General features: G+C 42.8%; 2 protein-coding genes and 1 long non-coding RNA gene across 4 annotated transcripts in view; 2 read left to right on the forward strand and 1 right to left on the reverse strand.

The window, feature by feature from the left end:
• The first annotated feature begins 23,478 nt into the window (after positions 1-23,478).
• Positions 23,479-86,396, forward strand: LOC147313805 (chloride channel protein 2-like). The gene is made up of 23 exons (XM_086260476.1): positions 23,479-23,538; positions 35,558-35,687; positions 40,371-40,502; positions 47,650-47,778; positions 48,766-48,899; positions 51,466-51,540; positions 53,086-53,164; positions 53,638-53,763; positions 54,747-54,831; positions 59,057-59,158; positions 64,844-64,928; positions 66,157-66,312; positions 69,205-69,274; positions 71,146-71,256; positions 75,752-75,965; positions 76,496-76,629; positions 77,325-77,521; positions 78,252-78,312; positions 78,643-78,707; positions 79,086-79,124; positions 79,740-79,844; positions 81,188-81,274; positions 85,433-86,396. The coding sequence occupies exons 1-23, from the start codon at positions 23,488-23,490 to the stop codon at positions 85,601-85,603; spliced, it is 2,538 nt and encodes an 845-aa protein (XP_086116602.1). The 5' UTR covers positions 23,479-23,487; the 3' UTR covers positions 85,604-86,396.
• Positions 86,397-103,493: 17,097 nt separating this feature from the next.
• LOC147313806 (alpha-2-macroglobulin-like protein 1) lies at positions 103,494-122,355 on the forward strand. The gene is made up of 36 exons (XM_086260475.1): positions 103,494-103,579; positions 103,719-103,902; positions 104,135-104,291; positions 104,505-104,557; positions 104,854-104,874; positions 106,101-106,266; positions 106,342-106,426; positions 106,503-106,665; positions 107,597-107,714; positions 107,801-107,910; positions 107,994-108,158; positions 108,306-108,533; positions 108,892-108,955; positions 109,030-109,175; positions 109,937-110,086; positions 110,238-110,381; positions 110,475-110,556; positions 110,649-110,817; positions 111,711-111,936; positions 112,098-112,224; positions 112,393-112,514; positions 112,626-112,677; positions 112,834-112,917; positions 113,201-113,377; positions 116,797-116,872; positions 117,072-117,228; positions 118,818-118,892; positions 119,492-119,654; positions 119,748-119,935; positions 120,116-120,361; positions 120,883-121,007; positions 121,366-121,456; positions 121,546-121,614; positions 121,696-121,801; positions 121,961-122,038; positions 122,213-122,355. Exons 1-35 carry the CDS (start codon positions 103,494-103,496, stop codon positions 121,996-121,998), a joined length of 4,413 nt encoding a protein of 1,470 aa, XP_086116601.1. The 3' UTR covers positions 121,999-122,038; positions 122,213-122,355.
• Positions 122,356-141,133: 18,778 nt separating this feature from the next.
• Positions 141,134-144,179, reverse strand: part of LOC147313807 (uncharacterized) — a 3,441-nt gene continuing 395 nt past the window's right edge. For both annotated transcript variants that reach the window (XR_015124557.1, XR_015124558.1), the window contains exons 2-5: positions 143,572-143,637; positions 143,066-143,221; positions 142,521-142,613; positions 141,134-142,227 (exon numbers count right to left, since the gene is read on the reverse strand). This is a non-coding gene — a long non-coding RNA (uncharacterized LOC147313807). The remainder of the gene's footprint in view (positions 142,228-142,520; positions 142,614-143,065; positions 143,222-143,571; positions 143,638-144,179) is intronic.

Consider the following 144,179-nt stretch of genomic DNA (forward strand, 5'->3'; position numbering starts at 1 on the left):
TTTTTTTCTTTTTTTACTTTGTAGTAGAGATGGCACGATACAACTTTTTTATGTCCGATACCGATATCATAAATTTGGATATCGGCCGATACCGATATGAATCCGATATAGTGTGGTTTTTAATCAATAAAACTGTTTTTATAATATCTTGCTACATTTTGTATAAGTTTAAAAAAAAACACTAAAGCTATTCTGTTATACCTGTATGCAAAAAATACACTGCACCCAAAATATTTCATAGTTCAGCAAAACTGATCAATCTAATAAATTTAAACCTGCTCCATCCTCCCTATTCTGGTATTTTAAAGAGTACGCGACCTAACTAATAAACTCCCAGCAAAAAAAAAAATAGGGAACCACCCCCCACCTCATGATGCTTAATCTATGTAATCAACTTTAATTTGATACAGTGTGAAAAAAATGCACAGAAATCATTTATTTATTTTTCAAGAATAATTAAATAGATTCAACATCTTTCTTCAACAGAACTGCACAGATGGTACCTTCCCAAAGGAAAAAGTACTATAGCTGGTATATTAGACTTAACAGTTACTATATATAGTAATGGACTTCTATACTTTTTTACATCAGATTAAAACTTTGGGTGCAAGATTCAGATAATTATTTAATAACAGCCAGACATTTTAAATGAGAATAAGAAAGAAAAGTATGTCTTTGTGCCCCCTTTTCCCTGTTCCTCCCTTCCCTGCCCTATCGACCCCCCTGGCCAAACTTTGCTAGATCCGCCCCTGCACAGTTACGTCAGCTGCGTAGAAAAAGATCCTGGTGTAGAAAGTAATATTAAATAAATTCAAGCTTAAACGTGCTGATGTTGTTCAGCCGCTGCTTTCTGGCACGAAGTGGGCCAAAAACAAACAGGAGAGACGGACAGAAAAGCCGATCAGCTGATCATTAATCAGTTTCAGGGTTGAAGTAGCAGCAGGAGAGAGAGAGAGAGAGAGAGGCAGTCGCTCCATATATCGGTTGTTAAGCTTAACGCTGGAACGCTTCACAAACATTCAGAGATGGACTTACACACTTGCTTTCTTCTCTCTGGGATCACTTCCTCGGAGATGAAATGCTGGGTTGGTAGCGAGGCTACAAATACTCAACCAGACCGCCAACAGGTCTCGCACCCCACAGCCGCTCTATCACGTGACGCATACTGCTCCGACGTGCTATGGTTATGAGCCAAGTTACGCCATGTCGCAAGTTTTGTGAGGTGCTTTTTTGATATTTAATGGATCGGATTACATTTTTTATTTCTCTCCGATTTCCGATCCAGTAATTTAGGTCAGTATCGGACTGATAGCGATAGTAATATCGGATCGGTCCATCTCTAGACACATCTGCTTACCTGTATCTTTTGCTCATTTCTCCTCCTCTTCTTTTCTCTTTTTTCTAAACTGAACACCTGATGGCTTTGAACTTTTCTTGTCCATCTTCCATTGGTTTGAATTTTGCACTCCAGTATGAACACAAATCCCCCAATCCCCGAGAATCACCACAACATAACCTAACAGACCTACACCTTAGTTCACAGATTCACTTTGTCTAAGGTTTATTTCTGAGATTTTGCACAACCCAGGATTCAAATCATGAACACATAATGGGCTTGGATTTACATCATTATGAATGAAATGTGCTCTATTTGGCAGCAGCCCCTCCCCCCCTTTCGACGGGTTGTGTGTGACTTTAAATCATCAAACTGTAAATTATAAATTTTAAATTGTTATTGATCCTTTACTCCTGGTCCTAAAGTGTGTATTTATTTTCTTACTCTTCTTATATTTATTGTTTGTTTACTTGCACTGCTGTAACTGGAGTCTCGTCGTCTCGTCTCTATATGCTGGACTGTCTGTAGCGGAGATGACAATAAAGTTTACTTTGACTTCAGCAGCGAGCAGGCGCACCGAGGGCTCTCGCACTCACTTTTCGTGTAGAATTTCGAAAAAACATCGGTGCAAATTATAAGTCTGTATCATGATGTCTGGTGTTTTCGTGTTTGTTGTTTTGTTTTTATTTTGTTTTATTTTGCGAGTTGGTTATTAGATGCTGCTCCAGCCGGTCAGTGAATCCACTGCCGCCCCGCCCTCTCCTCCCTGTACCCTGTGAGTACGAGCAATTTTTTAAATTTTTTTTATTTTTTTTGCAGATGCCCGTATCGCCCATATCAAAAACCGCTACTGGCCATACTGATCCCTTGGATGACGCTGATTGGCTTTGGGTAACGCTTATTAGTTGTTAAAGTTTTTTCAGAATGAGATATGTACCCCCATGTTACAAGTTCATTTCTTGTCAAAGACCATGTTCATAAATAACTGAGCATGTCTTCAATTGCAGAATGCAAACACAAATTTTAATCAAAATTTACTTATGCTAAATATTGGCTGCGCTATAACCCAAATGTGGCTGAGAATAAATGTGCAAACTGGAGCTACACTACAGGATCAGACTGTGGCTCCACAGACAATGCTTCTTTAATCAGTAAGAGTTTATTTTTTCCCCTTATATTAACAGCATGAAATAAAGAGCATATAGACATGGCTGGAACGGTTGCATAACTGGCACTGAATATCAACATATGACTCTGGGCCAGTGACCTTTATTTGCTTACCCAGTCTACAGTCTCTTCAAGGTAATTTTCAAGGTAACTTTATTTCCAGGGTCCAGGACATTTCACCAAAGTATTGCCCCCCCCCCCCCCCCCCCTCCCCCCCCCACACACACACACACACACACACAGCTGTAGTAGTCACTGCAGCCCCTTAAATATTCTAATATCTCTGCCATTACAATATACAATGTAAGAAATCAAACACAAAGCTGTAGTGAACAGTACAGCAGCGAAATGTCAAAGACCCTGGTGAAGACATGAATAAACACATGAAACTAACAATATCAAAGCTAGCTTGCCAGTTAGTTTCTCTGAAACCCAGACCATCTCCAGTGTCAAAGATCTTGTAATAATACATTTGGTGAGGAAGGGTACACATGTTATCATGTGGTTACTACAGGGAGCAGGGAATTAACCCTTTGAGTTAAAGCTGAAAGTCTGCACTTCAATCACTATTTGATTGTTTCATTTAAAATCCACAGCGGTGCTGTAATTATTAAATTTACTAAAAGAAAAAATGCTAACTTTCACAGTCTTGAGAGTGTGTGAGGGATGTTCCTTGAGAAAATGAGGTCCTCTGCCCTCTTCCTTTGTGTAGGGCTCTGGTCAAAGAAGTCAAAAAGAAAACAAAAACACTTTTAAATAGTGTTTATGAAGCAGCTCCAAATTCACAGCTTTTTCCTATATAATTCCATCAATATATGATTATCATTGGAGATAACTGGGCCACTTACACCTGTCTTTCAATGTTTTAATATCTTTTCATTTGAATCTGGCTTATCAGGACATTCAAGTAGAATATGATATCCACCTACCACCAATATACACAGATTCTGTAAAAGTTAACACACTAAATGTCCAGTTGTGAAATATGATGACAGACTTTACTTATCAGCTTTCTTTCAATGAGTTCATCAGTTGAACTGGATAACCTCAAACTTAAACAAAGGAGAACATGTCGCAGTTGAAGACTTACATCATCATCGAAGATTTTATGAGCCTAGTCAGCCCTCCTATGCCACTCTTGAATTTGTACAGCTCCATGAACCTCTCCATATTGGTCAAGCACAGCAAAAAAGGAACCATTTCAGGTCAACAGATGTAAGACGGGCAAATTCTGCTTCAACCTGAGCAACAGAAGAAGAGGGGTGGTGAGTATAGGCAAAATTTAAAAAAAAAAAATGCTTTCAGACCCAAATTTAAGCAAACCGTCATCTGAGGACCCTTAGAGAAAACACAAACACACAAAAGTAAACAAGCAAAAAGATGCCCTTTACCTGCCGTTCAGCGAACAAGGAAGTTCAGAGAACAATAAGCTCTGTCTTGAAATCTTTTAAAGTAGAATGATTGTGAAAATGACTTATGTGATGTAAAACTTTAGTAAATCTGCGATGTAAAAGAACACTGAGTAAAAGGACAAGTAACAATTTCCTTATTCCTCAGATGTTTACCTTGATGAGCAATATACTGCTTTAGTCCAACTGCCTCATTAAAGTTACACAACAGGCTTTTTACATTAAAGCCAGCAAGTCCATTACATACTCCTTCTATGACCCCATGATCTCATAAATTAACTTGTAAGGCTTTTTTAGATCTGAAATACTGTGCACATTCTGTGTATATGCAGGGTAGTGGACAGCAATTTACACAAACAAAGTGCAAAGTTTGCAAGTCGACCTAATTTAAATGACAAAGACAGATGTGATCATCTACAGTAGATCTGTGAAAATAAATTAATGGCAAACCTTCATTTATGGATGTTATTACAAACACAACAGCCTAAACAGTCTGCTTTTGTTAATGCTTTTGTTGGTAGCATGTCTGAATATTTAGTTTATGCCACCTGGATGTGATTATCAATAGTGCAATGTTACTTCTTAAAAAGTACCTTGACACTACACAGAAAAAAACCAAGTGTCAATTTTACACTTAGAGTTGATTTTAACTCTTCTTCAGATAACATTTGGTCCCACTCAAAATTAGAGTTAAATGCCCAGTGTTAACTTTTCAGTGTTAATTGTACTCAATTTAGTGTCAAAATTAACAACAAAACATTATTTATTTTTATATTTAACACTGAGGGTTATTCACACTGTTCAGAGTAATTACACTTTATAGAGCTATTTTTCCTCCAAATTTAGTTTAATAATAACACTGATGTGTAATAATATATCATTTTTATTTCTCTGTAGTTTTATTTTTTCATATTCATCTTATGATGCTATATTACTAAACTGTGATCTATGCTATATTATGGAAATAACAACAAACATACAGGTTAAAGTAACAGCATTTATTCTGGGGGTGGCTGTAGCAGAGCAGGTCAGCCACTAATCAGAAGGTCGGTGGTTCGATCCCAGGCTGCCTCCTGGCTGCATGCCAAATATCCTTGGGCAAGATACTAACCCCGTGTTTGCCTACTGGTGGTGGTCAGAGGGCCCGGTGGCGCCAGTGTCCGGCAGCCTCGCCTCTGTCAGTGCGCCCCAGGGTAGCTGTGGCTACAACGTAGCTGCCATCACCAGTGTGTGGATGACTGGATGTGTAAAGCGCTTTGGGGTCCTTAGGGACTGAGAAAAGCGCTATACAAATGCAGGCCATTTACCATTTATTACGTTTCTCATTTCAGTGTTATTTAATTACCTTAACAAACCCTTACAATTCACATTAGCATACAGTTCTATGGTGCTCACTAGAGAAAGCAATATGACGTTTCTCCAATGTCATAGTTGTTTGCAGAAAAGTGAAAAAGTTGGTCAGGGATGAACTGTATGATGTACCACAGACATGGGCCCAACAAGTTCATCAAGGGCTCCTACTGAACCTGGCACTTTACATGGAAGTGCAAGCTTGTCAATCACAAGGTGTGAATGGTGCTTCTTGTGGATCCCTGACCAAGAAGGTAGGGCTGATGATGTTGTCTAGATGCTGCTGTACACTGGTTCCAGCCTACAACAACACATTAAACAACAGTATTAAGTGACTATCCTCTGACAGTAGATTAGCTCACCTCACTGTCCATGAAAATAGAGGTGATGGAACGTATATTTTAAACAACGCACCTTTGGGAATTTGATGCGGTTATCGACAGCTTGAGATGCAGACACCTTTCCTGGTCTCTTTCGCCTTTGTGCAGATGGTGGTAGCAGATGTAGCAGCAGCAAGATAGTAGACATGTCACTGTCCCAGACTACAGACGAATAAACAAAGAATTATTCCAAAAATGCATTCAATTGACAGAATTACCTATATAACCAACAATGGCAAATAAAAACAGTCACAATCATACCATTCTCAACTTCAGTACCTGACTCAGCATTGCACATTAACTCCAAGAGCTCTGAGGTGGGAACAAGTCCATGACTTTTCTTTACAACCTTTGCTTTGAGATTGATGGGCCACCTCTCCAAGAATTTGCTGGCAGTGACCTCACAAAACAGGAGTCAGAAATCTTGTTCTATCTGTATTGCAAAAATACAGAACATAGAGAGGTGCAATGAGTGACACTGCAAGCTTCATGGAATATTTCAGTGATTCAACAAATGAAGATGTCTTACCAGTCCTGGTGTGTCCAGAAACCACATCAGGCCTATGAAGACACCTGCTGGATTCTTTTCATTGCTGACCATTAAATGAAGGTAGCTTTCTTTTCACGGATGTCTTCATCAGCAGAGTGTCTCAAAAGAGCAATAGCTGCTCTTACATCCTCATCTGATAACACTGTCTCAGTGGTGAGTGGTCTGGATCGACCATGGCCTGGCCCACCAACTTAAGAAAAAACAATTTGATTGAATCCTGCCTACAAATTACATCAGTATCATTTAAATCACGTGTCAAAGTCAAGGCCCGCGGGCCGCATCCGGCCCGGTGTACATTTATATCCTGCCTGCGAGATCATTTTATATAGATGTACTATTATTGTTATGCATGGCCCGGCGATATGAGGCGCTAATAATATACAAACTACAGATTCCATAATGCAGCGCTGTAGCCTCCTTGCTGAACGCTAGGCTACCTGGGAACATTCCCGCGTCAATCAAGTCAAACTTCTGTTATAGAGATTGACAGACCACGAGACTTTCACGCATTGCATGCCGGGAACTCGTGCCAAAACAATCCAAGTACCGGATCAAATGCAAGCAATTGCAGCACCACAAAACGTTCATTCTCCGGTTCCAATACCTTCTTGGTTTTTCTTTGCCCCCCAAAAAAGTTATGTACAAAACGAAGGAGAACTGTCACGGCTGGCGGGGTGAGCCGTGTGGTGTGGAGGAAAAGGAGGACCCAAAATGCAGCAGTGACTGATGATACGAGTGATGTTTATTTACAAAGTGGTAGTGGCAGAAACAGGCAACGAAGCATGAGAAATTACTAATGGAAACCTAAACTGGGAAACACTAAAGAGCAAACCTGAAATCATAACGGAGCAGAGAGACGTAGAGACAGGAACACCATAGAACGCAGAGATACATGGATGAATGCAGACGAGCCGACAACGAACACAGACCGACACCCACTAAATATACACACACAAGGTAATCGGGTAATCACACACAGGAGGGAAGAACAGCTGAACCTAATACACATGATGACCGGAGGAGACAAGCTGAACACCATGACAACAGACACAGACTTTCAGAACAATACAGGAAATCTAGAACCCGAACCGGACACAAGGAGGGAGGACACAGAATAACTAGAACAGAGGGACATAATCCTAAAACGCTGGGCCAACGACCCAGCACCATGACAAGAACAATGCCGGTCCGTACAAAGACAGACTTGATAAAAAGTCAAAGAAAATATACGAGGACAAAATCAAAGGAGTGAAAGGTTTAGACCCTTACGAGCACACAGAGGGACAAAATACGTCAGCGTGCTGCCCAACTTCACCACGATCAGATTTATAATTATACGGTTCTTGGAGTGAGTGCATACACTCATGAAGTTTAGTAACTTCAGGTCACTGCAACAAGCCCAGGTAGAGTTTACCGACGGATGGGTGCAGGACCTTGAAATGCACCGTGTAGAAAGTAAAGACCATCGTACGTATCATAAGTTTACCAGTCTCACAAATCGTCGTCATAAATACACATTCATTAACCGTTTATTAATAGGACCTTTGAGCTCAACGGTAATTAATTAGTAGTGGAAATAATTTCTGGTAGCATCACAGAAATGTAGCAGTGACAATAATATTGTATGCTGTAATCGTACTGGACAATTAGTGATACAAAACTACTGTTTTATCCTGTGAATAAAAGTATATGTTTTTGTCAGTGTACCATAATAACAGAAGCGAAACGCAATATTGTGTCAGGACAATTCACTGTTTATGCACAATAAACAAAGGAGCATAGCGCCACAATTTCTGTTCAGCGCCAGACTTGCACACAACCTATATCACCAATTATGTTATGAAAAATGACGTATTAACTACAACAGCAGACTGACCTTTGTGGAAATGCTTGGAGCAGACTAACCTGTGAGCTGGAGTGTTTTGGGACGTTATATTTGGTCTTTGAATGGCTGCAATCCAGTCGCCTCTTTGTTACTTCCAAAAAATATGATTGTTTGCTTGCAGGACACCAGGAGAGATGAGTCCTCCGTCACAGATGCTGCAGGTTCAAGCTCATTGCATCTCCAACCCACATCCACTGCCACTGTACTTAAGGGAAGTTAAAGACTTTCTTCTGCACCTATTTGGATCACCTCGATCCATGACAGTCATTCAGGCAGTAATGCCTGGACTGGAAACAAGCCATCCTTAAAATATTACAACATTCCAGCTCCTGTGTTGGAATGAAAAACAAATGTGTTGTTTAAATCAGAGACTGCACTTGTGACAGAACAACAAATATTTTATTTTGATTATATAAGTAATGCAAGTACAAAACAAACTTGTGGTAGGCCTAAAGTTATTTTCTTAATAATTAAATCTGAGACTTTGTTTCATTGTAAGATTATAACAGTGATGGCAATCTAACTGTTTGTTGTTCAGCAGAACAGTGTCCAGTATGTTGGCTGTTATACTTTGTTGTGTTTGAAAATAAAAGTTGGGCTGATTTTAACATAATTACAAAAAGTGTTGTTAATTATATTTAATCATATTCAGGTTACCACACAGTTTTTTCATTTAGTTGAACTTGAAATGTTTGTCAGTAGGTAAACAATTAAAGTTGTACAGTCAGAAATATCAATTTATTCTTAATACTGCAGACTTGCAATGTGTAAGTTGTCCTAACAGTCATCTTAAGTAAACTTTACTTAGTTTTTTTGAGGCAACGAGTTTCCTCAATTTTTTTGAGTTCTGGGAACTAACAAGGCTGTACAGTGTACTCAAAATGAGTAAGTTGCCCTAACTTGGTCATCTTACGTAAACTTGATCCAATTTTTTTGAGTTCTGGGAACAAATGAGCTTGTACAGAGTACTCAAAATAAATAAGTTGTCCTAATTTAGTCATTTTGGAGCAGCAGCGCCTCTTCTTTCTCAGGAGACTGAAAAGATTCGGCATGAGCCCCCGCATCCTCAGGACCTTCTATCACTGTGCCATTGAGAGCATCCTCACTGGATGCATCACCACCTGGTATGGCAACAGCACCGCCTACAACCGCAAAGCTCTCCAGCGAGTAGTGCGGTGCTCTGAACGGATAATTGGAGGTGAGCTTCCCTCCCTCCAAGACATCTACAGGAAGCGGTGCCTGAGGAAAGCGGGGAGGATCATCAAGGACTCCAGTCACCCCAGCCATAAACTGTTCAGACTGCTTCCATCAGGAAGGAGGTTCTGCAGCATCCGGTCCCGTACCAGCAGACTGAGAGACAGCTTCTTCCACCAGGCCATCAGACTGCTGAACACGTCATAGACACCTCACCTCCACTACTGGAACTTTAACATTATGCACTCCATACTGTACAGTAATGCCACTGTTTTGCACATGTCTCAACTCTGTATATTTTATTTTATTTATTTTATATATTCTATTTATTGTTTACTCTATTTAATTTGTAAAATATGTGTACACACACACACACACACACACACACACACACACGTAGAAAAATATTTAGTATACACATCCAGAAATGCATATACTATTATATATTGTACATATATTTATTAGTTTCAGATGTAGCCATTCTTGTATTTTGCTTGTTTACATTATTGTATTTGCACAGCTCTGTTGCTTGTGAAGCTCGCACACAAGAATTTCACTCACATGTGCTGTACCAATGTACCTGCACATGTGATGTGACAATAAAAATGATTTGATTTGATTTGATTTTTAGCTAAGCTTTACTCAATTTTTTTGAGGCAACGAGTTTCCTCAATTTTTTTCAGTTCTGGGAACTAATTAGATTTTACAGTGTAGCAGTATGTCGGTGAGTCTGGTGTAGAAAAACAGTCTTTGGTTCCGCTAACTCTACGGGTGAAACATTCATACTGGCTAACTTAGAGGAAATGCTGCGAGCGTTACAAGAATCTGATTGCTCAGGAACACAAAGATCGCTAGGTAGGACGGTCAGTGAATAACTTGGCACCGAGGTGTCACACGGAATAACGTCTTTAGAGTCCAAACACACAGTGGCGGAGTTATCCAAGTCAGGCAACACAATGGCAGGCAAAACAGAGTTACTCACAGTGATGGAACAGTCATGGGGTCCGGGATCAGAAAACTTGGGCTGGGTGTGTGACTCACAGTCACTCTCTCCCACGGGTGCAGCCAGCTCAGCTGTACTGCGGCGCTGAACTACTACAAGGGGCTTCACTGAAGTCTGCACTGGCACAGGGGGCTGCACTGATGGCTGTAGCAACGGTTGTGGTGAGAGTGGAGTAGGTGACTGCACAGGAGATTGAACTAGAGGTGACTGCACAGGAAACTGAGCTAATGGTTCTGTTGCAAACTTAGTTGCTGCTGATGGAGCAAACAGCTGTGCTACAGGGAGCTGGGACACAGGAAACTGAGCTAGTGGTGGTGAGAGTGGAGTTGGTGGTAGAGGAGGAGACTGTGCTGACCGGACGGGAGGAGACTGGGCTATGGGCGACGGAGTGGCACACTGAACTGAAGGCGACGGAGCTACAGGGGACTGGAGAACAGGAGACTGAATCACAGGGGACTGGAGGACTGGAGACTGGACTGCAAACTGAACAGCAAGCGAGTGAACTGACTGGACTAGAAGCTGAACAGTAGGAGAGTTAACTGACTGGGCTGGCGAAGCTAATGGCTGAGCTGAGGGCAGATTGTAATCCACAGAGGAAAACATGGCTTTACTCTCGATGGGTATGTTATCATGATGTCTAGGATCTGAATGTTCGAGCGGAACGAGAAAAAGACAGTGTTATGATCCAATGTTGTCAGTGTTTGTTTTATGTGTGACTCCTCCCACCAGAGGATGGATGTGGGTTTTTTCCTCTCTCTCTTAGGAGGTGGACAGACCTGGGCGTGCCTGCTGAGTAGTTGGGTGGAGTCTCTTCCTGTCCTTGGATTGGATAATTGGCTAATCACCTCCAGTACTTAACTACCGGATGACAACCACCTGGTCCCCTCTCTACTAGCCTCCACCATCCAACAAAGAGCATGTGTTTTTGAGTCGTTGCTGTGTAGGGTGTCTGTGCCCAGTGATTTGCAAGTATAACCCTGTGTGTGTGTCTGGTGTTAGTATCTTAATTTTGTAAATAGCTGTAAATAGATTTGTAAAGTAGCAATTGTGTATATTGTTCACCTTGTATATATTCTTCACTGCAGCAGCCTAGTAGGCGTGAGAAGCCATTTTTGTTGATTAAGTTTTCTCCTGTTTTTCATTTAGAAAGTTAGGTAAGTGAATTGTCTTTTGTTTGGTTTTCATTTTTGTGTAGGAAAGCGTAGGGACCATTAGGGAGTTTTGTTTGTTATTTTTGGTACTGCTCACTGCTGAAGCAAATAAATGGCTGCTTAGCACTTTAAAAGATACGACTGTTTGTGTTCTTTCCTGGGTGGTGCGCAAGTGGGGCCAGTTTCTTGTTGCGTTCAATACACGCCTAGACAAAGAACGTAACAACAGTCACTCTCACCAACGGGTGCAGTCTGCTCAGCTGTACTGGAGCGACGGCGGCGTGAACGGCGTTTTTGCCGAGAAGGGGGAGGAGATGAACCGGGCCGCGAATCCTCCAGCAGACCGGGCTGAACATCCTCCGACTCTTCATACTGGAGACGCAGCTCCGGGCGAATGCGTACGGTGGAGATGAGGAAGTCCTGGATGTGGGGGTGTAGCGCGCCGAATAGCCATGGGAGTCCGGAAACCATCCTCTGTAACCGGATGGCTACGATCTCCCGATACTCTTCCCCTGGCAGCGCTACCCACTCCTGACAGTGTAGATTAAATCCACCCGGAGCTCAGCAGAGGGACTGTGAACTGCTGGGTCCAGGTCGTGGTCGCATTCTTCTGTCATGATTCGGCTGTGTGGCAGGCAGGAAGTGGACCCAAACGCAAGCTCACAGAGGCAGGAATGAACTCAAAACACAGCTTTATTGCTGGAGGGAAACGGCGAAACAAACTGATAAGAAACTACACTGGGAAGCAATACACTAGCACACAGAGGAAAATTCCCTTTTGCACAAGTATGTGGTGGTGAAAAGCATCAGAGTCTTGACAGTGTGAGATCACACTAAACAGAAAAGTGTGCAGCAAGAAAAGACAGAAAGACTTCTGTGTTGTTTGTGTCCAAAACCTTCCAAAGGTTTAACTTCTTTATCATGGCCTAAACTTTGTCTTGAACATTGAATATAGTTGCAGAAATGCCTTGCAATCCGAGATTGAGCTCATTCAGACAAGAAAATATATCACACAGATAAGCCAGGCACGTAAGGTACTCTTCATCATGCAAATGTTAAGACAGCTCAAAGGGATGGTCACTGAAGAAAACTTTAAGTTCATCCCTCAGCTCAAATAAACAGGTCAGCACTTTCCCTCTAGATAGCCAGCGAACCTCTGTGTGGAGTAATAATGTCTCATGCTCGCTGCCCATCTCATTGCACAACGCAGCAAATAAGTGGGAGTTCAGCAGCCTGGCTTTCACAAAGTAAACCATTTTTGGAAAGTTGGAAAGTTTACACGCTGGTAAAACTTCAACAGAACTATCTTCATGTTGGCTTTATTAAAGTCACCAGCCACAATAAAAGCAGCCTCCGGGTGTAACGTTTCCTGCCGGTCGATAATGTCAGACAGTTCGTCCAGTGCCTGTGTGGTTTCAGCGTGGGGGGGAATGTAAACAACGGTACAGAATAGTGCTGTAAACTCCCTGGGCAGATAAAAGGTTCTGCATCTGATCATAAGGTGTCCAAGGTCAGGAGAGCACCCCGACGAAACTATCTGTACATCAGTACACCACCATTTGTTGGTCATTACGCACACACCACCTCCCCTACATTTTCCCGAGTCCCTTGTTCTGTCCGGGCGGTGAGTGGAGAGCTCCTCAAGGACAATGGCCATGTCAGGGACGGAGGGGTCTAGCCATGTTTCTTTGAAAACAAAGACGTTGCAGTTCTTAATGTCCCTTTGGAAAGTTATCCTGGCCCTTAGTTCATCCAGTTTGTTTTCCAAGGACTGGACGTTCGCTAGAAGAATGCTGGGAAGCAGGGTGTATGTTGTCTTTTCCTCAGCCTGACCAGAATCCCGGCTCTTTTTCCCCTTTTTCTCCAGCGTTACTTCTGCCCAGGTAGCCAAGGTGAGTCAGCACCATTCACAAAAAAGTTGGTTTGTGAAGGTCCGGATTGTGAGTTTTGTCGAATGTCCAGGAGAGTTTGTCTTCTGTAGGTGATAAAAGCATCACAGGTTGCAAAGAAACTAAGAAATAACATAACTAACATAAGAAAAATGCAAAATGTAGGGTACGCATACGCTAGTTTGGGAACTACTGCTATAGAGATTACATATTGGTTAAACGAAACACCTGGCTGTTTCTTTTGTTGCTTTCTGTTCTGTGATGGGGTGAATTTAAGTGCCAAAAGTTGTGAATCAAAATTAAATGTGTACATTTCACAGTTTGAGCACACGAAAACTGTGGAAAAATGTTGAGTTTGACAAAGTCGAGCCGAAAGCCACCTCAGAAACTACCTTAAACCCTCAAGTCATGCAGGATTTGGCACGACTCAGAGCTGTGCAATCAAAAAGGGAATTTATTTACAACATCGCGTTAGATATACATATAAACAGTGATCAAGCGGAGCGTTGCAGGGCTGGGGGGTTACACGCACACACTCCTCTTTGTACAGTCTGTCACACAAGCACACACAAATGTTCAGAGTTAGGCAATGTAAAGGGTAGCAGAGATGAATTTAAAGTTAAGCTGATGATGCTGAGATTTATTCACTGAAATCCACCAACTGCATGTCTAATATAAAGACAGCATAAACAGGTTACATAAAGTTTAACCTGTTTATCCTGCACTAAACTGCAGAGCTGCACAGTTACTGCCTCAGTTTGGTTTGCAGAATGTTTAACGGTATAAAAAAAACAATGTCACACATACTGAACTTAGAACTTAGTGAACTTTGCTCTCTTTCCTTTCTCTCCATGTAAAATACAGTAGCTGAACCTTTCGCTAGCAGATACACAGTGCGACAAACTCCATAGCAACAGTTTGTGTGTTTGTTGAGCTGGTAGAAATATTGCTCACAAAAAATATTGTTCACTTTATATTCACCCTTCTTCTGTAGGACTAGTGACCTCAACATCAAAAAAACACCATCCCACTGTAACCTGTGACTATGGAAAACAGTCTTGCCTCCTTTATCTCTCTTTATGTGACACCTCTTGGCGATTAATGTTCTTACAGTATTGTCTTTCATGCATTATTGTTTACATTCAAATCAGTTTGATGTTTGAATACCCAGAGTGACAAATAAGTAAGTCTCCTCAAATGCCTTTAAACCAAATGTAATGAGCCTATTTTGAAAATGTACGGAGTAGAAAGTACAGATGTCTGTTTAAAAATGTAGGTACTAAAGTAAAAAGTAAAGTACAGATATCTCAAAATTGTACTTAAGTACAGTAACAAAGTATTTGTTCTTTCTTACTTCCCACCTCTTCTAATAATAAGGAAGCAGGACTGATTTTAAAAGTATTGTCTCAGCACAGAATTACATGTCAAACCTGTATATGTGACTCACAGGTGCTTGCAGGTGGTTAGAGTCTTTCCCAGCTACCACTGGACAAGACAGAAGGTATGCTGTGGACCCCGTCTGCCACAGGACTGGACGCTGGTTTAGCTCACTGTGTTGAGCAAGCATGTGGGCGCAGCACCCCCAGGCTTGAGTTCGACCCACGGCCCTTTGCCATGTCTTCTCTTCTGTCTTCCTCTGCTTTCCTGTCAGTTCTTCACTGTCCCTATCAATAAAGTAAAAAAAAAATTCACAGGGCTGACACAGAGAGACAGAGAACCATTCACACTAACATTCATGCCTACAGGCATTTAGGCTCACCAATCAACCTAACCCTACTAAGTTCCTGTCTTTGGATTGTGGGAGTAACCTGGAGAAAGTGGTGGGTGGCCAATGGGAGCCTCTTTACTGTGAGGCAAAGTTGTGAGGTTAGGGTTAACCATTATTCCACCGTGCTGGCCTAAACGTCAGTCCATAAATTAGAAAAATGTACTGAGTTAAACAGGCAAGCCATCAGGGCACGTCTCCTCTCCCTTATCGTAGTCCGGGTCTTCTCTCCCAGATCTCTCCATAGTTGCACTGCTTCAATCTTTGGGCTGAAGGTAAATTATGCCAGTAAAAACTGTGATTACCACCTGATCTATTTTCCTCTTTTCTGATGTGTTATTCTCAATCATATACTCAACTTGATTATTTCCCACCATTGGCCCTTTTTACAGGCACACATCTTGCTATAGTAAATAGAAAGTAATTAGAAAGTATTTTAACTTGTATGTATATAACTTGTATTTATTTACTTGTACTTTTTCACTGATAACAACCACAGTCTAGTGAATGTAAAATTGTGATCAACATAAAAAATGTGGAGTACTGTATTTGAGCTGCCTGAGCCAGTGATATCATTAAGTACATTATTGTTCCAATTGTAGAAAATTTGCAATGTGTTCTACAGTAGCAATAGAATAGAATAGTTGGTTATTGTCATTGTACGAAGGAATTTCAGGTGCTCCACACCAGCTGTGTGGCTATAAAATATAAATAGTAAGATAGCAGGAATAATATTAAACAGGATATATACATAAAAAATATAAACATAAGAATAGGAATATATACAAAATAAGAGAAGTATAAACAAAAGAAGACAAAGGCGCACATTAGAAGAACAGGTTAGAAAGTCCTTGGAATAAGTGCAAAAGGACTTGGTCTGAGTGTAGAGACCGTGTGTGAGTGGCCTCAGTGATGATGGTTATATTTCTTCAGCTTGCTGTAAATTGTTGTATAGCTTTAATTTGGACCATGATGCATAATTGTATTAATTTTTCTATCATGTCCCGAAGACACAAAGCCACTCCACCAACTGTTCCATATAAGTTTTGAGTGGGTCACTTAGCCTTGAGTGCTCAGTAAATTCATCATCAGCCACCCTTTATCTAATGCCATTCTATTCTGGTAAGTCATCTCAGAAGTTGCATGTAGTTGTTCAGAGAGCCCCTTCACTAGATCCCGAGGGTGATTCAGCAATCTCTATTGATTATAACAAAGAAAATTAATCTAATCTACAATTTTTTTCTTTTAAATTGTCAGCCACCAAAAAATGACTGACTGATGAGAAGTGGGCTACTGGAACAAGAAGGCATCAGTGGGCAAGAGACAAAAATTGGGCGCTGTTGGAGTGCGCTACACAAGTAGTAACCCCAGCAGAAGGGGTTACATGAATATGATGAGTGACCTATGGAATCTTCGATATCCAACATCCACACTGACGGCAAAACAACTAGTAGCAAAGATGAACAGGAACATGACTCAATACATAAGCGGGGCACAGAAAGGCATTGGCAAGATCACCAGAGACACAAAACACCAGCTCCTGGTAGACAAAGCAGTCCCCTGAGACTGCAAGACTAGGGTGACCAACAAGAAGGCCTGTGACTCAATGCCCCACACCGCATAGGCCTGAACCCCCTCAGTGAGATCATTGACAAGACTGGCTACAGATACTGACTACTGAATGGAGCAATTGTCAGCCACCCCCTGTACATGGATGGCATCAAGCTGTATGCCAGAAGTGAATGAGACATCGATTCACTGATCCAAAACACCAGGATATACAGCAATGACATGGAGCTATATCTATGAAGCGCCTTGAGGCGACTTTTGTTGTGATTTGGCGCTATATAAATAAAATTGAATTGAATTGAATTGAATAGAAATGTAGTCGGATAATAACAAACAGAGAGAAGGTAGTCAGAACTGAGGGGATCAAACTACCAGAAGGCAACATTGCATCCTGTGGGACTTCCAGATACAGACGGACAAAATGGTGGTGGCTAACCAACCGGACATAGTGGTGGTAGACAAACAGAAGAAGACGGCCGTAGTGATCGATGTAGCGGTTCCAAATGACAGCAACATCAGGAAGAAGGAACACGAGAAGCTGGAGAAATACCAAGGGCTCAGAGCAAAGCTCAAGAACATGTGGAGGGTGAAGTTAACAGTGGTCCCAGTGGTAATCGGAGCACTTGGTGCAGTGACACCCAAGCTGGGCGAGTGGCTCCAGCAGATCCAACATTGGAGATCTCTGTCCACAAGAGCAATCCTAGGAACAGCTAAGATACTACACAGGACTTAAGCTCCCAGGCCTCTGTTAGAGGACCTGAACTTGGAGGACAGACCGCCTGCAGGGGAGAGCAGGGAATTATATAATATACAAGCAGAGTCATTTGTGCTGGGCCCTTTAATTACTGAATGAATGTTTGATACCTGTGCTTCTATTCATTACACACATTTTAACAATAACTTAATCGCCATAATTCCAAGTGTAAAAAATGAATATTGTATATTATTTATGTTTTTATTTAATTATTATATAAACAATGCACAAATATCTTATTTGAATGATTGCTGTCATATAGATGAGAGAAAGTGAGGATAAAACACAGAATGAGCTCCACTGACTCATCTGAGCAGAGAGAGGCAGGCCAATACTGTGCTGTAAACTTATAATGTAGTTTTCAGCTCTGACGCGGTCTGCTTTCTAGTTTTCTTTCCTCGTGTTCAACAGTTAAAACCGTTACATAATTCACCACCACAAAGAATATAAATTGATTTATTGTGAATAAGATGACCAAAACAGAATTAGAATTTTACACAAAAGCATTGAATGTTTATGTGTTTCACAAAGCCCTGCTTTGCCCATTACTGATAGAATAGAATAGAATAGAATAAACCTTTATTATCCCACGAATGAGAAATGTGGGTGTTACACAGCTCTTGTAGCAAGTGGAATATAAAATGTAGAAGGAAGAAACAAGGTGGTCCTATTTACATAAGCAACTGAAATTCATATATGCATATAACAATGTACAGAAATATGTATAAAAATAGTACAGAGTTGTGCACATAAGTGTGTGTGGGGGGTGGAGTGAATGATTCTGGTGAAATGTACAGTGAACAAACAAGCTGAGTGAGTGAGTGATGAGTGAGATAACCATGTGTTACAGAGTCTGACAGCTGCTGGTAAGAATGGCCTGCGGTAGCGCTCCTTCCTACACTGCCTACATGCCTAATCAGATATTTACAGAGAAATACTCGGTATTTAATTCAATTCAATTCAATTCAATTTTATTTATATAGCGCCAAATCACAACAAAAGTCGCCTCAAGGCGCTTCATAGATACAGAGAAAAACCCAACAATCATATGACCCCCTATGAGCAAGCACTTTGGCGACAGTGGGAAGGAAAAACTCCCTTTTAACAGGAAGAAACCTCCGGCAGAACCAGGCTCAGGGAGGGGCGGCCATCTGCTGCGACCGGTTGGGGTGAGAGAAGGAAGACAGGATAAAGACATGCTGTGGAAGAGAGACAGAGGTTAATAACAGATATGATTCAATGCAGAGAGGTCTATTAATACATAGTGAGTGAGAAAGGTGACTGGAAAGGAAAAACTCAATGCATCATGGGAATCCCCCGGCAGCCTACATCTATTGCAGCATAACAAAGGGAGGATTCAGGGTCACCTGGTCCAGCCCTAACTATATGCTTTAGAAAAAAGGAAAGTTTTAAGCCTAATCTTAAAAGTAGAGATAGTGTCTGTCTCCCGAATCCAAACTGGAAGCTGGTTCCACAGAAGAGGGGCCTGAAAACTGAAGGCTCTCCCTCCCATTCTACTTTTAAATACTCTAGGAACAACAAGTAGGCCTGCAGAGCGAGAGCGGAGCGCTCTAATAGGGTGATATGGTACTACAAGGTCATTAAGATAAGATGGGGCCTGATTATTTAAGACCTTGTATGTGAGGAGCAGGATTTTGAATTCAATTCTGGATTTAACAGGAAGCCAATGAAGGGAAGCCAAAACAGGAGAAATATGCTCTCTCTTTCTAGTCCCTGTCAGGACTCTTGCTGCAGCATTTTGGATTAGCTGAAGGCTTTTCAGTGAGTTTTTTGGACATCCTGATAATAATGAATTACAGTAGTCCAGCCTGGAAGTAATAAATGCATGAACTAGTTTTTCAGCGTCACTCTGAGACAAGATATTTCTAATTTTAGAGATGTTGCGCAAATGGAAGAAAGCAGTCTTACATATTTGTTTAATATGTGCGTTGAAGGACATGTCCTGGTCAAAAATGACTCCAAGGTTCCTCACAGCGTTACTGGAGGCCAAGGTAATGCCATCCAGAGTAAGAATCTGATTAGATACCATATTTCTAAGATTTTCAGGGCCGAGTACAATAACCTCAGTTTTATCTGAATTAAGAAGCAGAAAGTTAGCGGCCATCCAGGTCTTTATGTCTTTAAGACATTCCTGCAGTTTAACTAATTGGTGTGTGTTATCTGGCTTCATGGACAGATAGAGCTGGGTGTCATCTGCATAGCAGTGAAAATGTATGCTATGTCTTCTAATGATGCTGCCTAAGGGAAGCATGTATAATGTAAACAGAATTGGTCCTAGCACTGAACCCTGTGGAACTCCATAATTAACCTCAGTGTGTGAAGAGGACTCTCCATTTACATGCACGAATTGGAGTCTATTAGATAGATATGATACAAACCACTGCAGTGCAGTACCTGTAATACCTACAGCATGTTCTAATCGCTCTAATAGGATATTATGATCAACAGTATCGAACGCTGCACTGAGGTCTAGCAGGACAAGCACAGAGATGAGTCCACTGTCAGAGGCCATAAGAAGATCATTTGTAACCTTCACTAAAGCTGTTTCTGTGCTGTGCTGAGCTCTGAAACCTGACTGAAACTCTTCAAATAAACCATTCCTCTGCAGATGATCTGTTAGCTGTTTGACAACTACTCTTTCAAGGATTTTTGATATGAAAGGAAGGTTGGAGATTGGCCTATAATTAGCTAAGACTGCTGGGTCTAGAGATGGCTTTTTGAGTAAAGGTTTAGATATTCATTGTTTATGTTTAAGTTCCTTTAGTCATCTTAAGCTCCGTTGTTCAGTTATAGTTCTTTGTTTATAAGATCCCTTTATTTCATCACCACCGTGGTTAAGTCTCCTCTAACCTGTCACGTGTCATGTCTGCGTGTCCTGTGTTGTCAAGCTCATGTCATGCCTGTATTCCATTGTTCCTATTTTACTTTGAAAGTTATGTTTCTATGTTCATCGTGCTTGGTGTTACTTTTCCCTATGGTGTCATGATGTCATTCCAGTCAGCTGGTCTCAGAGTTCTTACTAATCAGGTTCAGGTTCATGTTCCTGTTCAGTTCCATGTCCATGTCTTTTGTTGCAGTTTTCATATTTATTTAGTAGGGGTGCAACAAAACAGATCCACTGAGCACTCAACACAGACAGCATCGTCAGAAGAAAAGTTGATAAAATAAATTTAAAAATTTTGTATTGTTCGATACATATGCGTACCGAACCGAAAGCACTGTATCAAACGGTTCAATACCGATACATGCGCTCGACTACTCCGCCTAGGCTGCACTGTCGAGTGCAGATCCACTGAGCGCAGCACAAGCTAGCAAGACAGAAGCTAAGCTCGTTGCAACATGGCAACTTCCTCAACGCTACCCCAAACTGAACCTCCCCCACCCTCATTCAGATCTGGCGTTTGGAACTATTTTGGTTTTCATGTGACGTATGACCCTGATGGTAAGCGCGTCATGAACAAAAGTAAAACAGTATGTCGGATGTGCCACGCAATGCTCAATTGGTGGGAACTACTGCGTCAGCGCAGTTAGCTTGTTAACGTGTTGACGCCGTCCAGCCTCACGCACTGGGCGATCCGCGGTAGCTCGTTAACGGAGATTTGCCGTGTTATGGCGTTAATGTCATTTTATGAGATTAGTGCTGACAGCACTAGTGGGAACACAACGAATATGACTGCACATTTACTCCGACAGCATCCTAGTGCAAAGACAAGTGGAAGCAGACAAAAACAACAAGCAGGCATGCTACAAACTTTACCCGAGTGATTTAGACAGCCGTTAGCACAGGATTCTCCTGATGGGGACCTGATATGTTTAATATGCTGCTGAGAATATAGCCCAGAAGAAGCGTATAGTAGAGCTTTTATTTTGAAAGAGCCATTTCTCTGTAATAAACTCTCTTTTCCAAAGATGAGGGATTTCTCCATCAGATAGATTTATTTTTTATGACTTTGTTGTTTCAGCAACATTAAATTTAAAAACTGTACTTTTGAGTTAACATATATATTTATAATTTTAATAAATGACAAATTAAAAAGGCATGAACATTTTTTTGTATCGAAAAAATATCAATCCAACCAACCAAAGTATCAAACTGAACCGTGATTTTTGTGTATCGTTGCACCCCTAGTATTTAGTTATCTCCCAGTTTAGGTGTCAAGTTAGGTTTTGCCCAGTTCGCTCTTGGTTTGTTTTTGTGTTCACATTTTGTCAAGCCAAATAAACGGCTCGCCTTTTGTTTAATCTTAGTTCCATCTCCTACCGTGTCTGCATTCGGATCTCAGTATTCACTTAAACGTATGCACTGTCATGGTCGGCTCCATGACAGGTGTTTGTTCCTCTGTTTTTAAGAGGGTTGCTGATGGCGGTTCTCTGCAACAGTATGGGGCAAGATGTAGACTTAGGCCTGGGGGGGCTTGAGTAATCATCTTGCAGCCTCACATAGATTTTTCTCTCTATTTTAGCTTGCTCATGTTTTTCAGCTTTTTCTAATTACATGTGCTCATCCATATTTATCTAACTTGCTCTCACTTTTGCTGCTTTATCCTTTATTTTCCCCACTGTTTACATTTCCAATCATCTGTCTCCTCAAACCTGAACTGTGTTTGCCTTAAGGGAAGAAGCACAACTTCCCCCCATTTTTTTTGTAATTTTATTTTTGTTTTAGTTTATTTTAGTTTTATTTAATTGTCTACTTTTTGAGTCACCACACTATTTCAGCTTCTGTTTATGTATTTTATTTTATGTATTTATTTAATTTTTATTTGTTTTAGGATAGAGTTAAGAATGTCCTAAAGCCACCAAGAGAAACATGTTTTTAACCTGGTTACATTTCAACTGACTTTTTTTACTGAGTGAATGAACAAAATAATAAAAGAGGAAAAATAGAATAGAATAAAATAGAATGCCTGCTTATTGTGCGTGCTCCACACCAACTGTGCAGCTATAAAATATAAATAGTAAGATAGCAGGAATAAATATCAAACAGGAGATATATATATATAAATATAAACAAAATAGATATATACAGACAGGAGGAATATAAACAAAACAAGACAAGGGCACACATTAGAAGAACAGGTTAGAAAGTCCTTGGAAGCAGTGCAAAAGGACTTGGTCTGAGTCTGTGTGTGAGTGGCCTCAGTGATGATGGTTACTCAGACCATGGGTCAGATAGGTGAGCAAGGTGGGTGAGGGGGGTAGTATTTGTTAACAGTGTGAATGGAGCAGCAGCTGTTAGTGGGTCTGCAAGTGTGGGACCTGATTGACCTGAGGCTGATCATTTATCAGTCATTTGTTCATTATGTGCTCACAATAAAACAATCTATGTAGAGACAGTGGCACTCGAGTATAGACTATATTTGTTCTTTTTCAACTGAGCCACAGTATGTAGACTCATACCACTTCATATTCATTTTTGTGACTTTTGATTGAGAAACATTTTAAAAAACAAGCAAAAAAAAAAACCAAACAAAAAAACATTGGTGGTAGACATCTTGTAGTTCCCCATATATTGTTCCCATTTCTTACATAAGCTAGAACAATAGAAATATTGGTTGCATAATTCTAGAAGACAAAGAAGATACGTCACATACAACTGTAAAAGAAAAAAGTCATTAAAGAGCTCAGAAGGGTTAAATATGAAATGTTTTCATATTGTTTGACCTTGGATGAATTTGTGATTGTATGTAGAACAAAAACATTAATCTAGATATCAAAATAACATTTTTTTTAAGTGAATACAATGAAGAATTAAAGATAAATGTAAAAGAAATGTGAGTAAAAAGCCATGACAAGTAAGCCATTCATATGGCTTGCCTGACACACCCACCTGAGCTACCGAACCAAAAAGCTCCGCCTCAGTCTTTATATCTTGAGGCTAACTTCAGGCTATAAAAAGAAGGATCAAACTGTAACAAGCGCACACTCTTTAAGTTTGCTTGGTGATCTCCTTTACAAGTAAAGTTAGCTTAATGCTTTAATTATTGAGAACACAGCATTGTTTCATTCGAAAGCATTGTTGAGCTTTTCTCTAACTTGCGACCTGTAAATCTCGAGCAGAACCATGGCAGGAGACCGGTCAGATCATCGGGTGCTGCAGTATGAACAAAGTCTTGTAAGTTTTCACTTGTCACCATATGAACTTTGTGCACTTTTCCCACAGTGCATCCACTTATGAGTGAAACGTGAGTAAAGTGTGATCAAAGCTGGACTAGAGATGTAATGAGTGAATTGTGATGCGTAACTTGTGAAAAATAAGTATATGCATGTACTTTTTGTCTGTGTGATTCTGACAACTTTTCTGGGTGATTGTATGTTTGAGAAAATATAAGTTTTAAATGATGCCCCACCTCTGGCTTTCGAGTAAAACGTCTGTGGAGCCATTTTGTCCATTTTTTCAGATTAACTGGTCTTTGATTAACTAGTGAGAGTGAAATGGATCAAAGGCATAACATCCAAAATGGCACAGGAGCCAGAAGAAACAAGAGTCCTTCTACATTAGAGAGTATGCATATATCCATACCTTAAAATGGACATTAATATCTTTAGGGCTAGGTTCTATCTTCTGAACCAAAAGCCCAACTTTGTTTAAGCAGCATATATTTTTCTTATGAAATCAGTTTTAGCCCTGCAAATATTCCTTTATTCATTTTTACTTTAATAGATTATCTAAATAATTTGATTGAAATAGGTAATGTTTCTAAAAAGTTGTCTAGAACTGGGTACGCCATGGAAATACAGTACTTGCCATTCTTGCAAAATACACATGAACCTGTTGACATCAACTATGCAGCAATTTCATTTCCAGCAAGTGTCTCACAGCCTACGTTGTTGGTGCGGTGACATTAAAAATGATTTTTAGCAAACCAAAGCAAAAAAGTGGTTCTCAAAAATGTAAAGAGACAAGAGAGCAGGATGAAGATACCACCAGGTGTACGGATCTGAGCAGTGTTGCAAGGCCCAAAGTTACAAAGTTCTGATTGGCAAGCAGTAGCAAACTTTGTGTTTTTGTAAAGGACTAAAACGTTGCACCGTTCATGTTGAAAATATGCACTCGTATTTTATTACATGCATGCGATATGTCGACAAGTTGGTAAATTGGAAATGACTGTTGAATGAGGAATTCTAGAAATCAGTTTGTTAGCAAGACTCAACCTGTTTTAGGCGTGTGGTAGCCTATTTGAAGAAGACTGTGTGAGTTTAAGAGCATAAGAGTAACTAAAGGTGTCCGTTCACGCAACCTCTGACTGAGGTGCTGATAAAAAGCATGAATGATGACAACTGCTATATCTTATTTATGCTCTTACAGTGTGAATGTAAGTGAGACAGAGAATGAGAGAGAGAATGTAAGATGGTGTGATTGCTCCTGTACAATGTGGCAGAGAGGGGCCCCAAAAAATATCTGCCCGGGCCCCAGAGACAGTTATGTCACAGAGTTTTTACTGTGGACTTGCTTTTCAGGAGCTGAAAAACAGAAGAAAAAAACATTGTGAACATATTTTCTTTAAAGAAATTTCAAGTTATATAGCTGAGACTGCAGCTACAGCACCAATGCCTGCTCATAATTTCACCAAAGCTAATTAAATCTTTGCAAAATGTTTTTGATGACACTAACACCGTTCACACACACTGTTATGTAATTTGAAGATTGTCATACAATTTATATTATCTGCACTCAAAGGGGCTGGATGCTGGTCCATTAGTGCTGCTGTGTACTCACTGGGCACCAGTGTTGGGTAAGTTACTTTAAAGTAGTAACTTAGTTACATTACTAGTTACTTCTATCAAAAGTAACTCAGTTACTTCAAGTTACTCGTTACTTTCAGAGTAACTAGTTACTAGGGAAAGTAACTTTGGTTTTACTCAGAATTCTCTTGTTAATGTGTTGCTTCCGTAACTGGATACTAGAGCAGGGCGATATGACCAAAAATATTTATCACGATATACATTTGAAAATTTGCGATAACGATATAATTGACACTAGACAAAATACTTTACAACTCCACAACTTTATTAGTGAAAAAAACCCATCAATGTATTTTCACTTAAACAAGCAGCTGTTTTTTATGTGCATAAAAGTTATATAAAAATGTAACAGTGCTAATTCCTTGCTGACAGTTTAACCAAAAGGCATTTCCAGTGGAAACTGGCCGACATATCCTCAGCATAACCATGTATAATATCCACAGAACTTAAAAAGAGGTTACACACACACAATACGGTAACATTATGTTGAAGCACAGTACGTATCACTCTGCGAGGCTCCGCCTACAATAGCCGTAATGCTCCGACAATCTATCAAGCGGTGCGGCTTCGTAGCTTAGCAAAGTCGTACTGAAACATCTGACAGATTTTCGAGCGCCGTGCACATAAAATCGTTTCGAGGTCAGTAAACACAACCAGAGTTCATACATAAGGCACACGGGATTATAAGGGGCTCTGTCGACTTTCAGAGAAATCAAAGGATTGATTTTAAGTGCCCCGTATTTTCCAAACAACACGGTAATAACGACGGCCCGCTAGCATGCGCTACCAAAAATAGTGCTTTGTTGTGTATCTGACGGACGAAAGCTAAACCAGTTCCACACCAGTGAAGTTGCAGCATTTTTACAAACCAGTTCTGGTTCATCCGTTTCATTCATCGATCCACTTTCGCTCTTCTCATTCTGCGTCGCCGCCATGTGCGTATGTAAACAAAGGCACTGCGCATGCGCATTTTACCCATATTCTATCGCGATATGTCATTTTCCTATTGTTGCCCAAAATTATACCGGTATTACCGTAAACGGTATGATATAGCCCAGCCCTACTGGATACCCAGCCAGACTGCCAGGCTTCTAGCTTGCCTACTTGCCACAAGTGCACTGTGCCACCTACCAATAGAAAGAAAAAAAATAATGTGCACACTTCCACGAGAGAAATCCCACGCCTGGACCGTCGTTGACCGCTGCCATGATTCTATCCTAGCTTTTTACATCCAACACAAAAACTGCAGTCGTGGCGCTTTCGATGGTACTCAGAACTCGGAAATTCTGCCTTCTGAATAGGAAGATGTAGGTAACACCAGACTGCAGATGAGCTGCATACAGGGCTGGACTGGGACAGAAAATCGTCCCAGGCGTTTTGACTAGAGACCGGCCCACCATTATAGGAAAAATCATAAAGCCTTTGAATGAAAACAAACACTGTTGTGACAGTGATGTTCACTGTTCTGATGGTATATATGCATCAATCTATCAATTGTTTGTTCTAAGATTCAGATAATTATTTTTTAAAAGTGAGACATTTTAAATGAGAATAAGAAAGAAAAGTATGTCTTTGTGCCCCCCTCTCCCTGTTAATGCCCTACATGGACCCCTGGCAACACTTTGCTAGACCCGCCCCTGCACAGTTACCAGCTGTCAGCTACTTAGAAAAGGATCCTGGTGTTATTTGTCTCTCAGAAACAGTTCATAACTTCCCTTCAACTCATCCATGTCACCTAAAAGGTAAACCTGTTTCTCCATCACCTGCTCAGCTCTGATGGTTCAGTAAGGACATCTCCTGGTTTCATCTTCATGTTTCCCTCTCACCAGATAACCAAACCGACATCATGACCAGCAGCTTTACAGCTGTGGCTCCAGCCAACATCAGCTGATACTAGAAATTAATATTAAATAAATTCTAACAACAGCTGATCAAGCTTAAACGTGCTGCTGTTGTTTAGCGCGACATCCGCTGGTTTCCTGTTTCTGGAGCAAAGTGGGCGATAAACAAACAAGAGAGACGATCAGCTGATCATTGATCAGTTTCATGACTGAAGTAGAAACAGGAGAGGGAGGGAGGGGAGAGAATGAGAGGAGAAGAGGCAGCTTTGTGTCTTTTTCATTGTAGCTGAAGTCCGGGACAAAATGTTCCTTTTCACCTCAATACGAAACCCGTAATATTTTCTCTGAATACCAGACGATTCTGTTTTTTACGGGACGGTTGGCAACTCTAATAATTAACCTACGAACAAAATAAAGTTCAACATCAGTAACATAGCACCACCCAGCTGTATAGAAACTCCGTCATGCTAGCTAGCACGCAGTACGAAAAAGTCAGCATAACGAAAATAAACTCGCCCTAAACTTGATTTATATGTGACTCAGATACACTGCAGGTCATAACTTCTTACCTGGAGTTCAGTTCACCTGACACTCTCAGACCAGTGGCTGCTTCGGGTCTCTCCTCTTGCCTCCCTTTTCCTTCATCCACCTGCTGGCCTCCACCACTTGCTAATGTTATTGAATCTGTGGAAGCTCCGCGATAGCCACCACACGAAGTAACGAGTAACGAGCCTATCTAAATCCCAGTAACGAGTAACGCGTTCCTGGTTTTGGCATAATAACTAGTTACCGTGCTTGTTACCACAATAATAACATAGTCACTGTAACGCGTTACTTAATAACGCGTTAGTCCCAACACTGCTGGGCACAAATCTGGACCTGTTTAGCTAATAATATGCGTTTTATGTTCAGTACATCATGTGCTCTGCTGCTCACTTATAAATAAACAAAACAGATACAATGTTAACATGAATTTATTTTCCTAGATTATTTCTTTCTTCAAAAACCACTTAGGAATCAATGTGCTACTGTTGGAGTATTTATTACTGCTGCAGTATGTTTATAGAAAAATTATAGACTTCAAATGAACAATGTAAATATGTAACCACATAATAGTAAAAAAAAGAAAAGAAAAGAAAAGACTCTTAGCTAGAAGCCAAATCCCTTTCAAATTGTGTCAACTCTGTCTTGTCTTTTAAATGTTGGCCTATTCTTCACCTCTCCTGCTCTTTTATCACTCTGTGACACACTGAAGTCCCCAAGTGCAAGTCGATATCTGTTATAAGCTTCTTCTGCAGATGGGTTTCCAATTACGCAATTCCCAGTTAGTAGTTCACCTTTTCTTTGTAATTAAAAGCACCAATTTATAATGCAGAGATCGCACTGCAGAATTAATATCAGCTCAGAACAAAATCTACAGTTCCCATCTTTCTAGCTCAGTGAATGTGACCCACAGCAAAAACTGCATCGAGCCATTGGTCTGATGCCTTACACAGACATTTCCAGGTATAAGATAGGACATTAAGAAATGGTTTATACTCTAAATCGGTCATGTCTACACAATTCCAAATCCATTGAATCAAGTTGCAATTGGCACTCATTTTTCATACATGACTGAGCCTCCTGGAATTTTACTGAACTTAGTGACAAAACCTATGTGGCAATAGCGGCTAACCTTGATATAAACAGGACTTGCACAAGACTTCTCAGCTTGTAGTGAGGAGAAAAAGCAGGAGTCAACTTTTTTCCTGACACGAATGTAACAATAGACACAATGGGACCTGAGTCAACAAACAAATGTGACTCAAAGCTTCTTTGAACTAAATGACCTGAGTGTGTTTGTGGTTAAAACACACTCATGGATGAGTGTGTGTGTGTGTACCATGTTTATATATCTGTGGGGACTATGTGGTTTTAGTGTCAGGGCTACAGTTAGGTTAGGGTTAGGCATTCATTGTTGATGGTTAGGGTTAAGGTAGGTGGGTAAGGAAAGCATTATGTGAATTAGATGTCCCCAACAAGATATGAAAACACAACTTTGTGTGTGTGTTATTTAACGTGCATGCTGTGTCCTGTATGTTATCAAGGGAAACCTCTCTGTGAAGGAGCAGAACCCACTTTCCAAAAATGTGTAACCTGCTTAACAGGTACAGTACTTCGTTTCTGTCCGAAGTATAGATTCTAAGTACTTTAAATCTCTGCATTCAGTTGTTGAAACAAGCCAAACTAACACACAATGCAACCATGACAGCCACAGAGTAAATGGGAAAGTTCTATATATCCTTTTGCCACACCAGCCAATACTTTGTTTCATATTCAATGTTCCCATGCACAACCACTCACAAACAGGGTTGTAGTGAGTTTTACACACTTGTGAAACTTAAATCTATTAAGTTTTGACTAAATTACCTGAATTGTCATTATAAATTTCAGGCAACCCTGGTTTGAGCATTATAGACAAATTTGAACATAAGTCAGATCTGTATTGTCAGGACAATGAGTGAGCTGCAATATAAAGTACTGTGCAAAGGTCATGATCGATCCTTCATGTTTTTGTTTTTCTGCTTTCTCGGAGCCAGACTGTAACGAGTTCAAGGAAAAACGTGCTCTGTAATTCAACTACCACAAAATATTTCATAGGAAAATATTTATTATGAGCCTGCTGGATGGTTATGAAATTTATGGTTCTTTGGGGTTCTTAGAGGTTGGATTATTTTTAGCAGAGAAAGCATGTGGGGGAATATTACACAAATAATGCCTGGAGCAGGCTCTGACTCAGGCCCCTAGTGATCCTGCAGCTACTGTACCACTTTCACTATATTACATTTTCAAATAGTTACACAGTTATGGTTCTTGTTATTTAGGCTGGTGAAGTGTTACACCTTAACCACCACAATCAACTATAGCTCCATCCATGCAAGGGAGACCTCCTACCCTACGCAGGCGCGGTCCTAGCCTGTTTGGTGCCCTGGTTGAACACTCCCTCTCAAAGACTCATCTGTTTACCTGCATCTTTTGCCCGTTTCTCCTCTTCTTTTCTCTTTTTTCTAAACTGAGGACCTGATTGCTTTGACCTTTTCTTGTCCATCTTTCATCAGTGATTTTGCACTCCAGTATCAACACCCAACCCCACAACATACACTAATAGACTAATAGGCCTACACCTTGTATAGGGTTTCTTTTTTTCTGGGATTTCACACAACCCAGGAAAAATAATTGATACATAATGGGCTTGCATTTACAGCATTATGAATGAAATGTGGTCTATTTGGAAGCAGCCCGCCCCTCCCCTGTTGACAGGTTGTGTGTGAGACTTCAGCAGCAGCAGCAGGCGCAGCGAGGGCCCTCGTGCTCACTTTTCAATTATATGTGTGTGATAGAATTTAGAAAACACATTAATGCAAATTATAAGTCTGTATCATAATGTCTTCAGTGTTTGTGTTTGTTGTAGGGCTGTCAATGTTAACACGTTAATGTGATTACAATTTTTAACGCAATCAACCTATCTGCAGCACAGAAGGGACAAACTTTGGACAAACTGCCTGAAATGCGTTGACAGAGACATTTCAGAGATTTTGAGTCATTCTGCGCTCCAAATGGTTTAATTGTGTTAAAAATTGTAATCGCGTTAATCATTCAAATTCAAATTCAAATTCAAATTTTATTTGTCACGTACACAGTCATACACAGTACGATATGTAGTGAAATGCTTGGACAACTGCTCGTGACCTAAAGAAAACAAAAAAGGAAAAGGCTATGAATAAGATAGGAAATAAATATGAAAAATTAAAAAGGGTAAATTTAACTAGGAAGGAATAAAATATAAATTAAGGTTAAAAATGAAATAACTGTACAACACAAATTAGAATGAAGGGTAAATTTAACTGGGAAGAATAAGATAAAATATATAAATTAAAGTTGAAAATAAAATAACTGTACAACAAAATACACAATACACAATATAGAACTATATAAGAATGTATGAAGAAATCTAAGTATAAATAAATATATACACAATAACAGCAGCTGTACCAGTATTAACTGGAAATGAAGAATATAGTGACCAGTGTTGTGCAAAAACAAAGTCCAGAAAGTCCAGTGTGTGTGTGTAAGAACCATATGTGTGGGTCAGTACTGTGTGGTGGTGTGATTGAGAGACCGTATCGCCTGCGGGAAGAAGCTCCTCCTCAGTCTCTCTGTGTTGGTCTTCAGGGAGCGGAATCGCTTTCCTGACCTCAACAGAGAGAACAGTCTGTTGTTGGGATGGCTGAGGTCCTTCACGATCTTCCTGGCCTTGGTCCAGCACCGCCTGCTGTAGATTGAGTGCAGGTCAGGGAGCTCGGAGCGGATGGTGCGCTCAGCTGACCGCACAACCCTCTGTAGAGCTCGTCTGTCCTGCATGGTGCTGTTCCCGAACCAGGTTAAGATGTTTCCCGCCAGGATGCTCTCTATGGTGCACGAGTAAAAGTTCCTGAGCACCTTGGAGGGCAGTTGGAAGTCTCTCAAGCGTCTGAGGTGGTAGAGACGCTGTCGGGCCTTTTTCACCACGGTGTTGATGTGACAGGACCATGACAGGTCCTGCGTGATGTGAACTCCGAGGTATTTGAAGCTGTCCACTCTCTCCACTGGGCACTCGTTGATGACGGGGGTCTGGTAGTTCCTCTCCTGCTTAGTGCTGAAGTCCACTATCAGCTCCTTTGTCTTACTGACGTTTAGAAGGAGGTTGTTCCTCTGGCACCAGTTCTCCAGATTCCTAATCTCCTTCACGTAGGCCGTCTCGTTGTTATCAGAGATCAGGCCCACCACGACGGTGTCGTCAGCAAACTTGATGATGGTGGTGGAGTTGGTAGTGGCCACACAGTCATATGTGTACAAAGAGTACAGCAGGGGGCTCAGAACACACCCCTGGGGGGCTCCAGTGCTGAGAGTGGTGGAGGCTGAGACATGTCCGCCCATCCTTACTGCCTGTGGTCTGCCAGTTAGGAAGTTGGAGATCCACTGACACATAGATGAGCTGAGTCCCAGATGCTCCAGCTTGGTGGTGAGTGTGGAGGGAATTATGGTATTAAATGCAGAGCTGTAGTCTATGAAGAGCATTTTAACATAATTCCCCCTTCTAGTGTCCAAGTGAGTGAGTGATGTGTGGAGGAGATGAGAGATGGCATCGTCTGTGGAACGATTTGGACGGTAAGCGAACTGTAGTGGGTCCAGTGTGTCTGGTAGTGAAGAAATGATGAAGTCTCTGACCAGGCGTTCAAAGCACTTCATCACTACTGAGGTGAGGGCTACAGGGCGATAGTCATTGAGAGAAGCAGGGTGGGGTTTCTTCGGGACAGGAACAATGATGGACTCTTTGAAGCATGTGGGGATCACCGACTGAGATAAAGAGATGTTGAATATCTCAGTGAACACAGGAGCTAGCTGGTATGCGCAGTCTCTTAGGATACGACCTGGGATGCCGTCTGGTCCTGCTGCTTTCCTGGTGTTCACTCTCTTGAAGGCTCTCCTTACTTCATGCTCGGAGATGACGAGCACGTTTCCGGTGCTGGCAGTATCTTCCTGTCTGCAGCCGTTAGCGCCGCTAACACTAGCATTGTTGGAGACCTTAGCTGCAGCCTCGAAGCGAGCATAGAAAGTGTTCAGCTCGTCTGCCAAAGTCACGGCCGCGTTCGTCATACCGGTTGTTGGTGCTTTATAGTCCGTTATTGTCCTTAGTCCCCGCCACAGGCTCCTAGAGTCACTCTGTTGGAGTTGTGACTCTAGTTTCCTCCCGTAGCGCTGCTTCGCCTCTTTCACCGCCCTCCGCACGTTATATGACACGGCTTTGTACGGGTCCATGTCCCCCGTTGTGAGTCCCGTGTTGTAGGCAGCGGTGCGGGATCTCAGAGCGTCGCGGATGGTTTTATCCACCCACGGCTTCTGGTTGGGAAACGTTGTGATAGTCTTTGTCTCCACGGTATCATCCGCTAGTTTCCCGATGAATCCCAGAACCGCTTCCGTAAACACGTTGACGTCATCGTCGGAGCTGTTTCTGAACATGCCCCAGTCTGCGTCATCGAGTGCGTCCTGTAACGCGGCCACCGATTGATCCGTCCAGCGCGCGACCTTCCTCTGAACCGGAACTTCCTGTTTCAGCCTTTGTTTGTATTTTGGCATGAGGAAGATGGCGGCGTGATCAGATTTGCCAAACGGGGGGCGGGATTGTGCCTTGTAGCCGTCCTTGACCGTAGTGTAGCAGTGGTCCAGTGTCCTTTCACCCCTGGTGGGGCAGGTGATGTGTTGATAAAAGTTCGGCGCTGCGCGTTTGAGGTTGGCGCTATTAAAGTCCCCCGTCACAATAAGCGCAGCGTCCCGGTGTTGTGTCTGGTGCTGTGTGAGTGCCTCATGCAGCTCGCATAAGGCGGTGACCGTGTCCGCTTGTGGTGGAATATAAACGGCACTTACAATGACCGATGTAAATTCCCGAGGTAGATAAAAAGGACGACACATGATGGACAGTAGTTCCAGATTTGGTGTGCAGGAGCGTGTGAGAGGAACAACGTTCGCACTGTTGCACCAGTTGTTGTTCACCATTAAACACACGCCGCCTCCCCTTGACTTCCCCGAGTCCCGTGTCCTGTCCATGCGGTGAACCGAGAAGAACTCGGCCGGCTGGATGGCGTGGTCCGGCACCGCTGGGTTCAGCCATGTCTCGGTGAAGCAGAGGAGATTGCAGTCCCGAATGTCTCTCTGGAACTTTATCCTGGCCCTGAGGTCGTCAAGCTTGTTCTCCAGTGACTGGACGTTGGCGAGCAGGATGCTAGGCAGAGGTGTGCGGTGTGCACGAGCTCTCAGCCTGTTCCTGACGCCGGCTCACTTCCCTCTAGGCCGCCGCCGCTTCCCTTTGTTCTCCCTCGAGATCTCACTTTGATGATGACATGATGACAGCATTAACGTTGACAGCCCTAGTTTGTTGGTTTATTTCAGTTTAGTTTTGTGAGCTGGTTATTAGATGCCGCTCCAGCCAGAGAATGCCGCCCCGCTCTCTCCTTCCTGTGTGGCAAGCAGCAGGGGCACCTCGCAAACAGAGGGTGCCTTTACTCTCCGCAAAAGTACTCGGCCCTGAAAATCTTAGAAATATGGTATCTAATCAGATTCTTACTCTGGATGGCATTACCTTGGCCTCCAGTAACGCTGTGAGGAACCTTGGAGTCATTTTTGACCAGGACATGTCCTTCAACGCACATATTAAACAAATATGTAAGACTGCTTTCTTCCATTTGCGCAACATCTCTAAAATTAGAAATATCCTGTCTCAGAGTGACGCTGAAAAACTAGTTCATGCATTTATTACTTCCAGGCTGGACTACTGTAATTCATTATTATCAGGATGTCCAAAAAACTCACTGAAAAGCCTTCAGCTAATCCAAAATGCTGCAGCAAGAGTCCTGACAGGGACTAGAAAGAGAGAGCATATTTCTCCTGTTTTGGCTTCCCTTCATTGGCTTCCTGTTAAATCCAGAATTGAATTCAAAATCCTGCTCCTCACATACAAGGTCTTAAATAATCAGGCCCCATCTTATCTTAATGACCTTGTAGTACCATATCACCCTATTAGAGCGCTCCGCTCTCGCTCTGCAGGCCTACTTGTTGTTCCTAGAGTATTTAAAAGTAGAATGGGAGGGAGAGCCTTCAGTTTTCAGGCCCCTCTTCTGTGGAACCAGCTTCCAGTTTGGATTCGGGAGACAGACACTATCTCTACTTTTAAGATTAGGCTTAAAACTTTCCTTTTTTCTAAAGCATATAGTTAGGGCTGGACCAGGTGACCCTGAATCCTCCCTTTGTTATGCTGCAATAGATGTAGGCTGCCGGGGGATTCCCATGATGCATTGAGTTTTTCCTTTCCAGTCACCTTTCTCACTCACTATGTATTAATAGACCTCTCTGCATTGAATCATATCTGTTATTAACCTCTGTCTCTCTTCCACAGCATGTCTTTATCCTGTCTTCCTTCTCTCACCCCAACCGGTCGCAGCAGATGGCCGCCCCTCCCTGAGCCTGGTTCTGCCGGAGGTTTCTTCCTGTTAAAAGGGAGTTTTTCCTTCCCACTGTCGCCAAAGTGCTTGCTCATAGGGGGTCATATGATTGTTGGGTTTTTCTCTGTATCTATGAAGTGCCTTGAGGCGACTTTTGTTGTGATTTGGCGCTATATAAATAAAATTGAATTGAATTGAATTGAAAAGAAAACGGTTCGGTGCCTATGCAGTGCTCAAAATGCTTTGGCATGATGTCAGGGCAACATGGGTGCGAGCAACTTTTTTTTGCCGATGCCCATGATGCCGCCCCACCATGATACCGCCCCGGGCAACGGCTTATGTCGCCCATATCAAAAACCGCCACTGCCCCTATGCACGGGGGCCAAATATGGATTTTTGCAGATGGAAATGAATTCAGACAAGAAGTCAGAAGAAAGACACAATTCTGATTTACATCACACCGCCCATTTTTGGGACATGTTTAATGTGTTTGTCTTTTGAAAGCTAAATGGATGCCGGTGTTTTTTCGCAGATGTATGGGCGCTACACCCAGGAGCTCGGGGTGTATGCCAAAGAGGAGGCTACTCGGCTGAAGGAAAGTGGGGAGAAGGTCAGTCAGCGAAGCCGGACACTGGAACACGACAATGGACGCTGTGCCAAGTGTAAGAGTCAAACCACACAGCCAGCATGGAATATGAAGGACAAGCAGCAAGTGTTATTATTCCTGTTTCTGAAATTAGTGCTCGTTTCGTTATTTTATAGAAAACCTTCTTACCATTTCTAACCATGTGATGGACAAATGCCTATTCACACCACAATGAACAAAATTAGTTTAAAGAAAAGAAGTGCCGTGATACAGATTTTCTAAACCCTATTAAAATTTGGACCTTTTCATCTTTCACAAAAGTGTTCACACAGTCTAAATTCCTGTAGCGGTAGAGAGCAGAGTCACCATAGCAATTTGTATATGGTAGAAATCCACACCGTGTATCTTGCCATTTGAATATTGGCATTACCGCTGAATGAGGCTCAAGACTTAACTGTTCAGGTTTGCTTTTTGACCATTGAACTAAGCCTCCTGTAGTACTGAAAACATCATTGAACATGGTCATGTTTTACTGTAGTTTGGCCATTTGCACACTGACTGGATGGCGCTCAGACTGAACCAAAACCCCCACTGACAGCTCTAGTATGGAACAATTCCATTGTTATCAAATATGCATTACATGGTCATATGGGATTTTAAGTGGTAGAAAAACATAAAGGATTATTAACCAGTCTTTGGCGATGGCACAGCTCAGGGCAATCATTTCTTTTTGTTGTGAGTCCAGTTCAGAGAAAAAATACAAAGAGTACTCCGTGAATTGCTCAGAATCCAAGCCTTGAGAGAAATTGTTTGAACATTAGCTTTCCGTTAAAAATGTAATACTACAATCACTTTGATGTCTCTAAACTAAACCCTGTGCCTTAGGTGTTGCTTGGGAAGCATTGATCCTACTGAACAGTTAGATAAAGAAGCTAAACAATATCTGCAGTGTCAGGCAATCATGGCAAAAGCATTCCTTGCAGCATTTCATACAAATGATCCACTGCCTTTCTTACCGTACTGTTGGTGTTGTCAGGTAGCTACAGTAACGAGATTATGTAGGACTAAATGGGATGCATTGAAGCATAAAACAAACACAAGTTGGAAAGTCTCTGATGTTCAAGTGGAATCTCCAAGGCACACATAGACTGTCAGTTTTAGTCTGAGAGTCGACAGCTGTGACAGTCCTAATCATGGTGAAGCTTTAGTGATACAGATGTTGTCTAAATCCAGTATGCCTGGATTGAGTTGGATTTCACGCCCAATTCATCTGAGTCACCTACAGATGAGTTTGAACTCAGGATAAATTTCTGTCAGTGATCATTTTTCCACTTGTCCATTCATCCATTCTCTTCCACTTATACTTGTGAAGGTCGCAGGGGGGCTGGAGCCTATCCCAGCTGTCATAGGACGAGAGGCAGTGTATACCCTGGACAGGCTGTACCCTGAGTCTGTCGCAGGCCAAACATAGACAGGCAGACTAACCATTCACACCTAGGGGCAATTAGGAATTAGCATTTATTACCAATTACTGTGGGAGGAAGCCGGAGTACTTGAAGGGAACCAACGCAAACACGGGGAGAACATGCAAAATCCATACGAAGAGCCCCTGACTAGGTGGCTCCAACTAAGAACCACGCCACGCCACGCCCCTATTCACACCAACCCTATCCGTGTCCTCCTTCAGAGCATCCATGAACCTCCTCTGTGATCTTGCTCCCGTCCTACTGCATGGCAACTCCATGTTTGTCCAATATTTCCTTTATCCTTCCTGTAAGCATGGCCCGACCATCTCAGCCTAGAGTCTCTAACCTTGTCTCCAAACTGCTCAACCTGAGCAGTCTCTCTGTTGTAGTTAATTCTAATTCTATCCATCCTGCTCACTCCCAAAGAGAATCTAAGCATCTTCAGCTTGGACTCCTGTCTTTTAGTTAGTGCTTCATCTTCACTCTTTCCACTTTTGTTCTCTCACTTATCGCCACCACATTGTTCATTGCTTTGGATGTTTAACCCAGGTATTCAAAGTCATCTACTTTCTCTTTTTCTAATGCTTAAAGCTTCACTATTCACTTGCACCCAACTCTCACTAGATCATAATGTTGTATACAAACATCTTAATCCACCTTCCTCCACTCCTCCACACTTATTGCAAAATTCTCCCTCCTGTATATGGCAGTGGACACCCACCCAGCACCTCCTCATCACTTGTGTTCTCTTCACTTCACTTCCATTGTCTCCATCTTTGTAGCCATGTGTCAGTCTATGAAACCAGTTGGTCTTCAATTCTCCTGTCTCTTTCTCTCACTGCTGATATCACAAACTCCCAACACTCACACAGACATTTATGCAAACTCAGAATATGCAGCTGTGCCCAAAAAGGTGACCAGAGCTACATTTCTCTGCAATTTTGAGAAGCAACATGTAACATAGTGGATAAATAATATAGAATCAGTGTGTGGGGTATGGAGCCCCGCAAGACCTCGCAAAACAAACTCGGGATCTCGCAAAAGTTTTGTGAAAACGTCGTAGCACTTTTGCAAATATATGATGTCTTGTAAACCGAGCAGATATTTGATGTTTACACAGCTACATTCACGCCTCAAAATATCTTGAAAGTTTATTTTGTGACCCAGAAAGAGTAATATTGCAACTAAGTAGCAGCCGCCATTGTGGGAATTCAACTTTTGCGAGATCTCGCAAAAGTTCATCGTAATTCTTTTCTCCCATGTCCCTTGCGGGGCTCCGTAGTGGGGAAAGGTTTCAGAGAGCACGCAGAGGCATAAACACATCAAAGTGATAACAGTGTGTGCAGTGTGGTTCACAATGACCCTTTACCTGAACATATTTAACTGCAGCTTTCCCCTCTAACGTGTCCTGCATCTTTGACATTGTCACAGTGTCCCCGTTTTAGTTATTTTAAAAGTTTCAAATATCATCAAGGCAACGTACCAGAGAGTGGGCAATTGGATTGTGATACAAGATGCCCTTTACTTCGGTGTGGACTACATTTAACAAATAAGTAACTTGTACAGTTAATGGACTGCTCTTCCATTTAAATGCACTCAGCCAGCATACACACACACATACACACATATTATTACCTTCAGTTCTTGATTTGATGAAAGAACAATATGTTTGCAGTGTTGGGAGTAGCTGTGATTCTGATTACCGGCAGCTGATGCAGGGCAGTTTTCGAAAAGCAAATGAAGGACCTAATAAGTTAGGTTTTGAAATAAATGTTTGACAGGGAATTCTTGGATATGCTTAAATGAAAAGGCTGAATGCCATAAAAGTCAGCCACAGCACAATTATTTGGCGTATTAAAACATCGGCATTTGTTCTACAAGCTCAAGTGTAAAAAGGAAGCAGGGAGATGAAAGCAAAGTAAGTGACTGCACACTAGGGATGGGTATCGTTTAGGTTTTATCTGATACCGGTGCCAAATCGGTACTTTTGAAACGGTGCCGGTGCTCAAACGGTGCTCAAACCGGTGCTTAAAGAATGGAGAACACAAACTTTGTCCTAAACCTCTCATGTTTAACTGTTTTCCACTTTTTCTTTGGTCATTTTAGCCTTTTTGGCCAGGGTGAAGGGAGTATCTGCCATCAAACAAGAAGACAGCCGCATGTAGCTATGATGATGTTTGCTAGTTCACCTTACATGCATTAATGTAATAACGTGGTTAGCCTACTCAACGTAAATTACACACGAACAACATTAAGCTACTCGCGCAGAGAAGAACGGCTGCTGCTGCATCATCATCCTCATCATTTCTGCTACACTGGCAGGGCTAGGGGCCAGGACTCTCCTCTTCGGGTTTTTGGGGGATGTTGCTCCGGGTCCGATAACAGGCAACCCACCCGCAGTAGATGTGCTCGGTGTGAGGTCTCGCAGCAAGCTATCAAATACGGCGCATTTCTGGGCTTTTAAAAAAAACGCTATGCGTCGCCAGGTGTTTCATCAGATTTGAGGTGTTACCTCCTTTGACAGTATCACAGTATCAGCTTAAAGCACTTGTTGCTGCTGAGTTTGCATCTTTTGCTGTGAAGTACAGCCAGACTTTTGACGGCTTCGCCTTGGACATTTTTAATCTGTAGCTCTGCTCTAAAAGAACGTACGTACCTGGCCCCGCCTACTATCCTCGGAAACGTAAAATTATTGGCTAGAATCTAAAGTGTATCACAGCTCAGGAAAAAAAAGCACCGAAATAAAGCACCGAAATGTGCGCTGCTTTTCGGTCTGGTTACTACCGTTTGTCAGAACCGGTACCCATCCCTACTGCACACAATCGTCTTTTTCCTGCAAGTACGATAAGGGTGGGAAGAAAGAAATAAAGAGAAATGGTTTTCACCAGGAATATAAACTTCTGAAAATGTCTTCTTTATTTTTTACAAAAAATGCCCCAAAACAAATTCATAATTACTGAATTTCCCAGAGGAACGCACCTGAGAAATTATTAAAGATTTATCTGATCTGCTTCTTTGTTATTGGGCATGGATCTGTTTATATTTGGGCCAAAGATAAGAAATGTGGGATAAATTACAAACTTTTGCATCTCTGGTTTACTAACTTGTAAAATGCTATAGAGTACAGAGCAGTGGTCTTTTGGGCTAACAACATGTTTATTGCTGTTCAATATTTCAAAAGCTATTGTGATGAAACACAGCTGTTATTGGAAAATGTAGAATAAAGTGACCCGTACTAATCTCTGGGTGCTGTAGTCCTAATGTATTATGCTGTGTTCTTGATATCCCATTAGTCGGCCCATTTCGCTGGCTGAGGTTCCTGATCTCATTGATCGGGGAGGACTGGATCTTCTTCTTCCTGTTGGGGATCCTCATGGGCCTAGCCAGCTGGGCAATGGAACTGGGCATCAACATGCTCCTAAAAGGTGACAGAGAGACTGGGTTGGTTTTGTTTGTTTGTTTTTAAAAATGCAGCATCACTACACACTAACATAATAACACATTTTGGGAAGGAAGGAGGTAAGTAATATCCAGAGATGGGCAGTAACGCGTTATTTGTAATGCGTTACTGTAATCCAATTACTTTTTTCAAGTAACGAGTAAAGTAAGGGATTACTATTGCAAAAACGGTAATTAGATTACCGTTACTTTCCCATAGGAACGCTGCGTTACTGCGTTACTGCGTTACTAAAACCGTGATTTTTTGCGAGAATGTCTCACGACAGTGACGTAAGCGAGTGTGACGTTAGTGACAACAGCTGTGTGCAGATCAACAATGGATCACATATCGAGTGCAGGAGAGAGTATGAGCGTGCAGCGTTCAAAGCGTGCAAGTACTGACCTTACTTTGAGTTTGATTCCATAAAAAGTGACAAAAACATTAGTGTCTGTTGTGCGTGGGAAGAAAACTTCTTTTTACAGCGAAAAAACCCTAAACTTCCAACAAGCACCGAGTAGCTACGACGTAATGGGAAACTCACAGAGAAACTCGCGGATTCTTCCACTGACCGCGGCACACCTGCACCAGGGTAAACCTCCGCCTGCCCCACTCCTGCTTTACAGGTGAAAATAGAGCAACAGGACCGCTGAGTCTTTGACTTTATTTATTTTCTGCTGTGTTTTACTTGCATCTATTTGAAAGACTGAGTGTAAACGCAAAATTAAAAAAAATTATGTGCTGGAATGTGCAGAAAATAGGTTTAAATGTTAAACAAATTTCTTCCAGTCAGAGAATGTTGCATATAATTAAATTTTTGCTTGATGCATAAAGTTAAAAGATTAAAACTGATAAAACAAGTTTTAAAAAGAGACTTTTCCATTTGATTACATTTTGTATGATGGATTATGTAGAAAAAGTAGAATTGGGCTGAAAGATCTATCACTTTATCACCTACTCAGGTTGTAAATCGTGTTTTTAAAAAGTAACTAAGTAACTAAGTAATGAATTACTTTTAAAAATAATCAGTAAAGTAATGGGATTAGTTTTTGGGGGAAGTAATCAGTAATTAGTTACTGATTACTTTTTTCAAGTAACTTGACCAACACTGGTAATATCTAACAACTACAGGAAACTGATGGTGAGAGGAAAAGATGAGTTGATAGGATGGAGGTAGTGGTGAAGGGTGAGGTCAAAGGATGGAAAAGGGCTGAATTTATTTGAAGTCTTTCACATTCTAGTTCACATCAAATAGACATGTATCACATGTATGCAAATGTATACAAATCTATTCAGAATTTTAAAATCGGACAGTGAAAACACAAAATAAATTAAGAAAAATATACAATGGAATTAGACACTGGAGCAAACCATTAGATGTGGCACATATTGGAAAGGTTTTAGATTTACTTCTTAGTGATGGAGACCAATCTTAAACCAAGTTGACATAAAAAAAAATTTGGAATTTGACAAATGCCTGGCAGGAAACTTTGTGTTCAAGTAGATGCATTGGGAAAAAAGCTCTGTGATAGGGCAAAGCCAGACTGGGTAAGCATTTGAGAGAAACTAGAAACCACAAATAAATGGTAAAAAGCTTTGTTCTTATATAGCTTTAGCACTCATAGCACCTTAAACAACATGTTTCACACACACGCTTCTTTTCCTACACGTAAGTTCTTTCTATCTATGTGTAACACTCACACTCAGACAAATGCATCAAAGGAGCAATTTGGGGTTCAGTATCACATTCCTCTAGTATTACAATTCCTTACCATCCAATGCCATGGCAGAGCAGCTTGACTCCACCTCCAGTGTACCTGGCCTGGCCTTCAATCTGGTTTCCTGCACGCATAATGTAACGACCTTCGTTTTCCCCATCACTTCAGCCAAATCTCCTCTCAAGTTTTTTGACATATACACATATGGTAAGACATATGATGGTCTTACCAAAATAAATTATTTATTCTCAATGATCCCAACTAAACCGCCACAAGATTGGTTCAGATCTCTAGATTCATGTATGTCCAAATTCCTTTGGAAAAATAAACCCCCACGTGTAAGCTTAAAAACACTACAAAAGACCAAGGATAAAGGAGGACTAGAACTGCCTAACTTTCAGCACTACTTCTTAGCCAACAGGCTTCAGTTTATCTCAGGATGGCTAAAACACACCCTCTTAGATGAACCTTGGCTAGATGTAGAACAAGCACTCTGCAATAATCTAGAGATCTCAGACCTACCATTTATCAGCTCAAACATCCAACGACATGAATGCTTTAAAAGCATCAACATCAGCTCTTCTCTGACAGCATGGTGGGAGTTTCTAAAATTGACGGCGTCTTCATTAATCCCATGCAAACGTACACCTGTCTGGAACAACCCTGACATATTACAAAACAATAATATGATAAACTTTTCAGATTGGAGTGATAAAGGAATCAAATATTTAGAACATATACTAGAAGGAACAGAATTTATTTCATTTGACGGACTAGTTACACAATATGGGATCAACAAGAAAAGATTTTTAGAATATCAACAAATTAAATCCATAGTAAAAAAGAAATTTAAACCGGGTCAAGTTGAACTACAAACACCACCAAGTGTGGTTCAATTTCTTACTCTTAAACCCCCCAAATTACTATCCAAAATATACAGAATGCTTTCTAAAACAGATGAATCAATATCACTTCCTATTGCAAAATGGGAAGCGGATTTATCAGTTAACTTAGACCTAAACTTCTAGTCTCAGATTTGCTTAAAAACCTTTCATCTAATTAGAAATCCCAGTCTTCAATTAATTCAATACAAAATATTACATAGAGTGCACTATACAGGTCATCGGATGTTCAAGATGGGCTTTACGTCTACCAACAACTGCTCACACTGCCAAACCAATTCACCGGACAATTATATCCACGCTCTTTGGTTCTGTCCACCAGTTCAGAAGTTTTGGCGCGAGATATGTGAAGACTTATCGAAGTGTCTGAAATGTAACATTCCAACTTCCCCCTTAGTGTGTTTGTTGGGCAGCTTAGATAATGTCACTACAGAAAAGAATATCGCCCATATGGTTTTCACTGCCCTATGCATAGCCAAGAAAACAGTCCTCATGAACTGGAAAAATAAAAATAATCTTAATTCTAACCAATATAGAAATTATCTATTAGATTACATTAGTCTCGATACAGCCTCTGCCACCACATCAGATCAATTGCTCTGGGCTCCTTTGATCAGCTCCATCACCTAGTGGGGGTGGGGGGGTCATAGTTTGGTCCCGCCTTCACTGTTGTGATTGGTGTGGGGGTAGGGACAGGCTTAGGGCGTCGGGGGGTTCCCCGGAGGCATCTTCCTTGGGGGGCTCAACCCGGGGTAGCGGTCATGTCCGGTTAGGGGCTCTGTTGGCTCTCAGGTGACTGTTTCCTCGCGGCTGCGTGCAGCGGGGCTAGGGGAGGGTCTGTGCTGACGGACGTGGGTTACTGACCTGGTAGTCTGGCTGCCCCTGGGTGGGTCCGGGATGGGCGTGAGGTTCTGGGGGCGCTCCGTCTCTGGGCTGGGACCCGGACCGGGCCTCGGGGGCTTGGGTCCTGGTTGGTGTGTTGCCGGGGTTGTGGGCGGGTGGGTGCATGGGGGCCCAGCCCTGGAGCAGGGTGCCGCCGGTGCGTCGAGCCACCTGGGGGGCTCTTCAACTGGTGGGGGAGATTGTCACATCTTGCAGGAGCTTTCCTCTCCTCAGGAGCTGCCTCTGCAGGAGGGGGAGATACAGGAGAGGTGGAGGAAGATCTCAGCCTGGGTGTTTATTGTCTTATGTAGTCTGGAAGATGAGTGGATGGTGGGGTGGGTGCAGTTTTCTCTGTGGTGGGGTTGGGTGGACTGTCCCGGGCTCTGTGGGGCCGGGCGGCGCTGCTGCACTGGGCCCGGTCTGGATGGGCCTGGGCCCCCTTTCCCTGGCGGGTCGGGGAGTATGGGGGTGCCTACTGGGGTCAGCGGGGGAGCTGGCCCCAGGGAGGGGTCACTTGCCCCTCCCTTCCTTCCCTCCCCATCTCCAGCTGCCTCCCTCTTCCCGCTCCACCACAACCACCCACACATGCAGGGCCTTGGAGTAGGGGTATGTCACTAGGGTGCAGAGGAGGCTACCCCCCCCTCTGTCCCCTTCTGGCTGCCTCTGCCTCAATTTTATCCCACAACTTAGACATTCACATTACTCACACTCTCATTACACATACATATAGGATCTTGGGGGTGGGCACGATACACGGACTCCAAAGTACCATCAGGGTGTACACCCCACCCCTGGCATCGTTGCCCACCTCTCAATTTTAAATACACGTAGACATTGAGGGCTAGCAGGAGGGACCATGCGCTTACCTGCTGCTCTCTGGCAGGTAGCTCCATGCCCTCCTGGGTTTTAAATGCACCTTAGAACACACATGCATCAACACTACAATGAGCGGGTGGAGGGAGGTTCGGAGTCTTCTCTCACCCCCGTTCTCTGCGACCTGCTGGAGCAGGGGGGCTAGGACTAGGAGGAGGAGTTGGCCGTCCGACTGCGGTCTGGAGTGTGGAGCCTTCCTGCTGCTGCGGAGTCGGGGCGGTCTGCCTCCCCCCACCGCAGGGAAAAGGGAAACACCACCTGGGTCTGGGTGCAGTTCCCCCCTCCAGGGGCGGGAGCACCTAGACCCGGTTTGTAGAGTACGCTTGGGGAGTGTGATCGTGTGTACAACGTCTCTTTATGTCTGTCTCCACGTTGGTTGAGTGTGGAGTAAGTGCATATGAGAGCATGAGGGTGGGAATGGATGTTTGTATCTGTGTGTGCCTGTATGTCTGTGTCTATATGTCAGGTTGGGTGTCAGGTGCCACCTCTCTGGGGACATCTCAGGCCCTCCAAGGTTTGGAGGCCTATCTCCCCCTACCACCACTTCCCCTGCCAGTGGCGGACCCCCTCAGACATCGGTGCGTTGGTGGTTCTTTGTGTCCGGGGATGGGCGTCCAGGTACACACCGGCTCACTCCTTGGCTGCCGCTTATCGGGGCCTGGAGCCTGGGGCTCGCTCGGGCCACTTCGGAGGTGGGGTGCCCCCGGCCTCTCGGCCTGGGGCTTGGTCACTCAGGCGCAGCTGGCTGCCGGCGGAGCTCACGGGCGAATCACTGCAACTCCCCCTGGCTTCTGCTCCGCGGCTGCTGAGTGAGCCCTCATCTGGGACTCTCCTCAGCTCTTTCCGGGACAGTGGCGCAGCTGCCCCTCTGTTGGTCTTCCTTGGTCTCTTGTGTTCTGGGGGCCTCTGGATGTCTGGAGTTTTGATCTCCTCCACACCTGCTTCATGCCCTGGAGGACGGGGCTGTGGCCCCCCCACACCCTCTAGCAGATTATTACATGAAGGAACCTTTTAAAAAAAACAAAAAACAAGCGCGTCCATGCTCACAGGTGTACACACGGGTGATCACACCCACAAACTACACCCTTTTTGGCTCCTACCTCAAAGCACACTGTGTTCTGTTGATCTTATGTGCTGCACAATAATGTTTAACATTTAGTATTTACTGTCATATTCCCATATATCATTGTGATGTTGTTTATTCTATTACTGTTGTTCTCTTCTGCTTGCTTTCTTTTTTCTTTCTCAGCAGGTGATCCAGGTGATTGATATATGCATTTTTTTTTCTCTGCCCGTTCTGTTGGTTTTTGTCTTTTGCCCTTCTCCCCCGTCCCTCTTCTCAGCTGTTTCTCTTTCCCTCTTTCTTTCTCCCCTTCTTTCCCCCAGTCAAGTCTGTCCCGTATTCAGTAAGTGAAAATAAAATAAACAATAAAAGGTGAATCAAATGGACCATTACGGCAAGGCTGGGATGGTCAGTTTGGTAAAGTAAATCCGTTGGGCATCTTTCTTTGCCTTTAGACAACAATTCTGATGGCAAAAGAGCCAAACGGGACAGGCCAAAAAAAAAAAAAAAAAAAAAGACATATACATTTCTGCATTTCCTTTTTTCTCTCTGTACATCAGAGCACACATTGGAGGGGCATAGTCGATCAAAATGCAGAAACTCAGCAGTCCAAGGGGGGGCTTTGTCTGAGCCCCCCAATATTGTTGGGCAGATGTATGTTATGATACGTGGGGCGATTGTGGCTCAAGAGTTGGGTGTTCGTCTTGTAATCAGAAGGTTGCCGGTTCGGACAGTCTTGGTCGTTGTGTCCTTGGGCAAGACACTTCACCTACCGCCTACTGGTGTTGGCCAGAGGGGCCGATGGCGCGATATGGCAGCCTCGCCTCTGTCAGTCTGCCCCAGGGCAGCTGTGGCTACAGCTGTGGCTACCAGTGTGTGAATGTGAGAGTGAATGAATAGTGGAATTGTAAAGTGCTTTGAGGTTTCTTGAAAAGTGCTACATAAATGCAATCCATTATTATTATACCTAGACTACCCAACCATACAAAATCTATGTCTGACATACATGTAGATGCAGTTCTACATAAATATGTAAACAAAGGAGGCAAAAGCGAGGCTGCAGGGCAGGCCCACTAGCACAGCTAAAGAAAAAAAACACTGTTTCCTGTCCACATTAGATTCATAGCCAACAAAATTGACTGAAATACAGACTATAGTTCGGCTGTAAAATCTAGTATGGTAATCTATATTAAGTAAACTGAACTCAATTTTTCTCACGGTGTTATTAGAACTCAGTTTAAGAAAGTTACCAGTGTGTTTTATTCAAAAAAGCAAATCAAGCTCAGTAACTCTTTTTTGTGTGTTAAAGGTTCTCCAAGGGATAAAAACTAGAAGGTACAGTAGACAGGAATGAAAGAGGTATTTAACAGTGTAAAAAGGAAAAAGTTTGGTGTAAAGAAGTAAGTAAGTAATGAGAGCAAAGGGGACCAGGGAGGAGGAAAAATAAGTAAGCAAACTGTGCAAACCAGAAAGTTGAAATTAGACACCTGAACCTTTGAAATTCATCAGAAATGTCAAATCTCACAGGTTGAGAAATTCAAACACATTTCTCCGGCTGCGTGTTTTATACTTTCAGAAAGGGAAACTAACCTCGACCTGCCAGTTCCTGTTTTGTTGTATAGGTCTGTAACTGCACTGTAAATCTGTGAGGATGGTTTTACACATTGGGCCTGGTCTGTGTGGTTTGTGTGTCCACAGGACAGAAGTGGGTATATGGCAGACTGGACAGTAATGGGTTCCTGCAGTACCTGGGCTGGGTCGGCTATTCTGTTGCTCTCATCGTGTTTTCTGCCGGCTTCACCCAGATCGTCTCCCCACAGGCTGCTGGTATGTAAACAGATGTGGCAAAAGTACACACTTTCTTTACTTATGCAGAAGCACAGACACCAAAATGTAAAAAAAAAATACTCAACTACTGAAAAAAGTTCATTTCTCAAGTAAAAGTGAAAGAGTACTTGATCTCAAATGTACTCAAAGGAAAAAAGTAAAAGTATCTCTTTGAAGGATAATTCTACTAACCATTTTTGTACAAGGTAACTGAACCTTGTGCTATATTAATATACTGATGAAACAATACTACTATATAAGAATACAAATACTATTCAAAGCTAAATTCTACTTCCATTGACTGTGGTTAGTTTGATATGTAAGAAATAAAAAAATAATTTTCAGTTGGCCACATGGTGGCGGGTAACTTTGCCTCCACACCTGCACAACAAAATAAGAAAATTCAGTGGTTAAAGTGGGATTCAACAGGTGCAGGCACACTGGGATCTATGTAGTGTCTCGGCATATGAAAAGGAATCACAATTGTCAATAATTTCTAATGTAAGCTTCAGATTGTATTAGTGTACAGCTGAACTGCTGCTTTTTGTGGATGTACACAATTGAATTCAACAGGATCTTGGCTCATGTCCTTCCCCTACACTGACACTGTACTGCTTCCACTATTTTTATACAAGACATATGGTTTGGTATAAAGTTGGATTTCAGTGACTCTAAGCATCATCACCTTAAATTCAAATTCATCTCTGCTATACTTGATGTAACCTAAATCTAGCTAAAAGACTAGCTAGCAACTCATTGTGCGACAAACTGCACACATACATTTTTTATTCAAGTAAAAATCTCATTGAGATTCATTTTCAAGAGACACCTGGCATCATGTGTGATGTCTAGTACTTTTTCCATTAAAATAACATCTGTAAATCTTGTCCATTGTTGTTCATTGTAATGTAAACAATAATCTTTTGGGGTCTAACAGAAAGTTTTGACAATCAGCCAGCTGTAAGAGTCCGTTGTTGTCCCCTACAGGTTCAGGGATTTCGGAAATGAAGACCATTCTACGAGGAGTATTACTGAAAGAATATCTCACCTTCAGGACCTTCGTGGCTAAAGTCATCAGTCTCGCTTTTGCCTTGGGTAGTGGTATGCCCCTTGGCAAAGAGGTAAAATAGATGCATACACACAAATCAGCTGCACACTCTTTAAATGTCTTCATGTACTGTTGTATGTTGCTGTGGGTAGGCGTCCATTTTCTGTGTCTGTCTGCAGTCACCATCCAAACCATCAAATTGGGAATAATTACTCAGTAGTTTGAAGGATCTAACATTCTAAGAGCTACATGTCTTTATCAGTGAGTTTTTGAGGGGCAAAATCCCATTTATTTATGATTTTCAACAAAATTGAAGCTGGCCCCAGGGAGGGGTCACTTGCCCCTCCCTTCCTTCCCTCCCCATCTCCAGCTGCCTCCCTCTTCCCGCTCCACGACAATCACCCACACATGCAGGCCTTGGAGTAAAGGTGTGTCACCACGGTGCAGGGGAGGCATCCCCCCTCTGTCCCCTTCTGGCTGCCTCTGTCTCAATGTTATCCCACAACTTAGACATTCACATTACTCACACTCTCATTACACATACATATAGGATCTTGGGGGTGGGCACGATACACGGAGTCCAAATTACCATCAGGGTGTACACCCTCACCCCTGGCGTCGTTGCCCACCTCTCAAGGTTAAATACACGTAGACATTGAGGGCTAGCAGGAGGGACCATGCGCTTACCTGCTGCTCTCTGGCAGGTAGCTCCATGCCCTCCTGGGTTTTAAATGCACCTTAGAACACACATGCATCAACACTACAATGAGCGGGTGGAGGGAGGTTTGGAGTCTTCTCTCACCCCCATTCTCTGCGACCTGCTGGAGCGGGGGGGCTAGGAGGAGGAGTTGGCCGTCCGACTGCAGTCTGGAGTGTGGGGCCTCCCTGCTGCTGCGGAGTCAGGGCGGTCTGCCTCCCCCCACCGCAGGGAAAAGGGTAACACCACCTGGGTCTGGGTGCAGTTCCCCCCTCCAGGGGCAAGGGTACCTAGACCCGGTTCGTAGAGTACGCTTGGGGAGTGTGATCGTGTGTACAGCGTCTCTTTATGTCTGTCTCCACGTTGGTTGAGTGTGGAGTAAGTGCATATGAGAGCATGAGGGAGGAATGGATGTTTGTGTCTGTGTGTGCCTGTATGTCTGTGTCTATATGTCAGGTTGGGTATCATACGTCACCTCTCTGGGGACATCTCAGGCCCTCCAAGGTTTGGAGGCCTATCTCCACCCACCACCACTTCCCCTGCCGGTGGCGGACTCCCTCAGACATCGGTGCGTTGGTGGTTCTTTGTGTCTGGGGGTGGGCGTCCGGGTACACACCGGCTCACTCCTTGGCGGCCGCTTATCGGGGCCTGGAGCCTGGGGCTCGCTCGGGCCACTTCGGAGGTGGGGTGCCCTCGGCCTCTCGGCCTGGGGCTCGGTCACTCAGGCACGGCTGGCTGCCGGCGGAGCTCACGGGCGCGTCACTGCAACTCCCCCTGGCTTCTGCTCCGCGGCTGCTGAGTGAGCTCTCATCTGGGACTCTCCTCAGCTCTTTCTGGGACAGTGGCGCGGCTGCCCCTCTGTTGGTCTTCCTTGGTCTCTTGTGTTCTGGGGGCCTCTGGATGTCTGGAGTTTTGATCTCCTCCATACCTGCTTCATGCCCTGGAGGACGGGGCTGTGGCCCCTCCACACCCTCTAGCAGATCATTACATGAAGGAACCTTTTAAAAACAAGCGCGTCCATGCTCACAGGTGTACACACGGGTGATCACACCCACAAACTACACCCTTTTTGGCTCCTACCTCAAAGCACACTGTGTTCTGTTGATCTTATGTGCTGCACAATAATGTTTAATATTTAGTATTTACTGTCATATTCCCATAGATCATCGTGATGTTGTTCATTGTATTGCTCTCGTTTTCTTCTGCTTGTTTTCTTTTTCTTTCTCAACAGGTGATCCAGGTGATTGATAGATGGATTTTTTTTGTCTGCTTATTTAGTTTTTGTTTTTTGCCCTTTATCCCCGTCCCTCTTCCCCGCTGTTTTTCCCCCTCTTCCTTTCTCCCTTTTCTTTTCCTCATTCAAGTCTGTCCCGTATCTAGCAAGTGAAAAAAAAAATTATAAAATAAACCATAAAAGGTGAATCAAATGGACCATTACGGCAAGGCTGGGATGGTCCATTTGGTAAAGTAAATCCATTGGGCATCTTTCTTCGCCTTTAGACAATAATTCTGATGCAAAAGAACCAAACGGGACAGGCAAAAAGAAAAAAAAATTGACGTTTTGATCCACATTCTACTGTTGCTGACTTGCACGTTTTCAGTGAGTCACAGCATTAAGACACCACCACGAAGAGACAGCCCTTTTAATATGGAATGACAGCTTTAAGATATCCAAATAAAGAGTAAAGATCCCTCAGAAGACGGGCTTACACTCGGACCACATCTGGTCCTCAGAAACCCACACAGAGTAAATCGAAGCAAAGTGCTGGAACACCATTGTGCTTATATGAAATTTACATTTAAATTAGATTTTCACCTGAGATCACTTCTCATATTCTGCAACTGGCATAAAAACCGCAACATGTGTATGTGTAACTGTTGACAGACCGTCAAACAGCAGCTAGAGAACCTGTTTTATGCCTTTATTTTTTCCTTCTGTCAGGCTCCCTTTGTACACATCGCCAGCTTGTGTGGCGCTCTCCTCTGCAAGTTGCCTGTGTTTCGAGGAATCTATGAGGTGAGTCTTACATCTTTTTCTTTCTCATGTTTTATTGAATTCATCCACTGTTGATTTTATTTTTTTTTAATGCTTTGCAAATGTCCTACACATATTTTTGCCTATAAAATACCAACAGTCATATTTCTATTCAGGCACTAGTGAACTGTCTCAGAGATGTACAATTATGGTTGGAGAGAAACTTATGGAGAGAAATTATTTTATTTGGGCATCCCAACCCATTTGACGGGTATGACAGTGCTTGGTGTGACTTTTGACTGTGCTTTAAAATTTAATAAACAGATCAGCTCTGTTGTTAAGACAAGTTTCTTTCAACTGAGTCTCCTCAGCAGGGTGAAGGCCTGCCTCCAACCACACGGCTTAGAGACAGTAATTCAGACTTTCATTTGCTCTCATCTCGATGATTGTAATTCTTTACATGCTGGCTCTGCTCAATCTTTACCTCGTCACCTCCAAGTCGATCAAAATGCAGAAGCTCGCTTTTTCACGGGAAATAAGCAGTGTGATCATATTGCAGCTATGCTGGCCTCCGTAGACTGGCTTTAGTGACTGTTTCTATTTAAAGAATACTTTGTGTAACCTTTTGTTGTTTAAAAACATGGTATGTAAATATACTTTGACTTGACTTGATTCATCGGTCAGTGTATACAGTGGCTAAATACAAAAGCATTTCATATCTATTTCATACTGTGCGCACAATATCAAAGAATACAAGCAGAAGTGTAGCTTCCAAAGTCGTGATGAATTTCTGATGATGATTGAGGAAACATAGTCTGTGTATAAGCTGAAAACTGATTCAGAAGCAATCTATGGTTTGGTGAAGATTTTAGCTATAATTTGCATGCTCTTTGAAGAATAAATGAATCTACCAGTGTTGATCAGCTCCAATGCCTTCTCTGGAACACCACGAGATTCTGACAAATTTAGTAAAACCACAATGACAAAACTGACTAAACACAGGAGAAAACACAAACACAGACTAGACCTGAGAGAAATAGGAGGACAAGAAAAAGTTGATAACTAACAATATCAAAATGAAAACATAAACTAGGCAAAAGTATATCCAGACTAAAAACAAGAGCAATTTCAAAATAGCTGGGAGAAAAGCCAGGATCATGACAAACAGATGTGCCAAAAAAGCTTCATTGTGTGGGGGTAAGAAAGTATAACATACTATGGCTATAAACTTGTGTGCATCAGTTTCATGTTTTATACTTGGACTATGTTACACTCCATTGTCCCTTTTAAATAAAGAATTATTATTAGTATTATCATATTTTACAATTTAATTTTTCGAACCTTTTTACCTTCAAAGCGAAAGAAGATACAATTTCATACAGCATATCTTTGAGCAGAGAATTACCGCTATTCATAGTAAACACTTAAAATGGTCTTCCACCTTCTTACGGTTACATTGTAATTGTAGCTAATTTAATGTAGTCTAATCTATCCAATATTGCCTAAATGGTGAGTAGGTTATTTATTTCTGTATTCCACATCTATTTATTCTAAAGCTGAAATGTAATCACTTCCGTGTGATTTCAGAATGAGTCCAGGTACAGAGAGATGCTAGCAGCAGCCTGTGCTGTGGGAGTAGGCTGCGTTCTTGCTGCGCCCGTAGGAGGTGAGGTTCATCAAATGTGACGTGGTAACACTCCGAAGTAAGCTAAATCTGCAAACACTGTTAAGGCTTTAAGTTGAGCAGTGTAATATATAACATGTAATATGATAAGCTTTATGTTGCTGAAATCTGTGGAGCAGTTTCAGTAATGTTTCACAAGCTATCTTGTAATTGAGGGTTTCTTTTTTCACGCCTATGTATCAGTGCCAATTTCTTCAAGTTCAAGATTTTTTTGAGCCTCTCTTGTTAAGTCATGTATATATACAGCTCGCCATGAGCAAATCTATCCAAGATGAGCTGGAAGTAAATGACACTGAGATCTGAGTGAAGATGCTGGCTAGCAAATTCAACAGACAAAAGAAAATATTGTTCTTCAGCACAAGTGCAAGACGGGTTTTTGAAAAGTCAGTGTAAGTTTCAGAATATTTTAAAAGTCAGTTCCAATGCTCATGCTTTGCGTTGTTTGTGTGTTTCAGGTGTGCTCTTCAGTATTGAAGTAACATTCACATTCTTTGCTGTGAGGAGCTATTGGAGAGGGTTTTTTTCCGTCACCATCGCTGCCTTCTTTTTCAGGGTATTGGCTGTGTGGTACAAAGACGAAGGTATGACTGTGTGGCCAGATGTTTTTACCAGGTGTTTTAAGGAATTCACAATGTCACACCTTTTAATACTAAAAACAGCATTGATCATTAAATGAAACCTTACTGCTTTCATAGATACAACAGCGCTAATTTATGTTGAATGAAATTGCAGGCTGTTTGCAGTTATGAATTCAGGAAAATGTGGACTCAAAGCTTGTTGGGACTTATGAATTCCTAATTTGACAGATGTAGTCTCTTTAAAAATGTCAATTTAAAAAGTAAATCACCAGACCCTGAACACAGAACGCATAAACAAATGAAGATGTGTCTCCACATTACTAATACATGTAGCTGTGATTTGTATATTAAGATAAGATAAGATAACTCTTTATTGTCATTGCACAGTCATACATAGTACAGTAGTACAATGAAATTGGAAAAACTGTCCTACGTCGGCACTACATATAACACAACACGACACGATATGACACATCACAACGTAACAAACAACACAACACAGTATATTAACTTAGTATAAAAAAGAAGAATAAGTGTATGAGAAGAATAAGTGTATGATGGTATATTTAAGAGACAAGTCAAAGTAAACGCAGCAAAATGAATCACAGTGGAGCTGCAAGTTTCAGTTTCTAGTGTTCTTCCCCCATTATTTGTGTAGTATGATCAAACATGGCTAGGTTTTGAGGTTTGCTCAGTACTTTCTCAATAAACTTCAGCAGGATCATTTTTTATGCATTCACCTAACAAATGATAGATTACCTAATTTGTTTTTGGGACAAGACATACACCACATGCCTGTTGCATCAGAAAGAGCTGTTCACAATGCTCAGCCTGAAACTAGCTTTACTCTCCATTTTCCATCAGTTATTCAACATCTGTAATACCTAATGTTATTGCTAAAGTTTGGATACTTGCACCTCGAAGTTTTGATGACTATTCAGTGATACACTAGCTTGTCCTCTTGCTTTTGCTTTCTCTTGCACCAGAGACCGTCACAGCCCTTTTTAGAACCCATTTCCAGGTAGACTTTCCCTTTGACCTCAAGGAGATGCCTGCCTTCGCTTTGCTTGGGTAAGTTTCCATCTCTAAACTTGAAATGCAAAAATTTGCTTTAAAAATAGTAAAATTGAAAAATACCCACTAGTTCCAACTCATCAGCTAAGCATCAGGAAAAAGATGTGCATATGAAATACTTTTTGTTGACTGAGGTTTTTAGCAGTCATTTAAAAGCCATTTGTTCTGAAAGATATTCCAACATATTATGATTGCCGCATATATTCTGATATTATTAAGGAGCACTACTTAAGTAGGTTTGATTCAGTTTTATTTATGTATTCACAACAACAGTCACCTCAAAGTGCTTTATATTATGAGGTAGAGACCCTACATTAACAGAGAGAAAACCCCAGCAATCAGATGACCTGCTGCGAGCAAGTGCTTGGCAAGAGTGGGAAGAAAAAACGTCCTTTTAACAGGAAGAAACCTTCTGAAGAACAAGTCTCAGAGAGGGCAGCCATTTCCTGCTGACTCTTTGGGGGTGAGGGGAGAGCGTAAAGTGATGTTGAAGTGACATCTTTTATAAGTAAATTTGGACTGAAGGCTTTGTTTTGTAATGCCAGGCTTTGACCTTTTTTCATGTCTATTATACTTTATGTCACAGTTTGGCATGGCAAACCGTGGGGGGTGTGGGGAAGGAGGACCCAGGCGCGGTGCTCTATGTACAAGCAGTGCGTTTATTTACAGTGATGGAACTGATACACAACAATAACACATCCCCGTGTGCTCCCGACTTCCACTCCGTGTCTTCTCCCAGTGTTTGTGCTCATGTGTCTGCTCCCTCGTGCCAGTGCACTCTGTGACTGCTGCCCTCTCATCCAGCAATCCGTCCTGGGAAAATAGAGGCAGTAGTTAGCACCCTCAGTTCACTTGGCAAGCTCACACTCACAAACAGACCAGCTGAAGAACTGATGGGAAGTCTCACGAAATGATCCCGTGTCGGTGGGAGCTCCAAGACTCTCTTAAGTAGCTCCCCCGACGAGGCCTGATCAGCAGCAGGTGTGTGGCTTCGGGTATGGCCAGTCCGCCAGCAGGGCCACACCCACCAGGCCTGAAGGCGCCCGCAGAAACACATACACACACATACAAGCAGGGATAACGAGGGACGGCAATACAAAATATATATTATAATATTAGTCCATAACTGCTCAGGGATCCTGGGTCGCTCAGACACTTTATATTTATACGTTTAGTGTGACATCAGTAAGACCTCAGTATACGGGCTATTTATAGTCCAAATGTGGTTCCTGTGGATCTTTTCAACTCAAAACTAAGACTAATTTTAGACGTTTAATATTCCTGCATGCATAGGCTCTGTAGTCACATGTTTTCAGAGGCATGTTTTCTGTAGGGAAACAGTTATGTGTTGAATGCAGAGTGATCAGCATACAGTGATACAGCATACAGGGAGGGGCTACTTGCCATGTCCAATGTCTCCACCGCAGGGAAAAGGTGTTACGGTCATTGGGGGGACTCAAACGCAGGACTACTTGCTCAAAGGAAGAACAGAGGGTTTTATTCACAAACACCAGGTGAAGTGTGTGACAGTGACTAAGTGCTATATACAAGCGTGCAGGGATTAGGGCTCCAGGGAATCCACAGTGAAAAGCAGGGGATCACTATCACTCCTCTTCAGTCTCTCTTGGCGTCTCACCAGTCATCCATTCTTCTCTCGCACCAGAAACTCTGGACTGTGACAAAAGGGTAACATCTCCTGGGTCTAGGTGTGGATTCCCCTTCTAGGGGCGAGGGTACCTTGTATAGAGGCTGTTTGTGGAGTGTGATTGTGTGACAATGTCCATTTGTCTTTACGTTGGGTGAGTGCTGAGTAATTGTATATGTGTGCATGCAAGTTTGTGTCTGTGTCTATATGTCAGGTCGGGTCTTAGACTCCGCCCCTCTGGCAACACCTCAGACTCTCCAAGGTATGGGGGCACACTCCCGGCCTGGCGCCCGTGGCTCGGTCAGGCTCCAACCGTGGGTGGGGGGCTCAGTCCACTCTGGCACAGCTGGCTGCCGGTGGATCCCGCGGGCAGGCCACTGCAACCCCCTCTGGCCTCTGCTCCGTGGCTGCTGAGTGACCCCTCGTCTGAGGCTCTCCTAAGCTCTTCCCAGGAGGCTGGCACAGATGTCCCTCCATGCCTGTTTCATGCCCTGGGGGACAGGGCTATGGCTCCCCACTAGCACATCGTTACATGGAGAAACTTTTTGAATACAACCGTGCTGATCCACACAGGTGTTCACAGACACAAACTACATCTTTCTTGGCTGCTACCTCACAGCACACTGTGAGCTGTCCGTCTTGACTGCTGCACAAAAAACTTTGAAAATTCAGTATTTACTGTTATTTACGCTTAGCTAGGTTAAGTGCTAAGTGGGTTGCAGTAGTGTTGTGTTTAATATGTTGCTCTCTTTTTGTTTGTTTCTCTTTTTTCATTTTTTTTCTCTCAACCGGTGATCCGGGTGATTTTTTTAAAGTGTCCTCTCTCACTGTCCCTCTTCCCCTCTGTTTTTTCCTTAGCCTCCCTCTCTTTCTCTCTCCCTGTCCTATTCCCCGGTCATGTCTGTCCCATCTGTAATAACTTAATAAAATACAATAAAATAAAATAATAATAACAAATGTTGAAATGGACCAATACAGCAAGGCTGTGATGATCCACTTGGTAAAGTAAATCCGTTTGGTATCTTTCTTGGCCTTCACACAAATATTCTGACAGCTAAAGAAACAAACAGGGCAGGAAAGAAAAAGGAAGGAAGAAAGTGTGCAGCTGCGTGGTGGATTAGGAGCAGAAACATCCCCAGCTTCTTACAGCCAGTTTACAAATGTGCACATCAACAAAGACCGTCAATCAGATAGTCAAGGTTATATATACACTTGCAAACTTCTTGTACTTTCTGTCACAACTTCTCTCAGTCCTACTTCCATCACAAACATACTCGCTTCCTATTACACAGTTCTTCACAATAAAACACGATAACAACCTTACTAAATTAAAAATGAACCACACATAAAGCAAATGCACTTTTAAATGTATTAAACACATTGTACTCCTTTGGCAATAATTACAGATTCTTTCTAAATACTTTAACCATTACTGTTTTACATTTTAACATGGATTTCAATGTGGTTAATATCTATTTATAACAGTTTTAACCGGTTACAAAAAAATCAGTTGATTCCCAAACCATAAAGTAATGCTTATCTGTGCCCAGGAAGCACTGTTGCTGTCTGAAGCTCAGTAAGGCCAAACACAGTCAAGTCAGGAACTTGTGCATAAAACGTGAAGTGTTATGCACAAAGATAAAACTTTTAGATATTTTGTTTTACATTTCAGTTCATAAGTGCACAGTCTGATTTACAGGTACAAAATATTTATGACCTGAATTTGAACCCATATGAAGAAAAAAAAAATCACACAACGTATTAGTTTTTCCAAAAATATATAAACTGAATTTTAAAAACTTACATTTTCTAATTGTGAATTGTGTATAATACACATGAAAATGAAATACAATTATTAGCAAATCTCAAATCAATATTTTATTCACAATATAACATTGAAAGTTATCAAATGTTATATGTATATATGTTAATATTTCATGAAACATGTTTCTTTTTTGGGTGGTTGGTTTTTGGGTGTCACTGTATGGGTAAACTGTTGTGAGGCATGACTCATGGGTGGGTATTACGCAGTACATGTGGGTGCACTCACCTGTTCACCTCGCCTGGTGTTTGATGAGGAAAAGGATAGGGTGAGCATGGGGTGAAACCTTCTGCTGACTGCAGTTTGATTCAGTGGGTTGATGTCGCAATTTGGTGTGATAATTGGTGCAGCATTCTGTTGGTTTGTAGTTTGGTATGTTTGTGCAGTCTGTGCATTTGTGTGTTTTGTATCCCATGTACTGATTCATGGTTTGGACAGTGTAATGGTTAAATTAATAGAACAAACTCAGAATGGCATTTGATGTGTTTATTGGTGTGTTGTTTAGCCATTGGTTATGGAGTAGCTAAGCAATAGCTTATGTTGAAGTTGATAGCAGCTATAATTCTCAATTCCCGTGGTTGGAAAAACAAGTGATTAGTTTAGTTTAAGAATTAAAAGATCTCATCCAGGCAGTTTCTCTGATGTGAAGATGGGCAGAGGTTCTGCAAAACCGCAGAACAAGATTTAGTCCCTCAATATAAAAATCATATTTCTTAATGTCTTCAAGGCATTAACTTCTTTCTCTTTTTCTGCAGTATTATCAGTGGTTTTGGTGGGGCTTTGTTTGTCTACCTAAACCGACGGATTGCCCTGTTCATCAAGAAACAGAAGCTCTTCAACACATTCCTCATGAAAAAGTAAGTTGGGATTTTTTTAATATGAGGCAGTGAATGCAAAGCATTGTTGCAAATTTATGACAAGCATGTTAACTTGTCAGGAAAACTGATGCAGCCCATCTGCTTCAGTCTGCAGTCAACATGTTGTGCATTCAGACATGTTTTTCTGTAGACCTTTCTCTTTTTCATACCATTCTCTTTGAACCCCACAGATGTTTGTGTGGTTTAGTTCTATTACGTCAGCAGTTTCTGAAACACTCAGACTATGCCAGTCAAATTTTTTTAAGGAATTAAAAAATAAATAAATTCAGTATTCATTTACCGTAATTGTCGGGCTATAAGCCGCTACTTTTTGCACAAGCTTTGAACCCTGCGGCTTTTAGTCAGGTGCGGCTTTTCTATGGATTGTCTATGATTTTTGTGATATCGTAAGACGATTTGTTTTGTTTGTTCCGCTGTTGTACGGCACTACATTGCCTGGCGGAAGGATCGGGGTTCAAGAGTGGTATGTTGGTCACATGTCCGTCCGCCAGGCAACGTAGTGCCGTACGAAGTAGCGCGAAAAACAAACTTCAAAGTAGCGCTACGCGTTCAGCGGGAGGCGTGGATACTAATGTGCCACAAACAGGACTTTAATATCACCAACCATTCCCATGTTATTACGGTGTATCCATATAAATGGCCCACCCTGTACTTTTCAACTTCTTCTGTGTAAATGTCAGCTTTCAACAGTTCTGCACTTTTGTTTTCAGGTGAAAAATTCTGTATTTTCCAGCTCATTTAACATTTTTAACTTAACATTCAGCTATCAGCATCCACACTTCCATTTGATAAGAAAATGCATTTTATAGTTTCACTTGTAATTTACTCTTAATTTAACTACGTAACTCTAGAAGCCTGCACAGCACAGTCAGACATAATAAAAGGGACCCAACGTTGAAGCATAGGCTGAGACTTTAGGAAAGCATTTCCTGAAGCCTCCTAATGTTAGCCCACTTTACCCATTCCAAAACTAGTGTTGATGTGTGTTCACCGGGCTATATCCAGGTTTCATCATCATCATCATCATCATCATCATCATCGTTTATTTGTATAGCACTTTAAGAACACACCAGGCAGACCAAAGTGCTGAACAACACAGATCAAAACAACAACCAAATTAAAAATACCATAAAATCATTACATACAATAAAATAAATAAGAAGGTGTCAGTTTCCTACAGAGTTAAAAGCCAGGGAATAAAAATAGGTTTTCAATCTGGATTTAAAGACCTGGGCCCTATTTCAGGAAGCCGGTTTAGAGCAAAATCTGAGTAAGTATACCCTGAGTTAACGAAAACTCTGGGTTTTCGGTTTCACAAAGCGAGTTTAGATTAATTCTGAGCGAGTTACTATGACGACACACTCCGTGAAGCTAACCTGCCCCCTAGCAGGTTTACTACAACTAACCCTGACCTTCTCCGCCTCTTTGTCAGAAACCTGACTGTAGGAAGTGTCGGACATGGCGTGCCCCTTCCTTGAAGAGCCAGTAGATGTTGAAGCCCAAATTCTCCGCAGAGCTCTCCGCCGGGAGAGAGTGATTAGAGCGCATTTGGACATTTTATCATTTCCTGATGATTTCCTGTGTGAACGTTACCGTTTTTCAGCACAATCTATAATTTATTTGAATAACATCCTCAGGCCTAATATTGCTCATGTGACACATCGCGGACATTCTCTCAGTTCTGTACATATTATTTGTATTGCACTTCAGTTTTTTGCAAACGGGAGCTTTCTGTATAATATTGGTGACGCTGAGCACGTTTCCAAGGCTACCGTCTGTCGGGCAGTCAGGACTGTTACAGTTGCACTGAAACGTCTCGTGTACTCGTTTGTGGTGTTCCCCGGTCATAGACCCACAAGATTTATCAAAGAGGGATGCCACAAAATTGCAGGTAGCAGGATGAACGAAACTTAATTCATGATGTGGTGATACTTGAACTACTACTTAAATTTTACATTTATTCTCACGGTTCCCAGGCGTGATTGGCTGTATAGATGGCACTCACATTCCAATCATTGCTCCTTCAGTAAATGAAGGAGACTATGTGGACAGGAAGTCTTTCCACAGCATTAATGTACAGGTACATAGTTCCCTGTAGCATTTCAAACTAACAAATTATTTCATTATAGTAATCGATGATAATTTGTGTTCTCTGCACTGTGAAGATCATATGTGATGCTGCCAACATTATCACAAATGTGGAAGCCAACTGCTCAGCCTCTGTGAGTGGTGGTGGTGGACGACCTCCACCTGTTTTTCAGGCCTCCGCTTTTTTTCTGTTGGCTATAACGGGTCACATTTGAGCATACAGAGTAAGCAAATATGTACTTGTAATGTGCTCAGATAATTTCAATAAGTGCTTACAGAGGGGAAATTAATGTAGCCTCTAACTGCAATTGATTTACATGGGACAAACAGACCAAGCACTATGGCTCATAATACAATTACACCTTACCTGTTTGGACTATATTTTTATATTTCATTTTTACTTGCTGCCAGGAACGTTTGGGGCCTGTTGGGTTGCACCTGCGCTCACATCACATCACAAAATCAAATGTATGAAATAAAAAATAAAATAAAATATAATAAAATAAAATAACGTGTTAAATGGGTGGAAATCCCTAGATCAATGTTTAAATTAACACTCACGCATGCATGCTCCCTTTCTTTTGCAGCTGAGGCTGTGTTACTTTTTTTCCGCAAAATTTGCATGTTATCGCCCACCCCCATGACATCACGCTCCAAAGCCCTATACTGCCATCAGAATTTCGGCCTCAAGCGCTGTAAAATACATTGACCGCGCCTTCTTTCCCTCCGTCTCCATGGTGACTCGCTTAATCTGTACTCCACTAATCAGGGCTTTATGTATCCTCGTGTGCGCGCTTAACTTGGGGTTAAAGCAACTCTGCGTTGATTGAACTAATTGTTATCAGCCTTTCTGAAACCGAATATTCCGAGTTGGACAGTTCGGGGTTACTCAACCCTGAGTATCGTTTTTTTCACTCTGAGTTTTCTAAACCGGCTTCCTGAAATAGGGCCCTGCACTGATGACGCTTGTCTAATTTGGAGGGGAAGGTTATTCCAGAGCATCGGAGCTGCAATTGAAAAGGCTCGGTCTCCTCTGCATTTCAGCCGCGACTTAGGGACCGACAGCAGCAGCTGCTCAGCTGAACGGAGCGAGCGGGGAGGAACATGTGGCTTCAGCAAATCAGATAAATAGACAGGAGCCAGACCATTTAAAGATTTAAAAGCCAATAAAAGGACTTTAAAACGAACCCTAAATTCAATAGGAAGCCAATGCAAGGAAGCCAGAACCGGAGTGATGTGATCGAATTTCCTACTACCGGTTAAAAATCGCGCCGCCGCATTTTGAACTAACTGCAGGCGTGACAAGGTGCCCGACCCAACCCCTATTAAAAGGGAATTACAATAGTCCAGACGTGAGGTGATAAAAGCATGAATAAGAGTTTCCAAATTGGGTTTGGAAAGGAAAGGCTTAACCTTCGACAGGCGTCTGAGGTGATAAAAAGCTGATTTCACCACCCCACTTACATGACCTTCAAAAGTAAGCGCAGAATCAAGTTTAACACCAAGATTAGTGATTGAACTTTTCAGATGAGAGGTCAAATCATCAAAATCAACATCTGGAGAATCAGTAGAACGATGCGGGCCATATAAAATTACTTCCGTTTTGCGACCATTAAAATTCAAAAAATTATTTGCCATCCATAATTTAATATCGCTAAGACAGTCAAGCAGTGATTGACATGGGGAGGTATCCAAATGACTAAAAGGTAAGTAAAGCTGACAGTCATCGGCATACAAATGAAATGACACTCCGTGTTTACGAAAAATCGCACCAAGGGGGAGTAAATACAGCGAGAAAAGTAATGGCCCAAGGATAGATCCCTGGGGCACACCCCAAAGCAGAGGGGCCACAGAGGAAGCGGCCAGCCCCAGCTTGACACAAAAACTCCTTTCGGAAAGATATGATTTTATCCATGACAATGCCAGATCACAAATTCCCACACAGTGATGTAAGCGGGAGATCAGCAGGTCGTGGTCCACTGTGTCAAATGCAGCTGTCATATCCAATAACACAAGCACAGCATATTTACCACGATCAGTAGCAACAAGAATGTCATTCATAACTTCATACATCTGGCTATTGATTTCAAGAAGTTCAAGAATATGGAGGTAGTCCTCCTCCTTCATTATTCCACTCACTTTGTATAATGTACCAGTACCACTGGCAGCAAAACTACTGTACAGAGCCCCTCTGATGACATGGTCCAAAAAATAAATATCTTGTGGCCGCAAAATACTACTTCGTGGGCACAAAATGGGTATAACATGCCCACGAAATACTTATTTGTGGCCACGAAACACGTGACTGATAACCGTGATCCTTCCCAGGCCCTTGCAGTTGGTTGACAATAAAATCTATGTAAAGCAACTGGGCCTTCAATATCCTGTTTAAATGTCTCTCCATAATAATGGTTCCTTGCATTGCCAGGCTTTTCAAAATGCATTTGTAGCTCATCCCCAGCCTAAAATAAAACTCAATCATACTGTCTCTGTCCACAGTGCATAGGTTTAGCCTACTCTTATGCTTATGTCTCTACGCAGCTGTCCAGGAATTGTATCAATATGATGTGCGCACGTTATCTATTTCGTTGCCACAAATGCGTAATTCGTTGCCACGTTATACCCAATTCATGCCCACAAATTAGCATTTTGTGCGCACGTTATGCCTATAATACTACTACTAAATACCTATAATACTACTTCGTGCCCTCGAAATAGTATTGCGTGGCCACAAATAAGTATTTCGCGGGCACGTTATACTATTTCGAGGGCATAAAGTAGTATTTTGTGGCCACAATTTATTTACTTTTTGGACCATGTCATCAGAGGGGCTCCGTACAAAACAGACCCAGGGCATGTTTGACAGTTGGTGCAGTTCACATTAACTCCTTCAAACATACCGCTCGTCATTATAGCCAGCCAGTTCGATGTTTGGTCATCAGAAATTAATACTTTTCTCCATAAGGCTTTTGGCTTGTCCATGTGGTCAAGCTATAGATTTCAGTTAAGCTACCAAGAGTCTAGTCGAAGTTCAACTGTTAAAACACATTCGACCAAATATTAATAGGGGCATATGTATATTTGTGTCTCTGCATACTTTCGATCCTATGTGTATTAGAGAAAACCCCAAACACATTCAAACCTGTGCACAAAATTCCAGTTTCTTATATTCATTTAAAAGGAATAAATGACAAATCATAGATTGACAGAATGATATGGTAAAGCTCTAAACTCCACATGCATAAATACATTGAGCTGCTGACATGTGATTGGATAATTTGAGATTTGCCTTAAAAATAATTTTCATAGGTATACCCAGCAAGGTGGCCTGTAAGTGTATTATTTTAAGTTAAACAAACTTGAGTAAATAAAGGAAAAAATGTACCTATAAAAATTAATATAATATAGTGATTGGCTTCACGTTGCTTTTTCACCCATGCGTGAATAACTATGGTTTTCTCAGTAACTGTTAGACATGCATTATTCCCTGTTTATTGTTTTATGTTATTGTTTTAAAGCATTTCATTGTTTTACCCTTGCTTACTTGTTCTTTCTGTTATATATCTATGTTCTTAGATGTCTTGTGTATCCAGTGATGGTCTCTTTCCTCATTTCGTCACTATTGTTTCCTTCTGGTTTTGGACAGTTTATGGCTGGAGAGGTAGGTTCACAAAGCCCATGAACCATATATTATTTTTATTACATATACTCATCACTCTACAGTTATTACAGTAGACATCAAAGAATTCTTTTAAAAAAATATGCAGGGCTTTTTCTCTTTATTCTAATTAAGCTAATTTTGAAATGTATCTAAAGATGGTTTACATATCATACATGTTGTATGGTTTGAAAACAGTCTTTATCCATCTTAAATCATTTAATTATTGATATACCAAATTATTGATATATCAATAAGACTTAAAATTCAGCCCGTTCTTGTTAAATTGAAGTCATTCATTATATAATAAAATACATCATCAACTAACTCAAAAAAATGAAAAAATTTTCTGTGGATTACACATCATGGAAATGCTAATGTTAAATAAAAGGATAATATTGAAACCATTAGAAATTATCTTCTAGGGTTTCAAGCCAAACACTGAATTTTGAATGAAATATGTCTGTGAAGGTTCTCAGTCATCCAGGTCATCGTAGTCAAAGGAGCTTGCAAAGAAAAGCGTCTGGGCTTCTTTAAGTTGCTTGAAGACGTTTCACCTCTCATCCAAGAAGCTTCTTCAGTTCTAAGGTCAAATGGTGGAGAGTCCCAGATATAAACCTAGTGGGAGTATCCCCCCACAGAGGGACAAAAGGACCCCCTGATGATCCTCTAATCGCCTGAGCCAAGGTGTGAAACTGGGCGTGGGTCCCAATCAGCCAGAGTTTCGGGTGAGCTCATTGTGAAACCTGGCTCCACCTTATCATGCGAATTCCTGAGGTCAGATGGCCCAGGATGTGAGTGGGCGTTAAGGCGTCTGGGAAGGATCTCAAAACTGGATTATAAATGGCAGAGAGTTGGTGTCGTAAACCCCCGCCTCTGTTCAAAGATGGTCGCTCACAGTGGACATAGATGCTTCTTTCACTCCTCTTTCAAACCATCTGTCCTCTCTGTCCAAAATGTGAACGTTGGCATCCTCAAAGAGTGACCTTTATCCTTAAGATGCAGATGGACTGCTGAGTCTTGTCCTGTGGAGGTGGCTCTTCTGTGTTGTGCCATGCGCTTGTGAAGTGGCTGTTTGGTCTCTCCGATGTAGAGGTCTGAGCATTCCTCTACATGGACACCAACTATCTGTCATGTGTTTCTGTTTCTATTATCTGTGAAAGAGCTCCGACTCAGTCACAGTCGTAGTAATTGTATTTTTTTTATTTGTTTAATTTTCCAAATTTTCCAGCTGACACAGAACGAGGCTTTGGTCACATTACTGGACAACCGCACATGGACTAAAGACGGCATCGCTGAAGAGTTTGACTACATTGGAAACGCACGAGTCTGGATGCACCCACAAGTCACCGTCTTCGGCACACTGGCCCTTTTCACCATAATGAGAGTAAGGTGAAAATATGTGTACAAAGCTGTAGGTTTGATTTATGCTAGTAAATGTGTCTGTCTGCAAGTTTTCATAATGTATAAAATGAATTTGTCATTCTATGTAAAGTATGTTAAATTCATGCACAATTCCTGACAGGATTTATTATACATACACGGGGTGCTATCCCCCCTTTTTAATCCAGAGGTCCACATTTACTTACATGTGAATGTGTTATTAATGTCTTTTTAAAAGCTTTCCCATGTTAATTTTATTTGCTGGAAAGAAAATATGTCCCTCTGCTGGTGCTGCAGCTTACTGCGAGTGCAACTAGTGCATGCATGTCCATTTCATGCTTTGGAGAGGCAAAGTGTGAAATGGAAACAGTGGACTACTCTATGTATTACATGCTTTGCTTTGATACTAGGTTGGTCTGAAAGCTGCGTGTGCAGCACACATGCATTTAAAGAACACTGACGGTAGGACATGATTTTTTATCATGGTGTAGGAGTGTCAGGTGCACACTGATATTGGCTCTGTCACACCGATCTTGCTAGTGAGCTGATGTCAATGTTAAACGTATAAGCTGCATTCTTGTCTTTGAATAAGAAACTTTGAATGATTATTTTATGGTTAATGGTTCCAAACATCTTAACATAAGAAGATGATCCAGCTAGGCTATCATTTTGACTCTAAAGGGGTCGGCAACCCTGGGCATGCGTGCCACAGCTGGCACGCAAAGGGTTAGATGATGGCACGACACACAGTGAATTAATCTGAGAAGGTGCATTAAAAAATAATAATCTATGGACGGGCCACTGGTGCACATCACTAATTAGCTTACATTAGTTGTGCCACTTCCACATTCCAACACTTCAAACGTTCAAGAGCTGTCTGCTCAGCGCAGCATCAGCACCACGAATTCACAATGCAGGTGTTTGGACCAATGCTTTCTTTTCTGATTAAACCAGAAAGCTTTAATGGGCAGCTGGATTTGTCTCGTGCATTTTCACCTGCTGGACATCACTACCTGACAAGTGTAACTGTCTTCAGAGCATTGCACAGGCCTTATTGACAGTGTTTGGCTCCACATATCTGTGTGAGCAGACTTTCTATCACACAAATAATGTTCTCAGCACCTCCCATAGCCGTCTGACTGCCGGACACTTGGAGACCTGTATCTCTGAGTGGGAGACCATAGACCACAATAACATGTATTAACAAACATGCCTTAGTATTTTTCCTTATCACTTTTGTGAGTAGACCATAAATAGCATTTGTATTTTCTGTCGTACAGTTCCTTTGCTGTTATAGAGTTCTTGTTTTGGATAAAAAGTGTTTTTTTTTATTTGCTTTTTGTTTAAAACAGCTGATCTGCACTTTGCCAACATCTGCGAACAAATATAGTTCTTTAAAATTATTCTATATAGCGTGGAACTGTTGAGCATGATTGCTAATGCAATGGTTGATATGGCACATTGACTTCTGAGGAAACGTTCTGATAATGCTACTCATTATCAGAACGGTTGCCGACCCGTGATTTAGACCAAGGGTATTCAACTGAAATTTAAGGATGTCTGGTCAGAGAAAACTTCCTCAGTCAATTTACTATGCAAGCTACAATGCATGTGACCAATTTGTGCATCTCCTGTGTTAGGGCTGGGCGATATATCGAGTTTTTTAAAAATATCTATTTATTTTCATGCGAGATATAAGATGTGACAATATCGTTTATATCGATATAGTCTATGTTACATTATAATTATACTTGTGGAGCCGCAGGTTTGCCTCTTTCGTCCACTTTTGTCTCTACGCTGCGTTACTCGGCCTCGCCTCTCCTTCACTAAACACAACTCCCCCTCCCCCATAGCTTCACCTGCAGGCAATGACAAGATGAAAGTGGAAAATCTCCGTTAGCGAGTTACCGCGGATCGCCCCATGCATTGGGCTGGACGGCGTCAACGTGTTAGCGAGCTAACCGCGCTAACGAGCTAACCGCGCTAACGACATGCAGCCCACAGGGGCTGCACGGCCTAAAATCCTTTCATTTTCTCAAAAATCGACAGCGCGCCTTATGTATGAATTCTGGTTGTGCTTACTGACCGCGAACCGATTTTATGTGGAACACAGCGCTCAGCAATCTGTCAAAAAATGTTTTAATATGACTTTGCTAAGCTACGGAGCTGCACCGCTTGATGGATTGTCGGAGGATTACGGCTACCGGGGAGGAGCCTCGCGGAGTGATACGTACTGTGTGTGTATAAGGACCATAAATGGCACCTGTTCAGAGACGTGGTGCAGCTGTGAAATCTGTCTTTGTTATTATGCTCAGCGTCTATTAGTTTACATTTTGACTGCATAATTGTGAGCTTTTTGTTATGCACAAAAACAACATTTTCTTTTATTTATGGACCATGATTATTTAATAAATACTGATAATTTATTTTTGAGTAATTTCTTCATGTACATCTACGCTGTATGTAAATAAAAGTGCCCGTGTGACAGCTGGGACACAGTGTGACTAAGAACTCTCTTTTTGTTCTTAACTTATGGCTTTAAAAAAAAATCGAGATATATATCTTATATCGCCATCCAGGTAAAAAATATCGAGATATGAATTTTGGGTCATATCGCCCAGCCCTATCCTGTGTGCACACACTGGCTACAATAAGCCTATAGAAAAGAGCTGTGCAAATTAAAATAACCCTACAGTAAATCTAAAAAACTTTGAGCAGAGTAAAACAGAAATCGCGCATTGAAACCAAATAGGTCAAGGTCTGTATAAAGTAACATCTGGGTTTAGACTGCGGTCTGCCTTGTGGTGAGCTGGAATCTAGAAACACACCAGATAATACCATGCAGCTCCTGGAATGTCACCCTATTCTTTCTGTTGATGTCTTCTTCTTCTTTTAGTTCTGGATGTGTGCCTTGGCCATCACCATGCCAGTGCCCTATGGAGCCTTCATGCCAGTACTTGTCATTGGTAAGATGTGTGTTTTTCTGTGAAGAAGAACAGATGAAACACATTTGAAGGCGTTAACACAAGGCTCAGGGGTGAACAGTCATTTGCCATGACTGTGAGGGGAGAGAAACAGGATAAAGGCACAGTTGAAGACAGCCAGAGATTAATAAATAAAAATTGTAGTTGTATATATACACACAGAATGAAAAGAAATGGGAAAAAGGAAAGACTCCCCCAGCAGGCTAGACCTAAGGCAGCATAACTAAGGAAGGATTCAGGGTCACCAGCCCTAATGATATGCTTTGGCAAAAAGGAAAGTTTGAAGCCTAATCTTGAAAGTAGAGATGACTAACTGAATGCTTATCAGGGAGTTTTTAGGACATCCAGATAATAACGACTGACAGCATTCCAGCCTAGAAGTAACACATCCATGAATTTGTTTTTCAACATCACTCAGACAAAATATTTGTGTAGCATGTTTAAAAAGTGAATAAAGGCAGACCTATATTTTGTTTAACATGTGCATTGAGTCAGTTTCCTCACTGTGTTACTGGAAGTTCAAGTAATGTCATGCATGCCTAGCTGTGAGTAATCACCAGTGGACAAAAGAAGTATTCTTGAAGGGTTTAGCTAGTGGTTGTGTGAAGTTGCTTGCTTGCTGTCATTATGCAAAAATGGTAACAGAGAGGTTTTTACGCCAATACTACAGAAAACATTGTGAATGATTTGGTTACTAGCAGATTGCTGGGGTTGACAGTAGTTTGCAGTAATGATAGTCAAGAAGAAATTGACTTGCCTACAAACATTTGCCAACTACCCATCGAGGAGCACTGAAACTGTAGAGTGGTAAGAAACCTCAAAACAGAGACCTTCAATACTCCTTCAACAGGCATCTCCGAGAACGTTAGAGCACTTTTGCAAATATGTGATGTCTTGATAAATCGAGCAGATATTTGAAGTTTACACAGCACCATTCTCGCATGAAAATATCTTAAAAGTTTATTTTGTGACCCAGACAGAGTAATCTTTCAAACTCTGCCACTCTGTGTTCCTCCGCCACTGCCTCGTTTGAGTTTTGGGCGAAATGGATTCTGGGATATTGCATTTCGTCATTTCAAGCTGATGGGCAAGCCATAGGCAACCGTGTCTTGGCTGGCCTCACCCTGGGGACCAGCATGGGTACTGGAGCAGACTGAATGGCAATCCCACCCGAGTAGGTGCGGGTGCAGGAGTAGGCTGCCCTCACATTGGAAGACAGGACAAGCACTGGCAACAGCTGGGCGTCAGCTGTCCCCGCCTGAATAACAGAAATGGGTGCAAGAATGTTTTTGAGCTGAGATTATTTCAATGATTTTGGTGTTTGTGAAGCTGACAGCAAAGTAAGTGAAATTATTGTCTCAGAATTGGACAATGTTCAAGGTGACGTTTAGGTCTTTGAGTCAGCAGAATATATCACTGGGTTTTCTGTTCACCAGCCCGGTGACACTTAACGCACTGTTTCCAGTCCTGTAGAGACTGAGTTCTTGGTTCCCCAGTCGGCCTTTTCCAAGACTAAAATCTGTGAACTCCTTCATTTTCCAGAGTTCTCCAGTGGACCACATTGGAGTCTTTGCAAGGTTCATTTTGGTCCCTGAACCAAAGTTTGACAACCCTATTTTAGATTACTGTAGTGACTGATTCAATAATGATTTCAAAACTCAATACTTTTTTTGTTTTAGATAAGTTTTATATTTTGACTTAGCAATTTATTTTTGTCAGGCTGATGGTGCTCAAGCCACAGTGATTTCAGTTTTCTGTGCACATGTTTGAAAATTCTTGCAAGTCTAAGAACTGCTGATTTTGATAAACAGCCACATACTGATTGTGAATCTCTATCTCCTTCCACATTTCAGGGGCCAGCTTGGGGCGTCTGGTTGGAGAATGCATGGCATACTGGTTCCCGGAAGGCATTCATGCAGGTCATGCTATCTATCCCATAGTGCCAGGAGGCTACGCTGTGGTGGGTAAGTTAGCGACTCTCTCCTGACTACATTCTACTTAAAATGACAAATACTTTCTTTGGTACAAAGTAAATAAAATAACATTCTTAACATTTTGGAGACCCTTGTAGCTCACAAAGAACCCTATGCACACACCTCGGGAGTTTCGTGAATGTTTCAGCACTTTTGCTTTCCAGTGGAGACACTGTAGTGGCGCATGATCTGAACAGAGGATAAAAGAGTCGCCCAGGAGGTAGTAATGAAGAAGGTCAACCAACCACTGTATTGCCAGATACTGCTCGTCCACAGAGCTGTATCTACCTTCCCGCTCAGATAGCTTCTGGCTTATATAAATGACCAGACAGTCAAACCCCCTCACCTGCTGGGACAAAGCTGCCTCAACTTGGAAGGCCTTAAACAGGCAGGGGTCTCAAACTCAAATGAGCCGCGGGCCACTTCTGGCACCGTCATCTCATTGGAGGGCCACTTAAGTGTCCAAGTAGTACAAAAAAACAAAAACACCCACTAATATTTCCTAAAATCTAGTGTGTTGTTTGTTTTATTTAATTCCAAATATTGTGTAACAAGACAAAATTGCAAACATGAAAACAATTTTTTTCTCACTCTTAACTATCTGAATCCTTTCAGTTTCATTTGTCATATGCAAGTTAGCACAGGGTCAGCATTGCAATGAAATGTATTTGACGAGTAGAAGACAGTCACCCAGCAGTATAGCACAGTATAGTACAGTAGTTTCAAATAAACAGCTCTTTCTGGCCAGACACGTGGCAGCACTTTTGCTATTTTGTTTGTATTTAACAAAAATAAAAATGCAGGCATAAGCATACACATTAGTTTTCGACTACAAGTGAAAATTTTCCTTCCAAATAAATCTCTCACTGAACTAACACAGCCCTCAACATGTTTGCACTCTCTTGTTACCTCGGCCAGGCCAGTAACTAGCTTTACTTTGCTAGCGAGAGAAAGAAGCGTTGAAAGGCTGCTCCAGCAGAACTTTATTGTTTCGGAGGAAAACACGAACACAGTGTACAGTCGAGTCTTAATAGCTTACTGGGCTCGTCAGGCACTCTTTTTGGCTGCAGTGGTTATTTTTATATTTACATGCTTCCATCTCCCAAGCACCACCTCACCTCCTCTCTGGTCGTGCAACATGGGCAAGATACGATGGCTGTCGTTTTCTCTATCTGAAGGTTGCCTGCAGATAGATACTGTACCTCTGTCCAACTGTACACTTCTTTGGGTTGGCTAAGAGCCCCACCTGCCTCAGGCACTCCAGGACCATGGACTTCCATTGCATATGCTCCGCCGAAAACTGATCTGGTCTGTAGCTGTCCAAATGGAAATATTGGCTTCAGGCCCACTCCAACGTTCGAGCGGGGAGCTAGGGCTGGGCGATGTGACCCAAAATTCATATCTCGATATTTTTTAGCTGGATGGCGATATAAGATATATATCTCGATTTTTTTTTTTTAAGTTTTAAGTTTTAAGTTAAGAACAAAAAGAGTTCTAGTCACACTGTGTCCCAGCTGTCACACGGGCACTTTTATTTACATACAGCGTAGATGTACATGAAGAAATTACTCAAAAATAAATTATCAGCATTTATTAAATAATCATGGTCCATAAATAAAAGAAAACAATGTTGTTTTTGTGCATAACAAAAAGCTCACAATTGTGCAGTCAAAATGTAAACTGATAGACGCTGAGCATAATAACAAAGACAGATTTCACAGCTGCACCACGTCTCTGAACAGGTGCCATTTATGGTCCTTATACACACACAGTACGTATCACTCCGCGAGGCTCCTCCCCGGTAGCCGTAATCCTCCGACAATCCATCAAGCGGTGCAGCTCCGTAGCTTAGCAAAGTCATATTAAAACATTTTTTGACAGATTGCTGAGCGCTGTGTTCCACATAAAATCGGTTCGTGGTCAGTAAGCACAACCAGAATTCATACATAAGGCGCGCTGATTTTCCGCTTTCATCTTGTCTTTTTTTTCTTTTTTTTTGCCTGTCCCGTTTGGCTCTTTTGCATCAGAATTGTTGTCTAAAGGCAAAGAAAGATGCCCAACGGATTTACTTTACCAAATTGACCATCCCAGCCTTGCCGTAATGGTCCATTTGATTCACCTTTTATTGTTTATTTTATTTTCACTTGCTGAATACGGGACAGACTTGACTGGGGGAAAGAAGGGGAGAAAGAAAGAGGGAAAGAGAAACAGCTGAGAAGAGGGACGGGGGAGAAGGGCAAAAAAGAAAACCAACAGAATGAGCAGAAAAAAAAAATATATCGATCACCTGGATCACCTGTTGAGAAAGAAAAAAGAAAACAAGCAGAAGAGAACAAGAGTCATAGAATAAACAACATCACAATGATGAAGCAGGTATGGAGGAGATCAAAACTCCAGACATCCAGAGGCCCCCAGAACACAAGAGACCAAGGAAGACCAACAGAGGGGCAGCCGCGCCACTGTCCCAGTAAGAGCTGAGGAGAGTCCCAGATGAGGGCTCACTCAGCAGCCGCGGAGCAGAAGCCAGGGGGAGTTGCAGTGACGCGCCCGTGAGCTCCGCTGGCAGCCAGCTGTGCCTGAGTGACCGAGCCCCAGGCCGAGAGGCCGAGGGCACCCCACCTCCGAAGTGGCCCGAGCGAGCCCCAGGCCCCGATAAGCGGCCGCCAAGGAGTGAGCCGGTGTGTACCTGGACGCCCATCCCCGGACACAAAGAACCACCAACGCACCGATGTCTGAGGGAGTCCGCCACTGGCAGGGGAAGTGGTGGTGGGTGGAGATAGGCCTCCAAACCTTGGAGGGCCTGAGATGTCCCCAGAGAGGTGGCACCTGACACCCAACCTGACATATAGACACAGACATACAGGCACACACAGATACAAACATCCATTCCCACCCTCATGCTCTCATATGCACTTACTCCACACTCAACCAACGTGGAGACAGACATAAAGAGACGCTGTACACACGATCACACTCCCCAAGCGTACTCTAAGCCCCGGGTATAGGTACCCTTGCCCCTGGAGGGGGGAACTGCACCCAGACCCAGGTGGTGTTATCCTTTTCCCTGCGGTGGGGGGAGGCAGACCGCCCCGACTCCGCAGCAGCCCCACACTCCAGACCGCAGTCGGACGGCCAACTCCTCCTCCTGGCCCCCCCGCTCCAGCAGGTCGCAGAGAATGGGGGTGAGAGAAGACTCCAAACCTCCCTCCACCCGCTCATTGTAATGTTGATGCATGTGTGTTCTAAGGTGCAATTAAAACCCAGGAGGGCATGGAGCTACCTGCCAGAGAGCAGCAGGTAAGCGCATAGTCCCTCCTGCTGGCCCTCAATGTCTACGTGTATTTAACCTTGAGAGGTGGGCAACGACGCCAGGGGTGAGGTGTACACCCTGATGGTAATTTGGACTCCGTGTATCGTGCCCACCCCCAAGATCCTATATGTATGTGTAATGAGAGTGTGAGTAATGTGAATGTCTAAGTTGTGAGATAAAATTGAGGCAGAGGCAGCCAGAAGGGGACGGGGGACGGGGGCGGGGGGGCGGGGGGGTAGCCTCCTCTGCACCCTGGTGACATACCCCTACTCCAAGGCCCTGCATGTGTGGGTGGTTGTGGTGGAGCGGGAAGAGGGAGGCAGCTGGAGAATCTTGTCATTGCCTGCAGGTGAAGCTATGGGGGAGGGGGAGTTGTGTTCAGTGAAGGAGAGGCGAGGCCGAATAACGTTGCGTAGAGACAAAAGTGGACGAAAGACAGGCAAACCTGCAGCTCCACAAGTATAATTATAACGTAACATAGACTATATCAATATAAACGATATTGTCACATCTTATATCTCGTATGAAAATATATCGATATTTTTTAAAAAAACTCGATATATCGCCCAACCCTACGGGGAGCCCCTCCACAAAGTGTTCGAGTACCCCCGTCTCCACCAGAGCCAGGGCCGGGCCACAACTATAGGGCGGTAGTCACCTGGCAACTGCGCCAAACAAGGCGTCTGGCATAAGAGTACGGCCGGTCCTCATGCCCCGTCAAGTCTCCTGTGAATCGTTGGAGGTGGTCCTTCAGTGTGAGCTCCAGCTGGTCAACATTTTCCCATTGGCCATCTGCAAAACAACCCCTTGCCATCACAGGTGAGCTGAGAGCCGCCAGCTGAGCTTCCTCATCAGCAGAGGCAGCAGCCACAGTGTCCAATCTTCCTTAAGTGCACCCTCTCCCATGTGGTATAGAGTCACCTCCACATTGGGAGTAGTGGTGGTGCCAGCAAGGAGCCAACCCTACAGCTAGGCTCTCCACCACATCCATCTGGCACTTGGACTAGTCCTGCAGAAGGCCACGAAAGTCACGCTGTATGGTCACCATTTGAACTAGTGCCTCAACTGGCTAGGCTAGTTGTTGGTCTGCCATGCTGCAACTGGGTTTTTGGCACAACTGTAGCACACAAACATTTAAGCAGTAATTTCTCTCGCTGTTCCTCTTCCCAACAAAAGGTGCTGCAGCTTTGTCCGGAGCAGTCAGCCACTCATTTTCCACCGTGGTCATGGTGCTTGAGTTGACTGGACAGATCTCCCACCTTCTGCCGGCCCTGATAGCAGTGGTCCTGGCCAACCTTGTGGCCCAGTCCCTGCAGCCCTCCATCTATGACTCCATCATCAAGATAAAGAAGCTTCCCTATCTCCCAGAGCTGGGCTGGGGTCAGCACGAGTATGTATACACTGGAGAAACACAAGCACACAACTGTCATGATAAATAGGTTTTGGCCTTTTGAAAAACTAGAAGTGGGAAACATCAAACAAGAATAATTTTAACTGTTTAATTATTAAAAGCTAATAATAACTGCCCCCCAAAAAAACAAACAAACAAAAAACTAACGTATTACGTAGGTAATTAAGAACATTTGGAAATGCTTGAAATCAATGTACATAAACAATACTAAGTTAATATCTGATCAGGTATTTGGTGACTGAAATGATACAAATTTCATAAAGTTGTCTTCTTCGATGTTCAAGTCGAAGCTGGTCAGTCACAGCGGTTGGCTGCTCCTCATTGGGCCCGATTCTCCTCCCATTAAAATGGAGCTGCATGGAATTAAACAAGAATCTATAAAAAAAAAATCTTCCTACAGAACTTTGTTGCTGCCATTTATTTCCCTAAAAGCATGCTCATGTTTTTCCTACTCTCGCAAGTCCTTCCTATCTACAGCAGATTAATAATCCTCTCCGTTCTCATTTCAGGGTGTATAACATTCGTGTGGAGGACATTATGGTGCGCGACGTGCAGTACATCACACTCAGCTGCAGCTACAGAGACTTGCTAAACATCCTAATGAAAAGTCGACTAAAGGCTCTACCCCTGCTCAAATCAGCTGGTAAGTCACTGCTACACACTGTGATGTTCATATAATAACTCACTACCCCCATGAATAAACACATACATGAACAATAGATACGTCTGTTTTTAACATGACTTTATCTATTAGAATCGACGATGTGTTGCACTGCATGAGGCAAATGGTGGTCACACCAGATACTGACCGGTTCTGGGTCCCCAGACCCCCAATAGCGCAAAAAACTGCACATTCCAGGGTGGCCTTTTGTTGTGGGCAGTCTGAGGTACACCTGTGCACTACTCATGATGTCAGATCAGCATCCTGATGTGGCACACCTGTGAGGTGGGATGGATTATCTCAATATAGCAGATGTGCCCACTACCACACATTTGGACTGATTTGTGACCACTGTTTGGGAGGGATGGTTATATTGTGTATCTGGAATGAATTTTAGGTCTCTACGTCCATCCCATGGGGAATGGGAGCAAAAACAAAAGTGTTGCGTTTATATTTTTGTTGAGTGTAAGAGGCAACTGTACAAGTGGAGGACGAAAGAAAAAGAAGCAGGCCTAAAAAATATATATATGTGACCTTAAGAAAGAGGACATGCCTCAAGGACATGGTTGGGATCGCCACAGTTAGCTCACTCCTTATTTCTAAAACAAGTTTACACACTCTTCCCTTATCTCACATAAAAACCTGCTCCTTCGCCCCTTTTTATCCTCCTCTCCCAGAGTCAATGATCCTGTTGGGTTCCATTGAGCGTACCCAGCTCCAGTCGCTGCTCTCGCAGCAGCTCAGCTGTGCCAGACGTCTGCAGTGCATCAAAGAACGAGGCGCTGAGGCGAAGAAGCTCCTCTCCACTGAGTCGAACCCACCCAGCAATAACAACAGCAGCCTGCAGACAGGCCCGGAGGAAGGCCACATCCAGGTGAGAGGTCACAGGAGGACGCATGCTTTGTGAAAGGAGCTCTAATATGAGTGACAGATTCAACATTTTCTTTCACCTGAAACATTAGACTTATCTGCATGTTTGTTATGTTCACCCATTCACCTGCTCATGCTTCATTGTTTTTTTCCTCATCTCTTCCTCTCGCTCCACACCCCGTCTGGTCCATTGCTTGCTCATAGCAATTGTTGTGTATCAAAGTGTTGAATTGAATGAATGCACGAGGTCATTTCTGTGTTTGCAGAGGAAATAAACTGAAATTGGCAGACAGGTTGCAGATAGATGTCTATAGATGAAAGATGTTTTGTTGCAGCTGCTGCACTGCATTGCTTAACATGAGTGAGTGGCTAAGCAGAACGTCCTCAGGCATGGATGTGGAAGTCGAGCAGTCTGCTGTGATACTGTCTGCTTTTGATTTGATATTGTCTGATATGTTGATAAGCATATTTTCTTGGCAAAACATGATTTTTTTTTCTGGCCTTTTCAAAAATCCTCAGTATACGTAGAGAAGATGTTGTCAGGGAAAGGAAAGTCAGCAGGGGGACTGACTGAGGTCATACATTTGAGGCCAGACTAATATGAGAATTCTTAGTGTAGCTCTGGTGCTGCAGGTTTGCTCTCTTCATTCGTGTGCTCGTGTTTCTGTTGCATCAGCCCACAGTAGTGCACGTGATTGTGATTTTGTTTAATCAGTCTGTGTGTGTGTGTGTAGGTCACTAATGAGGAGCTGAACCCGCCGCCTGTGGTGGAGCGACCCACTGAGCTTTCCAACAGTAAGAACTACACTTACCTGTGCAAATACATGCACACAGCAGAGTTTCAGAAGACCAGATTGATGTGGCTCGAAACAAAAGGAAATAGAAATTCAATAGAAGTGTGGGTTTTGCTCTCTCTGTTCCTTATGTGACGAGCAGCTCCTGAAACTGTTTGAATTAAATAGGTATAAACACACTGGTTTTTCTAGCTCACACTTTAAATGTTTGCTTTGTGGCCACTGATTAAAAATACAAGACAAACCAGCTAATTTCACTCCCTGAGCTCACTAAGCTGGACCTCCTGACTATGTTGCGGTCTGTGTGTCTGTGTCTCTGTCTCTGATGCAGGCTCACGAGATGAATCAGGAGTCACACTGAGAAGCATTTTCTGTGCTAGTTCAGATGCAGAAGAGGTAAGAGAGTGACATCCCACCCACACACCCACACTTCCACCCTGCAGAAAGGTGTCCTAACATAGCCCGTCTCACTCAGACCTCTGGAGTATTTTGGCAGATTGCTGCAAAGCACAGCGTTGGTAGTTTGACACTGGACGTCATCATCAAACAGCATCAGCTTTAAGTTGCAATGTTGATGTCCTTGTAGTCACTCATTCAGTGACTCATGTCATTTTGTCCATCTTCTGTGCACAGACATAGTGCTAAATGTTTATGGAGGTAACAACCTGCTGAGGGCTGTTGTTTGCCTTTACCTGTGTTTGTGGCATTCACACTGAGTTGTGTTATTGGGTTCAGTGTACACGCTGACTATCGTTGCTTTCTGTTGCTTCTCAGGTACAAGATGATCGAGATGTTCAAGATCCCACTAGTGAGGTAAGATGTTCAGACAATCCACACAGACAGAGCAACCAATGAGCAGATCACAAGCGGTCGCAGTAGAGTGTTCGTTGCTCTGGGACATGAGAAAATGGGGGGACTACAAAGGTTTCCACCCAGCCCCCTGTTCAGATTTAGAAATGAGGAATTCTCTTGGATAAGAGGCGAAACATCTTCAAAAACAAGAGTTTGAAAAGAAGGTGATGGAACTGTTTTCAGATTGTCTTAAATGGTAAATGGCCTGTATTTGTATAGCGCTTTTCTAGTCTCTAAGGACCCCAAAGCGCTTTACATATCCAGTCATCCACACATTCACACACTGGTGATGGCAGCTACATTGTAGCCACAGCCACCCTGGGGCGCACTGACAGAGGCGAGTCTTAGCCAGCAGTGTGACAGCAAATTGCTCTGTTGGTGTTTAAGATAAGATGAGGCCTAATTATTCAAAAAATACACTTTAGGCCAAGAATGACAGGTTGTATTACTGTAAGCGAATCATTTATTACAAACTAAAGTCATCTTAAGGGAAAATAATGTAGATCACTAACTGCTATGAAGTGATCAATCCAACACGGGATGCTGAAAAGGAGTTTCACTCTTGTTGACTTGCAGATTACAGACTGGGAGGCAAGGCAACTTGATGAGAGGGTCAACTTCAACAACTGCAAGATTAACCCTGCCCTGATCCAGCTGCTGGAGTGTACATCACTGCATAAGGTTTGAATTCTGAATACTGCGACAGTCAGTCTGTATGTGTCTGTCACAGTGACAGCAGTATTTTCCAGTGTTTTAGGGTTAGGGGACAACGGTTGACTTGTATTTGATCCTTTAAAGAACGTACGTATGATTTAAAATGATAAATCAATGCAAGGTGACCTAAAATGAAAAGATCCACAAACAGTTTGGCAGAACAAAATGTATATATTACATCCTATATATAATATTATAATACATATATAATATTACATCATGTCTACATATACACACTGCAATTTCAAACTGCACCATTTCTGTTACTTTCAAAATAAGTGTATTCCATAACAAAGCAATTGTGGCAAATGTTTTTTGCCGACTGGGTGATGGCTCAACGTTGTCCTAACAATGATCAATTAGAGAAAAACAAAGATTTGATGTTATAAGAGCAAAGTGAAAAAACAAAGGAAAAACAAATACATCTCAGATACAGATCAACTGCAAAGAAAAGGAAAAAGAATAACTATTGTTTTGCTGAAAAAGGAAGGTCCTTATGAAAACTACTAACTCCAAAACCAGCATGTGTCATTAACCAATATTAGTGCCTTCACAGATGTGTGCTAATGGTCCTCATCGAGCTGCCACTTTAACTGTCTGCTAACAGCCCTCGGTTATAGACAAACGTGACCACGACTGAGAAGTCAACAGATTCTGCCTTTTAAAGTTGAAAGACATCATCCAACTTTCAGCACCACTTATTTAAAGATTTAAGTCGGTGTATACTTTTGAACACGTGTGGAGAAAATCCTAAACAGATCTGAACTTGTGCACCCAGTTCCTGCTTTTTAAAGACGCTGCTCAATCATTCAACAGTTCAAAGAAACCATTAAAAGCCACCATGATATTCATGCTCATGATGAGTGTTGTAAACTACTGACCACAGTTGTATGTATGCTAACCGAAGCCCATATTACTGCCTCACTAAACTTAACAAAATAGTAGCCTATATTACTTCCGTAACACACATAATACACCCAATAAAATCCTGTGTGCAGGTCACATGTGCAGATTAAACAAATGTGTTTTGATTAGCTTCAAACATTTCTTAAAGCCATCAAGTCGAGTTAATAGAGAGTCTTCTGTCCACAGGTGTACACGGCTTTGTTAAGCATGTCGGTTCCCCCTCGCAAATTTCCCACAGTGGAAAAAAAAAATCCCATTTAGCTGAAAATGTGACAGGTTGAATGACTCAAATGTGATTAGATATTGGTGAAGTTTGGATAATTAAGATCAGTGGTGCATTTTCCAAACTGGACTTTAGGTAAGAAGAAAGTTTTTACCTACAGACCTCTGCTGTTTTCCTACAGACCTACACCATCTTCTCTCTGCTGGGCCTCGACCACGCCTACGTCACCAGGATCGGACGCCTCATCGGGGTGGTTTCCATCAAAGAAGTAATAGTCTCTCTTTACAGGACTTTTGGGGTGTATGGGTTTGATCACTTAATCAGCTGCGCTCCACCAGCAGAGTTGGTAAAAGTACAGACATTCTGTACTCAAGCAGAAGTACAAATACTACTATTAAAAAATATTACTGTAAAAGTTGAAGTACAGAATCAACTTCTTTACTCCAGTAAAAGTAAAAACGTACAGGCTCTGAAAAGCTCTTTGGAGGATGTTTCTGTTTCTGTGCAAAGCTAACTGAACCTTGTGCTATATTAGCATAATATTAAAATAATATCAGTAGATGTTAATACAAACTTTATTAAACTCTAAATATTCTCATCTTGAATCTGAAAAAAAGAAGTAAATAGAAAGCAGCTCTATTTTCTTATGCCTACATTATAGTTGGGGACTGTAAACAGGGAAATGTGCACCGTCAGAGGTTAAAGTGGGGGAAACTAAACTAAACTAAACTGGTTGTAATGGTTCAGTGTGGGGAAAAGAATCAAACTCACATTCATTTCCAGTAGATTTTCTTAGTGTACAGGCTGTGATCAGCGGAGCTGCTAACACACCTGGATTCAACCAGATGTTTCCTGCACTGACTCTACACTGTTTATGCCGCCTTTACGTTAGACTGGATGAAGTTGGTGTGAAGGTGGAATTCAGTGAATGAATCTGTGCTACACTGTGAGCTAACTGTGACCACGAAACACAGCCACTGTGCAGCAGTCACTGTTCTTTACTTTAAACCAATCACAGTGCAGCAAACTAACCTGTTTATCCTGCACTGACCTGTGAGTGACAGCAGTTAGTCTGCCCGTCGTTCTCATCTTTCTCCATCTCTGAGTGAAGCTAGCGCTCTTTCTTTTCTCTCCCTGTGAAATCCAGCAGCTGCACTTTAGCTGAAACACACTGTGAGACAAACGGCACACAGTTTGTGTGTTTGCTGAGTTGAAAAGTCACAATAACTTCACAATTTAAAAAAAAAGCTTATGCTCACTCCTCTTCTGTAGGGCTAGCTAGATGCCAAAGTATCACAACCGCAAATTATGGACCTGCAGTAGGGTTGCCAACCGTCCCTTAAAATACGGAATTGTCCCGTATTTCGAAACAAAAGTACACGTCCCGTATTGAGTTAATAAGGGACGCACTTTGTCCCGTAATACAGTGAGAATCAAAAGTAGTCTATAAATGTTTATGGAATTAACACTTTGTTTGAAAACATAATTCCCAGCCCCTCTCCTGCTTTGTGACCAATGAGCTGACAGCACACTTATGACAATTCGAGTATGACAATTCAGATTACCGCTCCTCTCATTGGTCGAGGAAAGGTCGGAGAAAATACCGGAAGACAACAGATGACCACAACAAGAAGCATGGTCAACAGGGGAACAAACGCCGACTCTGCGGTGCAAGTCTCGGATGACAGTACACCTAAAGCTGGGCAGACACTGTGCGATTTTTTTCAGTCACGTTATTCAGCTCCTGCTCAAACTGCACGATTGACTCGCAGGGGTTAGAAGTTCGTATGTCACGATGTACTCTCACACTATACCGCCCGATGCTCTGATGCGACCTGAGTGCTCACACTGTGCCTCCATAACATGAAGGTTATAACAGAAAATCTGTCGCGCTCTCTCTCTCTGTCTTTCACTCACACAGACACACCACCACCATCAACTTTGCTAAATTGCTAATGAAAAACATGATCAGGCAGCTGTGATTGAGCAGCAGTGTAAATCCAACTATTTTCACGGTTGTTGTGGTCGTGATAATTTTGTGATGCCACATCGAAAAGGCTCGGATGAGCTTTCCAAAGTTCTACAAGTTGTGCCTCCATCGCTTGTGTCCAGATCACACGCTGCACTGCCGTGCTGCTCCGTCTTTTTCACCAACGTTTACGTGTTTGCGCGTGAGCAGTGTGAGCACCTGTGGTGACACCCTCACGAGCGATTGATGATCGGGAGCTGGTCGTGAGGTGTTAATCACTTCTCGTTACCCCACGTATACTACACGACGCACGATGAAGGCCAAAATCGGTCCGATCACTCAAAAATCGGCTCAAAATGGGCCAAAAATCGTACAGTGTGAGCCCAGCATTAGAGCAGCAATGTTTGTTCCCCTCAGAGAAAGGGAAGAATGGAAAAAGGAAAACACCTGGCTGGAAAACGTTAATATGGGCATGTGCAGTGAATATCAGCGCTATGTGGCCAGAAGTGTGATAATATAATTTATTTTGTGTAATAAACAACTGCAAGGATAGATGATTACAACAAATAGATGACTAATACATAAAAGTAATACATAGATGAATAATGATGATGAGTTATGATGCGTAATCATGGGAACAAGCGGGTTTACAAACAGGAGCAGCTGATTAGCATTAGAAAAGCTGAAATAATACCTCAACTGAAGCCAATTGTACTAAATGCACTAAATGTGCACTGTTACAAGAATATTTTTCTTTCTATTGTTTTCTATTATTTTAAGTTAAGCAGGACAGAGTGCTTTTAAAGAAAGATTTACTTATATTCTCAAAAGTTAAGCATGACAGGCTTCTGTTTAAGAAAGAGACCTGTTTTATGTGTTAATGTTGTCATTTTGAGCTAAAAATAAATGGCTAAATGATCATTTGTTTCACATGTGTTCATATCACAAAGAATAGAATATGCATCTACTTAAATCAACTTCAAGTCAAATGGTTAAAAAAATAATTTCACACACAAAAAAAGAGCTAGAAAATTCACCACACTGGGAAGGGTGAAGACAATTGGGTCGCCCGGCCCTGGCCACGAGGTGTCCCTTATTTATTTTTCAGGGAGTTGGCAACCCTAACCTGCAGTCGTTCCGATGTTGAAAGGAAAAAACAAACCAAAAACTCACCACCGTCCCACTTTTAAGCCCTGACTTCTCTATGACATTTCCTTGTGATTAATAAACAAACAGACATCCTTTCATGTGTTTCTGTTTAGACTCACACCAGTTTGGTGTTTGGAGGCTTGCAGTGATGTGAAATAATAACTCATATCTGTTACAGCAAAAGCAATGAGCCTGTTTTGAAAATGTAAGAAGAACAGATTTGTGTTTAAATATGTAGGGAGTAAAAGTAAAAAGAAGTCAGAAAATTAAGTCCTCTGGTAAAGTACAGATACCTAAAAATTGTACTAAAGTATAGTAACAAAGTATTTGTACTTTGTTCAATTCAATTCAATTCAATTTTATTTATACAGCGCCAAATCACAACAAAAGTCACCTCAATGCGCTTTATATTGTACAGTAGATACAGAGAAAAACAATCATATGACCCCCTATGAGGAAGAACTTTGGCGACAGTGGGAAGGAAAAACGCCCTTTTAACAGGAAGAAACCTCCGGCAGAACAGGCTCAGGGAGGGGCGGGGCCATCTGCTGCGACCGGTTGGGGTGAGAGAATTATGTCCCACCTCTGTCCAACAGCAAGAAAAAACACAAACCCAGTCAGGGCAGATAAACCCATCCTCTCCCAGTCTGCCCGTCTTTCACACAGACACTGTCACATCTCTGATCGACGGACGGCTAAACTCTCAGAGCACATTGACAGGATCTGCAGCACTTTTACTCACAACAGCCAAAACATCCCATATTTAAAAGAAGCCAATTAAAGGAAAAGCTCTGAAAGACCAAAACATTGAGGTACACCCTTTTTAATAAAGAAATTATACAGCTGAAAAAAAAGCATTCTTATTATGTACTGACAGAACAACACATTACATATGTTCCTTTAATGCGGGGATAATAGATTAATATGCACATAAAATGTATACATCATTGCTTTTATTAGATATGAATTTTTATGTGCTGTACATATAAAGTCTTCAGGCATGAGAAACTCTGAGCCTTAAAAAGCAGGTCGTGCAACTGGCACTACTACTACGTTGTTTCTTTCTCTCTACTGTCACCACCTCTTTCTCCCTTTAATGCTATATGACTATGGTGGTGATCTGGCACCATATAAATTAAACTGCAATCCAAAATAATAAGATAAGATAACCTTTATTAGTCCCACACGTGGGAAATTTGTTATGAGCTTAAAGCCTTGAGTTATGTTTGTGTTTGCATGGCTCAAACAACTTTATTGGGATGTTACTCACCTGGAATTGAACAATTCCTGCCTTCTTTCTTCATCTAGCTCCGTAAAGCCATAGATGGCTCAATGACTCTGAAAGGTGTGAAGGTAGCCCCCCCTATGGCCACCTTCAGGAACAGCAGCTTGAGCAGCAGCCAGAATGAGACCACCTATCTCCAAGCTGTGAGGCCACCAGAAGAGCACGTCACCGATGCACCAAAGCACGTCTGCTGACGTGACCAACGGCAAGTCTCGGGAGGAGAAGGAGGAAATGTCAAAGTGCTCAAGTCTTTAATCTCCCAAAGCTACACGTGCAAAAATCAAATACAGACAGTGCAATGTGTATAGGTCTGTACATTAGGGGGGCAGATGCCTCAGCTTTTGTGTTTTCCTGTTTCCACTCTCATTCCTTTCTTCTTCACTGACATACCTAATAGTCAGGTGTTAATTGTCATATATTATTGGTTATGTCTTAATAGTCAGGCTGAGAGCTGAACCTGTGCAAGCAGACGTGCTCCCTGCCAGTGATGGAGGCACCTGTAGCTAATTTCATCCTGTCGCCACAGCTCTCACAGGCATAGAAACACACCTGGATTGTTGTCCAAATGCTCATTTCACAAGTGCCTCCTCTTCGTTATCACCAGGAATAAGCAGAGAGTGTGAGTGTGATAAGTGAGGTTTTCCCAAAGGAGAGCAGGGGCGCGGGGAGTCAGTTTGACCACATTCCACTCGTACTAAAACTTTAACCACATGTGAATTTTCCACGTACTATGTAGTATGTTCAGATTAAGGCTTAACTGTTACAATTTCATTAAAGATGAAGGATTTGAACTAAAAAAAATTTGATGTGATATTTTTCAGTTTCATGACTCAAAATAGTTGCTTCATATTTACTGAGGGTAAAAATTGCTTCTTTTTGTGTGGAGTTTAACCCTCACCCAACCAGACCGAGTCGAACAATATCCTGACCTATCTCACCTTTACACCAAAATCAGACATTGTGTTGTCAATCAACAGTGAATAAATGCATGACATTTTAACAAACCTCTGTTTTGTTTAAGAGTTCTTTCTGTCTCTACATTTTCATCAGGATTTCTGCAGCTGCTCGTCTTTGCCGTCTGCCCTCTTTCTACCCTGTAGTAACAGCTGGAGTGAAATTTGTCTTTCCAGATGGGTTTAAATGTGTTACGTCTAAAACATTTGCTGATACGTGTTTTCAGCAGTCATTCACACTTTTGCAAAATTTTGAAAGAAAAAAATTGTACATTAGTAAATCAAAAGTTGAAAGTAATTCAAAGCAGGACTACTTTGTCAGTAATGTCTTGTTCATTACCTTTTGCAATATTAAAGGATTATGATTGTAATAATTAACAGCTGCCTTGCTGCAGGCGGTGATTACAGAGAGTTCAGCAGGCTTGACTTGGATTTTTAGACACTACATGCTATTTCTGTCACAGTCTGTTTGGCTACACTCAAGCAGCAACCTTTCACTTGCTAACTGAATGCCTACACCACAACACTGTGGCGAAAACCACTTTGTATAACACTAAGCAGTCCTTAAATTGTCTCTTATGATCACAGCCATTTTTTATGAGTAAATATCACAGAAAAAACAAAAACTGCATCAGGAACTAGTTCTTACTCTGCAGCATGTGCACATCTGTGGCTGCTCCAAGTTTCCTGCAGCATTCTCTCCTTGTAAAGCAGTATTTCTAGGGGCCACTGGGAGGCAGCCTGTCATTGTCAACATGACAGCAAAAGTACTCCTCAGTTAGTGTAACTTTGACCTGTAACGCACAGGAATAACACAACACCTGATTATAGTTGTGCCCAGACGTGCACAACTATAATCAGGCTGTCAGCTCACACTTTTTATACACCAAAGATACATCTGCAGACACTGGACTACATTCTTGCTCTTTCTGTTACGACCCGGCACAGGGGTAACAGGGACTGAACATGAAGCTGCAACTTCCCACTCCAACCACTCCTAAGAAATGCCAGCAATAAGGTAATTGAAGGAGCTAGCAGCAAATTATTTACTTCAGACGTGAGCCGTGAAAAAAAAAAAAAAAACCCACCAACAACACAACAGACAACAAAAAGCTTCCCTATTAAAACAAAAGCAAACAAGACCATTTCTAACCTACTCTCCTATAAAAACATGGGGGAAAGGGTTCAACAAAAAAGGCCTTCTCACTCCTACTGAATCTGCTGCAGTGCTCAGTATATACAATGAAAACTAAATTACAAGCAATGGTTATACAACTATTTTCAGAAGGTGCTCTTCGCACAAGATGTTTCAGTTACTGACAGCTCACACCTTCCAAAAACACTGCAGCTCAGGTTTTCCACACAAAAGCTCAACTACAGAGAACCAACTGGCACTTTGTTGTTGGTAGCTGTCACGGTATGGCATGGCACACCGTGGAAGGAGTGGGGAAGGAGGACCCAGGCGCGGTGCTCTATGTACAAACAGTGTTTATTTACAGAGTGAAAACAACGTAACAATAAATCCTCGTGTTCTCCCAGACTCCCGTGTCGTGTCTCCCGTGAATAGTCCGTGTGCTCTCTGCTCCCGTGTCAGCACCCCCCGGTGCTCGCTGCTCTCCGTGCCTTCCACGCTCTTCCTGCGGGAAACAATAGCGCAGCTGTCAGGACACTCAGAAATGGCAGGCATACACTTTCTGACTAAACTTAGACAGGGTGACTAACGTGGAGTCTCAAGCAATGATCCCGCGTCGGTGGGAGCTCCAAGACTCTCTTAAGTAGCTCCCCCGACGAGGCCTGATCAGTAGCAGGTGTGTGGCTTCGGGTGTGGCCAGTCCCCTTGCAGAACCACACCCTCCAGGCCTGACGCCGCCTATAAACAGGTGCTCAGCCACACACACACACACACATATATACACAAGCACAGAGAAGGGAAGCAACACCAAAATGCATATAATAATACTAATAATATAATTCATAACTGCTCAGGGATCCTGGGTCGCTCAGACCCAGGACCCTGACAGTAGCGGAGTCAAGGAGAGGGGCGAGGTGGCTGTCAGCTGGAGTTTAAGGTCAAAGGTCAAGGTCAAATTTATTTATATAGCACATTTCCACACAGACGATGCTGCACAAAGTGTTTAACAATATAAAAATGCCATTAAAAGGAAAAAGTGTAGAACAATAATAACAATATGAAACAATGATAGGACAATCAAAGAATTAAAACAATAACTAAGACGATCTAATATTTAGGGGGAGACCATTCCAGAGTCTGGGACCTGCCACAGACACGGCTCTATCGCCACGAGATGTGAGACTAGTCCGTGGGATGGACAGCATTAGTTTTGAGCTAGACCTCGTAGTTTTTCCTGGAGCATAAACAAAAAGGAGCCCAGACAGGTAAGAAGGGGCTCGGGCATTATGCGACTTAAAAACAGAAAGTAAAACTTTAAATTGGATCCTGTAGGAGACAGGAAGCCAGTGTAGAGAAGCTAAAACTGGGGTTATAAGCTCTCTCCGTTTGGTACCAGTTAGCAGGCGAGCAGCTGCATTTTGGACCATCTGAAGACAATGGATGAAGGCCTGGTCGAGACCAAAATACAATGAATTGCAGTAGTCCAATCTACAAGTAAGGAAAAGGTGAATGACACGTTCAAAGATGTTAGCCAGGAGGTAAGGCTTTACCTTCTTAACTGAAAGAAACAGGACTGGACTACTGCGCTCACCTGCTTATTCAATTAAGAGCCTGCTGTCCAGTAAATCATCCAACCCCAGGAGCACACACACACACACACACACACACACACACACACACACACACACACACACTAACTTGTCTTTCAGTTAACTACATCTGTGAACTGGCTAAACTCAAACACCAGCTGTACAGAAAGGTAGTGACTTTGTTGTAGACATGCTCACATTTAATCTAATATGAGGAAAGTGTTGTCAACAATAATGGAAGGCATCAGAGGGAGAGTACATGGATGTGCAAGGAAGAAGATAGGTAACGGTAGAGGGGAAGGATATGTACTAATAGGAAGGGAAATTTGTGCCTTATCAGTCTACCATGTGATAAATCTTTGGACTAACGGCAAGGTTTTCAATGATGTCCAGCAGGCCTGAGTCCTTAGAAATCACCAGCTTCAAATGAAGCCAAGGTACTGTTAGGTCCATATATATTTGGACACTGACACAAGTCGACTTTCAGCTTTTATTTGAGGGTATCCAAATTTAATTGGCTAAAAGGTTTAGGAGTTCCAGCTCCTTAACATGTGCCACTCTTTTTAAATGGACCAAAATAATAATAATAGGACAATTGACTTAAGGCCTATTTTATTAGCAGGTGCGGGCTATTCCTTGGTGGCGCATGCATGAAAAACAGTTAGCCGTGAACAGACAACATGTGGTCAAAGGGGAGAGCTGTCCCTGACGGTACTGTTAAGAATGTCCATGGATATAAAAAACCCTTTCACAACAGCCAAACATCGAGCAACACTCTGCAGGAGGTCGACGTATGAAAGTAAATACAAAGGTTTCACTGCAAGATGCAAGCCACTCATGAACCTCAAGAATGGAAAGGTTAGACTAGACTTGGAAAACATCTAAAAAGGCCAACACAGTTTTGGAAAAAAGTATGGAGAACGTGTGGAACAGCTCATGATCCAAAGCATACAACATCATCTGTAAAACACGGCAGAGGCAGAGAGATGGCTCAGGCATGCATGGCTGCCAGTGGCAATCAAGGTCTCTTTATTGATTTTTATACAATCACAACAACAAATCAAACATACAAGCAAAAGAGCATACTACATATAAACTGAAACCCCACCCTCCCATCTGCCAGATTAAAACTGAAGAAGGGGCGGGGATTTGACCAAGGCAGGTTGACAAAAAAATTGACATTTATAGACATGCACATGCAGCCAATTGTGTAGAGGCAGCTATTGTTCATCTTTCCATTTCTCAATAAATGTCAGAAATGGTGTAGAAGCCGGACGTTGGTCCTTTGAGGGAGCATCTCATCTTTTGCAGTTTAACATGCACAACTTCTGTAATCCATTATGAACATGAAGGGGCCGCCCCTCTAGAGCCTGGTTCTGCTGGAGGTTTCTTCCTGTTAAAAGAGAGTTTTAAACAAAAATGATTGTTGGGTTATTCTCTGTATGTATTACTGAAGAGTCTACCTTACGATATAAAGCAGCTTGGGACGACTATTGTTGCGACTTGTGTTACTTATTATTATGTGTAATCATTTACCATTATTCCTTACTCTGAAGCACTTTGGTGTGCCCCTTTTAAAAGTGCAGAATACCTTTTTCTTTTTTAAAAAAACACACCAGAAATGAAAGCCTCCACCTGGCAAGGAGGGAGGGAACATATGGTTTCTAGTAAGTGGTGCAAAAAGAGAAAGACTATGTAGCCTTAAAGTTTTCCTAAACTGTCATTTTTGACCAGGACATGTCCTACAACGCTCATATTAAACAAATATGCTTTCTTCCATTTGTGCAACATCTCTAAAATTAGAAATATCCTGTCTCAGAGTGACGCTGAAAAACTAGTTCATGCATTTATTACTTCCAGGCTGGACGACTGTAATTCATTATTATCAGGATGTCCAAAAAACTCACTGAAAAATCTTCAGTTAATCCAAAATGCTGCAGCAAGAGTCCTGACAGGGACTAGAAAGAGAGAGCAGATTTCTCATGTTTTGGCTTCCTGTTAAGTCCAGAATTGAATTCAAAATCCTGCTCCTCACATACAAGGTCTTAAATAATCAGGCCCCATCTTATCTTAATGACCATGTAGTACCATATCACCCTATTAGAGCACTTCGCTCTCGCTCTGCAGGCCTACTTGTTGTTCCTAGAGTATTTAAAAGTAGAATGGGAGGGAGAGCCTTCAGTTTTCAGGCCCCTCTTCTGTGGAACCAGCTTCCAGTTTGGATTCAGGAGACAGACACTATCTCTACTTTCAAGATTAGGCTTCAAACTTTCCTTTTTGCTAAAGCATATAGTTAGGGCTGGACCAGGTGACCCTGAATCCTCCCTTAGTTATGCTGCAATAGACGTAGGCTGCCGGGGGATTCCCATGATGCATTGAGTTTTTCCTTTCCAGTCACCTTTCTCACTCACTATGTGTTAACAGACCTCTCTGCACTGAATCATATCTGTTATTAACCTCTGTCTCTCTTCCACAGCATGTCTTTATCCTGTCTTCCTTCTCTCACCCCAACCAATCACAGCAGATGGCCCCGCCCCTCCCTGAGCCTGGTTCTGCCGGAGGTTTCTTCCTGTTAAAAGGGAGTTTTTCCTTCCCACTGTCGCCAAAGTGCTTGCTCATAGGGGGTCATATGATTGTTGGGTTTTTCTCTGTATCTATGAAGCGCCTTGAGGCAACTTTTGTTGTGATCTGGCGCTATATAAATAAAATTGAATTGAAAAAAAAATGTAGACGGCCTAATGTGAAGAGGAAGATCATTCCAAAGCTTCAGAGCAACAATAAAGAAAGCTCAGTCTCCTCTAAGTTTCAGCCGTGATTTCAGAACAGCTGCTCAGCTGACCAGAGTGAACGGGGGGACATGGGGCTTCGGCAAATCGGACAAATATACAGGTGCCATTGTAAGGATTTTACAATGGATCCTATTGGAATTGGAAGCCAGTGTAGAGAGGCCAGAAATTCAGGCACAAAGCAAGCTGGCACACTTTCATCCATGGATGGCAGGCTTTTGAGTGTCCTTGCAAAGAAAGGTGGCTATATTGGTCGCTGATTTGTTTTTGTTTTGTTTTTGAATGTCAGAAATGTATATTTGTGAATGTGGAGATGTTATATTGGTTTCACTGGTAAAAATAAATGATTGAAATGGGTATATATTTGTTTTTTGTTAAGTTGCCTAATAATTATGCACAGTAATAGTCACCTGCACACACAGATATCCCCCTAAAATAGCTAAAACTAAAAACAAACTAAAAACTACTTCCAAAAACATTCAGCTTTGATATTAATGAGTTTTTTGGGTTCATTGAGAACATGGTTGTTGTTCAATAATAACATTATTCCTCAAAAATACAACTTGCCTAATAATTCTCCACTCCCTGTATGGGGGAGAGCAGAAGTGCATTGAAGTTCCACAAAGTGATGAATTAAGGACATGCATATTGTATTGAAGTGTGGCATGCAGAGGAATCTTTACAAAGAAGCTCACAGAGAGAGACTGAGCTTGTTATTCAACCCCAAGCTGGTAGGGGGAGCTCTTTATTAAAAAACTTGCTGGTGCTACAATGTGCCTCAAGGTTCAACAACAGCACAACAGAAGTCACTCATGGTACAGCACTCTCTCTACAAAACAACAACTGTCAGTGACTCACCACAGCGTAAACACAACATTCAAGATAGAACATTCAAGATAACAGTTAAAAGTAACGTAACCACAAACAATAAAACAAGTAGTAGTAGTAGTATTTATTTATTGTCATTGTCAAGAACAATGAAATTGCGTTTGGGGCTTCCATACAACCCAAAAAAAAGAAGAAAATAATAAATACCCCTTAAAACCCAAGTGTACATATTTAACCCAGTGTGACTCCAATGCAATAAGACAATCCTTAGCAATAATGTTCGTAGAAATTCAGACAAAGACCTGAGAAACATGACAAAATACAACAATGCAACCCATTCAATATTATTGTACCGTGAGATATGATATCAGATATGATAGTTATCTATTTAAGAAAGAGGGGGGGGGGGGGGGCAGGAGGGGGAAGAGAACAAAGATATGATGCACCAATGCAGACCAGTTCATTGCTATTAAGAAGTTGGATATGGTTATTGTCCGTGAGAGGGGGGCAGAGAGTTCAGGAGCCTCACAGCCTGTGGATACAGGCTGTTGGCCAGTCTGGATGTTCTGGCCTGTATAGACCTGTACCTTCTCCCTGAGGGCAGCAGATGGAAAAGGTGGCGCGCAGGGTGATGTTGGTCCCGCAGGATACTGTGCACCCTCCTCAGACAGCGAGTGGGGAAGATATTACTGATCTCTGGCAGACTTGTTCCAATAATTCTGCCAGCTTCTTTCACCACCCGCTGGAGTGCTTGCTGATCGGCCTTGGTGCAGCTGGGGAACCACACTAGAAATCCATACGTCAGAACGCTGCTGATGGCACAGTTGTAGAAGTTCAACATCAGAGATCTGGGAATGTGTGCGCTCCGCAGTCTCCTCAGGTAGTAGAGGCGCTGTTGGGCCTTCCGTGCAACTGAGGTGATATGGTTGCCCCAGGACAGGTCCTCGGTCACAGTTACCCCCAAGAATTTAAAACTGCTCACCCTCTCCACCGCCTCACTGCCAATGAAGAGAGGCAGATGGTTGTTATGACCCCTCTTCCGGAAATCTACAATGATCTCCTTGGTCTTTTTGGTGTTTAAGACCAAGTTATTGTCGTGGCACCATGACTCTAATTGTTGTACCTCTGTCCTATAGTTTGTCTCATCATTGTTGGATATAAGTCCGAGCACTGTAGTGTCATCTGCAAACTTAACAATGAGATTGGACGCGCAGGAAGAACATCTAAACAGCAGCACATGTCCCAAGGCATGATGGGAGACAACTAGCTGTTCCCCCAACACGCCACACAGCCCCCACCTGAGTGGTTAGCTGTCCCCAGCAACTGGCATGTCCATAGCAAAGTCTCTGAGTTGTTGGGGAAGGCGACGGCTTTGTTGAGGGCGTTCTGTGGGTCCCCCAGCTGCCTCTGAGGCCAGGTTGGGGGCCTGCAGTTGAATCTGGGACCCTGACTCCTCCCTGGATGGACTCAAGGGCTGATAGGGTGCCAGGCGATCACGATGGAGTACGATCACCCTGCTCCGTTTGACCAGCCGCACCCTGTAGACCACGTCGGACAGCCTCTCGAGAACAGTGCAGGGTCCAACCCACTGGCTCATCAGTTTGGGAGAAAGCCCTTTCTTCCTCTCCGGGCTGTAGACCCACACATGCTGACCGAGCGAGAGTCCTTCCCCCTTGCAATTCAATTCAATTCAATTTTATTTATATAGCGCCAAATCACAACAAAAGTCGCCTCAAGGCGCTTCATAGATACAGAGAAAAACCCAACAATCATATGATCCCCTATGAGCAAGCACTTTGGCGACAGTGGGAAGGAAAAACTCCCTTTTAACAGGAAGAAACCTCCAGCAGAACCAGGCTCAGGGAGGGGCGGCCATCTGCTGTGATTGGTTGGGGTGAGAGAAGGAAGACAGGATAAAGACATGCTGTGGAAGAGAGACAGAGGTTAATAACAGATATGATTCAATGCAGAGAGGTCTGTTAACACATAGTGAGTGAGAAAGGTGACTGGAAAGGAAAAACTCAATGCATCATGGGAATCCCCCAGCAGCCTACATCTATTGCAGCATAACTAAGGGAGGATTCAGGGTCACCTGGTCCAGCCCTAACTATATGCTTTAGCAAAAAGGAAAGTTTGAAGCCTGATCTTAAAAGTAGAGATAGTGTCTGTCTCCTGAATCCAAACTGGAAGCTGGTTCCACAGAAGAGGGGCCTGAAAACTGAAGGCTCTCCCTCCCATTCTACTTTTAAATACTCTAGGAACAACAAGTAGGCCTGCAGAGCGAGAGCGAAGTGCTCTAATAGGGTGATATGGTACTACAAGGTCATTAAGATAAGATGGGGCCTGATTATTTAAGACCTTGTATGTGAGGAGCAGGATTTTGAATTCAATTCTGGACTTAACAGGAAGCCAATGAAGGGAAGCCAAAACAGGAGAAATATGCTCTCTCTTTCTAGTCCCTGTCAGGACTCTTGCTGCAGCGTTTTGGATTAGCTGAAGGCTTTTCAGCGAGTTTTTTGGACATCCTGATAATACTGAATTACAGTAGTCCAGCCTGGAAGTAATAAATGCATGAACTAGTTTTTCAGCGTCACTCTGAGACAGGATATTTCTAATTTTAGAGATGTTGCGCAAATGGAAGAACGCAGTCTTACATATTTGTTTAATATGAGCGTTGAAGGACATGTCCTGGTCAAAAACGACTCCAAGGTTCCTCACAGTGTTACTGGAGGCCAAGGTAATGCCATCCAGAATAAGAATCTGGTTAGATACCATATTTCTAAGATTTTCAGGGCCGAGTACAATAACCTCAGTTTTATCTGAATTAAGAAGCAGAAAGTTAGCGGCCATCCAGGTCTTTATGTCTTTAAGACATTCCTTGCAGCGGGTATCATAAGCTTGCTTCTGCCGGGAGCCTGCATCTCGGAGAGCCTGCCTGGTCAACTGATGCACCTCTTGGAGCCGGGCAAGGAGGTTGTGGAGGTAGTCCAACCCGGGGTCCCCGCGCACTTCCTGCTCGGGGGGGGATCCAAACACCAAGTCCACTGGGGTACGAAGCTCATGACCGAACATCAAGGCCGCTGGAGTGCACTTAGTAGATTCCTGGACTGCAGAACGGTAGGCCATTAGGACCAGGGTAAGGTGTTGATCCCAGTCACGCTGCTGGCGGGAGGTCAGGATAGCAAGGTGGGTGGCCAGGGTATGGTTGAAGCGTTCCACCAACCCATCGCTTTGGGGGTGCAGTGGCGTCGTCCGGGTCTTCGTGATACCCAGCCACTGACAGACCTCCTTGAAAACCGCAGCCTCAAAATTCCGGCCCTGGTCGCTGTGCAGTTCCTCAGGTACCCCGAACCGGCAGAACATCTCGTTGACCAGACGCTCAGCAGTGGTGACAGCTCTCTGCTCAGGGACTGCATAGGCCTCGGGCCACTTAGTGAAGTAGTCCATGGCAACCAGGACGTAGCGGTTCCCCTAGTCAGTGGTGGGGAAGGGTCCCAGGATGTCCACACCAACCCGCTCCATGGGAGCCCCCACCTGATACTGCTGCAAGGGGGCATGAGAGCGTTAGGAAGGCCCTTTCTGAGCCGTGCAGGCATCTCACCGATGGACATGGAGCTCTACGTCCTGGCGACACCCGGGCCAGTAGAACCGAGACCGAAGTCGCCGCAGAGTCTTGGTAACTCCAAAGTGTCCTGCCCCCGCCGCACCATGGACCAGCTAGAGCACCCTGGACTGCAACTGTTGAGGTACCATGAGCTGGAAGACCTCACGGTGACCCCTGGGAGCCTGCCAGCGGCGATAGAGGAGGCCGTTTTGGTTTGTGAGGTTGGCCCATTGGGAGTAGAGAGCCTTGGTCTCGAGGTCCAGTGCAGATACCTCTGTCCATGATGGTCTCTGACCGGCTCCAATCCAACACTGAACCTGGGAAAGGGCAAGGTCTTGGTTCTGGTCGTGTTGCAGCTGTTGGGGATCCATGGCCTCCAGACTCTCAGTATCCCCTGCGGTGGACTGGGCCTGAAGACTGCTACAATGCCCACCCGGAACAGAGTCATTCTCAGGGCCACCCTGTGGTGACGTGATCACTGAAGTCATGCCCTCCCAGTCCTCCAAGCGTTGGCAGTACCTGCACTGTTTTTCCTCACAAGGGCGTCGGGAGAGAGCATCTGCATTGGTGTGGAGACGTCCCGCCCGGTGATGAACCTTAAAGTGGTAATCTTGCAACGGGCTAGCTGTCCCTCCGGTTCTTTAAAGCTGAACAGCCAAGTGAGGGACGCATGTTCTGTGCGGAGGAGGAACTTCTTCCCATAGAGGTAGGGTCTGAAATGGCGGAGACCCAGGATGATGGCCAGCAGCTCTCGACGGGTGACACAATAGTTCCTCTCCGGTCTGCTGAGGGAATGGCTGTAGTAGGAGATGACCCGCTCCCCCTCAGGGCCTTCCTGCGACAGTACAGCCCCCACCCCTGTGTTGCTGGCATCGGTGTCCACGACAAAAGGGAGCTGGAGGTCTGGGTAGGCTAGCACCGGTGCCTGAACCAGTGCAGATCGGAGCCAATCAAATGCCACGGCACTGTCCTCAGTCCAGTGGAACTCCCGGCCCTTCTGTGTGAGCCAGTGGAGGGGGCTTGCAATGGTAACAAAGTCCTTGACGAAACGCCAGTAGTATGATGCCAGGCCAAGGAAGCTCCGCAACTCAGCAGTGTTGCTCGGAATGGGCCAGTCTTTCACAGCGGCCACCTTCGCAGGGTCAGTGGAAACCCCTGCTCCACTCACAACGTGACCCAAGAAGGTCGTCTCCTTTCGGAAGAGGTGGCACTTTTTGGGGTGGAGGCGAAGGCCAGCCTGGCGGATAGTATGGAAAACAGCAGTCAGGTTAGCCAAGGCTTTCTCGAAGTCTGTCGCATGGACAAGGAGGTCATCCAGGTAGACCACACAGCGGTCACGGGGAATGTCAGCCAGAACCCTCTCCATTAGGCACTCGAATGTGGCTGGGGCATTGCAGAGGCCGAAGGGCATCACCTTAAACTGCCACAGTCCCTGGCCAATGGAGAAAGCAGTCTTTGGGCGGGCCTCTGGCGTCAGCTCCACCTGCCAGTAGCCACTGCGCAAATCGAGGGAACTGAACCAGCAGGACCCAGCAATGGCGTCGAGGGCATCGTCTATCTGGGGCAATGGGTAGGAGTCCTTGCGTGTGATGCTGTTGAGTAGACGATAGTCGACACAAAACCGCCAGGTACCATCCTTTTTCCGAACCAGTACAGCCGGGGCTGCCCAGGGGCTGTTTGTGGGTTCGATGATGCCAGCCTCTGCCATTTCCCTGATCTTTTGCTCTGCTGCGGCACGCTTGGCAAGGGGAAGGCAACGAGGGCGGAGGCGGATGGGCCGTGCAACCCCAGTGTCAATGTCGAGTTGTACCAGGCTGGTTTGCATGCAGTCCTCATCCTTGGCCGCAAAGATGTCGGCAAACAAGTCAAGTATCTCTCGCAGCTGCCGTCGCCGATCAGCTCGGAGACCCTCGCAGCTCCTCTGGTATAGGTCCTTGACAGCTTGCTTGGTCTCTGTAGACAGTTGCGGTACTGCTGGTGAAGGGGAGGCCCCTTCCCCCACCAGCGGCGACAGGTCCTCAGGCTTTCTGACGCTGGCTGAAAAAGTGAAGGCAGGCAGCGGGACTTCCTTTGTGGTGTGGAGCTTCACAGCCTCCGTGCCCAGGTAAAGGATTGCTCGGGACACGTCCACTGTGACCTCCCATTTGGCTAGCAGGTCCAGACCAATGATGCATTGGTCCTGGATGCTGGCTAGCCAGAATTGGTGGTCCAGAGTGCAGTTACCAACAGTCACCGGGAGGGATCTTTCCCCCTTAACTTTGGCACGCTCCCCCGTGACTGTGGTGATGTGGAGCTGAGTAGGCTGCCAATCCTGTGGTCTTGGGCCATCGGTACCAGGGAGGACTCCAGCCTGTACCAAGGAAAGCGTGGATCCAGTGTCTATCAGGGCTCTACAGGTGGTGCCGGCAAGGTCACAGTCCAGATACAGTCCCCGTGTCTGGCCGAGCCGGCCAACCCGCAAGTGTGATTTGGAGGACAGAGTGGTGGCAGGGGGCAGTTCCTCCGTTGTGCCACCCCGCCTTAGTTTAACGGCAGCTGTGGCTGGGGTGCCAGGCTTTGTGGGCTTGGTGCTGGATAGTAGCGTGCGATGTGGCCTGGTTATCCGCACCGATGGCAGTTACCCCTGAATTGGCCTCCTGCTCGTCTATTCCCTCGCCAAGATCGCCAGGGGGGTGTGTTGGTGGTTTGGCGGGGCTCCTCCTCCTGGTCGCTCCTTTCGTAGTCCGTTTGGCGCACTTGATGACTTATGCCAGGGCTGCATGCACCTGGGCTGAGCACATGCTCCACTCTTTCGGCCTCAGTTAGAGCTGCCGCCAGGGTTTCTTGTGCATGCAGACGGATGTGCTCTTGTAGTTGTTTTGACTGGAGACCCCAGACAAACGCCTGGAGAGCAAGCTCTTCTTGTGCTGCAGCATCAAAAGCAGGGTACCTTCTACGTGCATAAAGATGTAGGTCGGCAGCATAGGCACCCAGACTCTCCTCTTGTCTCCGTGGGCGGCTAGCAAGTTTATCTCGGGCATCATCTGCATGTGTACGGAGGCCAAACCTGCTCTGCATTGCTCTGGCAACAGCAGGCCAACTTAAACACTCTTCTGGCTGAAGATCTGTGAGGATCTGCAGGGCCCTGCCTGCCAAGGTGAGGGCGACTTGGACAGCTGTCTCCTCTGTTGACCGTCCGTTTAGCTGAGCTGCCAGCTGTACCTGGATAAGATAGGTCTCTGGAGGTGCCTCCCCATTATAGCGTGGCAGCTTCATGCTCCCCTGGACAGGAGCCCCTGATGGCAGCGGCGGCTGCACTTGGTCCTGGAGACAGTTGGCCTTGTCCCCCTCAGCTGCCAGCAATGAGGGTGTGCTGCTCCCAGGCATCACCATGAGTGGAGGCTGGCTGGCTGCTCGTTCTCTTGGAGACTGCAGCATGCCTTGGCGGCTCCGACAGCTTCCCAGTGGGCGGGGGTGTGAGGCTCCATCTGGTGAGCCCCACAGATCTTTCCCTAGCTGGCTTGCTGCTGCCCGGGGCTCTTCCCGCTTCTTCGATCATGCTCCATTCAACGCTTCCAGGCGAGTGATAAGCTCCTCAATCTTTCTTAGCTCATTTTCCTCTTTCAGAATAGTGGCCATGCTCTTGGAATCCCACTTCTGACACCAATGTGGCATGCAGAGGAATCTTTACAAAGAAGCTCACAGAGAGCGACTGAGCTTGTTGTATAGGATAAAGGTCTAATCATCTCTTAGTTTACTCAGATTGCACAGAGTGTATATTTGTTAATAATTTGAATCATTTTGGATAAGGATAAGTGTAAGATAATGGGGAATTTCAGTTTTTACTTTATAATTTGTTTAGCGTAAGATTTACAGTTAAATTGTATTTTTTCTTGCCTTATTTAATTTTTACGTACTGTTCCTTTAACACACGGTAACTGTGCACGGGGGGAGCGTTCGCGACGGGCAGTGTGCAGCAACGGGGGCTTTAACTAGCTGTGGAGAAAACCAGTTTCTTACCGTGTTTGCTGTGTACAGGAACATTCAAATGGATCACTGTATTTCAAAACTGTGGAAATAAATGTTTGCCTGTTTGTTTTTCGACTACAAGCGGACTTTGTGGATTATGTTCAACTGCACTAAGACACGTGTACAGCTAGACTACCAGCTAGTGCTTCCGCGGTAATACTTGTTATTCAACCCCAAGCTAGTAGGGGGAGCTCTAAAAACTTGCTGGTGCTACAATGTGCCTCAATGTTCAACAACAGCACAACAGAAGTCACTCATGGTACAGCACTCTCTCTACAAAACAACAACTGTCAGTGATTCTGCACCACAGCGTAAACACAACATTCAAGATAACAGTTAAAAGTAACGTCACCATAAACAATAAAACAAGAACATCTAAACAGCAGCACATGTCCCAAGGCATGATGGGAGAGAACTAGCTGTTCCCCCAACACGCCACAGAAGAAATAAGTGATGAGAATGCTGTTATTTGCATTTACCAGCTCACGTATGTCAGACCTTTTGATAAACAAAATTCTAATGAAAGTGAGAACATGTATACTGTTACATCTTTCAGAAAATGTTTTGAAATTGTGGTGCACAGTTCAGAATAAATGTTTTTCAAAAACCATTGCGTCTTTTTAGTAAATGTTTATTTCCAAAAGAAATGTCTAGAAGTTCAGAACAGTAAAATTCCCGCTTTTTAGAATTAATTAGAAGATAACTCTTACGTAGTTAAACTAAAATACTCTTTGAGAGTTAATATATAAACTCTTAACACCTAGTTAGCATTAGTAAGTGTTAAATTATCAACTCCAGACAGATTTAGTGTTTAACACTAAATCAGAGTTAACGTACCAACTCTCCAAAAAGAGTTAAATTAACACTCTCTGGTGTGGACCCATATAGACACTTTAATAGTGTTGAAATCAAATCTGACAGTGTTAATTTGGACATGCTGGATTTGCTGTGTCGGGCTGCACCTAAGCAAGAAAAATAAATAATGCAAAGCCCCTAAACAGAGCCCAGCAGTTATAATACAGAAATGGTAGCAAACAGAATGGTTTCTCTTTAAAATGAGTAAGCATGCCAGCAATCTAAACTTCTGAAAGAAAATAAGAAACTCTTGCATAGTGCTTTATAAGACGGCTTCAGAGGTTTTGCATTGGAGTAAAATTATAACAAACTCTATGCTATCAGAAACTATGGATGTTTAAAAAAAACTAACTCACATGCAGAGCTATATGTTTTTCTTCTAAACAAATAGAAAGAAGGTTAAATAAAGTCCTGTTTGATTTTCTTAAAGACGTTGGTTTAAGGGCTTTGGACTAGGATTAGGATCATTGCTGATGATAAATTAGATCTCAGAAAGTTATTTTTCTTCTCTCCTGTGTCACTTTAAAAATCTTTTTTTGTTCATTGAATTAATGTCAAGGTAAACTTATCCCCTGTGATCCCCACTCCTGCACCTCCCACCCCCTTGACACCACTGACTGTTTCTTTAGGCCAGCTCTCTGAATGCCTTCAGGGAGTGTTTTTGTCTCTTTTATTGCTGCTGGAGGTAATGATGAGAATGTCAGAAGTGAAGCTGAAGCGAAGTAGGTGGTTTGGGAACTAGACCCTTGAAATTACACCTGGAGTTGAAAGGAAGCTGACAGCAGCCTGCAGATGACCAGGCAGAGATGCTGACACAGAGTCAAGGAAACTGGGCTCTGATGTTGTTGTTGTGTCTCACTAAAAGGGCCAGACACTGGTGCCTCCACGTGGCTCACCCTGTCAGAAAGCCGTGCTTAGCCTTGGGGATTGATAATGATGGCTGCTGAGCTCCATTCTTATCTGCTCACAATTATTATTTAGCGGCTGACATTTAAGGGGAATGAAGTAGATCATTATTTTTGCCAAACTCCAGCAGTGTCCTTGTTGTTGTCACACTCTTGTTTTGGTTTCTCTGACTTTTTGGTATCTTCTTCTTGTGCACTCTGCACAGCCTATGTGAATTTATCAGACAACTCCAAGGGCGATAGATGATGGAGGGATAACTGTAAATCCTTTCTTCAGACTTAGCTCATTTCTGAAAAAATTTGATCTGCTGCATTTGCAGCTTGGCTTAAGACTGTCCCATCGATTGAAGCCCAAAGTCTTCTGTTTAGGCCAGACATCCAGGTCCCTGTGTTTAGATTGGATCAATGAGCAGAAAATTATTCAATCCAATGACTATTTGTGTAATTCCATTCTTTTTAAATGGGAATGCATACACATTAATGCATTAAAGAATTGTATCTTTTAAAATAGGTAGATGGTTCAATCTCTGGCTGCTCCAGTCTCCAGTTTGCATCCCTGAGAGTGTGAATGTGTGTGAATGCTGAACAGAAAACACTCAGGTATAGAAAAAAGTGCTCATATGAACGGGTGAATGACACATGCTTTGAGTGCTTAAGTGGAAAAGCGTCTCTTTCTCTCCCCTTTGGCTTTCTTTCCTCTTGTCTTTGTGCAGATAATCGTCACTCGTCTATCTAAAAATAGATGTAGTGACAGAGGTCTGTCAGCTAAACTTCATGGTAAATCTGTATTTCTGAGCCAGATCACAATCAGGAAATTACGTGGGTTACAATTGCTCCAGGACAGTAACAGTGACAGACTAAACTATTTAAACAATACACTATCCCCACTCAAAACCATCTATTTAAATCTGCATATTCACTGTGAACCTATTGTTTGTTTATTCTATTTTGTGCTTTTGTTTTTATTGTTCTTCATTTTGTCATTGTTCTATTATGTGTTCTATTCTATTGTAAAGTGTCCTTGGGTGTCTTGAAAGGCGTTTTCAAATAAAATGTATTATTATTATAAATATGTTACAGATTTTACAAATGTATGAAATAGCTCTAATGTATACAAATATGATATATACAAATCACTCAATTATCATTATGGTAACGTATGATAGGGTAAATAGAAAACAATCTCCTGGATCTCTTTCAGTTCTTTTGTAAAGCACAAATGAAAAAGTTAAAAACTCTATTTAAACCACTGAAAGTTGAAGGCACACGTCAACCAGTATGAAATATGTAAAATATTTACTTCTCATTTTCCTGGAACGGGGAACAAAGGTGTGTGCTGTCTGTGGTGTGGCTGAAGATGGGTGGGGCCTCTGCATCGGCAGCTATTTAACAGACGCTGACTCTGAGGAGCATCATAGTCAGTTATGGGTCAACCTGGGATTCTGAGTTGGACATGGGCGTTGTGCGCCTTTGTCAGCTGGGCGCATGTGGGCCAAGCAGGACCTGGACCGTAAGTTTGCCTCTATGATCGATTCTTTTTTTATGTCCTGTGAAATTTGTAACTGGTGCACATGAATTCTGATTTGAGATTTTTTCTTTTTCACATCCATAGAGGTAACTGCTGTATGTGTGTATCTCTGTGTCTGCAGGCAATATCTAGTGGCAGTTCCTGCAGTTCTTGAGTCTGGAGCTGAGACCAAATTCTGTGTCAGCGTTCTGGAGCTCACTGAGCCCGTGGTTGTGAATGTCACCCTGAAATCAACAGCGAAGAGCGCAACCCTAATGTCACTGCACACGTGCATTCAAGATGTTCATACCTGCATTGCTTTTTCGGTGAGCTTCCCAAAAGAAGCATTTATATATATATATATATATATATATATATATATATATATATATATATATATATAGTTTTTGAAAGAATTTTTCTCTCTTTTGATCATCCACATGACTTTAATAGAAAAGCTGGAGAGCGAAATGTGTGAGGTCCAAGTTAGTTTCGAAACATGTGCCCACTTAGCAACTGGCTAAAACATATAGCCAAACAAATATCCTGTGCTTCCAGGTTCCTGTTGTGACAAATGAAGAGGTGATGGATTTTCAGGTGAAGGTTGAAGGAAGCGGGTTTCAGTCAGAAGAAGTCAGAAAAGTCCTGATCAGAGCCTACAAACCGCAGACATTCATCCAAACAGATAAACCCATCTATCTCCCCGGACAACAAGGTAAAAATGAGCAATCATGCTATCTGTCCCAACAATGCAGCATAAGCATGATATGGAAGTATAAGTAATGTATCCCCAAACATCAACAGTTTTAAACTCAGAGAAGCCATTAGAAGTTATATAATATAATTAATAATGAATATAATGAGCTTTAGGGTTTGTGACACTGCTAGAGATCATTTTTCACGCAGTCTCTTTGGATGTGTCTTGAAGTGCATTTCAGAGTTGTCACACTGGACTCCAAGCTGAGACCTGCTAGTACACTGGTGAGTGTTTAAACTTTGTTAGGTCCTATTTACGGACAGCTTATGCATTTGAATGAATGCAATGAAAATGAGTTACTTCCATGAATTTTGGATTACTTATCCAGTGAAGTCGTAAGAGGCGGTTTCTACCTCCCAGCTGTCATTATGTAGCTTACATAAATCTTCATCTGAATTCATCTGAAGCCGCTATCATTTTAAAGTGTGGAGCACTCACAAAAAAGCCTAATAACTGTAACACTGCAAGATGACATGAAACCATTGTGCTCTTTGAACCTTTTTCCCTTCCTTTGTTGCAGTATGACATCATCGAACTGGAGGTAAGAACACAGTAGTGCATTTAAAAATAAATAAACAATATGAACACACAAGTCATAGTACTATGTTTATTTTATTCATGTTTTTATTATTATTGTTGTTTTTAACAAATCATGGCATTAATTTAAAGAGTTTAATGTGTGAATACATATAATATACACGCAGTGTTGGGAAGGTTACTTTTAAAATGTATTCCATTACAGAATACAGAATACATGCCCTAAAATGTATTCTGTAACGTATTCCGTTACGTTACTCGATGACAGTAACGTATTCTGAATACTTTGGATTACTTAATATATTATCATGCTTTTTACAACAACGTGAATGTACTATTGCTGTGTGATTTATTACTATTACTGAAGGTCCGCGACTCCGAACTGTAGTAAAGGGACCTCTGACTAATACGGCGGGGTCCCTGTCGGCTCGTAGCCGAAAAATAGCTTTACTTTGTTGTGTGGGTCAACTTTTCTTGCGAGAGACAGAGAGAGGCGTTGAAAGGCTGCTTAATGTTTCGGAGGAAAACACGAACACAGCGTACAGTCGAGTCTTAATAGCTTACTTACAACTGGGCTCGTCAGGCTCTCTTCTTGGCTGCAGTGGTTATTATTATATTTACATGCTTCCAGCTCCCGTTTTTCCTCAACGACAACTCGTACCTTTCCACTCCCCTTTTTCTCCCTCCTCGCGCTCACAGACACATAACGTGTATGGCAGTCCATTCTCCCTGCAACACGGACTACACTGCCCATGATGCTACATTCTTTAGAGCTATGCTTGTAGCATTCTGCCTGTTAGCTTAGCACAACAACAACAACGAAAAGGCGCTCTCTCACCCAGGAAACACACAGTCGCAGAGACTGTAACCATGGCAACCGTAGCGCTGCCGCCTGGAACAACAGAACGTAGCTGTCAAACAAACCCAAACAGTCCTGACCCGCGACAATATGAAACAGGAAAGTACCGCCGTGTAATCCATTTATTTCAACAAAGTAACTGTATTCTAAATACCACCTTTTTAAACGGTAACTGTAACGGAATACAGTTACTCATATTTTGTATTTTAAATACGTAACGGCGGTACATGTATTCCGTTACTCCCCAACACTGTATATACGTATGATTAACACCTTTCAAAGTCAAATTGAGAGAAGTAATAATTCTTTGACCCACGTATTTGGTTATTAATTATATTCTTAATTATATTCTTTCATTTTGCATGTAACAGGATCCAAGCGGGAACAGGATCGGGCAGTGGCTCAAGACAAATTCAGATAACAAAATACTGCAGCTTTCATACTTCTTGAGTTCTGAGGCTCGTGAGGGAATATACAAAATCACTGTGACCATGGGTGAATCCAAAGTATATTACACTTTCACGGTGGAGAAGTATGGTAAGTTGGGCTGATTGTTACACTCTTCCCATTTGCAGTGAAGCTTAAACACTGACACGGACACTTTGTCCCCAGTTTTGCCCAAATTCGATGTAACTATAAAAGTGCCTGACGAAGTGAGTGTTGGAGATCAGAGCTTTAAGGCTCAAATATGTTCAAAGTAAGTAAACTGACAGATGTCTACTAGATTTTATTCTTATTTGTTTTATTTATGTATTTATTTTTAATTTTAACAGGTATACATTTAAGCAGCCGGTGCCAGGAAGGGTCACTGTAGGTGTGTGCCGACCTACTCTGGGACATTTTCACGGTTCAGAGTGGATCAGAGTTGCAGAGCACATTGATGAGAGTAATTCACATGATGACACAAATCCTGTGTGTCACTCAGAGACGAAGCAGGTACAGGTTCAGTTTCATCACTGCAGAAACAAAGTTCGCATAGAGGGTGTTTTCTTCTTTATTACAAATTTCTGCTCAAGTTTGTTTGTGCGATTAAAATAAATTAGGCAGGAATTATAACTGCTCCCTTATTCACAAACATTTCATTTAGTTGAGTGATGTTTTAAAGGCACGAGGCCTTTCCTGGCGCAATCCCAAAGAGATTTATGTCTCCTCCTGGAAGCAAACCAGAAACATTTTTTGTTGGGAATGTGTAAACTCCTGCACTACGCATTCACTATATACATAATTTATACAACCACTACAATGTTACCAAACGTAAACTTGGTGTGGAGTATCCCTGCAAAGCTACAACTCACTCTCAGACTACAAGTATCCGAGTATTTTGTGCCTTCTTCAGTATTTCCGTGTTTCAGAGGGAACTCTCTTAAATTGTCAGTCACATTTCAAATTAAAATGTTTTAATCTCTAAAATCCTTGTAAAAATATTAATAACATTTTTTGGTTTGACCTTTTTGAATTGTTTGACTTCACGGCAACAGCCCAAAGCAAAACTCAAACTCACTAAAAGAAAAGCAGCAAATTTCAAAGAGTCATTTGTCAAACTAGTCCTTGTAAGTGTGCACAGACCAGTAGTGTTTAGATATTATCAGTCATTACTTTAACGCAAAAGCAAAGAAGATAGTAGTAATAGTAAGTGTAAGTGTAACTTAAGGCCCTTGTATTTAGGGCCTTCAGCACTAGGCTTGTTTTGTCTGAAGACTGTCTGATCCACTGCTTTAAATGTGCATATATGTGATGTTTGTGTCAGATCTGAATGATTTGCTTTGCTAAACTCTTGGAGCAAACTCGGATGACGGGTATCACCATGGCTGTCGTGCTGAGAAACGGCTAATATCAACTTTTATTTTGTTTTCACAATATATTCTAGGCAGATAAGGAAGGCTGTACCACTTTTACCGTCAACATGTCAAACTTCAACAAAGTTGATTCAACAGCACTGAACGATATCCTGGACATCACCGTTAAAATGGAAGAGGAGGGCACAGGCAAGACTATATTCATATTTAGTTTATTGTAACGACGCACTTTGGTGTATTGTAACAATATATCATATCTATTGCTTTTTTTTCAGGTGTTTTGATATCACAAAAGCAAAGCATAACGATTTCATATGTCCTTGGAAGAGTGTCTTTTGTTGATACTCCCGACATTTATGAACCAGGAACAAATGTGCAAGGACAAGTAAGTGTTTTTCTCAGTTATCATCATTTTGTAATACAGCTGAAATCCTGTGGATCCACACATCATCGTTTTCCTTTCAACAGGTCAAAGCTGTTTATCATAATGGTGAACCCATTCCTGACCGCATCGTGTACCTCTTTGAGGGAGACATTTCCCTGAGCTCAATACAAAATGTAAAAACTGACGAGAAAGGTGTTGCCGTGTTCTCACTTAGCACAAACGAATTAAAAGGTGACGTCCAACTCCATGTAAGTGAAAAGCTGCACTGACATTTATAATATAAATATATATATATATATATTATAATATAAAATAGCTGTGATTTCATGAACAGCTAAAACTTTCTGCCCAAATGTTCCCCTCCTTCGTTCATTTATGTTTTGTTCCACAACCAGGCAAGCCTGGCGCCGACTCTGGATTATGCTGGATATAGAACTGCTTTCTTTGAGGTTGGAACTCACACTTTGTCCATGGTCAAACCGTCTTCTCCTGATGATAAAACAGTTAGCTTCCTGGAGGTAAAGACGAAGGACAAACCTCTTCCGTGTGAGACAGAAGAAGCCATATCTATCTGGTACACGATCGTGGGAGAGGCCCCAGGCTCTGTGGATCTGATGTATCTGGTGAGAAAATACATAGTAGAAAGACGCATGTCAAAGGCCTTAATGTTATTCAATGACAGCGTGGAGTTTGAACGTTCTGTTACACCATGATAAGAACCTGTATGGTAACATTTTGGTATTATTTAGGTGTGATCATTTGTAAGCGCTTGACCAAGAAAGTCAAAGTCACACCATTGAAAAAAGTTTGTTTTTTAATGTGTAGGTGCTTTCATTAAAATTTAAGATGAATAGCTTTAACAGTCACGTTAGTTTACTCAATCAAGTCACATGAAAGAACCAAAGCAGAACGGCAAAAAGAAAGGAAGTGAATATTTGCTGCTGACTGTCTCCTTGTGTCATTTTCTCCAAAATTATCAAGGTCTTGTCCAGAGGAGTTATTTCCGTTCACGGACATCAAGAGCTTAAAGTTACATCTCAAACAGGTGTGCTAAACATGGCTTTGATCTTGACTTTCAAATTTTCCCAGTAAAGTAGCTTTTGATGCTCTGTGTTTCAGTGAATGAGGGCGAGGTGTCCTTGAAGTTGACTGTATCTCCTGAGATGACACCAGACATCCAGATTGTGGCTTATGCTGTCCTCCCCAGTGAGAATGTGATCGCTCACAGTGCTGAATTCTCCACTGAGAAGTGCTTCACTAACAAGGTCAGTAAAGATTACTTAGTCGACGCTTTTACAAAATTATCAATATCAAGATAGCCAATAAGGCTAACCTGAAATAACATTTACTCGTAGGTGTACCAGCAAAAATTCTTTCATGTCATGGTTAAAGATTTCTGGAGCCATCACATGCAAATCAGACTTGACTGTAGTACGCCAGTTCATGCGCAAATATGTAATTTGGCCATAAATGTTTAAATAGTTAACTTTCCACAAGCAAGCAACACATTGAGTAAGCATGGTGTTTTCATGTTACCATGGTCACACGGGCCATGAAGTGACACTTTTTATATGGTTTTCTGTACCTATCCATCGGTCACCTGTCCAGCTCAATGTTCAAAGTATTCAAACAGAAAATTACAATGATGAAAAAAATCTATAAATAATTATCTTCTTTTCAACTTAAAATAGATTTTTTGAAATTGAAATGTTGCTAATTTTACTAAAACTAATTTTTAGTACTTTGCAAAGTGAGTAACCTCAACTCAAAAAGATTATTGTTATCATTTTATGCCAAATTGTAATGTTTCCATGTTCATTATTTTAGATTAGATTTTACAAAACATTACAAAACCTGAGGTCATTTCGAATTACAGGTGTTTATTTATACAGAATACAGTCAGATCCATTTGTATCACATGATTTTACTTGCCAAATATTTGTTCAAAGTTCACCTTTGTTCACCACCAGAGTTCACCTCACATATTAACATCTGGATGGTTTCATTTGGGTTTTGTGTGCATCAGGTGTCGGTACATTTTGTACCACCTTCAGCTGTCCCAGGAGATGAGACCAACTTCCAGGTGACGGCCCTGCCGCACTCTCTGTGTGGTGTGAGTGCCATCGACCAGAGTGTCCTCATCAAGGAGCCGGGGAAGACTCTGAATGCTGAAAAGGTAACAGCGTTTTTAACGACCACCAGGTCAGGTGGGATGTTGGATGTTGAAGGCTCAATACCAAATGCACAGCCCCTCCTTTTCTCTTTTGAACAGCTGGCAAGAGTAAGAGTGTACAGTAGAAAGATCATACATACATATTTTCTTTCAGATTTATGACTTGCTTCCTGTCAGGAAAGCAACCTATGTCCCATATGAGGTTCAAGATCCTATAGAGTGCATGGAAGTGAGACCAAAAAGATCAATTCTGCCGTTTCCTGAGAGTGGCAGAAATGATGCCCACACTGTTTTCCAGGTAATCTGCATACGTACCTGTAAGTCATATTTAGTAAAAAGCTTTTTGTTGTTTTTCCTGTAATGAACTATTTGTATGTGCTGGATTATGTAGAGTGTAGGACTGAAGATGGCAACCAACTTGGTTATTCAGTTGCCTTCATGCCTCAAGTACAAAGGAAGAGAATACTATCGAGGTGACTTTGAAGAGTGATGCTGATCATTTGAAAGAAAAATGAAGCAGTTATCTTTATGGTTGTTTCAATCTCTTTTTCTGCTTTCTTTGTAGACCAGTGCTTTTGGAAGGGTCCTTATCAAGTATACAAGTTGGACATATTAGAGAGAATACCAGATGCAGCTGCCTCTGGTGCTCCGGCACTTCCTCCTGACATTTCACCCATAAAAACAGTCCGTACTTTCTTCCCAGAGACTTGGATATGGGATCTGGTAGACGTTAGGTGAGCTTGTGTTGTAAACTGATTTGATAAACATTAAGTGCTTGAGAAAAGTCTTTGAGTGCATAATGAAACCAAAGATTCACCAGTTCTCCCATCAAGATTTGGAGTATTTTTATGTGCATTTTGTTTTTTGATGATGAAGGAAGTTATAATTTAAGGAGTTTTTGCAACTTCAAAACAGGGAAGGTCCGTACTACAAGAAAAAGCTTTTGTGTTTCTGTGCATGGAGTGAAACTGTAGAACAGTCTGAATATGGAATTAAAGCGACGTCCAAACATAAAACTGTTCAAAAAGAGTTATAAAAATATGATCTTCTCAAACTATAAAGAAAAGGAAAATATTGAAATTAAGTGAATGTCTCTATTTAAAAAAAAAAAAAATCATGATGTGATATTATAGTGTATAGTATATCAGAAATCTGTTCACTATTGTTGTTACAGGTTATATCAGTAAGGAAGCAACTAAATATTAACTGATCATTTATGGCAAAGGGGTGGGATTAAATAAGTGTTTCCTTCTTCCCTCTCGACATGTAACTGAATCAGAACAGTAGCAATATTGAAATGTGCTGACTTTTGTTTAGTATTTTTTTCTCTCTTATTTTCTTTTCTAAATGTACCTGTATATTGTTTACCTGTTTGAAATAAATTAACAATCACTGATTTGGAATTGTAGCTTCAGTTAACCTCTCAAGCCTAACTGATCTCCTGCCTTTTGCCCCCATATCAGGGGACGTTGGGGCTTAAGAGGTTAAACATTTGTGCTGCTATTGTTAGAAGTTCTTCAGCAAAAATGTGTCCAATACTGCATCATTTAAAACACACTGCAAAAACGTTTTGTTGAGTATATTTTAGCCCCTGACAGAATGTTCTTGTGTGTTTGGGCTGATTCAGAGAATCGGGCACAGAGGAAATGACCCTCACCGTCCCAGACACCATCACCACCTGGGAGACGGAGGCTTTCTGCTTGTCTTCTGAGGGTTTTGGTTTGGCTCCTCGTGAAGATTTGAAAGTCTTCCAGCCCTTCTTCCTCGAGCTCACCATGCCCTACTCTATCATCCGGGGGGAGTTCTTTGAACTGAAGGCAACTGTCTTCAGCTACCTGACCAGCTGCATGATGGTAATCTGTGCTGCTAGTTAAACTCTGACGAGCAGCAAAGAATCACAGAATTACTAAAGAAAAACTTCAGTATTTCTGAGATGAATGAAAATACTGAGCACATTTAAACCTGTTCCTCAAAAGAGTCTATATTTAAAATGTATTGTTTGTCCCTGGAACAGATCACTGTAACACCAGCATCTTCCTCACTTTACACCCTCACCTCCCTGTTTGGTGACCAAACCACATCTTGTTTGTGTGCCAGCAAGCGCAAGACCTTCAGCTGGAGCTTGACCCCATCGGCCTTAGGTGAGGGTCAAGCTTTGGAGCAAATGCTAGAGGGTCTCAGTGTGAAGGAGCCATGTGCCCCTTTTCCCACCACTTCTCCTTTGAATCATTAGACACTGAGATCCCTTGAATAACGAGGGTTTGATCGTTTGCAGGATTTTGAAAGTCATTTTCGCTGATGTGTTTTAGGGGTTGTGGAAGTGACTGTGTCTGCTGAGGCAGTGGCTTCAGTGGATTTATGTGATTCTGGGGCCGTAACTGTTCCAGACAGAGGTCGCATCGACGTGGTGACAAAACCCCTCATAGTGAAGGTTGGTGCCATAAACACAAGATGCTAATGTGTTCACCACCTTAGTTTTTGGGGGGGAGAAAGTCAATCCATCTTGGTATAAATGTTAATGCTATATCTTCATGTCCCTCAGCCAGAGGGAGTTGAGGTGACAAAGACCTTCAACTTGCTACTACTCCCAGAAGGTCAGCATGGTTTTCTAAGGCTATCGCCTAGTAGAGCAGTTTTCTTTTAATACCACTATTTCAATAAATGTTAACTTCATTTCACTAAACTAATAGAAGAAATGACCACACTTGTACTCTTCCCCATGTAACGTGGCTGTTTTTGTCTGTGTGCAGGAAAAACTGTGAGGGAAGAAGTTCTGGTTGAACTTCCGTACAATGTGATTGAAGATTCTGCCCATGCTTTTATATCAGTCCTGGGTAAACCTACTACATGAAAAATTACATATGATATATAAATAATGTTTCAATTAATATTAAAAGACTATGCTGTGAGGCTGTTTTTTCCTACCTATTGCTCTATTAGAAGTTCATGAGTTGATTTTAAGCTTAGCAAGCATACTCAAAGTACCATCGGATTACAACAAAGTACTGCATTTGATGTATTTGGTATTTTTCTAGGTTGTTGGCATGTTTTCACTCATTTGAAATTAGATGATGGGTTAGTTACATGTTCAGCTTTAGTGAGACTTTTTTCCATCAGGTGACATTCTCGGTCGGGCTCTGAAGAACCTCGACAGTCTGCTGCAGCTGCCAAGTGGATGTGGAGAGCAGAACATGGCTCTCCTCGCCCCCAACATCTTCATCCTCGAGTACCTGAAAGACACACAGCAGCTCACCTCAACCATCGAGGAAAAGGCTACCAGTTATCTAATCACTGGTGAGTGCAGCACTTCTCTAAAGCTAAAGCAAGGAAAGCAAAAGTCATGCCTAGGTTAGGACATTTCAAAGCCAGATCTACCAGCTGAGTTAAACATACTTTAAGTAGAAAATGTTGATAATAAAATCTTGAAGTTTTGTGAACCAAACTAAAAGCTAAAGATATTGCAATCAATTTAATTCAATTCAATTTTATTTATATAGTGCCAAATCACAACATAAGTTGCCTCAAGGCGCTTCATAGATACAGAGAAAAACCCAACAATCATATGACCCCCTATGAGCAGCACTTTGGCGACAGTGGGAAGGAAAAACTCCCTTTTAACAGGAAGAAACCTCCGGCAGAACCAGGCTCAGGGAGGGGCGGGGCCATCTGCTGTGATTGGTTGGGGTGAGAGAAGGAAGACAGGATAAAGACATGCTGTGGAAGAGAGACAGAGATTAATAACAGATATGATTCAATGCAGAGAGGTCTGTTAATACATAGTGAGCGAGAAAGGTGACTGGAAAGGAAAAACTCAATGCATCATGGGAATCCCCCGGCAGCCTACGTCTATTGCAGCATAACTAAGGGAGGATTCAGGGTCACCTGGTCCAGCCCTAACTATATGCTTTAGCAAAAAGGAAAGTTTGAAGCCTAATCTTAAAAGTAGAGATAGTGTCTGTCTCCTGAATCCAAACTGGAAGCTGGTTCCACAGAAGAGGGGCCTGAAAACTGAAGGCTCTGAAGGATTTTCTATATACAAATCACACACATGCTCATAACTAGATGAAGAGGAACACATATACACAAAGTAGAAAAAGGCAAATGAATTACATTTCTTATTTTATTTTAAAATGTATATTAATAAAATATGAGCAGAATTTTGAGCAATTTGGACATTTCATAGGTTTTATGTTAAAATAGCAAACCAAAACACCTTTTTAATGTTGTGAGAAAAACACTAGCTCTTATCATTATGCATGATGCTGCAGTTCTACTTATGCTGTAAAGCAAACAGCCAATAAAGTGTGTTCTAATGACAAACACATCAGCTAAAATGAAGGAGAACTTCATTACTTTAAGCCAGTGCTTGCCAGGTGAAAACTACTGTGTGTATATGAAATTGAATCTGTTCAAAATTAAAAGCCAACTCTAAATTGCAACACAAAACAAACAACAAACAAAAACCACACACACAAACATTGGTAAGTAGATAACAACTAATGCCAGCCATACAATCAATCAAAAATTCCCCTTGAGTTGGGGAACAGGCTGACAAAAAACAAGCATGTTCTCAGAGAAACATCATCATCATCATTTAAATCTGTTATCTCAGGTTAAAATGAACTGTGTCTATTTACTGTTAAGTATGTTCATACATAAGTTTCTGGTAAGAAACTCAACTGTCAAATTTATTCAGATAGAATCGATACATACAGACTTTTATCTTTTTTTCCTCAAGCCGCACTCCGAAATATTCTTTTAGGAGCCATTGTGCAACATCAAGATGTGTCTGATTGTGTGAACTCCTCTGTAACAGATCCTCATTTATATGTAAAAGTACCACAACCACAGTGTGCAGAGCACAGAAAGCCATGCAGCTTTCAGCTTATGATGACGTATCCTCAGTGTAGTGCTTCAGACATGTTTGATAGTCTCTCCCTGTCCTATTTTACACCATGGAGCGCTACTCTGCGATATATTTACTCTGAATAGGAACCTGGATTCAAGAAATAAGTGCTTAAAGTTCTGGTTCTGGTTTTGTAGCGTCATCTTGTGACAGTACAGTGGTTGGTTGCAGCTTGCATTGGTTTATGTTAGCTAATTAATCACGTCATCCTTTAAAAAACTTACGTTCATCACCCTGGGGACCATTTTCTGCCACGCCCGAAAAATGCTATAAAAAGATTATATATTCATATTTTTTTCCACTTTAAATTAGCCAGTCTTTTAAAACTACTTCTCCCTGAACTATCCATGTAAAGTTTTAATTATATTTCGGGGGTTTTAACCCTTTTAATCGCAGTTTAATTACATGAGCGCACCGTTTTTTTTAGCCCCCCAAAACAAAACGAAATATTTTTTAAAAAAAACATTTGAAGTAATATTTGATTGTTATTATAATTAGGCCTTTAGATGGACTAAAGATTGGCACCAACCTTCATTTCGATCGCCTTTTTTTTTTTTTTTCAGGACCAGAAAATGGTCTCCAGGCAGCAAATGCTCCTCCTCTAGGCCGAAATCAGTGCATCCTCCCGGGTTAACTCCCGACGATGACCGGGGCATGTTGCGTCGGACCCCTTTTTCCAACACACACGTCCGGTACCACGTCACAACAAATACGTCATTTCCTGTTGATTAAAAAAAAAATGCACCCTCAAACGGTCCTAGGGGCCGAAAATGGTCCCGCCCGATCAGCGGGCGAAGCCGCTGCTGCACGCCGGAAATGAGGCTTCGTTTCCCGCAGGCCTGTTTAAGCAGTCCGCTGTTTTCCAGCCCGGGGTCAAATGTGGAGCAAGGGCGCCACCCGGTGGACAAATAAAAAAATTACAACTCTAAGGCCAGTACTGCAAACGGAAACGGAAACATAACCGATCACGATCGATTTGACCGTAATTTTTTTGCCGTGAAAAATAGCGTTTATAATGGGTTTCAATGGGGCACAAAACGGTCCCTAGGGTGATGAGTGTGAGTATTTTTGCTGCTAAGCCGTGTTAGGCTGATGTAAGAAAATCAGACTGAAAATTTGAATTTTTTACAAAAACGAAACCGGGTGGCAAGTTTGGCTATGCTACACCCAACACAGCGGAAATGGCGTTCATACGAATGAAAAAAGTGGCACAAAAAGAGCCCAGTATGACGTGAGGGATAATTATTAATCTCAGAACTGACGACTCACTGGGAAAAAAAGAGACTAAAACTAAAAAATTGGTCACTTTTGTACTGCCGCTGACTGCATTCAGTAGTTTTATGTTAGAAACCAATGTACCATTCACTTTCATTCGGTTTTTTTAAGCAGTAAGTTGTTCTTTATTGATAGCTAGCGATATTGAAATGGGAGAATTCACCTACTTGCTGTCAGGGTTTGTAGATCACTTGTGCACTGGTGGTTCACCAGAATAACGAGATGGAGTCTGATGTTGTTCACTCTGCACAGACCAGCGCAATCAGCCATGCTTTTTTCTCAAGCCCATCCAAACAGCTTACAACCTGATATCTGTTAGCATGTCTGCAGGGAAATCTCCATGTTACACCCTCCTTCACTTACATTTGGGCTTTGCTTTTCCTCACTTCTAGTATGAAGTAATCACTCAGTGAGATAAGAATTTCTAAACCAAAATAAGAAAATAAGTTTTCCAAAGAGTGTGGTATCTCTTTCTCAGAGGCTCATGTTTTTGTTTTTCTGTCACGTACATCAGTTTTCTTTTCTTTTACAGGCTACCAAAATCAGCTGACATACAAGCATACTGATGGTTCTTACAGTGCATTTGGAACAGGGGAGGGAAGCACTTGGTGAGAACATCACTCGTTATTCACACAGTTATATGGTGTCCCACATTTAAGACACAAGAGAAATTGCTGTGAGTTTGTTGCCTCTTCATGAAATGTGATTCATCCTGTTATCATTCTCACTCGCATTTCCAAAAATATTTAAATTACATTTAAACGGTAATAAAACTGTAGTTTTTTGTGTGTTTTTACTTGTTTTCAGGCTGACTGCTTTTGTGGTGAAATGTTTTGCACGAGCTGAGAAATTCATTCACATCGATCCCAGAAACATTGAAGAGTCTAACACATGGCTGGAAAATCAACAACGAGAAAATGGCTGTTTTAAAATGTCAGGGAGACTCATTCACATTGGCATGAAGGTACACTTGTATAGCATGAAACTGCCTGTCAGAACTTAGAAAACTGTTACTCATAGAATAATCCATAAATAATACCAGCCTAGATCACATTACAATATGTAAACAATGACTGGATCTGGAGGTAGAAGCTACATTTATTAGCAGTGGCTGTCCTAGCCTGTTTGGCGCCCTGGGCGAACACGCCCTCTGGCACCCCCCCCACACACACACACACACACACATGAAGTATGCATTGTATGCAAACAGCTACCAAACAGCCATCATAATTCGCCACACAATGAGAACTGGACAAATCAACAACTGACAATTAATATTAAAATCTGTAACATGATGTTTGGAGTTTAGTCTGTTACTGTTGCTATTTTTACCATTTATTCTTGGAGCAACTGTAACCCACATAATTTCCTTAGGGATTAATAAAGTATTCTGACTCTGATTGGTTCAGGATGAGCTGCCATTATCCAATCACACGTCTGCTTACCTGCATCTGTTGCTCGTTTCTCCTCCTCTTCTTTTCTCTTTTTTCTAAACTGAGCACCTGATGGCTTTGAACTTTTCTTGTCCATCTTCCATTGGTTTTAATTTTGCACTCCAGTATGAACACAACTCCTCGAGGACTCGAGGATCACCACAACATAACCTAACAGACCTACACCTTAGTTCACAGATTCACTTTGTCTGAGGTGTATTTCTGGGATTTCACACAACCCAGGATTCAGATCATGAACACATAGTGGGCTTGGATTTACATCATTATGAATGAAATGTGCTCTATCTGGAAGCAGCTGGCCCCTCCCCTTTCGATGGCTTGTGTGAGACTTTAAATCATCAAACTGTAAATTTTAAATTGTTATTGATCCTTTACCCCGAGTCCTAAAGTGTATATTTATTTTCTTACTCTTCTTATATTTGTTGTTTGTTTACTTGCACAGCTGCAACTGGAGCCTCGTCGTCTCGTCTCTCTATTTGCTGGACTGTCTGTAGCGGAGATGACAATAAAGTTTACTTTGACTTCAGCAGCGAGCAGGCGCACCGAGGGCTCTCGCTTTTTTTTTTTTTAATATAGAATTTCGAAAAAACATCGGTGCAAATTATAAGTCTGTATCATGAAGTCTGGTGTTTTCGTGTTTGTTTTTATTTTGTTTTATTTTGCGAGTTGGTTATTAGATGCCCCTCCAGCCGGTCAGAGACTCCCCCGCAGCCCCGCCCTCTCCTCTCTGAGCCGCAAGCAGCAGGCACACCTCGCAAACGGAGGGCGCCCTTACTCCCAGCAAATGGGCGATAGGAAACCGATCGGTGCCTATGCTATTCCCAGTATGCGCTGGTTGACGTCAGGGGAGCATGAGTACGAGCATTTTCTTCTTTTTTTTTCCCGATGCCCGTGATGCCGCCCCCAACCACGATGCTGCCCCGGGCAACCGCCCATGTCGCCCATATCTAAAACCTCTACTGTTTATTAGAATATGTAGGACACATTTTTGAAACACGACACTCACACCGTCTACAATATGCGCAGGTTAGAAATTCACATCCCTGCACGTTGGAGGCACATTGCTGATAAAGTTTCTTTGATGGTTTTCTATCCACAGGGTGGCGTGTCGGACGAAGTCACTCTCACTGCGTACATCACTGCGACGTTTCTGGAGAATAAGAAATATGCAAAAGTAGGTAGATGCCCCTGTGGCTGAAAGAATTCACATGTGTGTGCTCTTCCTTTGGAGATGATGACGTATCCTGCTGAACTGAAAAGCTCACTAGGTCACACCACGGGTTTATAATGCTGACATCTGTGGACAGAGAGCCGTGGCGTGTTTGCCTTTGTCTTTTGGGGGCTTTTCCCCCCTGTTTGACTTTAGTCTTTTGATGTGTAATTTGAATTTATTTTTCTATTCATTTGTGGTTATTATTTTATAGCAGTATGACAGAAGAAGTTTTAAGGGGTTCACAACAGAAAGTATAAGATCAAGGCCAATTGCAACGTAACTAAGGGCTCACCTGATCCAGCCTCAACTATCAGCTTTATTTAAAAACAAATCTCATAACAAAAACATTTTCATTCTTCACTGTGATAATTAAAAAGTCTTTCACTCACTGACTGCTATTATGCACATAAAAGACATCAACATCTGTTCTGTTTTGCTGCAGGGAGATAAGACCATGTTCACTGACATACTGCTGACATGTAACTCTGAAACTTGTTCCTGTTGTTTTGATCAGTATACTGAATTTTGTTCTGACACATTAATTGTGAAAATTGTTAAAGAACTCTGTGGTGAAGAAGAGCCTGGCTTGCCTCAAAGACTCCATGAATGACCTCAGCAACACCTACACTACAGCTCTGCTGGCGTACGTCTTCACCCTGGTAGGAGACGTGGAGACCCGCGCTCACCTTCTAGAGTACCTCGACAAGGTTGCAGAAAAGCAAGGTGAAGGTGCCTCATGCAGGAACCCATCAATCCCTCGTCATCAGAAATGCAGCTTACGTCGTGTCTCTGTGTCTGTTTGTGTGCGGCTCTCAGGCAGTTTCATCTACTGGACTCAGAAATCAACAGAAACGTCCGCCTCCCTGTCAGTGGAGATCAGCTCCTACGTGCTGTTGGCCCAAATCAGTGCTTCCCCGACCAGTGAAGAACTGGCTTATGCCTTCAGCATCGTGAGGTGGCTGACTGAGCAGCAGACCTATTATGGAGGCTTCTCCTCAACACAGGTAGTGAACTCCCATAGAGTGTATATAAAAGCCTCAGTTAGGTCAGCCCAGGTAGTGATTGCCCATGATTGCAACAATGTTCAGTCCAGTGTTTACTGTGTGTGAGTGAGAGAATGTTCGTATTAATATGAATATACCGTATTCAAAGTAGTTTCTGTTTTGTATTTGCATCTTATATAGGACACAGTGGTGGCTCTTCAGGCTCTGGCATTCTACTCCACTGAGGTGTTCGGTTTTAAGGGCTCAAGCAAAGAGGGCTCAGAAAAAGGAGGCTCAAGCAAAGTGGCAGTTGCTACTCCTGGTGGCCAGGTTACGTTCCACGTCAACCGAAACAACAGACTGCTCTACCAGGAGGAGATAATAGTGGAAAACATAGCAGGGAAGTACATCGTGGAGATGAAAGGCAGCACAAGTGTTTCTGTGCAGGTCAGTGCCCATATCAACCTGGTTGTTCCAAATAAAGATGAAGTCACTGTTCACTTGTCATTTAAATTAAATAAATAAATGTTAGCGTAGTCAAAACTGTAGCCAATGGCGATTTTTTTTCTTTTAAGCCAAGTTTACTCTGTGTTACTGTAATTATTCTCATATAGCGCTTTTCTACTAGTACCCAAAGCATTGTATACAACATGCCACATTCACACCTATTCTCACAAGCACTGTCTCTAAACTGAGTGCGCTTCTAACGCCATTCACACCCATTCACACTCCGATGGATGCATCGGAGAGCAACTTGGGGTTAGTATCTTGCCCAAGGATATTTGACATGCAGACTGCAGGAGCCAGGGATTGAACCACCAACCTTCCGATCAGTAGGTGACCTGTACCTCCTGTGCAGGAGCCACCTAATCTATGCTACATACTACATCTGTTTCTTCTAACATATTTTATAGGAAAATAGAGCAGAAATCCTAATATAAAATCTTTCTTGGTTAACTTTGTTTCAGATTGCTGTTCGGTACAACATCCCAAATCCTTATGGTTCCTCAACTCTGAGCGTGGAGGTTAACGTGCAGTATAACCACAACAGTCAGTCTTCCCGACCCAAACTCACTCTGCTGATAAAGTCCCAGTAAGTACTCAGTAAGCACATTACTGCTACAGTAGAGGAATGTAAGGCCCTGCTGGATGTGCATCTGAGAAATGTAGTAGTTTCTACTCCAAACCCCAACAACAACCTTCCTTTCCAATCACAAACATAGTGATTGGTCTGGAGGGCGAGGCTAGTCTCAGTTATGCTAACCGATCACACAGCAGGCTGCAGATACTGTAAAATTGATGGACATTAAAGTGCAAGTGTAACTGACTGCTGTGGCGTAGTTGTTGGAAACCTATCCAGGAAGTAGGGTTAGGTATTGTTTTAGCAGCATGCTAAATCAGCAGATAGCCTATGCTTAGCACCAGTCAGTAACATGAGTGATTCTTTGCAGATACACTGGAACGCAGAGCACTACAAACATGGTGATCCTGGATATCAAATTGCTCTCTGGACACGTCCCAGACCCGGAGTCTTATGACAAGGTCAGTTATGACGTTTTCCTCACAGGAATTTTGTAAGAATTCCCACAGTGAGAGTGAAGATAACTGAACTAAACATTGTCTTTTCACAGCTCAAAGGTGCCCAGCTGGTGGATCGTGTTGAACAAAGGGAAGATCATGTTGTGGTGTACTTACGAGAGGTGAGAGGACATCACAGTGAGAAATACCAGATGATGATCTTTGTACTTGTTAACGAGTGCGTTGTGTCTTTTCCTGTGCAGTTAGTGAAGGACACACCTGTAGAACACAGCTTGGACCTCATAGAGGAGTTCCCAGTGGACAACCTGAAGCCTGCTGTGGTCCTGCTCTATGACTACTATGAGCCAAGTAAAACTCGAGCACAGCACACCAACACATGTTGCTCCTTAGTGGAGCTGTACAACAAACTGAGCAGTTAACAGGACTTGAAGCACTGAAGTTTTAAGTGTGTTGGACATGTAAAGAGAGTCACCCTCAGTCTTTTTACCGGCTCTTTTTCTCTCTCAGGTAACCGGGCTGAAGATGAATACCTCTATCCACACTGAGAAGGTCAGCTGTCTGAGAGGGAATTCCTCTACCCGTGAGGTAATACTTTAGAACTACAAACAGGAACACCTACAGGAAGCCTTTTTTTTTTTGCCTGTCCAACAAATGTGCACCAATTTGACAATAACCTGATATTTTAATACAGTTTTTCAGGTAAATGAAAAAGCAACAAATAATTACTGTAGCTTCACTAAATTATTGCTTCTTTTGCAGCTTGAAGAGAGAAACCCTGACGTCATCATCAATTTCAGAATAATTTCACATCCTTTCGCTTTTACCATATTTTTTTGTGTTTATACAAATAGCATATTGTTGGTATTGTGCCACACTTAACATACAGCTGTGTATGTATTGCACATATTCAGCATGAAATGAATGCATGATGGAAATATAATAAATAGATCTGAATTCTGCTCTTAAAAGCGGTCTCTGTTCTTCCATGCTTCACATCATGTATTTAATCCATACGCCAATAAACTCAATGGTGCAAGTTGGTGGATTGGGGAAAGTAGAAATGCAGATATTTCCTGAGTTTTCATCAAGAGGAATAAGGTGCTAACTTTTTTTATGTTGCAGTCAACTTGCAGTGTTTGTACAAACATGCTGCTAACCTGTACCATTATGGACTGATTCTTACATAGTGCTTTTCTACTCTCCTGGAATACTCAAAGCACTATCCAACACACCCATGCAGACTGGGGGAGCCAGGAATTGAACCATAAACCTTCTGAGCTACAGCCACCTAGTTTTTCACTTCTGGTACAGGGTTTTCATACCTGCAACTTTGGTATCAGGTGCCTTTTATGCCTATGCCCAGTGGATCCACGCGGTTTGACATAACACTATAAACATTAAAACAATGAGTACGTCTGCAGTGGATTTCCTTTTTTAGTTTGTTGTCAAATGTAAAACCAATACAAAAAATTTCACAAAACTAAACACAAATCAGGAGACTCAACTCTGCAAACCTCCAGCTTCCAAGTCAAAACCAAATCCCTATCTTCAAATCGTTCAGTTTTTGCGATGTTACACCTCAAAATTCAATTTTATTTATATAGCGCCAAATCAACAAACATCGCCTCAAGGCGCTTTATATTGTACAGTAGATACAGAGAAAAACCCAACAATCATATGACCCCCTATGAGCAAGCACTTTGGCAACAGTGGGAAGGAAAAACTCCCTTTTAACAGGAAGAAACCTCCGGCAGAACCAGGCTCAGGGAGGGGCGGGGCCATCTGCTGTGATTGGTTGGGGTGAGAGAATGAAGACAGGATAAAAGACATGCTGTGGAAGAGAGACAGAGGTTAAGAACAGGTATGATTCAATGCAGAGAGGTCTGTTAACACATAGTGAGTGAGAAAGGTGACTGGAAAGGAAAAACTCAATGCGGGTATATATTTAAAATACATATTTTAGGATGAAGTGGAATCACGTCACCAGTGATTTGACTTAACAGATTTATTACCTTTTCCCAAAAGATTTTCACATGTGGACACTCCCATGTACTGTGAAATGAAGTGCCCCTGTCCACTCCACACTTAATACAGGAGTCTGGGATGTTTGAGTTAAAATGATGCATTTTTGACGGAGTCTTGTTAACCATTTATATTGAAGTAGTTTAGATTGCACATTAAATGTCTGACTCTGGGCCAAGGAGCATGATTTATACCACTCATCATCAGATATATCCATTTGCAAATCCTTCCTCCAAGCCTCTAAAATAGACTCTGTTGATTCTTTGGAATTTTCCATAAATAATTTATACAATGCAGAAACTCGGCCTCTCCCATTTAGATGCTTTATAACTGTGCTCTCTAGAGAGGAGGAGGTGGGGATTTCTAAGCTGTCACCTTGTGTGGTTAGAATAAAATGTCTTAGACGCCACCTCTCTGGGGACATCTCGGGCCCTCCAAGGTTTGGAGGCCTATCTCCACCCACCACCACTTCCCCTGCCGGTGGCGGACTCCCTCAGGTATCGGTGCGTTGGTGGTTCTTTGTATCTGGGGGTGGGCGTCCGGGTACACACCGGCTCACTCCTTGGCGGCCGCTTATTGGGGCTCGCTCGGGCCACTTTGGAGGTGGGGTGTCCCCGGCCTCTCGGTCTGGGGCTCGGTCACTCAGGCACAGCTGGCTGCCGGCGGAGCTCACGGGCGCGTCACTGCAACTCCCCCTGGCTTCTGCTCCGCGGCTGCTGAATGAGCTCTCATCTGGGACTCTCCTTAGCTCTTACTGGGACAGTGGCGCGGCTGCCCCTCTGTGGGTCTTCCTTGGTCTCTTGTGTTCTGGGGGCCTCTGGATGTCTGGAGTTTTGATCTCCTCCATACCTGCTTGATACCATAGAGGACAGGGCTGTGGCTCCCCACACTCTCTAGCAGATCATTACATGGAGAAACCTTTGGAATGCAAGCATGCTGATCCACACAGGTATGCACACAGGTGTACACATGGGTATTCACAGATGCGGACTACAGCTTTCTTGGCTGCTGCCTCAAAGCACACTGTGCGCTGTCTATCTTGCGTGCTGCACAATATCGTTTACTATTTAGTAACTATTGATATCTATGACTAGCTAGTTTATTGTGATGGTGCTTTTTTTTTTTTATTATTATTATGTTGCTCTTTGTTGTTTGCTGTCTCCCCTGTTTTTTTTGTTTTTCTTTCTCTCCATACAGGTGACCCAGGAGTTTTTTTTTTTTTTTTTTTTCTCTCTTCCCCCCCTTCTCACCGTCTCTTCTCCCCTTTGGTTTTCTTTCTTCCTCTCCCCCTCTTTCTTTCATTCTTTCCCCCTGTCCTATTAAAAAAAAAAAAAAAAAAAAAAAAAGGATGACAAAGGATGAACTGAAGCTCCGCCATCACGTGATGTCACATGCTGCTGTTTCTGATGTCACTTCCAAAAAAGAGAAAAATAAAATAAAATAAAATAAAATAAAATAAAATGTCTTAATTGAAGAAATCTAAAAAAAATGTTTGACAGGAATAGAAAAAGTACTTCTAAGTTGTTCAAAAGACATAAAAGTATTATTCCTAAATTTATCAGACACTTTTCTTATACCTTGATCGAACCAAAATTTAAATCCTGCATCCGCCCTACCAGGAAGAAAGCTGTTATTTCCAAATATCAGAGTAAACCGAGACAGTTGGATCATTTCTCCCAAGTAGTTATGTGTTTCTAACCAGATCATTATAGTGTTTTTTAAAAAGGGGTTCTTAGTTTGCATATTTAGTGTCTTCCTGTCGGCTGAGTAAAGATATAAGTTAGGGGGAATTTTGATTTCTATAGACTCCATAGAAACCCACACTGGAGTTTGCTCATTAACAAAATAAAACATTGCCGCTTTGATTTGAGCAGCCCAGAAGTACTGTGGAGGTAAGCATCAACGACACAGAGCTCTCAGTTCTCACTCCTTCTTTATTCGTCTCCCACATCAACTGGGGCCTGGGCCGGGACCACCTGATCCTCTTGCATAACATGTGCAGGCTTAAGTCTGTCAACAGAGACAACTTCCTGCCGACCGCCAAAGTCCAAAATGAAATGTTTGTTGCCTGGTTTAAGAACCCTGTATGGTCCGTCATATGGTGGACGCAGCGGAGTCCTATGGGCATCGTGCCTGATGAAAACGAAACGAGCAGAGTTCGAACTCGGAACAAAAGTGTCAGGCAGGCAGTGGTGCACAGGACCAGGAACAGGAAATGAGTTTCTTGGGGGGCGAAAAGGCAACAAAGAGGTATCGAAACATGGGGGAGGACTCTCAGGTAAGAATTCCCCAGGGACCCGGAGAGGCTGGCCGAGGACCAGTTCAGCCGGGGAAACCCCGAGGTCTTCTTTAACCGCGCTACGCAATCCCAGCAAAACCCACGGAAGACGGTCGACCCAGTCGCCACTTGTTAAGGAAGCCCGGAGCGCGGCCTTAAGTGACCGGTGAAACCGTTCGCACATCCCATTAGCTTGCGGGTGGTATGCTGTGGTGCGGTGGACCTTGACTCCCAGGCCGTCAGCCATAGCAGACCAAAGCTCAGAAACAAACTGGGGGCCCCTGTCCGAGGTAATGTCAGGGGAGCCGAAACGTGAAACCCACATTGACAAAAATGCCCTGGCCACCGTCGCCGCTGTCGTGGACGCCAGGGGTACTGCCTCTGGCCATCTGGTTGTGCGGTCCACCACAGTCAAAAGGTGCGTGAAACCCTGTGACTGCGGCAAGGGACCAACCAGGTCCACATGAACGTGATCGAAACGCCTACCCGGGACACGGAAAGGTTTGAGGGGTGCCTGTGTGTGCCAGTGGATTTTCGAGCGTTGGCATGGGATACAAACCGCCGCCCATTCTTTCACCGTCTTGCGAAGGCCTGGCCAAACAAACCTGGCGCTGACCAGCTTGACCGAGATCCCGGACGCCGGGATGAGAGAGGGCATGCACCGAGTCAAAAACACGACGACGCCACGAACGGGGAACCACCGGGCGGGGGCGGCCAGTGGAAATGTCGCAAAGAAGGTGCGGACCGCCGTCCCACACTGGGGTGTCCTCCAGCACGAGGCCCGTCTTTGTTGACTGAAGGGCAAGGACGTCCGGGTCAGCACGTTGCTCGGCGGCCATCGCAGCGTAGTCGATGCCAACATACACCGGAGAAACCAGCACACGTGAGAGACAGTCAGCGACGTGATTGGACTTACCAGCCACATGCTGAATGTCTGTGGTAAACTCTGAAATGGCCGCCAATTGGCGCTGCTGGCGTGCGCTCCATGGGTCAGAGACCTTGGACATCGCAAACGTCAAAGGTTTGTGGTCAACGTACGCAGTAAAGTTGCGACCCTCGAGGAAAAAATGAAAATGTCGTGTCGCAAGGTGCAGGGCCAGCAACTCCCTGTCAAAAACACTGTACTTGCGTTCAGCATCCTGGAGCGTATGACTGAAAAAGGTGAGCGGTTGCCAGAGACCTGAAACCTGCTGTTCCAACACCCCACCCACTGCCACGTCAGAGGCGTCGGTGGTCAACGCGATCTCCGCCGACGGAAGCGGGTGGGCCAGCAGGGCGGCGTCAGCCAGCACAGACTTGGCTGAGGAAAACGCACGGACGCGTTCCGGCAGCCTGTCAACCGGATCCTTGGCTGTTTTACCTTTTAAGGCACCATAGAATGGCTGTAGCAGGTGGGCAGCTCTGGGGAGAAAGCGGTTGTAAAAATTTATCATCCCCAAGAACTCCTGCAACACTTTAACCACTTTAACTGCCAAAACGGCCTGGACTCTGTCGGGCAACGGAACCACACCTTCAGCGGAAATGCGGTACCCGAGGAAATCCAGAACAGGCAACCCAAACTGGCACTTGGAAGGGTTGATGATCAGGCCGTGCGCTGCCAAACGCTGGAAAACCTGGTGCAGATGAGACTCGTGCTGGCTCGCTGAGCAGCTGGCCACCAATATATCGTCCAGATAAACAAAAACGAACGGCAGCCCACGCAAAACGGAGTCCATCAGCCGCTGAAAAGTCTGGGCGGCACCTTTCAGGCCAAACGGCATGCGCAAAAACTCGAACAAGCCGAAGGGGGTAATGACAGCGGTTTTAGGAACGTCTTCGGCGCGCACGGGAACCTGGTGATACCCCCGCACCAAGTCAATTTTAGAAAAAAATCGACGCTCCGGCGAGATTGGCAGAAAAATCCTGAATGTGGGGGATGGGGTAACGGTCATTCTCCGTGGCATTATTTAAACGGCGGAAATCTCCGCAAGGCCGCCACCAACCGTCCGATTTGGGCACCATGTGAAGCGGAGAGGCCCATGCACTGTTCGAACGCTGTACAATGCCAAGGCGCTCCATGGCTGCAAACTCTTCCCGAGCGACGGACAGTTTCGCGGGGTCGAGGCGGCGCGCGCGCGAACACCGGGGGCCCGACTGTGGGAATATAATGCTTAACCCCATGCTTCGTTACCGTGCTAGAGAAATTAGGGACAGACAGCGATGGAAACTCTAAAAGCAAACGCTGAAAAGCATCCCCAGTGGTCACTAAATTAGCCCGAATCAGGGGCTCGGCAGCCCGAGTAAAACAGGGTAGCGAAGAAAACGAGAGAGCATCAATTAAACGTCTGTTAGCAACATCGACAAGCAGTCCATGAGCACACAGGAAATCAGCACCCAAAATAGGTACAGAGCTAACGGCAACAACAAAGTTCCACTGGAAATCCCGGCCATGAAAACAAACAGTCACCAACCTTTCCCCAAACGTTTTGATGGGAGAGCCATTAGCTGCAATGAGCTGCGGCCCACGGTTCGCTGCTAGTCCGTCGGCAGCAGTAGGGGGAAGGAGGCTCTTCTGGGAGCCGGAGTCCATGAGAAAACGTCTCCCGGAGCGCGAGTCCTCTATGAAGAGCAGCCTTTCTGTATTGCCAGCGGTCGCGGCTGCTACGGCGCGCTGGCGGGTCCGTTTCCCTGGGCCGTGAAAGCGCAAGGCGGCAGGCAGCGACGCGCTCTGTCGCCAAAACGCTGATGGTAGAAACAGATGCTCTTTCCGCGGTGCCGGCGTGTAGCAATCCCTGCCGTCAGCAAGGGGGCGGATGCTCCGGGGGAGGCAGGTGGAGGCGTGGAAGGTGCCGCCGGCGTGTCCGTAGCCAGGGCGTGAACGTCAAAAGTGCGGCTAGCCAGGAGAATGCGATCCGCTTCTTCAGCCGGGGAGCAATGATCCTTCGCAGGCAGGAGCGGAGAGTTCGCGAGGACAGCTCTCACGGCGGCCGGTAGTTGGCGGAGGAAGAGGTGGGCGAAGAGGAAACCACAGTCATCCGGCCCGAACAACGATAGCATGTTCTCCATGAGCTCGAGCGTGGTACCGCCACCCAAGCCTGAAAGGTTGAGGAGCTTTTCGGCTCGTTCAGCGTCGGAGAGGGCATAGCGCCGAAGAAGCAGCTCTTTGAGGGCAGCGTATTTCCCTTGGGCGGGTGGGTCCCGGAGAAGCGCCATCGTGCGACGGGTGGCCAGCGGGTCGAGCGAGGCCACCACATGGTGATACTTCGTGTCGTCAGCCGAGATGCCGCGAAGGGCGAACTGAGCCTCCACATGTACAAACCATGACGGGCGGGTCATGGAGCCAAAAGTCCGGCAGTTTCAGCGCCACAGCGAACGTAACTGTAACAGGAGGCGGAGGTCCGGCGGCTGCTGATGCATCCATAGCGGAGTCTGTGTTATCTGTGGCCCGTTGCATGCTCGAGTCAGGGGTCACCAATGTGGAGGTAAGCATCAACGACACAGAGCTCTCAGTTCTCACTCCTTTATTCGTCTCCCACATCAACTGCGCATATCGCGCCACAAAACACAGGAACACACTTCCTATACACTGGGTGTGAGTGGAGCCCTCTAGTGGTCCACCACAGTACCACTTTAAATTTGGAAGTTGTAAACCCCCTCTTTCATAAGGAAGGTATAGTAATGAGACTCTGAGTTTTGGTCTTGTTATTCCAAATAAAGTTTCGGAATAGTTTTTGCAAAGCTAAAAAGAAAGAGTTTGATGGTTGTCAAGCTCTTAAAGTTTGTGCGGCTTCCCCGCTTGAAAGGGATTGATATACATCCATCCATCCATCCATCTTCATCCGCTTATCCGAGGTCGGGTCGCGGGGGTAGCAGCCTAAGCAAAGAGGTCCAGACCTCCCTCTCCCCAGCCACCTCCTCCAGCTTGTCCGGGGGAATACCAAGGCGTTCCCAGGCCAGCCGAGAGATATAATCTCTCCAGCGTGTCCTGGGTCTGCCCCGGGGCCTCCTCCCGGTGGGACATGCCTGGAACACCTCGCCCAGGAGGCGCCCAGGGGGCATCCTTGCCAGATGCCCGAACCACCTCAGCTGGCTCCTTTCGATGTGGAGCAGCAGCTGCTCTACTCTAAGCCCCTCCCGGATGGCCGAACTTCTCACCCTATCTCTAAGGGAGAGGCCAGCCACCCTTCGGAGGAAGCTCATTTCCGCCGCTTGTATCCGCGATCTCGTTCTTTCGGTCACTACCCACAGCTCGTGGCCATAGGTGAGGGTAGGGACGTAGATCGACCGGTAAATTGAGAGCTTCGCTTTTACGCTCAGCTCCCTCTTCACCACGACTGACCGGTGCAGCGTCCGCATTACTGCAGCCGCAGCCCCAATCCGTCTGTCGATCTCCAGCTCCCTTCTCCCATCACTCGCGAACAAGACCCCGAGATACTTGAACTCCTCCACTTGGGGCAGGAACTCATCCCCGACCCGGAGTGGGCACTCCACCCTTTTCCGGCTGAGAACCATGGCCTCAGATTTGGAGGTGCTGATCCTCATTCCCGCTGCGTTACACTCGGCTGCGAACCGCTCCAGTGCGAGCTGGAGGCCCTCACCCGATGAAGCCAACAGAACCACATCATCCGCAAAAATCAGAGATGAGATTCTGAGGCCACCAAAGCGAAAGCCCTCCGCCACTTGGCTGCGCCTAGAAATCCTGTCCATAAAAATTATGAACAGAACCGGAGACAAAGGGCAGCCTTGGCGGATTGATATACAGTGGGGCAAAAAAGTATTTAGTCAGCCACCGATTGTGCAAGTTCCCCCACTTAAAATGATGACAGAGGTCAGTAATTTGCACCAGAGGTACACTTCAACTGTGAGAGACAGAATGTGAAAAAAAATCCATGAATCCACATGGTAGGATTTGTAAAGAATTTATTCGTAAATCAGGGTGGAAAATAAGTATTTGGTCACCTCAAACATGGAAAATCTCTGGCTCTCACAGACCTGTAACGTCTTCTGTAAGACGCTTTTCTGTCCCCCACTCGTTACCTGTATGAATGGCACCTGTTTGAACTCATCATCTGTATAAAAGACACCTGTCCACAGCCTCAAACAGTCAGACTCCAAACTCCGCCATGGCCAAGACCAAAGAGCTTTCGAAGGACACCAGGAAAAGTATTGTAGACCTGCACCAGACTGGGAAGAGTGAATCTACAATAGGCAAGCAGCTTGGTGTGAAAAAATCAACTGTGGGAGCAATCATCAGAAAATGGAAGACATACAACACCACTGATAATCTCCCTCGATCTGGGGCTCCACGCAAGATCTCATCCCGTGGGGTCAAAATGATCATGAGAACGGTGAGCAAAGATCCCAGAACCACACGGGGGGACCTGGTGAATGACCTGCAGAGAGCTGGGACCAAAGTAACAAAGGTCACCATCAGTAACACACTACAACGGCAGGGAATCAAATCCCGCAGTGCCAGACGTGTTCCGCTGCTGAAGCCAGTGCATGTCCAGGCCCGTCTGAAGTTTGCCAGAAAGCACATGGATGATACAGCAGAGGATTGGGAGAATGTCATGTGGTCAGATGAAACCAAAGTAGAACTTTTTGGTATAAACTCAACTCGTCGTGTTTGGAGGACGAAGAATACTGAGTTGCATCCCAAGAACACCATACCTACTGTGAAGCATGGGGGTGGAAACATCATGCTATGGGGCTGTTTTTCTGCCAAGGGGACAGGACGACTGATCCGTGTTAAGGACAGAATGAATGGGGCCATGTATCGTGAGATTTTGAGCCAAAACCTCCTTCCATCAGTGAGAACTTTGAAGATGAAACGAGGCTGGGTCTTCCAACATGACAATGATCCAAAACACACCGCCCGGGCAACAAAGAAGTGGCTTCGTAAGAAGCATTTGAAAGTCCTGGAGTGGCCTAGCCAGTCTCCAGACCTCAACCCCATAGAAAATCTGTGGCGGGAGTTGAAAGTCCGTGTTGCTCGGCGACAGCCCCAAAACATCACTGCTCTCGAGAAGATCTGCATGGAGGAATGGGCCAAAATACCAGCTACTGTGTGTGCAAACCTGGTAAAGACCTATAGTAAACGTTTGACCTCTGTTATTGCCAACAAAGGTTATGTTACAAAGTATTGAGTTGTATTTTTGTTATTGACCAAATACTTATTTTCCACCCTGATTTACGAATAAATTCTTTACAAATCCTACCATGTGGATTCATGGATTTTTTTTCACATTCTGTCTCTCACAGTTGAAGTGTACCTCTGGTGCAAATTACTGACCTCTGTCATCATTTTAGGTGGGGGAACTTGCACAATCGGTGGCTGACTAAATACTTTTTTGCCCCACTGTATCTACCACAGGTGTTTAACTGGATTTCACTCAATGACCAGGCAGATTTTTTGTTTTCCTTTTTCTTTAATCTTCTTTTCGGCCACAATCAGCCATAGGTGAAAAACCTTTAAATACAACCCAAAACCCCCGAATACAAATTATTTTGTTATCACACATCCACACATTTGCAAATATTGTAAACAATCCCAAACACATTTTCCTTATTTAAACACATCAATGCAGTGTGTAAGCTTTGTAATACAACATTTACTTGAGTATTTTTAAACGCTCAAATTATGTAATTCTCTAACAACTGTACATGTACCTTGAGAAATACTGCTTTATATTACAGCTCTAAGTCAAGTAATCAGTCTGCATTCGAACTTAGGCAGTAACAAAAGTGTTTGTAATCAGCTTCTCCTAACCATATGTCTTCCATGTGCGGACCAACAATAAATAATGGAGCCGCTCGTGCACAAGCGACCAACTCACAGCACAGCGCTAATACTACGTAAGCTAGCGGCAGCCGCGATTCTTTAGCAGCTCACTTCAAAGTCTTTTACCATAGTCAGCAACCATTCCCTTACCGGCTGCCTCCCTGGCTTTGTAGATACTTCAGTTCCACACAATATTCGTGTTGGCGACAACTTGTTGAAAGAATTTTGCTGGGCTTTCCCCGAAAGTGGCAACTTCCTATCGCTCCCCAGTTTGCCTTTATCCTTCCCGACGGAAACCCAGACACAAGATTAGTGTGACTGTCACATTTACTTTTTTGCCTCAGGGCTCTCCACCTCTTACTCGGTTTGACTTGACAATGGTGTTAAGAAATCAGTTTTACCCCGGTTCTTTTATTCGTCGAAACTTCCAGAGACGGCACCGGAACTCAGTAGTCATTTCACAAAACCTTTATTCATCTTTATTCATCTTCATTTAAGCATGCACTTCTAGAAGGGAAGACGAGGCCGGTGTCCCTCTCCAAATCTTCACCCCTTTGTTAGTTACAGCCAGCTTTATAGAAGCAACCCCATCATAAAACCCCCTACGGTGTGCTGCAAACTCTGTCTGTGTCTATGTGCACGAGCACATGAATGCCTACATGTGCGCGTTCCCACGTGTCTATGTGAGTGCTCGTGTGTGACTGTGTATGCATACCTGTGTGTATGTGTGAGTGCACATGAGTGAATGTGCGTGTGGATGTGTGTGTGTGACAGTTAAAACACTGTGAGTGTAGGTAACTCCCTAGAGGTCATAAAACCCATCTCCCTTCCAGACCACAGTTATCCAGTTACAAATGTTGAGACCCCCACCCCAAACATCCTCTGGGGAAATTCCACTCAGTGGGGAAGAGATCTCCTACAATCTACTCCTAAGTTCACAACACAGTCAGCCTTTATTATATTGAGGGCGGTGTCAATGTCTCTACAATAGTTCTACATTCTATGTTAACACATTTCTAAACTCTAAAATAAGCTAAACACTGTTACAATGGAGAGAGAGATACTGATTGAAAAAGGTCAAGATATTTTGGCAAAATTGACATTTTTAGTATATTAATACGACCAATTAAAGATATAGGTAGTTTCATCCATCTGTTTAGAAGTGTAGTAACTGACGTCGTCAAGGAATTATAATGAGATAATTTCACACCCAGATAAGTAAACCCATGTTCAGATAGCAGAAAGGGAATATTGATTGGTGTCACGGCTGGCGGAGTGAGCCGTGTGGTGTGGAGGAAAGGGAGGACCCAAAATGCAGCAGTGACTGATGATACGAGTGATGTTTATTTACAAAGTGACAATGGCAGAAACAGGCAGTGAGGCATGACAAAACAACTGAAGAAACCTAAACTGGGAGAACTAAATGACAAACCTGAGACCATACAAAAGGGGTGCGGGGCAGAGAGACGCAGAGACAGGAACACCATAGAACGCAGACGAGCCGACAATGAACACAGACCGAAACCCACTAAATATACACACACAAGGTAATCAGGTAATCACACACAGGAGGGAAGAACAGCTGAACCTAATACACATGAGGACCGGAGGACACAAGCTGAACACAATGACAACAGACACAGACCTTCAAAATAGAATAGGAAATCCAGAACATGAGCCTTCAAAGTAAAGCAGGAACACACAGACTGATTTACAACACAACACGGGGACATGAACAGAGCACCAAGGACAGACACAGGTAGGGCTGAATACACACACCAAACTACAGGTTCAAATTCAAATTCAAATTCAAATTTTATTTGTCACGTACACAGTCATACACAGTACGATATGTAGTGAAATGCTTGGACAACTGCTCGTGACCTAAAGAGAACAAAAAAGGAAAAGGCTATGAATAAGATAGGAAATAAATATGAAAAATTAAAAAGGGTAAATTTAACTAGGAAGGAATAAAATATAAATTAAGGTTAAAAATGAAATAACTGTACAACACAAATTAGAATGAAGGGTAAATTTAACTGGGAAGAATAAGATAAAGATAAATATATAAATTAAAGTTGAAAATAAAATAACTGTACAACAAAATACACAATATAGAACTATATAAGAATGTATGAAGAAATCTAAATATAAATAAATATATACACAATAACAGCAGCTGTACAAGTATTAACTGGAAATGAAGAATATAGTGACCAGTGTTGTGCAAAACCAAAGTCCAGAAAGTCCAGTGTGTGTGTAAGAACTGTATGTGTGGGTCAGTACTGTGTGGTGGTGTGATTGAGAGACCGTATCGCCTGCGGGAAGAAGCTCCTCCTCAGTCTCTCTGTGTTGGTCTTCAGGGAGCGGAATCGCTTTCCTGACCTCAACAGAGAGAACAGTCTGTTGTTGGGATGGCTGAGGTCCTTCACGATCTTCCTGGCCTTGGTCCAGCACCGCCTGCTGTAGATTGAGTGCAGGTCCACTATCAGCTCCTTTGTCTTACTGACGTTTAGAAGGAGGTTGTTCCTCTGGCACCAGTTCTCCAGATTCCTAATCTCCTTCAGGTAGGCCGTCTCGTTGTTATCAGAGATCAGGCCCACCACGACGGTGTCGTCAGCAAACTTGATGATGGTGGTGGAGCTGGTAGTGGCCACACAGTCATATGTGTACAAAGAGTACAGCAGGGGGCTCAGAACACACCCCTGGGGGGCTCCAGTGCTGAGAGTGGTGGAGGCTGAGACATGTCCGCCCATCCTTACTGCCTGTGGTCTGCCAGTTAGGAAGTTGGAGATCCACTGACACATAGATGAGCTGAGTCCCAGATGCTCCAGCTTGGTGGTGAGTGTGGAGGGAATTATGGTGTTAAAAAGGTTCAACCCTAAACCAATACAAAATCAGAATAAACACAAAGCACAAAAATGAACTTCAAGGAAACACAAAACGCTGGGCCAAAATGACCCAGGACCATGACAATTGGAGGATTTTGTCGTTCGTTTTTATTCAAAAATAATATTTCAGATTTATCAAAATTTATTTTATAACCCAAAAATATACTAAATGTATTAATGAGACTCAATATGGATGGTATTGATTTATTTAAATGAGTGCAGAACAAGATCACATCATCTGCATACAGTGTTGGGGAGTAACGGAATACATGTACCACCGTTATGTAACCCTGAGTAATTTCCTGCACTTATTTCCTGCCATTGAACGCATCACAAATACATGACTCCAACCACATGACTTTGCTCAGCCAATCGGATGGCATGTAGGTCATAGTAAGCCTGTCCCGGCTTCCTCCCGTCAGATGCGTGGAGGCAAGCCAGGTGACAGAGCTGTTGCAGGTGTGTATTGGCAAACATTTGCTTTTCCCATTTTAATGCATTTTTTTAACACCAACTAACTTATGCAACTTAGATGCTGATTACTGTGAGCCAGAGCCATAGTGTTGTTGTGCACTGAACAGAACGGAATTGGCCAGGTGAACCTTTTTGGGGTATGAAAGAGGATGGCGAGCCAATGAATGGCTAGGAGCAGGACACATTCTGCAATTGACGCTTCCACCGGTTGGGTAGGAAGCTATCAAAGACAACGCTCTTTCCCCATTTTCCAAATACACTGACTTCCGCAATCATACACACCATTCCCTTCATTTATGGACAATAGCGCTTGGACATCTCTCATGGACATTCAGATAAAACTCATGGACTTCAGTGTGGATCAGTGGATTTGATATTAACATGTGTTGTTTATGGGGGAACTGGTTTTTTTTTTGAGACCCTGTATTGCTTGGTATAAGCCAGACAAATCTGCTTAGTTGTCTTTGTGCACCCTCACTGTGTTTTTGATTAATTGGATAGCTGCAGCAGGAGTGATTATTTAAGTTTTCCTTTTCTTGTTATTCATTTTTTTTGGGGTTTGGTTAAATACATGGTACCTGCAAAACCATTTTTTGTGTTGTGTGTATTTATTAATTACTGCCCATCAGCTCCAGTAGCGTCCCTAAATCTTCTGATTAATAATAACCATAAAATTACACTCAATCCCTAGCCTGTATTAATTCATTAGCGCTACGTCAGTGTTACAGTTACGTATTTAAAATACAAAATATGAGTAACTGTATTCCGTTACAGTTACCGTTTTAAAAGGTGGTATTCAGAATACAGTTACTTTGTTGAAATAAATGGATTACACTGCGGTACTTTCCTGTTTCATTTTGTCGCGGGTCAGGACTGTTTGGGTTTGTTTGACAGCTACGTGCTGTTGTTCCAGGCGGCAGCGTTACGGTTGCCATGGTTACAGGGCAACGCTCTCTCTCTGCGTGTTTCCTGGGTGAGAGAGCGCCTTTTCGTTGTTGTTGTTGTGCTAAGCTAACAGGCAGAATGCTACAAGCATAGCTCTAAAGAATGTAGCATCATGGGCAGTATAGTCCGTGTTGCAGGGAGAATGGACTGCCATACACGTTATGGGTCTGTGAGCGCGAGGAGGGAGAAAAAGGGGAGTGGAAAGGTACGAGTTGTCATCGAGGAAAAACGGGAGCTGGAAGCATGTAAATATAATAATAACCACTTCAGCCAAGAAGAGTGCCTGACGAGCCCAGTTGTAAGTAAGCTATTAAGACTCGACTGTACACCGTGTTCGTGTTTTCCTCCGAAACAATAAGTTCCGTTGGAGCAGTCTTTCAACGCCTCTCTCTGTCTCTCGCAAGAAAAGTTGACCCACACAACAAAGTAAAGCTATTTTTCGGCTACGAGCCGACAGGGACCCCGCCGTATTAGTCAGAGGTCCCTTTACTACAGTTCGGAGTCGCGGACCTTCAGTAATAGTAATAAATCACACAGCAATAGTACATTCACGTTGTTGTAAAAAGCATGATAATATATTAAGTAAACCAAAGTATACAGAATACGTTACTGTCATTGAGTAACGTAACGGAATACGTTACAGAATACATTTTGGGGCATGTATTCTGTATTCTGTAATGGAATACATTTTAAAAGTAACCTTCCCAACACTGTCTGCATATGGGGCAATACGGTGGCTACTTTAATTCCTGATATGTTTTTATGATTCCAAATTGCCATTGCAAGAGGCTCAATTGCCAAGGTGAACAAGAGAGGTGACAAGGGGCACCCTTGTCTAGTTCCACAATATAATCTGAATGGTGCGGAAAAAAGACCATTAGTTAAAATCTCTTCTTGAGGATTGGAGTATATCAACTGAATCCATTTAAAAAATCTGTTTCCAATACCAAACTTTTCCAAAACTTCAAATAAGAATGCCATCATAGCTGGACTGGCCAGCGGCCCACCGGGAAAATGGCGATTTTTTGTTTTTATGGGCTGATGGATTTTTTTTTTGTTTTGTTTTTTTTTTAGGAAGGGTATATATAATGAAAGGTGTTGGATTGGCCAATTGGTCATGATCGACTCTGGGCTGGACCAATTACAGCCCTCCCCCTTGTTTGGCAATCATGTGATTTTCGCGCATTGCAAGCCGGGAACTCGTGGCAAAACAATCCAAGTACCGCATCAAATGCAAGCATTTGCAGCACCGCAAAACGTTCATTCTTCGGTTCCAATACCTTCTTGTTTTTCTTTGCCGCACAAAAAAGGTATGTACAAAACAAAAGGAGAACAATGCCGGTCCGTACAAAGACAGACTCGACGAAAAGACAAAGAAAAGATACGAGGAAAAAATCAAAGGAGTGAAAGGGTCAGACCCTTACGAGCACACAGAGGGACAAAAGACATCAGCGTGCTGCCCAACTTTCACCACGCTCATATTTATAATCATACGGTTCTTGGAGTGAGTGCATACACTCATGAAGTTTAGTAACTTCAGGTCACTGCAAGGAGCCCAGGTACAGTTTACCGACGGATGGGTGCAGGACCTTGAAATGCACCGTGTAGAAAGTAAAGACCATCGTACGTATCATAAGTTTACCAGTCTCACAAATCGTCATCATAAATACACATTCGTTAACCGTTTATTAATAGGACCTTTGAGCTCAACGGTAATTAATTAGTAGTGGAAATAATTTCTGGTAGCATCACAGAAATGTAGCAGTGACAATAATACTGTATGCTGTAATCGTACTGGGCAATTAGTGATACAAAAAACCTGTTTTATCCTGTGAATAAAAGTATATGTTTTTGTCAATGTACCATAATAACAGAAGCGAAACGCAATATTGTGTCAGGAAAATTCACTATTTATGCACAATAAACAAAGGAGCATAGCGCGACAGTTTCTGTTCAGCGCCAGACTTGCTTGTAACCTATATCACCAATTATGTTAAGAAAAATGACGCATTAACTACAACAGCAGACTGACCTTTGTGTAAATGCTTGGAGCAGAGTAACCTGTGAGCTGGAGTGTTCTGGGACGTTATATTTGGTATATCCAGACCATCCGTCGGCTCTTACTTCGGAAACATGGCTTAAAAAATTTCTCTTCAACGATGTAATCCGATAAAAAAAACGATCTCTTTACCCGTCGGCTTCCCGTGGCTGTCATGCGACCGGCTATTGCAGCTAATAATACAACAGCTTCTTGCCATTTTTTGGGTTTCTTTTTATCGCTGTGTAACTGAGTTCAATTGAAAGCCTGCGTGCGCTAGTACCTCTTGCCACAAGTTCCCAGAATCCTTTGCGGTTTTACCCCTGAGTGACGTCACATTTTCAATCTTTATCCTGGTGGGCCGGTCTCTAGTCAAAGTGCCCGGGCCGATTTTTTGTCCCAGTCCAGCCTTGATGGCCATTCAATCCTGTTGACGGCTTTTTCTGCATCCATTGAGATTAACACATTGTCTCTGGTCTCTTTTTTCTCATAAATGATATTCATGACCCTCCGTATATTGTGAAACCCCTGCCTCCCATCAATAAAGCCGTTCTGGTCTATATTAAACAAATATGTAAGACTGCGTTCTTCCATTTGTGCAACATCTCTAAAGTTAGAAATATCCTGTCTCAGAGTGACGCTGAAAAACTAGTTCATGCATTTATTACTTCCAGGCTGGACGACTGTAATTCATTATTATCAGGATGTCCAAAAAACTCCCTGAAAAGCCTTCAGCTAATCCAAAATGCTGCAGCAAGAGTCCTGACAGGGACTAGAAAGAGAGAGCAGATTTCTCCTGTTTTGGCTTCCCTTCATTGGCTTCCTGTTAAATCCAGAATTGAATTCAAAATCCTGCTCCTCACATACAAGGTCTTAAATAATCAGGCCCCATCTGATCTTAATGACCTTGTAGTACCATATCACCCTATTAGAGCACTTCGCTCTCGCTCTGCAGGCCTACTTGTTGTTCCTAGAGTATTTAAAAGTAGAATGGGAGGGAGAGCCTTCAGTTTTCAGGCCCCTCTTCTGTGGAACCAGCTTCCAGTTTGGATTCAGGAGACAGACACTATCTCTACTTTCAAGATTAGGCTTCAAACTTTCCTTTTTGCTAAAGCATATAGTTAGGGCTGGACCAGGTGACCCTGAATCCTCCCTTAGTTATGCTGCAATAGACGTAGGCTGCCGGGGGATTCCCATGATGCATTGAGTTTTTCCTTTCCAGTCACCTTTCTCACTCACTATGTGTTAACAGACCTCTCTGCATTGAATCATATCTGTTATTAACCTCTGTCTCTCTTCCACAGCATGTCTTTATCCTGTCTTCCTTCTCTCACCCCAACCGGTCGCAGCAGATGGCCCCGCCCCTCCCTGAGCCTGGTTCTGCCGGAGGTTTCTTCCTGTTAAAAGGGAGTTTTTCCTTCCCACTGTTGCCAAAGTGCTGCTCATACACTCAAAAAAAATGAAACGTTGACTTTAATTAAAATTATTTTGTCAACAGGTTCCACGAAATTGAATTATGTTAGTTTAAAGCAAAAATCTTTAGTTCATCTAATTTAAAAAAACTACTTAAGATTAACAAGACATATTTAAGACTAACTAAATCAAGTTATGTTGTATGAACATAGATGATATATTTTCAGGTTAGATAGTTTAGATTAGTTACTTCAACACATTTCTTATTTGTGGCAGTAAAATGTTAAATTTAAGTTAGATTAATTCAAATATTATATTTTCAGCCACCTTGTGCTTTATTAATTAGTTTTACATAAATCTATTTTGTCAACAGGTTCCACACAAATGAATTAAGTACATCCAACTTATTTTTTAAAATTTATTTTATTGCCAACACATTCAGTGAGCATTTGTGTAAACCCAGTCCAAAATAAAACACAACAGCTCATTAGGGTTAGTAATTAACAGTATGTAGACAGATGCAACATCAAGACTTTAAATTAAATGTCTGTATCTACCAGAAATAGAAGAGAAAAAAAACGCATTGAAGATCCATAACACATTGATAAGATGACACTTGAGTTATGCACATGTGATGCTAGTAAGGTCTGTGAGTGTTTTTTTTTCTTTTAGTGTCTAAAATGGATAGCAAAGTTGCTATTTGCAATGATTGCTTAGGGTCAGTCCAGTAACACAATGCCAATGAAGTGCTTTCCTTTAACAATGCAAAGTGAAGTGTCCACCTCAACAGCCACAATTTAAAAAAAAAAATAAAATGTAACAACAACAACAACAACAACAACAACAACAACAACAACAACAACAACAATAATAATAATAATAAATAGTCCACTGATATTAGCAATCAAAGAAAATTACATCACCATCCCAAATAAAACTTTAACAAAACATGCCAACATTATGGTCTAACAATAAAACAGCTTGTCAGCGTTCAGTTTTTTTGCAACAGCACAGCAGTAACCATTTAACACTCGCCACTGTCAACATTTATTTTACTAGTGTTTGGGCAAAAAACTTCAGATGTAAACATTTTAACATGGAAACAATTGTTCGTCTTTAAAAGTCCACAAAATATACATTCATCCTGCATTCCCAACTTGGATGATCTGATATCCTCGTGTTGGTGTTGTTCCCAGACCATCATGAAAATGTTGTTCCAGGTTCAACATTGCAAGTGACCAATCACATTGTTGTGACGTTATTCTATTCCAAGCCATTCGTGCATTTATGAAATTCCAATGTTGCAAGGACAATATCAATTCTGCTTACTGTTTATTAAAGGGTTACGGTTAGGGTTAGGGTCAGTTGATCGGCGGACAGAGGCGGTTTCTCGCAGCTTAAGTACAGTTTTTTGTTTTACGCCGGTTTTTCCCGAAGTCGCAAAAGTATGACGTCACAACATTCTGATTGGTCACTTGCAATGTTGATCCTGGAACAACATTTAGTATGATGATCTGGGAACAACACCAACACGAGGATATCAGATCAACCTCCTAACTTACCCTTATTTTTAGTATGTATTGCAATTACCTTTACAATGCACACAATGTAACACAAACTGAATATGAACATATTTCTACCTCATAACAATATGCCTTGAACGCTAATATACACACCACCCTTCAACATTTCTGGTGCAGTATCATCTCTCAATTAAATCCTTTAAATCTCAATACTTTTGATTGTCTCTTAGCTTTCAGTCTTGAGGTTAACTGAGATTCAGTGCATATATCCCACCCATTAAGAGTGCACATGCAGAGGCCAGGTCTTCCAGGTCATGCAGGACACACTAGATGGTTATACCCACATCGGCTGGAGGAGTGCTGGCATCAGCTCTTTCGATGGTAAAGATAGCAAGGGTAATTTGTTCCAGCTCCCTCTGAACAGCTGTAGCTTAGACACAAAAACATAGAAAAATGGCATCCAGTTTTAAAAAAAGAAAAAGGGCCAAAGCTACCCTTTAATGACGTAAACACAATATTAGGAACATGCACCCCAGTGCGCCACTATTTTAGACTACAGATTCAACGATAAATATAAATAGTTTGGGTATACAAGAAGATTCCCCAAAACATTTAAACAGGTTCCATGCAAATTACAACAACAACAACATTACAACATGCAACAACATTAGTTATTCAAAATTTGGTTTAATACAGATAAAAAACTAAACTAAAATTACCAACCAATTATTCTTTGAAGAGGATGCTTGGGTCTTCATTCAGGTAAAAAGGTAGTGCCCTGAGGACACACTCCCTCCCCTTTTCAATGGTTTCCTTCTGTAGAGAGTGGCAGAGATACAGGAAGAGAAAACAGATATACTTTAGGATGACAGAAACTCACATTATACGCAAAATGAATGACATATCCACTGCACAGATAGACATGTACACAAGACCAACTAATCATCACATGGACATGAATAGTTAACCTGTTGGGCAGGGTTTCCACCACATTATATATGTCCATAATGGAGGTAAAGACAAACTAATACATCATCTTTTTTGCATTCAAAACATAACATAAAAACATTCACTTCTGGTTTAACCTAAATCAAGGGATCAGATTTTACATATGTTTAGGTAATTTTAATTTTCCAACGTTTTGAGTACCAAACTTTGTCTTGCTTAATATAAATGTAAGTGCACTGTGCAGCTACCATACACTAGCTGTTTAAATTTGAAAATGATCTTATTAGCCATAATATTTTGCTACCAACAGAATAACGCACCTGTGTGGCTGGGGCCAAAGTTTGTCTAATTTTCTTCCCTGCAACGCCTCCTTTTTTCTTGAAGACTTTTATGAGCTGGTCAGTGTATTGGTCAAGTTGTGTAAAAAGCCTTGGAACATGTGCAGCAGTAGTAATCCTCACATATTCTGCTTCCACCTGAAAATATGTCAACAAACACAACATACTGTACTGTAAATATACATACTATATGTACACATATACAAACTAAAACTAATGTAGTAAGACCTCATTAAAGCTATAATTTTAACACAAACATTTACACAAAATGCTAATGGAGCCATTACAGCTTTTATTGTTATTTATCAAGTTCCAAAAAATATTGATCACAGCTGATCTGAAAAGAATTTCATGCCTCAGGCCCTTGAACTGCAACCTTTACCATGGTTCAGATGTGGAGAAGAAATAACAGGGGCATGGGATGGGTCACAAAAGAAAACTTAACTTATAAAACAGTTTTGTTTTTAAAAGTATAACAGTTCACATACCACATACAAGCTCAGCAATACCACATACACCACATCAGTATAGGAGGGAGCAGGTAAAGGCAGGATCTGAGATTTATAAAGAAAAAAAATAAGTAATTCCTTAATTTCAAGAAGCAAATTATTGTTTGAATTACAACTAAATAAAATACTACTCAGAAGAAAAGCAAGAGATTGACACTGCCATGTGCTAACTTTCTATAGAAGCAATTATCACCAGGTCTGTCGACCTCCATTGTCTGTCCACTCATATGTCTTGAATAATTTTATTAAAAAAATTAAGTGTGTACTTTCACAAACTGTAATTTATAACTACATTGATATGTATAACTCCGCTAGGAAACATGCTGTATTTACAGACCATTTTTACATAATACAGATTACTGATAGAGCAGAACAATGGTGTCACAGTGGCTTTCGCCCTTGACTTTTTGGATTTTAAATGTCACTTTATGCTATCCTTGCTATCCTATTCGATATTTCCGACTCTCGGATTACAGAAAAGGAATCCCAAGAAAGCAAATGGAAAAATAACCCCTTGAAAGAATAACCCCATGAACCCCTGTAGCTAATCCCTTAATAAAACAAAAAACAATAAAAATGTTTCTTAC

The sequence above is a fragment of the Aulonocara sp. 'chitande type north' Nkhata Bay genome, linkage group LG14, assembly GCF_057382095.1.
Source record: "Aulonocara sp. 'chitande type north' Nkhata Bay isolate Kocher_YH1m ecotype deep benthic linkage group LG14, A_spYH_male_GT1.1, whole genome shotgun sequence".
Classification (NCBI taxonomy): Eukaryota; Metazoa; Chordata; class Actinopteri; order Cichliformes; family Cichlidae; genus Aulonocara; species Aulonocara sp. 'chitande type north' Nkhata Bay.

Bases quoted from the DNA above. Each gene is read 5' to 3' on its own strand.
- LOC147313806 (XM_086260475.1), top strand. From the start codon at position 103,494: ATGGGTCAACCTGGGATTCTGAGTTGGACATGGGCGTTGTGCGCCTTT. The intron at 104,292-104,504 runs GTAAAAATGAGC...TGTGTCTTGAAG, and splicing joins CTATCTCCCCGGACAACAAG to TGCATTTCAGAGTTGTCACA. The intron at 111,937-112,097 runs GTAATCTGTGCT...TCCCTGGAACAG, and splicing joins ACCTGACCAGCTGCATGATG to ATCACTGTAACACCAGCATC.
- LOC147313805 (XM_086260476.1), top strand. From the start codon at position 23,488: ATGGCAGGAGACCGGTCAGATCATCGGGTGCTGCAGTATGAACAAAGT. The intron at 77,522-78,251 runs GTGAGAGGTCAC...GTGTGTGTGTAG, and splicing joins CGGAGGAAGGCCACATCCAG to GTCACTAATGAGGAGCTGAA. The intron at 81,275-85,432 runs GTAATAGTCTCT...TTCTTCATCTAG, and splicing joins GGGTGGTTTCCATCAAAGAA to CTCCGTAAAGCCATAGATGG.